Source organism: Labrus bergylta, chromosome 12, assembly GCF_963930695.1.
Source record: "Labrus bergylta chromosome 12, fLabBer1.1, whole genome shotgun sequence".
NCBI lineage: Eukaryota > Metazoa > Chordata > Actinopteri > Labriformes > Labridae > Labrus > Labrus bergylta.
Window position 1 is genome coordinate 2549305 of NC_089206.1, and position 144179 is coordinate 2693483.

General features: G+C 40.6%; 7 protein-coding genes and 3 long non-coding RNA genes across 19 annotated transcripts in view; 2 read left to right on the top strand and 8 right to left on the bottom strand.

The window, feature by feature from the left end:
* The window catches only part of cables2b (Cdk5 and Abl enzyme substrate 2b), a 35697-nt gene extending 13880 nt beyond the window's left edge, over positions 1–21817 (top strand). Inside the window, exons 2-12 of one of the 6 annotated variants that reach the window (XR_010667518.1) lie at positions 5675–5767; positions 12123–12200; positions 13569–13677; positions 13797–13965; positions 14630–14727; positions 15944–16050; positions 16480–16599; positions 17185–17269; positions 18196–20342; positions 20373–20432; positions 20586–21817. Coding sequence is in view for 1 of the 6 variants with exons in the window: in XM_020657084.3 (XP_020512740.2) it covers positions 5675–5767; positions 12123–12200; positions 13569–13677; positions 13797–13965; positions 14630–14727; positions 15944–16050; positions 16480–16599; positions 17185–17269; positions 18196–18342 (1006 nt within the window). In the remaining 5 variants the exon portion in view is untranslated. Of the gene's footprint in view, positions 1–5674; positions 5768–12122; positions 12201–13568; positions 13678–13796; positions 13966–14629; positions 14728–15943; positions 16051–16479; positions 16600–17184; positions 17270–18195 lie in introns of all 6 variants that reach the window. The other 5 variants (XR_010667520.1, XR_010667519.1, XR_010667521.1 and 2 more) reach the window with 5 other exon arrangements.
* Positions 21818–28074: 6257 nt separating this feature from the next.
* On the bottom strand, positions 28075–33726 carry LOC110001606 (uncharacterized). 3 transcript variants are annotated; one of them, XM_020657088.3, is made up of 6 exons: positions 33574–33726; positions 31970–32314; positions 31821–31853; positions 30379–30483; positions 29615–29652; positions 28075–29519 (listed from the first exon to the last, which is right to left on the bottom strand). In XM_020657088.3, the coding sequence occupies exons 1-6, from the start codon at positions 33611–33613 to the stop codon at positions 29442–29444; spliced, it is 639 nt and encodes a 212-aa protein (XP_020512744.2). In that variant the 5' UTR covers positions 33614–33726; the 3' UTR covers positions 28075–29441. The 3 variants fall into 3 exon arrangements, with proteins under 3 accessions (XP_020512744.2, XP_029137788.2, XP_065817825.1); XM_029281955.2 differs by having other exon boundaries at positions 31970–32317; positions 33574–33670; XM_065961753.1 differs by lacking the exon at positions 31821–31853 and having other exon boundaries at positions 31970–32317; positions 33574–33670.
* Positions 33727–34853: 1127 nt separating this feature from the next.
* Positions 34854–41100, bottom strand: LOC110001601 (uncharacterized). The gene is made up of 7 exons (XM_020657085.3): positions 40949–41100; positions 38674–39030; positions 37475–37573; positions 37250–37351; positions 35416–35535; positions 35215–35249; positions 34854–35128 (listed from the first exon to the last, which is right to left on the bottom strand). Exons 1-7 carry the CDS (start codon positions 40989–40991, stop codon positions 35081–35083), a joined length of 804 nt encoding a protein of 267 aa, XP_020512741.1. The 5' UTR covers positions 40992–41100; the 3' UTR covers positions 34854–35080.
* Positions 41101–42392: 1292 nt separating this feature from the next.
* LOC110001602 (uncharacterized) lies at positions 42393–46901 on the bottom strand. 2 transcript variants are annotated; one of them, XM_029281956.2, is made up of 6 exons: positions 46755–46901; positions 44945–45298; positions 43521–43634; positions 43078–43186; positions 42569–42606; positions 42393–42483 (listed from the first exon to the last, which is right to left on the bottom strand). In XM_029281956.2, exons 1-5 carry the CDS (start codon positions 46795–46797, stop codon positions 42579–42581), a joined length of 648 nt encoding a protein of 215 aa, XP_029137789.2. In that variant the 5' UTR covers positions 46798–46901; the 3' UTR covers positions 42393–42483; positions 42569–42578. The 2 variants fall into 2 exon arrangements, with proteins under 2 accessions (XP_029137789.2, XP_020512742.2); XM_020657086.3 differs by having other exon boundaries at positions 43078–43197.
* Positions 46902–48134: 1233 nt separating this feature from the next.
* Positions 48135–52563, bottom strand: LOC110001598 (uncharacterized). 2 transcript variants are annotated; one of them, XM_029281957.2, is made up of 6 exons: positions 52407–52563; positions 50683–51039; positions 50354–50461; positions 50033–50155; positions 49191–49228; positions 48135–49104 (listed from the first exon to the last, which is right to left on the bottom strand). In XM_029281957.2, the coding sequence occupies exons 2-6, from the start codon at positions 51011–51013 to the stop codon at positions 49057–49059; spliced, it is 648 nt and encodes a 215-aa protein (XP_029137790.2). In that variant the 5' UTR covers positions 51014–51039; positions 52407–52563; the 3' UTR covers positions 48135–49056. The 2 variants fall into 2 exon arrangements, with proteins under 2 accessions (XP_029137790.2, XP_020512738.2); XM_020657082.3 differs by having other exon boundaries at positions 52376–52562.
* Positions 52564–58268: 5705 nt separating this feature from the next.
* Positions 58269–61080, bottom strand: LOC136181119 (uncharacterized). The gene is made up of 3 exons (XR_010667541.1): positions 61006–61080; positions 59511–59837; positions 58269–58705 (listed from the first exon to the last, which is right to left on the bottom strand). It is a non-coding gene; the product is annotated as an uncharacterized lncRNA (long non-coding RNA).
* Positions 61081–62146: 1066 nt separating this feature from the next.
* LOC136181125 (uncharacterized) lies at positions 62147–63470 on the bottom strand. Its single transcript, XR_010667549.1, has 2 exons — positions 63334–63470; positions 62147–63232 (listed from the first exon to the last, which is right to left on the bottom strand). It is a non-coding gene; the product is annotated as an uncharacterized lncRNA (long non-coding RNA).
* Positions 63471–63636: 166 nt separating this feature from the next.
* LOC136181135 (uncharacterized) lies at positions 63637–67059 on the bottom strand. The gene is made up of 3 exons (XR_010667554.1): positions 66983–67059; positions 66111–66437; positions 63637–65275 (listed from the first exon to the last, which is right to left on the bottom strand). It is a non-coding gene; the product is annotated as an uncharacterized lncRNA (long non-coding RNA).
* A 5900-nt stretch (positions 67060–72959) lies between these two features.
* LOC110001605 (3-hydroxyacyl-CoA dehydrogenase type-2) lies at positions 72960–76613 on the bottom strand. The gene is made up of 6 exons (XM_020657087.3): positions 76459–76613; positions 75388–75552; positions 74520–74684; positions 74306–74434; positions 74111–74219; positions 72960–73541 (listed from the first exon to the last, which is right to left on the bottom strand). The coding sequence occupies exons 1-6, from the start codon at positions 76480–76482 to the stop codon at positions 73351–73353; spliced, it is 783 nt and encodes a 260-aa protein (XP_020512743.1). The 5' UTR covers positions 76483–76613; the 3' UTR covers positions 72960–73350.
* Positions 76614–84242: 7629 nt separating this feature from the next.
* Positions 84243–112381, top strand: LOC136181039 (3-hydroxyacyl-CoA dehydrogenase type-2-like). The gene is made up of 5 exons (XM_065961146.1): positions 84243–84299; positions 96267–96380; positions 105336–105449; positions 111513–111621; positions 112191–112381. The coding sequence occupies exons 1-5, from the start codon at positions 84243–84245 to the stop codon at positions 112379–112381; spliced, it is 585 nt and encodes a 194-aa protein (XP_065817218.1).
* Positions 112382–144179: the final 31798 nt, after the last annotated feature.

A 144179-nucleotide genomic window follows, 5' to 3' on the forward strand; every position in this document is an offset into this window, starting at 1 on the left:
AACTCTGACTTGTTTTCATGGTCAAACATGACGTTGTTATGCAACAGAAAGAATGAATACGGGCCAAATCACACCAGAGTGATAGTTTATATCAGCAGCCTTCGGAGTACAGTAAGAAATACTGCGGCAGTGATACCAGAACAAGCTCGCTTAAGAACAGATCTTTGACTGCAGCCATGTGGAAAATTGGATCGTGGAACTGCTGAAACTGCAAGATGGATCACAAACATTTTCTCACATGGCAGAAATCCAGCCGATAGTGTGACTGTCAGATTGTTGATAACTGTGGAAGTCAAATAGAGACCCCATTAAAACTGCTCACGTCTTCAGAAACACGCTGTCCAATGTGTGTGTGAGCATGAGCACAGAGATGAGGATTCTGAAACAAAACATGGCTGACGACTTTAAGAATCTAAATTGATTTTTATGTCCCAGAGCGAGAGCTGTGCAGAGACAGGAGATTAATCAGGTGTGTGTCGATGTGTGCCAGAGGAGAGTTAAACCACCTCGTCTCTGATCAGATGAAGCTGTGTGAGAGGTGAAATCAGCTGTCGACCCGTCCGTCAAAATACACCAAGAACAGACATCATAGACCCTCCACAGCCAATCAGGATGCGGCAGCAGGAATTTTGTCATTAATCTCACAGTGTGTCATTAATCAGCGTGTGGAGACATTTGTGTATATTTGCGTCTTGTATGTTATTTGTTTATTAGATGTTTTTCACTGGTCCTTTATGTTTGTTTTTTCCATCTTGGGTCGGTTACTGTAGACGCCATTTTTCAGTTTTCACCAGAAGTTCAGGTGTCCAGTCCAGTTTGGTCTGAAAGTAGCTCAGTTTTAAGTCGTCCTTTTGTGTGTTTATGGTGATAAAAGTAGAGAATAAATATGAAAGTATCTGTAAATGTCACAGTTTTGGAAAGAAAGGAGATATTTTTGGAGCAGTGAAAGGCAAAAGATGACAGTGAAGAGTTGTGAAATGTGGAACTGGTGATTAAAGCCGTTTTCAGACTTCCTGGATAATCTGACATTCTCTTTGTGTTGGAGAGAGAGAGAGAGAGAGAGAGAGAGAGAGAGAGAGAGAGAGAGAGAGAGAGAGAGAGAGAGAGAGAGAGAGAGAGAGAGAGAGAGAGAGAGAGAGAGAGAGAGAGAGAGAGAGAGAGAGAGAGAGAGAGAGAGAGAGAGAGAGAGAGAGAGAGAATTCATATTTAAAAGGATCCAAATAACAAAGTTAAAGTGCTGTAAGAGATTTGTGCTCTGATTTCTTAAGAGGGGGAAATTCAACTTGAGCCATGTACAGGAGTCGAGAGATTAATGGTGATGCTGAGTGTGTTTGAGTTTTTGCAGGTGTGTGTTTTTTGAGCCGTGCACATGAGACAACTAAAATACTCAATAACTATGGACAATTGTGACTTCTCTGTCCAGACTCGACTCGTACAGTCTGAGCTCTGGGATCGTGCTCGACTCGTACAGTCTGAGCTCTGGGATCGTGCTCTCGAGTTCTTCAGCAGAAATGTGTCTGACATTAAACAGGAAAAGTTTAATCACATAAACCTGTTTAACCGTCACCATAAACATCCCTGTTGGTTATCTTTCTCCGCTTGAAGGCCTCTGTGTGAGAAACTCTGTGGCCACAAACAACAGGGATATCTGGGGTAAGTGTGCGATCAGCTGACGCCAGCGCTCTCCCAGTCAGTCTAAATCTGTCCCAGTATCTGAGCTGTGGATCTGCAGACTCATTATCACAGCATGGCTGACCAACGGCCCATTTCCATGAGAACCAGTCCACTATGTCTGTCTGGGATGTTGTGGAAAGTTTCCTGTCTGTGGGAACGGAAAGAAATCCAGTGCTGATGATGATGAATGGTGTTTAGAAAGACGTGCATACTGACTGCATGCTCACTCATGTCCTGAGGGGGTTTGTGAGAGCTGCACGGACATCAAAAGGTCTTTCTGTGATGAGACGAGATGGAGACTGACCCAATAACGTCCATCACATCTCCTCTCCTGTTTTCAACTAAGATGTTTTCTAGATGCAGTTTTAAAACAGGAAATTTGCCAAACTCAAACGTAAACAGAGTATCTTTGTTAAATAATCGTTAAATATTTATTTCTGTCATCACCGTGCGGTTAAACTTTTTGCATCCCGATGATGTCATCAACACCTGGATGTCTAGCTCTACTCAGACTCATTTGAAAACGTTAAAGTGGAAGCACGATCATGTCTTTGAAAATCAATTCTCTTCATACTCATTGAAAGCCAAAAGGGGAATTGAACTTTACATTCGATTAAAAGGCTCTGTCCCTGCAGGCCTGCGTTTGGGGGGCTGTAGTGATGGATTTTTCTGGGACGCCGAGTCATTTCATCCAGTTTGAGTCATGAACAACACGCACTAAAAATAGCTTTCCTTTTTCTTTTTTTTAATTGAGCTGGAAATAAACACACTCTGTCAGAACACTGTATGCTTAAGATAAGAGTATGAAAATATTTCTGTGGGAAGTTTTTTTTTTTTTTTTTTTTTTTTTAATGTCTCTTTCTCTGAACTTTCTGTTTGTGTTATTTATAAAGGGCTCTTTTCTGTCTATGTCAGCCGGTCTGTAGTTGCTATCCTTACATCAATTATATTTTTCTCTCTCTCTCTTCCTCTCCACTGAACGCAGACAACAACTGCCAATAAAATAATCCCTTTTAAGTTTTTCCAACAATTGCTGAAAAGTGAAGTCGATCCAGAAGTCCCTTAAACGTGTATTCTCCCTAGTGGCCAGCAGGGGTTACTGCAGGGGTTCTAAAAATTAAGTCTATGATAAAATATCTCTACTTCTCACTCGATTATTTACCTCACTAAATGTTTGCTTCATGAGTTTTTGGTCTCAGTGACCACTTGTAGGTCTTCTCTAGTTATGAATGACTCAGAATCTGACACATCCGATAAGTCAGACAGACTGGTATCTACTTCATAAAGTCACTCATTTGCATAATTTTTAAATCTATAAAGTCTTCTCATTGTTCTAAACATTTTGCTCCATATTCCCTGTCAGCTGGAGGTCTGCAGATGTTTCCTGCCGACGTTTCTTTCATGATCGGAGGGGAAGACCTCTTTAAACAGGCACACCTGCTGTTGCCACGGTGATTTTGGACATTGTTGGCCAGTTTGTGCAGCTAAAATGCAGAAGTCGAGGAATCGCTAAAGTGTGATTGGATGTCTTGTTCATTTTTTGGAGATTTGTGTTATCATAAAAGATTTGAATAATAATGTGAAGAATAAACATCATCATCACTGTCATTCATCATGGTATGCTGTTGGTCCAATCGGCTCCTTCCATTCCCACACGACCACGGTGACCTTCCGGAATGCAGCGGAATGTCGTTTCCCGTGGAAATGGAACGCTGAGAAGATTCCATCTTGTGACCGTGGTTACAGTAGAATCTAAAGATAGACTCAGTGGTTTAATAGTGCTGCAGATGTGATGCAGCGGTGTGTGTGTGTGTGTGTGTGGGTGTGTGTGTGTGTGTGCTTTTACTTGGGATCTTCATTTTTATCCAGTAAACGCTCAATGATCAACTTCTTTTCTGGAACAGTTCACTCAAAGTTTGAGAAGAGAGAGTCAACGTGACTGGAGGCGGCGATGCATGTCACTACCCAGATGTTCCTGCAGCATCATGCACGCACACACACACACACACACACACACACACACACACACACACACACACACACACACACACACACACACACACACACACACGCTCTCTCCAGCCAACATCTGCTTCACTATCTTGTTTCTTGTTAGGAGTCCTGAGATCTGACAGAATAGAAAGTTATCGTGTGTGTGTGTGTCTTTGTGTGCATGTGTGTGTCTTTGTGTGCATGTGTGTGTGTTCCTTACTCTGATAGTAAGCAGTAGTGATAACAGTGGTTTAATCTCCATGTGGTGTGGAATCACCAGGTCAGCCATAAAAACAGTGGCAGATGCTCTGTGTGTGTGTGTGTGTGTGTGTGTGTGTGTGTGTGTGTGTGTGTGTGTGTGTGTGTGTGTGTGTGTGTGTGTGTGTGTGTGTGTGTGTGTGTGTGTGTGTGTGTGTGTGTGTGTGTGTGTGTGTGTGTGTGTGTGTGTGTGTGTGTGTGTGTGTGTGTGTGTGTGTGTGTGTGTGTGTGTAGGCGTGTGTGTGTGTCCCTCTGTGTCTTTGTAGGTGTGTGTGTGTGTGTGTCTTTGTGTGTGTGTGTGTGTGTGTGTGTGTCCCTCTGTGTCTTTGTAGGCATGTTTGTGTGTGTGTGTGTGTGTGTCTTTGTAGGCGTGTGTGTGTGTGTGTGTGTGTGTGTGTGTGTGCCTCTGTGTCTTTGTAGGTGTGTGTGTGTGTGTGTGTGTGTGTGTGTGTGTGTGTGTGCGCCTCTGTGTTTTTGTAGGCGTGTGTGTGTGTGTGTGTGTGTGTGTGTGTGTGTGTTTTCACAGTTGTGTAACAGTCCTGTTTCTCAGCAGACGGTCTTAGTTTTCCGGTTTCTTCCGGTTTGGGGTCCAGTATGCTTCAGCTGTGTGAGTCATCAGAGTCAAAACTTTGATTTTAGCATCAATATTCAGTGAAGCAACATGCCTTTACACGACGAGCCTTTTTATTGCAACAATAAAAAAAGAGGACATTTTAGTTCATTCCATGAAGTATTTCTGATCATTCATCTTTACACTTTCTCAGTTATCTCGCGTTGGAAAGTGTTCTGTTGTTGGGTGAGTTTGTCCCTAAATAAAAGGACATAAATATGATATTACTGTCTTTTATTTAAACATAGTAAGACGGGGTACAGATCATTATTTGTGTTGTAGAGCACTTCATGACTCTGCTGCAGGAGGAGACAAAGAGACTTTAAAAATATATTCAAAAACATGATGATGGGTTAAATCTTATCTGTGTGGTTCAGAGAGTTTTTCTGTTTGTTGAGGAGAAAAAGGCGTTTGTGGAGTTGGATGTATTTGCATATCTGTGCTGACGGGCTGTGTGGAGAATGAGCTCTCTGATGAGCCGCGGGGATTATTCATACGCCCTATATACACATGTGAGAGTGTGAGTTCGTATTGTAAATGCGCACTAGGCATAACATGCAATTTTTTTGTGCAGGTGCCGTGTGTTTGTGTGCGTGTGTGTGTGTGTGTGTGTGTGACTTTCTGCTGATTTCAGCATTGTTACATAACTGCTGTGATGTCACAGAGCTGAGCTCCTTGGCCTGCTTTCATGGCCGAGGTTGTGTTGTTTTAATCCCACAAAGTCAAGAAAACCCCGCTCATAAAGTGACCTTCCACACACACACACACACACACACACACACACACACACACACACACACACACACACACACACACACACACACACACACACACACACACACACACACACACACACACACACACACACACACACACACACACACACACACACACACACAAAAGACTTGCTGATTTATGACCCGTGTGTGTGTGTGTGTGTGTGTGTGTGTGTGTGTGTGTGTGTGTGTGTGTGTGTGTGTGTGTGTGTGTGTGTGTGTGTGTGTGTGTGTGTGTGTGTGTGTGTGTGTGTGTGTGTGTGTGTGTGTGTGTGTGTGTGTGTGTGTGTGTCAATACTTTATGATTTACTGAAATAAGAGTAAACTTTAAACCCTCCCTCCGTCTGTGTCTCCCTCTCTGTAGGACTCGGAACCTCTCGGGGGGGTCTCCACGACCTCGACACACGAAGAAGATCAACTTTAAAAACATGAAACAGTGCGACATGAGGGGCAGCAGGTGAGACACACAAACATTGTTATTTTTCTGTTGGCTGTCACATCAGGGATCTATATCATAGATAATTCAAACTGTCATTTGAAATATCTTGAGTCCAATCCTATAACCAGCATCCTTTTGTTCTGGACCTGCAGGTTTAACCTTACAGTAATGTATCTCATGTTTTAATCCCATCTTTAAGTACATATGGAAGCGTAAAGTAGCACACGTCACATGATCCCCTTCTAAGTCCACACAGGTGATGTAGCTGTGGGTCAGCATGTTTATCCCTGCTGTACCCGCAGGCTCAGTTACAGAACAACACCTAAGAACAGGAAGGTCAGTGCAGGGGGCGTGAGATGTTGTTGAGGAAGTTTCCTCAGGCGGCCGTCATCTGCGTTTGTGTCTCTGAAGGTAGAAAAGGATGTGGGCAAGAATAGAGGGTGCTTGAATTATTGTTAGCAGCTATTCAGTCTTTATATAACCGTACTGAGGGACACATTGTCTGCAATAAATGAAGCCACTGATGACCAGCTACAGTGGAAGTATTCTGCACTATAGTTTGTATCAAACATGGACGTAGTCTCAGTGACGTCACCCGTTGGTTTCTGAAGAATGGTGGTCGCCATATTAGTAATTCTATCTCCAACTAGTGTTTGATTTTTATCTATAAACAGACAAAGAGGGGGAGCTGAGGCGGGCCTGAAACTACATACTCATACTACAACACGCCCACCTTGTCAGTCAATTCAACCCCCGCCCCTAATTATGCTAATTTATGGATAACTCTAACCAAACCAAAATGGATGCGTTGTATAAAAAAATGTAACCCCTACAGTTTTAGCAAATGAGCGAAATAGACTTTTTTGAACCAGGTAGTAAAAACAGAGTCGCTGCGTGTCAACAGGTAAGGCAGGCAACTGAGGGCTCACAAACTTAAACCAAAGCGACGGCCCAAAGATGTGCAAATTTTGCAGTGACAGTAGGAGACCTCCCTAAGGGGACCCCCATCTGACAGCACTCACTCTGGCTGCCCTGCTAATCTTCACATGCATGATTGCTGTGAAAACTAAAGTTTGTCAATGAAAGACACCAAAGAAAAATGAGGAATTAGCCGTCTATAGGAGAGAAAAACAAAATGATGGTGATTAACACTTAATGGTTTGAGGGCCCCCCTATTGATTTTTTCCTCGGGCCCCGACTTGCTCTACAATCACCACTGAGTAAACATGTTTATTCCTGCTGTAAAAATTGACATTTTAACTTCACACCTAAGGGCAATTCCTTGGCTTTAAGAGGAACTGTTTGCACTTCAGCACTGTCATCATTTTACAAATCCAGAGTTTTCTGCTTCTTCTGAACCCTTCAAACTAAAAGAAATCACCATCGAATTTCCTAACCAGACATGCAAACTAAATGTGTTCTATTTATATTCCTGTAGTAAAAAAGCTGGTTTGTACATTTGTATTATTAGATTCTTTGTTACAGCTGAGTCTGAGTGTCTCACCTTTACACACTCAGCTGTCATGCTGCTGGTTTGTGTCTCGTCGAGCCTGGACATCGTCATTCTGTTCCCCCCCTCTTCCTCTATTGTTTTCTATTCTGGTCCCTCTGTGCGGGGAGTATAAATCAGAGCTCTGGGTCAAAGGAACACGACGCGTCTCATCAGATAAAAATAGACTCCGAGCTGATTGTTTTAGAAACAGATTCCGGCTAAGAGCAGCAGAGTTGTTGTTTGTGTTTCAGCCAAGTCCTCCATGTCATCACGGAGAAGAGACGGCAGCTTACAAAGAAAAGTAAATCTGCCGCCGCGTGCTCATACCCTGCTCGGGCTCATGGGAGATTTAAAAAAAAAAGTGTGAATCATAAAGGGAGTAAAAGCGCTCACAGGGAGACTCTCATCTTAGCTTTCACTGTCGTGGCTGAAGCAGCTCTTGAGGAAAAAACGTTCAAATTCAGTGTAGATTTGAGATTCAGATCAATATAAATCCCCTTTAGATGAAAAGTTTAAAGAAAGCCTCCTTCCAATATCAAGACTGTAACGTTGGATTATTTTCCCTGCTCCTCTTCCTTTTTTCTCTCCTAGTTTTCTTCTGTCCTACTTCTCTCCTCCTCATTATCAATCTCCTTTTCTCCTTCTTCCCTCTCTATTTATTCCTCTTCTCCTCCCCCCTCCTTTTTAATTCCATTTCTCCTTTTCCCATTTTCCTCTTCTCCTTTTCCATTGCCTTCATTTCCTCCTCCTCTTCCTTTTTCTGCCTCCTCCTTTTCTCTTCTACTTTTTCCTTTTTTTCTTTTCCTCTCTCCTCAGTCTCCTCCTTGTCGTCCTTTTTATCACCTCCTCCTCTTCTCCATCTCAATGTTCTTCCCGTCTTTGTTATTTATATTTTCTTTCCTGTCCTCCTTCTCCTCCCCGTCCTTGTCCTCCATATTTTCCTCATACTCCCCCTCTTCATCTTCTTCTTCACTTTTTATTTATTAGATTAAACTTTGCTCCTGATGCTCAATCACAGATATTTGCAGTGTTGAAAAATGCTTTAAATATGCAGGCCAGAAATTGTGTCAACTATTATTAAGATATTGTAAAAAAATAAAATAAAAAAAAAGATTCATAAAATCTAGAGATGCCGATTATTGAAATAATTTAGCCGATTCCGTTGTTCATTTCATGACTTCTTCTGGTGTAAGAGTGCCACAACGCCGACATTTTCTCTCATGTTTGTAAACGAAAACAAGTCAGAGTTTGTCCAAAAGCCTGGTGACTTATTCTGCCCAATAAAAATCCTCTTCTCTGGATCAGTAGTGAGATGTTCTAGTGTTCAGAATTAAATTGATTTGGCACATCACATCGGCTGCTGACATCGGTTCACACATTATTTACCGATGTCTGCAAACAGGGCCGACATCAGTACCGGTGTTGAACCGATGCATCAGTGCATCCCTAATAACAACATACAAAGGAGCTGGAGCACATACAGTATGTACCTGTTGATGGTGTGTGTCTGGAGACCAACTTGATGAAAGCAGCATGTGACTGTCCCTGAAGGCAACAAATGAAGGGATCAGAAAGCAGAACAGTCCAGGGTTAAAAACAACACGGCTCGGGCTCATATCCTGTGTAACAGTGAACCTTCCCTACATCAGTGTCAGTTTATTACATGAAGTCTTCGGTCACAGTTACGTCTATGGGGACTTGTTGAACTCTCTCAACCTTTTGGTTTTCTGCATTGACACAGTTTATTTGGCATATAAGGTCCTCCCTTGTTTTCCATTAGTCATTCTTTTTGTAGCTCAGGGTCGGGGGGGGGGTGGGGGGGGGGGGGGGGGGGGGGGGCAGCTCCCTGGAGGATTAGTCTGGTGGTGAGGGGACAGACAGTCACGTTTGCAGCCGGTCTGTTGTGATGCTGCTGCTGATGTTTCCACTGAACTCCCCGCTGACTTCCTGCTCTCCACTTTCCCATGCATCATAAAAAAACAAGCTGTGTGCGTGTGTGTGTGAGTGCGTCTCAGTCGTACACACAGCCTCACGACCACATTAAATCTGAACTCATCACAGGACAGGATGAGGCGGAGCAGCAGGGGCAAGAAGATAAAAATCAGTTCAGACTGATATTGAAGTAGACATTTATTCAGCGGGCAGCGAGCGGAGAACTGGATGATCATATCGCAGTGGAAGGAAAGTCCCAACTTCTGACCCACACAAGTCTCCTTCCCTTCAAAAACCTTGAGTCAGGTATCAAACTCAACATCCCCCGTCATGGATAGGTTGAAGTCCTGCACCTTGACTGACTGTAATAGTCATGCAGAGGTGAGCGGCTCTGAGTAACATATCTCTAGATTTCCTGAAAATGACAAAAATGGACCTTCAAATCAAACTTTTCTACTCCTGCTGGCTCAAACGGCCCGACCTCTGCAATGAGAGACTTTCTTTTTAAATCCTGTCCCCTGACCTCCCCCTTATAAAAAAATAAGGAACATGGTATCAAACTGATCTGTGTGGAAGGTGTTAGGGTGCTGCCAAGTCTGCAGGATCACCATGTGGGCAAACTACCAATCCCTGACGTTTAGTGGAGTTTAGCCCACGACACCGAGCAGACTCTGCAGATCCATATCCGCCCCCCCTTCTTCACCTGAACCCACACGCTCGGCAGCTCCAGGTTAGGAAATCCATCCAGCTTTGCTCTTTCACAGCTCGTGTTGTATTTGATTTATTCTTAAACCCAAGTTATGCAACTATCTGGTAGATTTCCTACTCTCTCTCTCTCTCCTCCAGTTTCCTGATGAGCTGCAGAGCTGGATGAAGTCTTTTCAATTTGGCTGAATTTCTGATTAAAAGCTTGTGTCGGTGGCTCTCTGGCCGTCTCAGTGAGGAGTGACCTTTTTGTGGTGGTTGAGCTCAGCCACAACAACAAGGTCAATGATTCTGTGATTCCTATTGGCAGCTTAAGATGGTAAATCTTGATGAAAACACTGTGTTACTCAGGGATGTTTGTGTTTGTGTTTTCACACACTGTGAATCATCCTCCAGTCTCTTTGCTTCCTCAGCCAAACATAATGGCTGTAAACATTTTCCTCCCAGACGAGAAGCAGGCGAGCGACGTGCAGTCTCTGCTCCACAGGGCTTTAAACTCCAGAGGCTCCACAATAACACACACACACACACACACACACACACACACACACACACACACACACACACACACACACACACACACACACACACACACACACACACACACACACACACACACACACACACACACTCTCTCTCTCTCTCTAATGCTGTGTCATTGTGAAGGTGCTGCTGGTCATTAAAAAGTGTCAAGTGTGTTTGCATGTTTTCCAAAACAAACACAAAAGGAATGATAATGATCATGTTAAAAATGTGCCAGTTTGAGAATTTGACACGACTTTAATTGTTACGTTGCTAAATGTTGGAGCCCAGCACTTCCATCCACCCATTATCTATATTGCTTTACCCATTGGAGGTTGCAGCGGAGCTGGATCTGTGATTGGTCGAGAGGCAGGGTAACACTCTGGACTGTTCTCCAGTCAATCACAGGGCTGAAAGATCAGAGACAGACAACCTACCACAAATACATCGGTTAACTTTTGATATTTATTGTACAACAACATTACGCAAATAAAGGATTAAAAACATCCAACACACAGGATAAGTCTGCAGGGGGCGCTAAACGCTATTCAGATTCAAATTCAGATTTTTTTTTTTTATTGTCCCACAAGGGGAAATTTGCGTTGCAATAGGAGCACACAGAAGACAAGAAACACAAGGACAACATCTCCATAAAACATAAACCAAAACTAATTAAAAAAATCAGACAAAACAGCAAAATATTAAACCAAATAAAAACAGTCAAGAGCTCAGAATGGAAATTCAAGTTATTAAAGTGCAAAGTGGAGGTGTGCAAATGTGCAATTCAAGTGCAAAAAGAGCAACAAATACCTAACTGTTGTTTAACATATTAATTGCACTTGGTAAAAATGAGACCTGGAGTCTTTTAGTCTTCCTCACAGGAGCTCTAAAATGACGACCTGAGGGTCAAAGGTCAAACTCCCTGTGGAGTGGTATGGTTCCCTGATATGAATTTCACAAGACGGCTTCAAGCCTCTAAGGAAGCCGGTGAAACCTCTCACATAGACTCTCTTCTCCAAGCACTGAAGAGCAGCCCTCACCTGGCAGCCCTGCAGCGTTCTGCCTCCCTGAAAGGCTTCCAGAGAGCTGGCCAATCAGAAGAAAGTGGGGCATGTGAGGAGGGGGGGCCTTAAATCAACAGTTTCAGGCAGATGCTGAAATAAGTTTCTTTTTACTGACGCCAGTATCAGATACATAAGGATTTATTTTTTGAGCTGCAGATCTTGCAAAGCTGCTCTTGAGGTTTCACAGACTGACAACATGAAAGGTGAAAATGAGAATATTATGGGATCTTTAAGTGTCTCCAAAGAAGTTGTATAACTCAAAATGTCTTCTGGCTGCAGCTTCAGGGTGGAAACATTAAAACAAGGACATTGTTTTTGTTCACCAGCTTTCTTGTAATTTTCTTCAACATTAAGAGTAATAGTTTCTAAGGAATGAACTCAGCCTGTTCATTAAATCACTAACAACTGCTGGTGGAAAAAAGCCAACTGCATTTATGAAATTAACTGTACAATCAGGCGTTTTGCTGTATCTTCTTAACTTTACACTGTGACATTAGTTTAGCTTCCTTTTCTTATCGATCCATCGTTCCAGCCCTTCTGATATGAAGACAGCAGATGATGTGTTGCCTTGTTTGTATTCCTGTTTACATTTCAACATAATCACATTGAACAGGACAGATGTTACAGCTGTTTAACGACAATATGTTTGTTGTTTCAGGATCGTGCTGATCTGTGCTAAGAGATCTCTGTGTGCTGCATTCTCTGTCCTGCCCTACGGTGAAAGCTTCTACCTCAGGTATATCCCACACACACACACACACACACACACACACACACACACACACACACACACACACACACACACACACACACACACACACACACACACAAACACACGCATATATTTCCTGGGAAATGCATAACCACCAACACCTCTGCGTCAGGCAGGGTGAAAGAGTAGGAGGAGAGTTTAGGAGGCGAGATGGAGGAGGAGATGTGATTTCTTAGAAGATGACAGAAAAGGATGGAAGGACACGAGGAGTGAGGATCCTCCTCTTCACTGCAGCTTCTTCCCTAGAGCTGTGAGACTTCTCAAAACCGCCATCAACATATACAAACCCCCGCCCACCCCCCATCCCCCACCCCCCCCCTACAACACACTTCACTCTCCAATGATTAGGAGGGAGACAGTTCAGGACCTCAGAGCTCCCTGACTTGACCTGAGAACTCTCTGGCTGTTGATATGCAGACGAATGCAAAATCAGAGTGAGATCACACTTTCCCTTTGCCTATCACACACACAGCCAGTGTGCACGCTCATCACACCATACTTGCATTTTGTAGGAAGTATCAGACAGTTCCAAAGAAATCATCACCGGCTTTGTACACAAGAGTATTATAAATACACAATAATGTGCTCTCTACGCACACACTCACATATACACAAACAAACACTACACAGTATGAACACACACACACACATATTCCCACATATTTAGCAGCATGACTAACACGGGGTCCTCCTGCAGAGGAAGTGAGCTCAGATCACGCTTTATCTCTCAGCTGAAGTCGTGTTCCCAAATTCTGACGCATCAGTTGTGTTCAGCACAACATGTGACTGCCGTGGGACGTGACCTTTGACCTTTCACTCACCGGACTGTCTCTGAACACGTCCCACCCTGTCAGTCTGAAATATTGCAGACAGGAAGACAGCGAGAGGATAACAACACTGAGAAAACCTGAGTATGTGTCAGCCTACTGTACGCACTGATTGCAAACTGGAATACTCAAAAAGATTGTAAAAACCTTTAGTTGTATAACTTTTTGTTTTAACTATTAGTTGGCTTCGTTGTGATTGACGATGTGCTTCCATGCCAACCTCTCAATTTAGGATGAGCAACCATATTATTCTCAAATGATGGTCACTTTTGGATCCCAGAAAATGTCAACGCTGAAATGCCAACCTCACACACCAATGAATGACGTCAATGTGGCTGAATTTAATATATTCAGGAAATGGCCCTGCCACCCCCTGCAACGTTTCTGAAACTGATTTTTAATACGGATGTAAACAAACAAAACCGGTGAATTATGACCAAATCAAACTTTTTTTTTGTATTTCTGCATGTAAACCTGTTAACCATTAAACTCTCTCTCTCTCCAGTGACCCCACATTAAACCACCCCAGGAGGAGGCACTCGTCTGGAAACATCTCCACCACCCTGGAGATGCTGCCGGGGCTGGAGGGCTTCCACCTGGACACCTATGGCAGGGTAGAAAAAACACTTTTTGTATTCATCTCACCAGGTGGACGTTGCTTTGCTTCCTGTTTTTTAGATACTTAAGTCTCTCTCTCTCTCTCTCTCTCTCTCTCTCTCTCTCTCTGTTTCAGTCGGTGTCGTACGCCCAGTTCCTGTACCCTACAAACGCCCTGGTGAGGCAGAAGCCAGCGTCGGCCAGCGACCTGACGCTGCAGATTCCTCAGTCCAGGAGCACACACAGCATGCCGGGCCGGGGCTACCCACCCAGCAGACTGAACAGCACTGTTGGGCTGGACCTCGGTAATACACACACACACACACACACACACACACACACACAGGTTGTATTCAAAGGACTTGTGCAGCTGTCATTAGCACTGAGAGTTGTGTGTCCTTGCATTTTCGGGAAGAGGAGCATGAGACAGGAAGTAGATATGGCTGTAAAGAAAGAGGAAGAAAAAAGAAACACTAGGATGGAGGGATGAAGTTAGAGGAGTTATATAAGGAGATGGAAAGACGGTGTGAAAGAGTTGTTGCAGCTGGAGTGTCGCTCTCTTTATATTTTAAACACGTGTGTATGTATAAACACTCTGTGTCTCCTGCTTTCTATAAACACACACACACCCACACTGACACAGCCCTGTATTAGCCTCTAAACCTCTCTTTCTAATCCTGAACCTGTCATTAACACAACACAGCTGTGCATGCATGCGTGTGTGTGTGTGTGTGTGTGTGTGTGTGTGTGTGAGAAAGAGTTACAAAACATCTGAGACTGTGCACGTGTGCATGAGTGTGCACCCTGATAGCAGGTTTGTATTTTTAGTCTCCCTGTGACGTATATCTTCAGTGTTTCAGGCTCGGCTCTCAAAACAGCCGAACACTGCGCACGTCATCTGTTAGTTTGAGAACTATTTCATATTTTGTGTGTGTGTGCATGTGTGCTAACGCGTGTGTTTTGTTCAAGGTCTGGAGGATGTGACGGACTACGACCCTCACCTCCTCAGCGACCCCCAGTGGCCTTGCGGGAAACACAAGCGGGTGCTGATCTTCGCCTCCTACATGGTAATACACGCACTGGAGATTTGTGTTATTATTCATTTATGTCGCGTCTGTGCTGCATTTTTATTCTGCTGTCAGAAAGCAGGAACTTTAAACAAAGCATGAAGAAACAGGTGCACGCAGAGGACGTCTTCAGATCAGACACAGCTCATCTTCAGAGATATTGTTGCAGTCATTACAGCCTTTCAGACTGTTGCTGAGTGAAGTCGTTTTGGACCTATTAGCCATTTTGCATCGATAATGTTTAAAAAAAATAAAAATAAATAGCATCTGAGTTAAAAGACAAAACTGAATCAACCTTTAAGGAACCGGAGTAAAGGAGAAGAAAGGAAATCTGGTGGAGAAAAGAGCAGAGAGGAAAAGGACGAGACAAGAGAATTAAAGAGAGGAAGGATTATAGAGCTCTGAGAAGAAAGAAATCACTACTGACGGAAGAAGAACACACACACACACACACACACACACACACACACACACACACACACACACACACACACACACACACACACACACACACACACAGGTCCCTGACATCAACACAATTATTCTATAGGAAGCAGCTTAGTTTGATCCCTCCTCTGAGATGAGTTAGAGCTAAAGAGACACACACACACACACACACACACACACACACACACACACACACACACACACACACACACACACACACACACACACACACACACACAAAGGCTCACTGTGGGGTCGGAGACATAGCAGCCCACCTCAGCAGTAATCTTCTCTGCTGGATTAAACCCTGCTGATAAAGTCTGTTTGTTACATTACGTGCTGTGATCCACCGCCCACTGTGGAGTCGACTCTCTGACCTAAACTACAGACACACACTCAAATACACACCTGAATGACCTCTCATGTTGACCTCTCATACACACATGACGACCTCTCATACACACATGACGACCTCTCATACACATGATGACCTCTCATACACATGATGACCTCTCATACACATGATGACCTCTCATACACACATGATGACCTCTCATACACACATGATGACCTCTCATACACATGATGACCTCTCATACACACATGATGACCTCTCATACACACATGATGACCTCTCATACACACATGATGACCTCTCATACACACATGTTGACCTCTCATACACACATGATGACCTCTCATACACATGATGACCTCTCTGATGAAAAGTTGTCATAATGCCTCGCTGTATCTTCTCCTCTCTTCCCAGACGACAGTGATCGAGTACGTCAAACCCTCGGATTTGAAGAAGGACATGAACGAGACGTTTAAGGAGAAGTTTCCTCACATCAAACTCACGCTCAGCAAAATACGCAGGTGAAGTCACTGAATCGAATCTACTTACTACCTTGAAGAGATCGTCAAAACACAAAACACGAGATGTATATGCAGTAAAGATGTCTGCACTTGGCTTTCATTTAAACCAGTGGTTCTCAACTGGTGGGTTGGGGCCTAAAAGAGGGTCGTGGAGCTGTTTTCAGTGGGTCCTTGTTTGTGTGCCTGGGGGGAAAAAGTGTAAAAAGAAGTGCTTTTAAGGATGTTTCATGTTTTGTACCTTCTGAGGTCCAAACTGCACAAATTCTAATGAAATTAATCTGATTGGCTGAACAACATTTTGGGTAGCGATTTCTCATTAAGGGGTTGGTGGTGGGTCCTGAGGCTGGACCAGTTGAAACCCACTCTGACTGTGTGTGTGTGTGTGTGTGTGTGCGTGTGCGTGTGCGTGTGCGTGTGCGTGTGCTGCAGTCTGAAGCGAGAGATGAGAATAGTCGGCGAGGATTGTGGGATGCAGCCCGTCACCATAGCGATGGCGTTCGTCTACTTTGAGAAGTTGGTGCTGCAGGGTCGCCTCAATAAACAGAACAGGTACAGTATTGTTTTGACTTTTTTAAAATGGTACTAACCGAGCAGATTGCATGTTCACTCTGTGTTTTGAACTCAGACATCATGAGTCAGTTTCCTCTGCTGCTGATTGGTCTCATGATTAATAATCCTCACTGATCTGCTGTGGTTTCATAAAGTAGCACACATTCATTCCATGATGGCTGCCTTTAGTTATTTCCTCTCCTCGTTGACATCCCGCTAACTTTCACCAGTAACTCTGAGGTTAGCTGTGAGCTAGCTTTAGCCTCCCTCACTGAATTTAAATAGATTAAATAACGGCCATTAAACCCCGGCCTCCATCCAGTGAGTATAAGGTACACGTGAATGCTCAGATTATGATACAGAGGAAACTGTGATTAATAGCACAGCCCTTTATGGTCTTTATCTTTAAGAAAGGCAGTCTCGGTCAGATATGTCTTGTTATCTGTTAGTGTGGTCAACTACAACACTACATGTACTAACTGAAGTGTAACCTGTGCAGCTTCATTTAACTAAAATCTCAGGTGACTGCACCTGAACTCTGCTGAAGGACGACCTGACTCTCACACTGTTGTTGTTGTTTTACAGGAAGTTGGTGTCAGCTGCCTGCATCCTCCTGGCTGCTAAGATCAGCAGTGACCTCAAGAAACAGGAGGTCAAACACCTCATCGATGTAAGCCACACACACACACACACACACACACACACACACACACACACACACACACAGATACACACTTCAGCTCTTCAGTTTAGCGTTGTCGTTAGAGAAGCCTAATTGTTCCAGTCGGCTAATTTTATCTCACCAAAGATCAGACTTTGTAAATATGTCAGCTGATCAATTTAATTTTGTTTCTTTGTGTTGCACGTTACATAAAATGTAAACTCAATGTCTCAAACCAACAAAATAAAATAAAATGAGTTAAGACACAGGTATAGAATATTTCATGAAACTTCAGCACAGAAATATGAAACATGTTGGAGGGACTGAAGGAGCAGTGTCGTCATTACAAAGTTTGTCCACTAGAGGGCGCTGACGAGTTGGTGTTCTACTGTAAAATATTCCACTCACACTCCATTGATTGTTGAAGATTCTTGAATAATGATTCATTAAAGAATCTGAATAAATGAAACTATGCTTTAATGAGTCAATAGAAGGATAAAATGATCTTTCATCATAATGATGTTTGTCAAATCATTTTTCTCCTGCCACCATTGTAAGTCCTCATATCTGGATTTTGTTTTTGGTCAGTCTGATACGTAAATCTATTTTTAGCATCCAATCTTTAAAAATGGAATATGTAGTATTTACAGTAGCAGATTGTAAACACAACATTCAAACTGGCCCCTCCTCCTCCATGGCTCATCGCTCGCATCGCGGGATGTTCTGTGTATGTTTACTGCCACACTTCAAGCTACCGCACGTCATTTTTCAGATAAAAAAGCTCCTGACTCCATTTTTAAAAGACAACAACTAAAGGAAAGAGACAGTTCTCCAGTCAACTCATTTCAACTGGGAGACAGTTGAAATAAGGTAGAAAAGATGTAACCGAACCTCTAACACACATGGATCCTGCTTTCTCTGATGTTTCTGTGTAGAAGCTGGAGGAACGCTTCAGGATCAGCAGGAGGGAGCTGATATCGTTTGAGTTCACCATCCTGGTCGCCCTGGAGATGGCGCTCTACCTGCCCGAGAGCAAAGTCATGCCTCATTACAGATGGCTGGTTCAGCAGCAGAAGTCGTAGCAGCAGTGACTCCTCTCTCACTCTCTCTCTCTCTCTCCGGGAAACGCTCGGCAACCTCTGAAACTCCTCGAGGAGATCCTCGCGCTGCCTGAGGCTCAGAGGCTCAGAGGCGCTGTGATTGGACGGACGATGACAGGCCTGCTGGTGCCTGGCTCAACGGCACAGAGAGCAACAGAGCCCTCTTCTTTCCTTTAAACACCAAAGTAACGGCACACTGTGAGCGATGGTTCAGCAGCACGACTAAAAGCTGGTTAAAAAGCACTTAAGGATCACTGAAAGGTCTCATGGTCACAGCCAGTTAATTTGTGTCTTTGTAAAAGAAAAGAACGATAAGTTTGCTCGCAGATAACATTCGCTTCACTCGCGACGTTTGACAGATTTCGTCATGACGGAGACTAACAGCGCGATGCTGTCGAGTGATTCATAACACCTCCTTTCTAAAATCTCTGCAGGTGAGAAGAAGAGCATCGAGATTTCCTTTTGGGATCTTCTGTTCAAAAAAATCAAATCTGCCTGGAAGAGTAAAAAAAAAGAAAAGAAAATGAACGTGTAAGCAGTTTTGAGTTATTGCAATCATCTTCGACATTAAGGAAGCATCCAGGGGGGGAAAAATAATCCAAATATCAAAGATATTTTCTGGGTTTTTTTTTGTCACATTATTATTTCTGACCTCAAAAGCTGCTGAGACGTCGTTGGAGTTCTCCGCAGGCTGCAGTGTGGTTTATAAGGGAAATTTGACACAAGGCTGAATTTTTTATTTTTTTTAATGTGCCGACAGTCGATAAAACACGAGGCAGATTTCTGTATCTGACAATCATTTTTAAGGCATTTCAAAGCATCGTAGAGCAACAGTGCTGAGGCTGCAGCAGCGATGCATCAGCAGCTCTGCATTCTGTGGATGATTTGATTGCAAATATTCAATTTAAGATGATGAATGACGGCAATCAGGAGAGCACGTTCTAGTACTGCGAGATGTTTCCAGCACTTTCTTTTGCGTCTTTCTGACTCACGGTCTTCCTTTTTTTCAAACGCTCGCTCACTCTGATGTCATTAAATCAGCACTTTTCTGTGTGTGTTGTCCTGATATGACGTTGCTTCTTTCTCTGACTTGTGGTCATTTGCACTCCGGCCCACTCGCTCTGATGGACATTTTTCAGAGTCGGCGCAGAGTTCAGTCTGAAGCTCCACTGGAGGAGTTCAGATGTTGAAGTGCCTTGCCTTTTTTCTCATTTTCCCATCCTTGTTGTGATGATGTTGCTCCTCTTCCTTCTTCTTTGCTGGTTTGTTGAGCGTACAAATCTGTCACGTTTCTGCAGGATCTTGAGGTCTAATTGAGGAAGCACAGGAATCATCCTGTGAGTTTGCTGAACGCTCGATGGCAGGGAACACGTCTGTTGTTGTTGACATTTTATGATTTAGAAAATGATCGGGGGGATTTAGGACTCGGGGTGTGTAGTCGTCTTCTTTTAAGGTTTAAAGCACAGACCGTGGGCTCAATGAGTCGAACAAGCAGCAGACATTCTTCTGATTACCAAGTCTGTTTATTCTCCTCTATGAAATGTAACAGAGATATCTTTAACGTTTTAGGAGTGATGGTCGCACAAATGTTTTTTTTAAACTTCTGACTCTGAGACATATTTCTGACTAAGACAGATGTTCGTCAATTCAGAAAACAAAAGACTACAAAAGGGAAAAAATGAAAGAGGGAAGATTCATTGAAAAGTTTCTCAAGAACAAAAATAAAATGTGCAGAACTTTTAGATCTGTGATCAGAAATAAGAAAAATCTAAATCACGTGGAGACTAAATCTTCCTCCTCAGATTCCTACTTTTCCAAAATGTTATTGTCAACATTAAGACTTGCACGGCCCTTTTGTTGTATTGTTAGGACAGATTTGTCACTCGTGAAAGAAAACCTTTTTTCCATCATGGTGGCATCAAAACTCCTGTTACAACAAGCTCCTAATGAAAACTTCTGATATATGTCAGCAGCTTCTTAAGGTGGACTGAACAGTTCTTATTCTTCTTAAGGTGGACTGAACAGTTCTTATTCTTCTTAAGGTGGACTGGACAGTTCTTATTCTTCTTAAGGTGGACTGGACAGTTGTTCTTAAATTGGACTGGACAGTTGTTCCTCTTAAGGTGGACTGGACAGTTCTTCTTAAGGTGGACTGGACAGTTGTTCCTCTTGAGGTGAAATGGACAGTTCTTCTTAAGGTGGACTGGACAGTTGTTCCTCTTGAGGTGGACTGGACAGTTCTTCTTCTTAAGGTGGACTGGACAGTTCTTAAGGTGGACTTGACAGTTGTTCTTAAATTGGACTGGACAGTTGTTCTTCTTAAGGTGGACTGGACAGTTCTTAAGGTGGACTTGACAGTTGTTCTTAAATTGGACTGGACAGTTGTTCTTCTTAAGGTGGACTGGACAGTTGTTCTTCTTAAGGTGGACTGGACAGTTGTTCCTCTTAAGGTGGACTGGACAGTTCTTAAGGTGGACTGGACAGTTCTTCTTAAGGTGGACTTGACAGTTGTTCCTCTTGAGGTGGACTGGACAGTTCTTCTTAAGGTGGACTGGACAGTTCTTCTTAAGGTGGACTGGACAGTTGTTCCTCTTGAGGTGGACTGGACAGTTCCTCTTGAGGTGGACTGGACAGTTCTTCTTAAGGTGGACTGGACAGTTCTTCTTCACGCTTCTTAAAAGGGAACTCATTGTAGCTACAGACTCTCGCTGTGTCTGCATCATGAAGGAGCATCAACAACCAAAACGACCTTCTCTTCATGAACTACCTTAAAAAAAAACATTTTTATTATCTCGAGATGTTTGTGTCTGTTTTCACTGTTTCATAAAGGGACGAATATTTAACCAAACGGACGCCTCCATCACGACGCTCACTCGTTTTTGCACTTTCTGCCTTTTTTGCTTCACAATCCTGAACCTTTATTTTAACTAGTTTTCTACATGTATCGTGTTAATAATTATGTTGTTGTTGTTGTTATTGTTGTTGTTGTTGTTCTGTGTTGGAAAACTGACCCGAGTCACTGATAGTTATTTGCTGATAATCCTCCAGACGTAGAATCAGGTTTGAAACACGTTCCCAGCTCATGTGTTTGAGTTTGGATTTTATTTTACGTCAGGTGTTAAAGGGACTGTTGTTTGTTTGTTTGTTTGTTTGTTTGTTTGTATTTGTTGTTTTTAAATGGAGGGTGTCTGTTGTTATCAATGCTTTAATGTTGGAGCAGGAGAGCCACCATTCTCTACTTTCCTACATTGTTTTGGGATTATTGCTTCAAAAAAGGAACAGACTACGGAAGCCCTCAGAGGACATACATTTGATTTCAGTCAGTTTTAATGTGATGATGATTTCATTTTGGCCGTTTTCTTCAGAAACCGAGAAAGTAACTCATTACCTCGGGGAAACAAGCATTGTTATTCCCAGATAATGAGACGGATAGGTCGAGATCTGAAGAAAAAAAGACGTGTATATATATACACATATATTACATATAGAGAAACTAAATGTTTGGATGTCCACTTCGGGCTTCCGTAACAGACAGGTCCTCAGCTGGTCTTTTTTTCTGTCCTGCTCCAACACTGAAAGCAAAGACGAATCCACACTCCACAGTTTTCCCTGAGACGCTTCAGAGCAAAGACGTTCATTTCCATCTCTGTGAGCAATAAACAACGAGTCTGTTGTTAATGAAGTACAAGAGAAAAAAAGCACTAAAACACAAAACTCTGCACGAGAGAGCAGAAACACACTCGAGCTTCCAGAGTCGTCTTCTCTACATTAGAGATCAGTGAGATTCATTCTATGCACCTTTTTTGTTTCTGTCGGCTGAACTACGTCCTCCCTCCTCCTCGTCCTCCTCCTCCTCGTTCTTCTCCTCTTCCTCCTCCTCCTCATCCTTCTCCTCCTCCCTCCTCCTCCTTCCCCTCCCTCCTTCCTCTTCCTCCTCCCTCCTCCTTCCTCCTCACTCCTTGTCCTTCGTCCCTCTCCTCCTCTTCTTCCTCCTCTGACTTTGTTTTGTATAAAGTTGTAACTGTTATTATCCTCTGAAGCGCTGTAAAGGGAAACACTCGACAACACTTCCATTTTTAATTATTGCTTTTACATTTGAGGTAAATGTCACTCTAAGTTATTTTATGTAGATTTTTTAAATGTGTTTTTTTTTTTTTTAGCGACAACATTGACGAGTGACGCAGCAGTTTGTGCAGCGTCACGTCGAGGCATCACGTCTGTGTAAATATTATTTATGTGGTTAAAGTTAAGCTGTTTTTCCTACATGGAGCGGTGTAGGTGACGAACACGTGTGACGGAAGTCGATCTATTTTTTGTACTTTTATCTTTGACAGCATCAACGTGCTGCAGTGTCTTTGACAAACGACACCGTCACCAGCGGCTGTGAAAAGCGGAGTCAGTCACACTGCAGGACGGCTCGGTGTTCAGATCAAATAAAAAAGATTTATTTCAAATGTTTTCTAAAAGACCGTATACTGTTTAAACTGCCAATGTTCGATTCATGTCGACTTTATTTTCATTAAAAACATTTACATTTAATCTTCTGTTCCTTCTTTATTTATTCTCAGACTCATTATTTTAAGACGTTTTTCACCTAAAACACGCTGTTTTAGTTTGAAGTGCCAGGTTTGGGAACAATGTGGAGAGAGGTTTGGTTGCATTTAGATGAGGGCTGTCAAACAATTAACATTTTAAGTATTTTGTTATTTCCCATTTGTCAGGCTTTTATTTTGAAATTTTGTACCGTCTTAAACTGAGAGTACTTCACTTGCTGTTTGAATTCAACCCTGCTTTTATTTTGAAATAAAGTAAGGACGTTCTGGTAGGGCTGGGAATCTTTGGGTGTCTCACGATTCAATTCAGAATCGATTTTTGATTCAAAACAATTCTGGATCCATTGATTCATGATTCAAAGTCTGTTTTTGAATGAGCACATACTTCAGGATCTACTCCAGTCGTCTGTGAGCCGGCTGAATTTCTTGCTGCTCCATTTGGCATTCTACTGAGTTAAAGAGCTAGCATTAGCACTTAGCAGGGAGTGACTGATTAGCCCAAAATAAATGAAATAAATAATAATAATTGATTTTTGGAAGTTAGGAATCGATTTTAATTCTTAGAAGGGAAGAATCTCAATCTTTACATAAATCGTTTTTTTTCCTTCCTCTACCTTCTAGCTGTATAAAGGTTACAACGTTACCTTAACAACATTTTTATATCCGAGCAATTTAAGTTAAAGTTAATAAAAACAACTTTTTTTAAAATGTCAACCACATTTTTACGATCTTATCTCTGTTCTGCTGTGCAGTGAATACGTTACCAGTCGACGCCTGCGAGCTAGTTCAGGAAGGCAGCTCAAACTTTATTGATTGCACTTGACATGCATCATTCTCAACAATCACCTGACAACACATCCTTCCTATTAGCTGTTTATTTAAGATTTCCGGTCTCTTTCATTGACCTGCACCAGTACTGCACTTTCCCTCAGCAGCACCCCCACCACCAGCATCCACCTGTTGGCTCTGACAGGGGTGTTTAAAATATCATCACATCACACCTCAGATTTCTGCATGTAAATTAAAACTGTTAGCAGTGATGAGGTCGGAGCCCGGACGCCAAACACAAACTGCAGCAGTAAACATTTTAAGCTATATAAACGTGAGTTTGACTGAAATAATTTTCCCAAAAGACTGAACTACAAACTGCTCTGGATTCAATGCAACATAAAGTTTAAAGTGTAGATGTTTCCACAGGAGGAAGTCCGCTCTCTCTGTCCTCCTCTTGGATGTCGTCATACGCTTGATCGGCCTGCAGAAGAAGAAGAAGAAGAACAGAGGCGGAAGTGGAAGGTGGCTCGGGTGGATCTACCTGGAGCTGCAGGTACATTGGTTGTCGGTGTTGCAGTCGGTGCAGAGGCTGATGGAGTGAATATGGAGAAAGGTCGAAGAGTCCCGTTTAATTCTGGAGAAGTTGGAGCTGGTTGGTTTTAAAGAGCATTTATCAGATTCAGAGCAAACAATGATGAAGTGACTATAAATTAAATTGCAAGGCAAAAATATCATGAGAGGATGAGAGTGAAGATTAAAAAACTCACCATCAAGAACTCTGAGCTCAAACGTCTTGGATAACCTTTGAGACTGATTCCCCTCCAACACACATGTGTACGATCCAGAGTCAGACTTTATCAGATTTGAGATGCTCACATAGACAAGAGTATGAGATCTTATGTATTCAATGCTGTATCTGCCACGCTGAGCACGGACATCCGATGTTTCAACAAGGATGTTGTCATCTGTACAGTCGTCCCTACAGAAGACCTTCCTTATGCCGGGGACATCGTAGTTGCAAACCACTAAGAGGTTTTTACCTTCGGTTCCAAAACGTCTACCGATATCCATTGTGAGAGCATCCTGAAGTGTTGCTGTTAATAGAAACAATCAGTGTGACTTTATTTAAAGTGCATCAGTTCAATCATAGAGTCACACTGACAGTGACGATGTGCATCAAAAGTCTGACAGCAATCTTTTTAAAGCAACAGTACATAATTTTTTCCACCTTTAAACAGTCGTTTCAAAGCTTGATTTCATAGCACAATAACTTTTAACATTGTGAATGACGTCTCTTCAAACCAAACCCTGTAGTCTAAATGAAACATCTGTGTTGTGCTATAGTCAAAATATAACATGAATCAAGCACCAGAGGTGACCTTGTATAAACCAGCTCTCTCAGAATGCTCCGTTTTCGTGTGTGTGTCTCTTTAAATGCAATGAGCCCCCCTCTGAGTTTTCCCAGTAGACATCACTCCTCTGTAGAGAGAATAAAAATGGCAGATCTGCGCATAAGTTTTGTTCAAGGCTTGGGGTGGAGTCCATGAGTGGAGATACCAGGGGAGGGGAGGGGATTTTTTTTTACCAGAATCCCCCTGTGACATCACAAGGAGAGCACATTTGAAACGGAGCATTTTTCTCTGTGTTGTAAGACTTATGCAGACAACAAACAAAGGACTGGATGGGTTTATTTCACATGTTGTGGGTCAGTAGACACTCAGGTTACTCAAATATATGTTCAGAAACACTGTACAATTGGTTTTCAGAACATGTCTCCTTTAAGTTTGATCTTTTTGCTTAAACTTATATGGACTTCGTGGTTGAGACGTCTCAAATTCTATGTTTGGGCTGACTGAGCGACATCACACAAATAGAAAAACATCTACGGAATACCGCAGAAAAAAGCTTACTGGCTGATTAAATATTGACAAACTAAACAAAATATTTTGTCGATGTATATAAATGATTCACTCAAAGTCCTCTGCACTTTCAGATGATATGAAGTAAAGCTCGCTGGTAAACAGAAATGTAAAATGTATCATAGCTAAAATAGAAAATTAAAAATATAGAAGAAAGTACTCACTGAGGAGGACGAGGAGGAAGATCACAGTGTTACAGACTTTCATGTTTGAGTCTCTGATGGTTTAACGCTTCCTCCCATCCTTCTCATCCACTTTATAACCACAAACTTTAAATCTTTCTTAATGATCAAGTTCCTCCTCAAGACGTCACACTCTGAACTCCTCACCTCAGAAAATGTCAGTTCAATCAGGAGAGACAAGTGAATTAAGAAAATGATTTATTACAATGAATAACATGGAAATGTGTCTTGACAGAAATGATTTGGTGCTTGGACTCTGTGGGGTGGTTGATGTGTTTGGCGAATGATAATTCTGAGTGTTTCTGATAGAATCGATGTCTAAATATATGACGTGAACCTACATCAACGTGGATCTGATAGAAATAATATCCAAATTAATGTATGGTGACGTATATATGTTTAGATTCTTATTCTTAATCTTATTGAGTAAACTCGGTTTAGTTTAAACAAATGTCCTCCGGTCAGAGTGGGAGTAACCCTTGGGCGGCCCCCCCTCTCTTGCAGCTGATAAAAGTTCAGACTCAGCTCAGATCCCTGCTTCTTGCTCTTCTTCTTACGCTTCTCTTCAGACTTGAGTTCGAATCACCTTAAGACTTTTAAGTTTGCGCCGTAGAGAGACGAATCTCTGCTGAACTTTTCCTTCGTAAACCTTCAGCGCACATTTTTGAAACTTCAATTATTTTGGCTCAAGCAAGGCTTTTGAACTTTCTTCTCCAAAGTCTTGACTCTTCAATTTTGAATGCCAGTTTCTTAAATTGGATTCATCGAGATGGCCATCGAAATGTATTTATTATATTCATTAAAAGACTCTTTACTATTTTTCTTGTTGGATCCACTTGGAGCTGATGACGACACAACCACGACAGCTGAACCGCCGTGCAATCTCCATCCCAGCTGCATACTCCGACCCAGGTGCTAATCTGGCCCGTGGACCTCTCTGGGCCTGAAAAGAACCACTTGCTGGAGACTGAAACGCGGGACCAGCCGACGGAGTTCATCCGAACCTCCTCACAGTAAAAGCGTTGGTTCCGCAGTGGGTGTTGAGAGATTCGGTCGTGAGTCGTGTCTATTCAGAGCTCCTTTAAATCCAAATTGAATCCCAAAATTAGTTTATCAACTTTTTCACCTTCGATAATTTACTGATTAAGCCATTCAAAACAATACCGCGTTTCAGCTCGTTATTAAATATATAATGTCACCATACGTTATAATTGCATTATCCCGATCATAAGAATCATATTCTTTATCTGTTTCATCTATATACTTTATTGTTTATCGTTTCTATATTAAATTTTACACATAAAATTCAGAACTTTGTCTGTGTTTTCTGGTTTAAACATTTCTAGAATTACTTCCTTCAAGATATGAAACTGACTGATTAATTAATTACTATGAGTAATGTTAATTTCCTTACTTTGTAAGGTGGTGCTCCGGGGTTAAATAGAGATAGAATATCTTAATAAATTAATTATTCTACATTTGTAAGTTACACAGGGTACGAGAGATTGGATGCAATTTTCTATGTACTTAAAATTGTGACTTTGCCCAAACATTTTTTTGGAGTCCCTACAGAATCAAGATAAAAAGATTTATGTTTTGCAAAAATTATGTTACCTACAAGTAAATATTAGTGGGGATAGAAAGGGTAAAAAAGCTTTTTTTTTCATCTGCGTGCGTGTGCAAACACAAAAACTTCTTGCCGCCCCTGCATACTGTAAGTCAGTGCCCCAGGTGGGCCACCTCAGTTAAAAAAAAGTCTGTACACACCCCTGTTGTCATAGAAACAAACTTTCCAGTTTTTGCCCATCTGTCTTCCCCAATATTTCAGGTTTTTGATGAGTTATTTCATGAAAGAATAACTCTTAGGTCATCATGTTTTGTACGGTGCAAAAGAAAATGGGACTCAGTTTTGACTTCAAGCTAGTCACACAACTCACAAAGTTTGTTTTCTTTGAGGATGTGTAGAAAGAAAGTGTAGCTGTCCCTTTAATGCTTTCAAGAGGATTAAACTCTTATCCGGAAAAACCCTATGTTTGACCTTTTTACATCATATTTGTTGTTCTGCTTTCTGCACATACATGTGCTTAAACACGACTTTCAAGTCTCTTCTTTGGAGCAGTTGCAGTTTTATGAACTTCCTCATTTTAAACAAACTCAGAGAAAGTCTTCCTGGACAAAATTATTTCACACTCAGACTTGGTTTCCATCATCCTTATACACATCAGTGTTTATATCAATACAATAGCAGTCCCATCACTAATTCCCTCACAAAAGGTAAGATAGAGAAGATAAGATAAGATACACTTTTAATGTCGCCAAAGGGAAATTCGTCTTGGACTCAGTCCTGCAGTTACAAGAGAATTAATAGACATAGAGATCATACAAAACACATATACTGTACATAAAACATTACAGTAATGACATATTGACATGTTGCATAGCCCTTCAGCACATGCCCCTACATTACCTCTTATTCAGAATAATAATAGACATCAGTACAAATGAATGTTTAAAGCAGTTAAGCCTGGTGTGAGGGATCCTGAATCTTCTCAGAGGGTAAAAGATGAAACTCAGAGTGAAAAATGTGAGTCGGGTCTAAGCGGAAACCTCCGGTCTTGAAAAATGAAGCCAATGCGGAAGTGCAAAATCCTGCAAAAAAAGTGGAGTGTCCACGAGAGGCTGGCTCCAAGAAAACCAGAAGTCACATACACACAACAAGCAAAAAAAGCCGTTTTTACAGCATAAATAAACATGTTTACAGTCTGGTACAAAATACTAAATAGGTCTGATTAGTTATTGTCATCATGGGCACACACTGTATGTTAACGTTACATGTTATTCATAGTTAGGCGTGTAGCTGACATGATTGACAGGCGGGCGAGATGTAACTGTTCATCGAGAGGTTTAAAACCCGCCTCAGCTCCAGCTCTCAGCCTGTCGTTAGGCTGACTGAAAGTTAGACTGAGACATGTTGAAGATGAGCCTCCACAGCCCCCTGCAGGAACAGATGGCTGACATCACAACGCTTCGTCCATTTATAGTCTATGAATACGACGGAGGATGAGGGCCACGTCAAAGAAGAAACAAATCCTAAATTTGGAGGTTAAAGTCGTACATTAATGAGAATAAAGTTGTTAATTACAATATTAAATCCTTAGACTGATTTAAATGAGGCTATGGTTAAAATTATTCTTCTGAAAGGTTGTATCAGAAAAGCAGCCAAAAGAAATTTTCCACTAAAGAGACAATTTCCTTCAAGTCAGCATGGTTCTCTCTGGAAAAGCCCCCGTTTCTTGCTGATACTGATGACAATGTGAATCTGATGTGACAAAATATTAAGTATTTCCTTAATTGTGAAACTTCACTAAGTATAACTTCACAAGAAGCTCCACGTTCCTCATTCTTGAGCAGGCGGCTGCTGCTCTTCTGATGCAACTACAGACTAAAATGATGCCATTTTTGTGGATCTGTGGGCTCGGTGCTTGTTATCAAAACGCTGTTGGCGGTCGCAGAGGTTTTTTTAAACGATTCTGTTATCAGTGGATCGTTTTCATGTAAATGTGGCCCACATGCAAACATTTTTTTGTGTTCACAAAGTGTAATCCTGGCACAGATTTTACTTCACTCTGTTCTCAGAGGACTCTGCGGTGGAAAGTTTAAACAGCGGATATTTCCACAGGAGGAGATCTGTTGCGTCTGTCCTCCGCCCTGACCTCCTTGTGCACTTGTTTTATCTGCAGGAGAAGAGCAGGGTTCGGGTTTGTAACGATATCAGCTCATTTTTACAAACACTTATAAAGCTTGTTTTCCCAAATCTGCTCAAACTCACCTCTGTGACATTCATGTACTCTGGTTCCACAGCAGGCTCTGAAAAACATCCAGATCAGGAGATTAGGTTTAGATTTTTTTTTTTTACATTTGGACTCCTGAGGATTTCACGAGGACTGCTCCTCAAATTCCATCTTTAAAAAACAATTGACTCATGCTATCAAGGCTCTGATCCGGTGACGCTACATGACTCGCTTTTTATGTCTCACTTCATGGGATCCCTCTGCTGCCTACATTTGGACAGTGATGTGTAATGCATTCATAGAAGCGAGACCGGAAAACACTTCACCGATCAGTAAACGTAGAACGTTTTAAATCTACAGTAGTACTGCTGTTTTTATATATTTTACTCTATAGTAGCTCGATATATATATTTCAAAGTAATTATTAAAAGACCTTTTCAGTGTCATTCTCTCCTTGTGGGCAGTGGTGGCTGGTTAAAAGAGGGTGCAACAGTCGGGCACCACCACTGCCCACAAGAAGAGAATGATGGTGAAATGTAAATTTAAAAATTAAGGGTGCTTTTACGGGATGCTATTGATTGACACGTCTGACCCCTACCTCATGACAGCATTGACAGACATTAAAAATGGCTATATAGAATAATGAAAGGTCTCACTGCTGGCCTGATAAACTTCTGAAGGTCATATAGAGGCACCAGTTTTAATTCTGCTCCAACTTCTCACAGGAGCTTAAAAATCTAAAATGTGTTAGAAAAGTAGAAGCTTTTCTGTGTTGCATTGTGTCATTTGTGTGTTTCCTCACCTTCCGGCTTAGGCCTTCTGGTCTTCACCATGAAGTATATCAGCACAGCTGCTGATGTCACGATAAACAAGATGACCATAACCACCCGGACATACAGAGAAACATCTGCAGAAGGTGGAGCAGAAACACATTAGTTTCATTTTTCACTTTCCTGGTAGGTAGGAAAGTATACCATAAAACTTTGGATAAAAACCTGTCCCAAGTTAAGGCCAAGTCCCCTTAAATAGCCCGCTGGAGCTGCAGGTCTTGACAAATAACGGCAGGTCTCAATATGAGGCCGCGATGCATTTAATGTTGATCCGTTTGCAGATTCAAAATATGGAGGAAAAAGCAGCAACACACAAAAAAGATGAACTCTGTCCAAGAAAGACAGAATGATGCTCGTAGTGTTGTCGTCAAGACCACACTAACAGAGACCAAAACAAACCCGAGACCAGAGTGCTCAGAGACCGAGACATTTAGGGATCGAGACCAAGTCAAGACCAAGACTGGTGTTGCTCCTGAATTGCAAAGTGCCTACACACTCTGACAGTAGACAGTCCCTTCTCTCCGTGCTGCATCCTGTTAGCACCTACTGTTCAGTAGGCCGATATTTGTTCCTCCTTCGTTTGATTCATTCAGTGTGGAAGCGGCATCGTTAGCCCGCCTCATCTTATTGACTCTCCAACTCAGATGTGAAGGATGGCTCAGTGAATAATACAAAACTTCACATTGCTTTAAAACAATTTAACAACTTTACATTTGAAAGGCACGTTACCTGAACCGGCCTCTTTCATCCTCTACTTTGCCAAGTGTGAGTGCGCCCTAAATTGTGTTGTAGTGGGTCTGGACGTGGTCTTAGGTTGGGTTGTGGTATGTGGTTAAGTTTTGGTGTTTTTTTGCAGTGGGTTGTCTTGTGATTTTTGTTTCATGTTGTGGTTTATGGTTCTGTGTAACTTGCTTGTGTTTGAACAGTTTTGTTATAAACTGGTATTTAGCTGTTTTTTTTTTTGGTCTTTGATCGACTTTCTGTAATGTGTTGTTTTCTGTTAACTGGATTTCTTTTAGTCAATGGTTGTGTTGTGGGGATGTCGAAAGCAAGAGCTACCAGCTACCAGCCAACTCAGATGTTGTGTGGATTTTTAGCCGTGATGCACGCATGACCGGTTTACAAAAATATGCAGCGCGTTAATTTACTCAAAGACACAGATTTGTGATGATGAAGTGTACAAAATAAGGAGCTCTTCATCACCACTGTTCTGGGCTACAAAATAACTTTAAAGTAAAGCTGGAGGAATTTAACACGTCTTCTTTTAGTGAAGAATAGTTCACATTTATTGGAATGAGGTGGCTGTAAAATAACGCCGTAGATTTGTTCAATAAAAAAGGAATTGTTCATGTTTCTCCACTGTGGAAATAATCTTGTGAATCAATAGAATGTCAATGAAATGATGCGCATGTACCTTTAGCTGCAGACAGGGATGATTCATAGGTGGCTGTAGCAGATAAAGAGAAAAAACACAACGACACACTCAGATACAAAGTCGTCTGTAATGCGGTGAATGTATCATTAAGACACATCAGCAGCTATCAATGAAGAGCAAGAACTCACCGTCTTCGACTCTGATCACAAACGTGTTGTTTTGATCACGGCCGTTTCCGAAGGCGTCACATCTGTATCGTCCCGAGTCAGACTTTGTCAGATTTGTGATGCTCACATAAAAAATGTCTCTGTCTTTATATTCAATACTGTATCTTCCACGCTGAGGTCTGCCATTGCCATAGCTATTGCCATAGATTGTTCTGACAAGTAAGTCTTCACCTTCACAGTTGTTCCTACAGAAGGTGGCAAAGAAACGATAGTTTTTGGAGGTGCATTCAACCGAGATGTTTCCTCCTTCAGTTCCAATGTAGACCCTTCCTGTATCGGCGGGGCCTGTGCTTCCATCCTGCAGAGCTGCTGGACGAAGAACAATTAAAGTTACTATCGATACTTTAATCTGCTGTAGTCGTTTTAAAAGTCTGAGTGAGTGATCAGTCGATGGGAAGACAATACGAGGAAAGCTTGAAACATAAAGAACTGTGGTGCTTCCTCTTTATCCAAACACTGGAGAAATCGGTAGCCGACGTCTTGTTTGGCATGAATGTTAAACTCTGTTAAAATGGGTCCGGAAGAAAATATTTTAAAGTTTGCGTCAGGTTTTGTTTTACACGAGTTGCAGCCACATCTTTAAAGTCCATAGGAGCAAATGAAGAAAATACTCCCAGAAAAGAATGGAAACTCAAATAATAAAGAGAAAATATATTAATCTTTCATAAATACACAACATACATTTTTGTTGATGTGTCTTTTGTTTGTTTGATCAGATAACATTTCTTACTCAAGAATGACGTCGTTGATATCCACTTTATCTGGGGCATGACATTTTAGGAGGATTTCTTAACAACAGCTCTATATTTGGAAACATTTGCAAACAGAAGTTGACTGTTTTAGTTCCTCACCCCAACACCCTATTATAGATTTAAATATGATGTTAAAAATGGTTCATTGTGAACCAACACTGATGCTGCACCTACCCGAGGTAACTTTATCTGTATCATGTCCTATTGTTTGTTGGAAAGCATTTGTTCCTGTTAACCAAATCATATTGTATATATCTGTATTTTACTACGCTAATGATCGTATGATAATGGGTTATATTTAATTCTGTGACGCCAAAGATCATCCGGCAAAGAGACTAAGAAAATTAACCTTTCAGCTCACTCGGGTACATTTACATCCGTCTGAACGTTGATTAATGTACACTGTTCCTCTTCAAATAATAATAATAATAATAACTTTATTTATACAGCACCTTTTAAAAAACACAGGTTTACAAAGTGCTTTGACAAACAGCAAAAACAAGAACAAACTAAACCAAACACAGAAGAACATAAACAACAGCAAGAACATAACAAATGCAAAATACTAAAAATAATTAAATACAATTCAACAGAAAAGAACCCAAAGTGCACGATACACAACAGACATATATAACCCGACCATCACAAATAAATATATAATTAAAGGAGCTGTTTCTTCTCTACAAGGTTCAAAGTCAAAGTTGTTTACACAACAACGCTGACAGAAAGTCTTCAAGAAAATAAGAGGGGAAAAAAGAAAATGAATGATAGAAAGAGAGAATTAGAGAAACATAATTTGGATATTGTACTCACCAGAGAAGAAGAAGCAGATCAAAGTGTAACACACCTTCATGGTTAAGCCTCTGATGGATTCTCGTCTTCTCGAGTAAACCAGGAACTTCTTTTCTTTTTTGTCTGATAGAGTTCCTCTTTGAACCAACACAAACTGAACCCCTCCCTCTATGATCACTTTCTCTATTTTCCGTTCAGCCCATTACCTGCTTCCTTAATTTGTGACCAAAACATATGACAGTCCAAGAATCATGACACAAAGTTGTTTTAAGTCTTCAGGTCGTTGAAGCAGGATGTGGCTTCAGTTGGGACGCCAAAGTCTTGCCAAAAAGAACATTTAAAAAAAAAAAAGGAAGTTGTTCTAACTCATGTTCAATGTTCAACTTTCTTCACAAATAACAACTATAAGGAAAGTCCCAGTCTGAACATATCTAAACACCCCTTTTTGATGATAGTCATAGCCCCACCTACTGGAGGAACACAGTACTAATCTGTATTAAGCATGTCACCTTACTGTCTTGAGCGGCCCTTTAAAAATAATAATAATAAATACCATAATGTAACTTTGCTCAGGAAAATGGTAATATTGACTAAAACTATGAATGGAAGCTGGCGTGCTCACTGAAGCTTCAGTGTTTAGCCAGCTCTGCCTCGGTCTGTCAAATTACAGAAAAAACAACTACAGTGGGCCAGCGTACCTCCGTTTGGAAGTGAAGCGGTCTCTGAAGGTTACAGGCACACTAGGTGGATAAGGTGGAAAGGTAAGAAAAAGAGAGGAAAACGCTGACCTGTTTCAGCCTATTCGCCTCGTTCGGGCGTTAGATTACTTCACAGGCGTGCTGGGACAGGAAAGCTTCCTCGTTGTGTCCACAACCCGACAGGTGACATCATTGACTTTTGCTTTCCTGACATCGTTGTCTGATTTTGGGGGGAATGGGATCCATTGACACTCATTTTGAATGACTTCACAAAACTGTCTTTTTTTCTCTTTCTGGTGGTCAAATTTAGTTTTTGTATGTCATGGAGAGGCATCAGTAAAAAACATTTGACCAATTTAACACTCAACAAAGTGAGTTTGTCTATAACACATGCTGAATACTTTGTCTTTATTTTATTCTCAAGACAGCACTCATCTTCTCATCAAGACAAGAGGTTAGATTACAACTAATACATGTTGTTGCAACGTTTAAACCATGTGCAGAGAAATGATAGAATGAGGAAAAATCCACCTCAGAGTCTGTGAGTTTGTTTGACTCATCCTTACTCATAAAGGAGTCAAATATGAACAGTTATAATCCAAATTGCATCTTAAAATCATCATCATTTTAATATTTTGAATCATTTACACATGTAGAATTGTTTTCGTTTCTTCATTTTTTTATTCAACAGAAACATCCCGTCTGAAGACTTCCTTAGCGACACATCAAAACTTTACAGTTTGACACTCGATGTCAGGAATATGATCACAGAAACGCCTGGTTCTTTCAGTGTAGAAAGACATCACATTGCTAATAAAAAAATTAAAAAATCACATCTCCAGAATCTTCTCTCCGGCCTCCTCATGCGCCACACCAGCCTGCAGAAGAAGAACAGTGACTTCGATGTCAGCTGGTTTTACAAATGTATAAAAGGTAAATATATAATATTCTGTTAAACACTCACATTGATGGTAACGTCCTCGAGTCCCACATGTGGTACTGAAAAACATACAGTTTAGAAGTTTAGGTCCATTAGGCATCGCTATAGGGTGACCAATGATTGAGCAGCATTTGGTGCAAATGTAAAGTGATTGTGTCCTTTGTTTTCCGTCTGGACCGGAGCGCTGTAACTTATGAGTAAGGTGACTTAAAGATGACCTCTCACCTTTAGGTCCTCTGGTCCTCCTGCAGACTATCAGCAAAGCAGCTGATGAAGTGATGATCATGATGATCAGAACCAGCTTCACATTCAGCTGAACACCTGAGTTTGTCTCCAGGGGCAGACCTTTGTTTGAGCAGAGGAACAAGAATTTTCATTACTTTCTTATCCATTTGTCCAGTCATTTAAACCAACGATGAACGTATTAAACAGTTTTTAAACCAACAAGTCGTCTTTTCTTTTTGCAGATGATGCAGTTTTGTTAGCTTCGTCGGGCAGCAGGCATTTGGGTTTGGAGCCGAGTGCGACGCTGTTGGGATGAGAGTGAGTCACTCCAAATCTGAGATCATGATTCTCTCCTGGAAAACGCTGGAATGCCTCCTCTGGGTGGTATGTTTGTCTCTTCCTAACCGCTATATGTAGAATCTGTACACAGGGTTCTAGTATTTCAGGATGTGAAGCATTCTGGTTTTTGTAGTCTGTTCAGTATCAACCTATTCTGTATCGACTGCCTTTGGGTTTTTACAGGTGAAACAATCTGTGTGGACAGCAATTATTATTTCTTTAGATGTAATCCAAGCGTATAACATACCAGCTCCCATCGGCAGTATGAGGACGATGATTTATTTGCAGATATGTGCATTAAAGTGAAGCTAACCATCCATCATAAATCAAACATTATAACTTGAGCCACTGATCTGCATGAAAGCCAATCAGCGTTTAGATTCTCTAACTACCTCAAACGCATCAGAATTGATCCGTCCGACCTCCTTAAAGTTTCTTCTCCTCTTGAGGACAGACTTGACGAAGCTCAACTTTTTATTTTGTACAAATCTTTATCATGATGTTGTTTATCGGCAGACTTTATTTACATTAATTGCAAGTAAACTATAAGGAAGTCGGTTTGTTACTCAGTCTATGGCTCATACCGCTGAAGTGAGACCAAGTGAAACCTCTTTATTGCAAATGTTCAGCTGTTGAACTGAGACTGGACAGATGAACAGGCGCTCCTCCCAGACGTTATGGATGAAGAAATCTTGTTAGAAAGCTTAATGCTACCACCGGCTTCACCAGAATTACCAAAAAAATTGGCATCCGTTCCCAGAGATATATAGAGATATACACTATATTATATATCGGACAAGGATAGACAATAATTTGCTATGGGTTCCGAAATTTTGGAGACAGAAGTAAAATTCAAAGTTCGTTATAATGGTAATCAGGGTCGCAATTACAAAAAAAATCCAAAAACTCAAGGTGTCCAAACCGTAAGGTTACCACTGACTTCACCAGAATTACATTGGCATCCATTCTCAGAGGCATCTGTGCTCTATCAGACGATGAAGTACGATTATGGATGGGTTACAGAATCTGCCTCAAGTGAGGAAGTTCAAGTATCTCGAGTCTTGTTAACCAGCCAGGGTAAAATGAATGGTGAACATGGGCGGTTCTAGGTAGGGGCCAACAGGGGCCAGTGGACCTGTAACACTGAGATTGGTCCCCCCTGTGGCCACCCCTCCAAAAGGAAGAGCTGGCCTAAACAGTATTTGATTCAACAACTGGACTTACAATCTAGTATTAAATACTCTTACTAAAACAAATATAAATCACTGTATTTTATGTTTTGGTATTTAATGATGTGTGCTATTACTTGGCATTAATATATATTTTTTTAAAGCAATCATCTTTGTCTATTTTTCATCTGGGTTTAATGTCCCCCTCTGACAAAACAACTGGCCCCAAGTTTGGCCCCCTCAGTAAAAGTGGTCTAGAACCGCCACTGATGGTGAAATGGACAGGTTGGTGCAGAATCAGAAAAAAAACAAACAGGTAAATGTACCTCGAGCTGCAGCTGGTGTTGCCAGTATCTCCAGTGTTGGCGTCAGCGTGGAGGCGGGTGGAGCAGATGTTGACAAAGGAAATGGTTCAGAAGTTGTTGGATCTGTGAAACGCATAGAAACTCTTAGATACAGATTTGTAAAGATACTATGTTTTCCTGTGAAACAGTGGCCGTAAAAAATGTCTGTCAAGTTGAAGCAGTTTCAGAGGAAATGTGTAGACGTACTTTGAGCTGGGGTTTTCAGGTTTGTCTTCAGCGTGGAGGCTGGTGCTGGTGCTGGTAACTCATTTTGGGTAGGCTGTTTCCGTTCAGAAGTTGTTGGAGCTGTGAATGAAAAGAAACTATTAGATACTGATTGCACAGATACTATGTTTTCCTGTGAAGCATTGGCCTTAACATACATCTTAAGTTGATGCAGTTTCAGAGGAAATGGGTAAATGTCCGTACATTGAGCTGCGGTTAACCGGTTCTGCATGTCAAGGACATCGTTTTTGACTTGGCACGCTGTAACGGAGCGTTTTTGAGTTTTCATGTGGACAAAGATGTTTTTGAGAATTTAGCGTGTGTGGACGGGATTATTTTTTCAAACACAGGCTGAAAACATCTGTTTTCAAAAATACCGGTCTACATGTGTACTAGGCCTTAGTGTGGTAGTTTGAGTTGATTTTATATTTTCAACCAATCAATCTTTATTTGTAAAGCGCCGGTTCAAAACAAATGTTATCTCAAGACCCTTTACCTAAAGAGCAGGTCTATCACTGTACTCTTCATTATCTTATTCACAAAGACCCAACGTTATCCACCATGAGCAAAGCACTGAGCGGTGTTTAACATGGGGCATTAATCTACGGTGGCTGGGAAGTGCAAACCAAAATTACAAAGTGTGAAACACTTTTACAAGGCTTGAGACAAATTGACATTTCGGAAAACAATTTCAAATCGTATAAAAACCAAATGACAAAACCAAAACACTTTAACAAAGGACAAAACTAATTAACAAAATGTGAAACACTTTTACAAGCGCTGAGACAACATCTTTTGATCACCATAAACTCTTTGTCACACATTTCTTTAATCCAAAACCAACTATTTGAGCACTCTCTCAGTCACCTCCAATATTCGGTACATTCCCTTTCCTGCTGAGATTCTGCCTTTTGTAAGTTTGTTTGGGGACTGGTTAAACTGTTCAGGTGGTTGTAAATGTGTCTCAGTGCTCGGAAAAGTGTTTCACATCTTGTAAATGTGTTTTATAAAATGTGAATTTGTTTTCTCCTTGGCGTTCTGAATCTTGTAAATTTGTTCTCCAAAATGAAGATTTGTCTCCAGCTTTGTAAAAGTGTTTCACACTTTGTAATTTTAGTTTGCACTTCCCTGCCACCGCATTAATCAGACTGCTGTTGTTTAAGAGAAAAAAAACAACTCACCGTCTTGAACTCTGAGATCAATCACCTGGGTTTCATGTGAGAGCTGACCGTCGCCAAACACACAGCTGTATCTTCCCGAGTCGGCCTTTGTCAGCTGTTTGATACTCACGAATAAAGTTATCACACTGGGGAGCGAATCACGGGGAACATATTTCATTGTGTATCTGCCTCGCTGAGCACTGAAGCCACTTGTTTCAACAAGAACGTCTTCATCTCTACAGCCCTCCCTGCAGAAGCGCTTCATTTTGTTCGGGTTATCAAAGACACATGTCATTGTGATGTCTTTGCCTTCGGTTCCCGTATGGACGTAGACACGTAGACCTTCTTCAAAACAAGTTTGTCCTTCCTGCAGTGGTGCTGAAAATATAAACAAACATTGTTACCGTTTCTCTGACGCAACAGTCTGATCGTCTTAAGTTAAAACTAGTCTTGTAGAACTACAAATCTGTATCTCTCAGACTGGGCGGATTTTAAATTCTTTGATTAGAATGAAAAGAAGAAACAACTTCAATTAATTCATAATTTGATTTCTATCTCCCTGTTACGTCCACAACCTTCCCGGTGTTACCGTCTAAGTGAGTGACACGTCCAGCCGTGGCACACAAGATTATGATTTTTCACTGATATTTGTGGTCTTGTCCTGCCTTGGTCTTGGTCTCTACTTGGTTCCCTTAATGTCTTGGTCTTGTCTCGCTCTCAGCACTCAGCTCTCGGGTATGTCTTGGTCTCGGTTAGATTGGTCTTGACTACAACAAGTTAAAACTGCCAACAGAAGAACTCTATCAGCCGCTAACTGTAAGAGAGCTTTCTTAATTTATTCACTTATGGTCCATGAACTTGCTCTTATCCTGGTTTTATTCATTTGAGTGATTGTCTTATTGATTTTATTAATTGATATTTCTTTAGCTTATATGCCCTGATTCAGCACTTTTGTCATTTTTAGGATTTTCATGACATTTCACTTTGTGTTCAATAGTTTTCTCTTTCTCTAATGTCTTGTTTTCTTGTTATATCTGTTTGGAATTTGTGTGTCACAGTGGATGTCATCATGTCGCTTGCCGCTTACTTCCTCTTCATTTTTCTTTGTTGACTTTCATTGACAAACTTTGGTTCTCATAGCAATAATGCATGTGATGCCAAGCAGGGCAACGCGAGTGAGTGCTGTCAGATGGGGGCCCCCTACTGTCATTGCAAAATTTGCACACTTTGGGCCACTGCTTTGGTTTAAGTTAATGAACCCCTCAGGGCCCTCCTACTGGTCTGGGGACCCAAGCAGATGCCTGCCGTGCCTGTCGACAAACAGCGCCACTGATCACAAAGTTTGTGAGTATTGCGTAAAAGTGAAGGCCGATGCACTTTTTTTTTTTTGTCACAATCCTCACTGCAACCATTTCGCAACTTTCTACAGAAGTGTAAGGCAGGAAGAAAACATGAAAAAGTGGATCTTGAAACTGACTCTGGAGGGGGAACATTGTTCCTCTTTGACATGATTCATCTCTGATGGACACTAATATGCCTTTTTGAAACATGACAGCCTGGAGGGAAAACATGGTGCTCCGCCCTAATAATCTTTGTACTGTGCAAAAAGGGGAAGAACAGCATGAAAAATCACAATAAGTAAAGCATTACGTGTAATCCTATGAATGAAAAAATGTTATATAGTAAGCTATAATTACCAAATAGTCTATGGACATTTGTCGGACTGAACCCAAAATACTGTCTGCTATATGCACATCACATTTGAGGATTTGTTTGGGGACTTTTTATTCCTTTCTTAGAGGGACGGGACTTTGGATAGAGTCAAAAATCAGGGAGAGAGAGAGAGAGAGAGTGGGAAAACAAGCTGGAAAGAAGCCACATGTTGGACTCAAACCTGGGCCGTCTGCTTTAATCTGATGCAATCTGAGCAGGTGTAGGTGCAGCAGCTTCTCATGTCTTGCTGTATATTTTTATATTTTTCATTATTCATCTTGTCTATAGCTGCAGCTGCTTGTCAAAATAAAATGTTGTTGTATTGCATGAATTACATTAAAGTGTCTCATGTCTTTAACAAAGGACAACAGCCTCTGTACTTGGGGCACACAAACTAACCACTAGGCCACCGGCGCCCCTGTCTCTTATGTTTTGAAAACTTAACTACGCTTGTTATTTAAAGCAACTCCAAGGATCTGGATTCACTCTAGGACATGTGAAAAATAAGACACACAGTTTACTGACAGACTGAATAACTTCATATTAAAATACAAAGAGAGAATAAGACTTAAAGAATACTCACTGAGGATGAAGACGAAGAAGATCAAAGTGTGACAGACCTTCATGTTGGAGTCTCTGACTGTTTAACGCTGCGTCTCCTTCTTCACTCACAAACCAGCAGCTTCTCTCTTTTTATGAGCGAGGCTCCCCCTCCCGACGTCACTCTGAACTTTCCTCCCCTCTACGCTGAGATTTTGTTTTGAACAATCCACTTTCTGCAAGCTGTAGATATTATTTATGTGTCATCATTCTGAAGCAACCAAGATCCGCACATCAAGAGCTCCCATCCTCTAATCAACGTGTTTCATGAATTCAAGCAGCTTATGAACTTTAATGTTCAAACATTAAAACAATACAGAGATTGATCTGAAAAGTAAGAATTATATTATCTAACTCTAATAATTAGACGGGTTCAGTCCTGCAGATCCAAAATCACAGATTGTGTTTTAAAGTGTTTTTTTTTTTTTTTTAACTTAAAGACAAAATATTTTCTAGCTAACTGAATGAATGTCCCGGTTTATTTAAAGGTCACATATTCTCCTCCTCTTCAACAACTTTAAAGAAGTCTCAGAGCTCCTCAAAACATGTGTGTGAAGTTTCTTGTTCTAAATTCACTCTGATCCTGTATTTGATCATGCCTATAAACCCCTCTATTTCAGCCCTGCTCAGAACAGACTGTTTCTGTGTCTGTACCTTTAAATATGTAAATGAGCTGTGTCTGACCACGCCCCCTCTCTGGAAGGGCTTGGGTGGCTTGGGTGGCTTGGGCTTTCTCGCTCCATGTCCTATTGTTTACAGTGAGAAGGCAGACTCAGAGGACAGAACAAACACCTAGCTGTGGGAGTGTCACCCACCTGGGGGAGGTGCTACTGCCCTTTGTGATGTCATGAAGGGAAAATCTCCAAACAGCCTGTTTGAGCACACATTTTCTGAAAAGTGGAGCAGGCTAAAGATGGAGAGGATGGACTTTTCTCATCATTGGGGGGTTTGTAGACAGACTAGGGACACATATTAGAGTTAGAGGAACATGGTGAAGTGGATTTTGCATCAAATGTGACCTTTAAAGTAGCCTCAATATGTTTTAGTTTGTGTAGTTTCTTCTATTTGTTTTAAATTTAAACAATAAAGAGGAGGCTTCTCTATAAACTAATGAAGAAAACTATCCAAATTCCATCTTTTTTATCACATTCAGGTTCAAGTTTTTGAAATAGACCCAAGATACTTCTTCCCTAATGAATGGAAACACACTCTTTAACAGACTTCGGCCCCAACAAACCAAACAGTTGCTCCAGTTGTAAAAAGAAAAGGATCCCCTTTTCCTCATTCTCTGTGTTCACACTGAAACGTTCAGTTTAAAGACCTCCTGAACATGAAGTCAGCAGTTAGGAGTTTAACGCCTTTATATACCCAATGTAAAGATACGATCACATGTTGACCTGGTTCTTGTTTTTTAAAAAAGCAGAAAATTGATCAGAAAGTTCACTTTATTTCATTTAAAACAATTGTTGTTCACATTTCCAGAATCTTCTCTCTGGCCTCCTCATGCAGCCCATCGGCCTGCAGAAGAACAGTGGTTTGATGTCAGCTGGTTTTACAAACATTAATACATTTAATTGTACTCAATGTTATGGTAAACACTCACACTGATGATATTAACATCCTCGAGTCCCACATGAGATTCTGAAAGACACACAGAAGAAGTTTAGGTCCATTCAATGTGTCCATTGGGTGACCAATGAGCAAACCACTTTTGAAAATGTGAGAGAGCCCCCACACAACGACTAATCATGACAGTTTTAACAGTTTAGGTGCGCGGTGTTCAACGAGATGTCCAGCTCCGCACACCACACACCTAAACCGAGCCTTGACTCTCAAAACGTGTAATCTTGCTCTGACCAATGCAAATTTAGAGTAAGCAAACATGACGGTCAAGCTACATTTGGCTAACTGTTAGCTACCTTGTTCATCCATTACGGTAAGAAAAACAATTAGGACAGCACTCCAAAATTGGAGAATCTGGCAAGATCATCTTGGGAACAATCAGATAATCGGGCCTTTGATGACTTTGGTCAGAGAGGGGAATCAGGCCCTAACGTTAGGTAACTTTAAGATGACCCCTTCTCTCTGCTGTGTGTGTGTGCTCTCGCTCACCTTGAGGTTTTCTGGTCCTCCTGCAGACTATCAGCACAGCTGCTGATAAAACGATGATCATGAGGATCAGAACCAGCTGCACATTCAGCTGAACTCCTGGGTTTGTCTCCTGGGGAAGACCTTTGTTAGAGGAGAGGAACAAGGTTTTTTTTTTTTAACTTTCTTATCCATTATAAAATATTTCCCATTCATCAAGTGATTTCAACCAACAATGAATGAACCCAGTACAAGCATTTAAAGACATGCATTTCTTTAGACAGGACATTGGATAGAGCTGGAAACTTGGGAGAGAGAGAGTAGAGAATGACATATGGACTCAACGACTACGAGGCCAACTGGTCCCCCAACATGTCTCGCATGCCCAAATATATAATGACTCCTCTTTCCTTTTGAATAAGTGGTCATAAGATATCTCTAAAGTTGATTGAAAAGAGTAAATATACCTCGAGCTGCAGCTGGTGTTGCCAGTTTTTCCAATGTTGTTGTCGGTGTGGAGGCTGGTGGAGCTGATGTTGACAAAGGTTGGATAGTCTGGCTTGGTTCCGAAGTTGTTGGAGCTGTGACACACAAAGAAACTATTAGATACAGTTTGTTGGGATACAAAGTTGTCCAGTGAGAACATTTTATTGACATCACCCAAATTCTCTCAAAGCAGTCGGTGTGTTCTTACCAGTACAGTTACATATATGCTGAGGGCCATTGTTGTGTTTGGAGCAGTGACTGTGTATTGATATGGACAGCACATGTCTGTCTCCTACTGTTGTACAAAAGTGAAGCCAAATACTCCACTCCATGACGTAATTTGGAGCCAACACATTCACAGTGGGGAGCTGCTGGTGGACCCACGGAGTTGACTCTATGTCTCTTTGGATAACCGCAGCTCACATTAAACTTTACTGATTAAACGTTAAAGATCCCCGACGTGAGGACGGGCCACAGCAGAACAGATTCTTGTTCCAGTTTGGAGAAGACACTCAGGGTTATGTAAAGTTCAATGACTTAAAAGTTAGTTTCAGTCACGTTTCCTCTCACCTTTTGTTCTATACCCTAACAATCTGGTTAAGAACGCCGCAAGGACCTTTAATGTGTCAACAGTAAGTATGTTACATCCCCTGTTTTTTGATGTATATTTTAATCTATAGTTTATTCATAGACTGTAAATATTAATGGATGAAACCTGAGTGACATCATCCATCTGTTCCTGCAGGGGGCTCTGGAGGCTCATCGGCAGCAGCCGCCATGTTGGAAATCCTGTCTCAGTCTAACTTTCAGTCAACTTAATGACAGGCTGAGAGCTGGAGGTGAGGCGGGTTTTAAGCCTCCTGACAAACAGCTACACTGTGCCCACCTGCCAATCAGGTCAGCTGATTAGTTAGGCGCTATGTATATCGTTCACAAAATCAAAACGGCTGCATTATTAAAAATAATCACCCCCCGTACAGTGTGTGCCCATGAGGACAAAAACTAATCAGAATTATATCGTTTTTTGTTCCAGGCTGTAAACATGTTAATTTATGCTGTAAAAACAGGCTTTTTTTAAATATGTGGTGTGTATTGGCTTCCGCATTGGCTTCATTTTCAACACAGAGGTTGCCCCTTGAGTTCGACCCATGTCCCATCTGTTAACAGTTAGTCAGCAGGAGGAGCTCTAAATATTCTGGCTTCACTCCCTGGCGGCTGTTTCTCTGTCCATCTTCATATACAGTCTTTGGGATGGAGCATCGATATTCAAATCAACCGTAGTGTCACCTTTAGTGTTTGAGTTGGTTTTATATTTTACAGATGAACTTTTGGTTATAACGGAGCATTAATCAGATCGTTTAACATTTAAAACATCAGCAGCTGTCTGTGAAGAGTAAAAACTCACCGCCTTCAACTCTGAGCTCCATCACCTGGGTATCACTTGGAGACTGAAGATTTCCAAACACACAGCTGTATCTTCCAGAGTCAGCCTTTGTCAGATGTTTGATGCTCACATACAAAGGCATTATAGACATTCCCACATGTTCTTCATTATATCCAATGCTGTATCTGCCACGCTGAGCTCTGACACCGCTTGTTTCAACGAGAATGTCTTCCTCCCTGCAGTCGTCCCTGCAGAAGATCTTCCTTTCATCGGGGTTATCGAAGTAGCATTTTATTTTGAAGTTTCCTCCTTCGGTTGCTGTATGATTCAAGATATCTCTCTCTGTTAGACAGGCGTCTCCATTCTCCAGTGTTGCTGAAATGATAAACAATCAGAGTTACTATCCAAGACTGCCAATATGGGGGGACAAAGGGGGAGGCGGGGGGATTGGGGTAAGGTTAAACATTGTCATCCTAAATTTAACCACTCATAACATATGTTTTAAATCTTAATGCTCAACATTACTCACTAAGACAATAAAGAAACACATATTATTCTATATTGCCAGTTTCAAAATGTGAATCCCCTTTTTTTAGTGACATTAAAGTTGGTGGTGAGCCCATTGGACTTAACTGTACGGCCAGTAATGACGTCTTGGTATAGCTATGCCTACTCACAGTCAGGATGCTAGAAAAAAAAGGAGGCATCTGCCCCCAAAAATAACTTGTAGCGGTTATGATGGGGGCTGTAGCAGATCCCAGCTGTCATTGGGCGAGAGGTGGGGTAAACCATGGACCACACTCACTCATTTACACCTAAAGGTAATTTAGAGTCAACAATTGAACTAACAAGCATTTCTTTGGACTGTGGGAGGAACCCGGAGAAAACCAACGCATGCACAGGGAGAACTTGAGGTGGACACAGAGAGGCGGATGGGGGGATTTGAACCAGGAACCCCCTCGTTTGAGGCAAAAGCGCTAAACAACTGCACGGTTTTCCCCAATCGCTTTTCTGTAAACTCCAGAAGCTGATGGGAGCCATACAGAGGAGGTGAATGTTAGCTAGTAGGCTAACGCAACTGATCCAACATGCCTGTAATGGAATTATTTCATGACTGATCTGTGGAGGATCTGTCACTTAACCTGCGCAGTCATTTCTGTGGGCGGCCCTGTTACTATCTCCATGTAAAATGAATCAGTCTGATCAAATTGAACTTCTCAAGAGAGTCACTTATCTGTCCAAGTTGCACCACAACATCAACGGTTTGTTTACATTTTTAAAATAGAAACGTAATCCGAGCTGGGCTGCTGCTCGAAGAGAAAAGTAGGACTTTGAAAAAGAAAATCAGGGGGAGCAACTCTTCAAAACAATCGATGCACATTTCTGTTTTTGTATCCTAATCTGAACTGGGACAATTTCACAACAATACAGGAAGAAAACGGAAGTGAAACAGGATCTCGAAACAAACACTAAAGGGAACATTGTTCATCGATGTTATATGCGAGAGGGCCTCGATGAAACTGAAGCATTTTGACAACCTTATATGAAGACATGTTACTCCACCCTCCACCATTAATGTCTTTTTATACGTTTTTTTTTTTTAGAATATTGTAAACTGAAGTTAAAAATATTTGAGACCAGATTGTGGGACCAAACCAAATATGTTGTGTACATATTATGATGCGATAACTAGAAGTAACTCTCAGGCTCTAAGTCCGCTGCTCAGAATGATGAAAAACGATGACACAAAGTTAACCAGCAACCCACAATAATTAAAATAAATGTAGTTAAAAAATAACGAAAGAGAGAAATTGTTGAAGAGAGTACTCACTGGAGATGAAGACGAAGAAGATCAACGTGTGACGGACCTTCATGTTGGAGCCTCTGACAGTTTAAACACTTCCTCTTCCTTCTTTACTTGCTCTCTGTTTATAAAGTGATGAACTTCCTCCTACAAACATCAAAGCTCTGAACTCTCCTCCCCTATACATTCAGTTTTTGGAAACACTTAAGGTCACAATATTCACCATTAACTATTTGCTTATTAGCATGCTAACTAGTAGCGTACTGGCTGCTTATCAGTCTTTATTAAGCGCTCATCACTGTGACTAGATGACCAAGGACAGCTTAGTGTGTCCACTGTCTTCCCTTTTATCTGAAAGGAAGTTTGGTAGACTTATTGTCTGCTCCAAATTGTGCTGACATCATAGATTAGTTTAGGTGGCTCAATATGACCCTAATAATAATAATATCTTTTGGGATATAGGCAAAGCCGTTGGTAGAGTCTGGCAGATTTGGTTCAGCAAGACACAAGTTCACATGGGTGCGCTTGATCCATGTCTCCTCATAAGTATTCATCTTATATATTTCACTTAAGCCATCTGAGTCAACTGAATCATCTTTGTGTGAAGTCAAGTCTTAGTAATTTCATCCACACTCTCCTACTCTGAATTCTGTTGATTATATATATACTGTAACTGCTGCGTTCTCACATCAGCTCACTCGGACTTGCTGCAGAAAAAGTACTCGGGGGCTGGTAGGAGAAACTCCGGTTTAAGTCAGAGTGAAATATTGGACTGTTAGCGTTCACACCATCACACATGCAGATCCTATCATTAGTTTTTCAGGAGTTTTCCACAAGTGTGAAATCCCTACAAGAGTTTGTCTATTTAAGTTTATTGATAGTAAGTTAGGAAGTTGTTGAACATGAATCATGATCTTATAGAGTAGGAAATTGGGAGAGAGAGTGGGGAGTGACATGCAGGACAGGGGGCATTTGGCTCTACAGGTGCTCGCTTGGAGGATTATAGCAGCCGCACATGGGGCACCACCTAACTGCCAGGCCATCTGTGCCCCCTTTGTCTTATTTTTTAAAAGGGTGAAAAGTCAGGACTGCAGGCGGGCCACTTTATCTCTCTCACTACAGAGCCATGCTGTTATAGGCGCATAACAAGCCGGATGGTTCCTCTCCTCTTTTGTCTGGAGGATGAGACGTGCAGGTTTTTGACTCGTCAGACCTCAGGACGGTTTTCGCTTTCTCCATATGAGTGTTCTCTGGCGATAGGAATTCAAACAGTAATACATAGTGATCTGACAAAGACGATTATATACAAACACTATGAAATGTTTATTTTAATTCTTTGAGTTTCAGATACATTAACTGCAATATGTAGATTTATATACAGATGCAATAAGCACAAAGCATTTTAAAAAAAAGTCTGATATTGAGTATTTAACTTTTGATAAAATGTGTTTAATGTTGTACAATTTTTAACCCCACTAGAAAGCAATTTTAAAAGTACTTTGAATAAACCCTGATGATTCATGTAAGCTAGAAAAGAGTTCACAGTTTTCAAAAGCAACACATTTAAACACAATATAACAGAACCAAAGAGTGATGTAAAAGTATAAATGTAACCTAAAAAATAACATCATGTTCATAACAAAATATTTGAAACCCAGAATGTTTTCAACAAAACATCAGAAGTTTGTGGCTTTAAGTTCACATGTTATTTAAACACTTCACTTCACTTTTAAACACTTACACTTCACCATGTTTCTCTAACACTAACATGTGTCTCTAATCTGTCTACCAATGATGAGAAAAGTCCATCCTATCTGTCTACTGCCTGCTCCACTTTTCAGAAAATGTGGGCTCAAATATACCGTTTAAAGATTTTTCCTTCATGACATCACAAAGGGCAGTAGCCCCTCCCCCAGGTGGGTGACACTCCCACAGCTAGGTGTTTGTTCTGTCCTCTTGAGTCTGCCTTCTCACCGTAAATAATAGGAGCGAGAAAGACAGAGTACACCCAAGCCCTTCCAGAGAGGGGCGTGGTCAGACACAGCTCATTTACATATTTAAAGGTACAGACACAGAAACAGCCTGTTCTGAGCAGGGCTGCAATAGAGGGGTTTATAGACATGATCAAATACAGGATCAGAGTGGATTTAGAACAAGACACTTCACAGACATGTTTTGGGGAGCTCTGAGACTTATTTACACTGGTTGAAGAGGAGGAGAATATGTGACCTCTAACGCCTAGATGTAATCTAAATATAGCTTTCACAGAACAGCCTGGTATATTGTTCTTACAAAGGCAGTGCATATAAGTTCATCTAAAATGTTTTCTTCATATTTCCAGAATCTTCTCTCTGACCCCTTCATGCACCAAATTGGCCTGCAGAAGAAGAACATTGGTTTGATGTCAGCTGGTTTTTATAAACATTAATGAAGTTTAATATCAAAAATGTTCTCAACACTCACATTGGTGACATTAACATAATCCAGTTCCTCATCAGGTTCTAAAAAACAGAAAGCTTAGAAGGTTAGCTTCATTCGATGGTATCATTTTGACTACATAGGCTAGATAAGGATTTGGTGCACCAATCAGCCGACTCCCAACCCCCCAAAAAAGTGCTGCCTTATCTCTATGGAGACAAGCAACAACACTGCTCTAAATAACAGATGACGAGCTTCATTACCCCCTGAGGTAGGTCTCAATCCAAACAAGTCCTCTATCGTGGGAAAAAGCAGTTGTTGTTCTGTCAAAAGAGCGGCAGGAAAAGCGTACTATTCTATTAAGTTAATGTAATTTAAAATTTCTTTCAAATATAAACTTTCACACTGCACTTTGTCAAGCACACCAAAGTCTGTCTCACCTACAGCGAACCGAACTCTGGTGCATTTGGAAGCGAACTAAGATCCGTGTTTTCAAGTGGTCCAGAGTTCGGTTCAGGAGACTCTGTAGGAGAGAAGTCCTCAACCTCAAGCCACATTTCTGTCCTAAAAGTGTCATTGCTGCTTCTCAAGTGCTCACTTACGGGTAAATAACCTAGCTAAGCTAAACCTAGGTGTGCGCGTTTGTATTGCATAGAAAGTATGATGTTGCCGCTGATGGTAACAACATGAAGGAGTGATTGGGTATGTCTGGTATGACTTATCCGCACTGTCCATGTTGATACGTTATGTTATAATGACTCTTTAGGCAGTTTTTGAAATTCCAGGCCAGGGTAGATGCACTTCAGCTGAAACTCTGGGGTTTAGTTACCCTGTTAACACCTGCTCAAATGATCCCTTTCCTCTGTTGTATGTGTGTGCTTTCTCACCTCCGGGTCTCCTTGCGCTCCTCCTGCAGACTATCAGCCCAACTGCTGATGAAATGATGATCATGATGACCAGAACCAGCCGCACATACAGCTGAACTCTTGTGTTTGCCTCCTGGTTCAGACCTTTGTTTGGGCAATGGAATAGTAGAAGAGTTTTCTTCACTTTCTTGCCCGTTATAAAATACTTCTTGTTCTTCGAGTCATGAATGAACCAAAGTTCAAACACAGAGACACTAACAGGCAAGAGCTAATTTCTTAAGAGTTTAGTTCCTAAAATATCTTGAAAGTTGATGATGTGTCAGAAGAAACAGGTACATGTACCTTGAGCTGCAGCTGGGGTTGTCAATGTCAGTGTTGTCTTCAATGTGGAGGCTGGTGGAGTTGGTGAAAAAGCTGGGGAGGTCCATTTTGGTTGGGCAGTGGTTGGAGCTGTAAAAAGGTTAAAAACACTGAATGGTGAGTGTGTTCTTACTGGTCCAGTTATGGGCTGAAGACTATCAGCGTGTTTGAGGCTACCAATAATATTCAAAAGAGCTGTGAACTTGAGAGTGGAAGTTTGAGATGATTTTATATCTGGTCATAACGGTGCATTAATCAGACTTTGAAATATTTAAACTTTCAGCAGCTGTCAGTAAAGGGTAAAAACTCACCGTCTTCAACTCTGAGATGAAACTTCTGGATATGATGGGGATAACGACCAATGCCAAACACACAACTGTATCTTCCAGAGTCAGACTTCAACAGTTTTGTGATGCTCACATACAAAGTTATCGTAGAGGCTCCCAATTGTTCTTCATAATATTCCATGCTGTATCTGCCACGCTGAGCTCTGACACCACTTGTTGCCACAAGAATGTCTTCAAATCCACAGTCATTCCTGCAGAAGGTCTTCCGTTCACCAGGGTCATCGAAAAAGCATTGAGCGGTGAAGTTTCCTCCTTCAGTTGCTGTATGGACATAGATTTCTGTACTTCCAACCATACAAGTGTTTCCATCCTGTGTTTTCGCTGAAAATATAAACAATGAGCATTACTATCGTCCTCTAATATGCAGCACTCAGATAATATGGACAAAAAATATAGATCCTGGAGGACTCCTCTTTCACCTTGCATGTAATTTATGAGCACATGAGTTAGCTGGGGTCAGTTGCTCCAACAGAGCTCACTCCTGGTCTGAAGCTAAGTCGGTCTTAACTTGGCGTTCTGAGTTCGACCTGACAGTGAAGCTGGTTGCACCACCAGGGCCTTAAGCCTTCGTCGCACTAAGAATGGTGGTAAATCTTACAACTGGTCAGGTGTTTGTTCATGGTTTAATTCACTTTCTGTAAATAGTATTCTCAGATGGAGGTCTGTGGTTTGATTTGTCAGTTTAGGGGCTCAGACATGCTACACGCTTCTTGGTGGTACACTACATTCACACATCATACCCACACCGCTGTGGCACTGAGCTCCAAACAAACCATTTTGAAACAGAACCAGACAGATAGACAGAGCCAAATATGCAGGCTCATCAGGACAGGATACGATAAAAAAGACAAGGGTTTATTTTATAGTCGAGGTTGGTACAGGTCATCAAAAAACACTGAAGCAAACAAATCCATGAGGGGCAGTCGAAAGGGCAGGTGAGGGTCAAACACAAGAGTGCTGGAAACGAGGCGACACGAGGGAACAAACGACAAACTGGCAACATGAGGGAGGACACACAGGGTTTAAATACAAAGACAGTCAGGGGATAACAAGAGACAGGTGAGCACAAGGCAGGGAACCACAAAGAGCAGGATCTGGAATACAGAGACAAGGGTATAATAAAACAGGAAATTACAAATACTGAAATAAAACATGACCTTATTCAGCTTGTCATTTTGCCCCTTATGTGGCACTGAGATAAGGTAGAAAGTCAAGCTTGGATGCGCCCTTTTGACAACTTTTAACCAAGTGTTAGAAAGGAGAAAAAAACAGATGCAAAAGCGGACCTGTAGAAGGAGAAGCTGGGTACATTGTTCATCCACGATAGACTCTAACAGGCCTCGACAAATCTTCAGCGATTCGACAGCATCGTTAGAAAAAATGCAACTCCACCTTTATTATTTTTGTAATGTGCATCAGAGAGCAGAACATGAACAGATGTTTCATTCAGGCAAAATGTAAACCCAAAAAATTAAATTCATATTGTGATCTAAATGTACAGAACAGCTGATTGTCTATTAAACTGAAGATGCTCAGTTTATATTCTGAGAGGATAATTACTAGTATTTATAACCTTAGCTCACAGGCTCTTTCATAACAAATATATTCATATAAATGTTCAGAAAGATAAATGAGACGTATAGCTGACAGTACTCACTGAGGATGAAGATGATCAAAGTGTAACAGACCTTCATGTTTGAGTCTTAGACAGTTGAACGCTGCTTCTCTTCCTTCTTCACTTACTTATTTAATCGACAAGTTGCTTCAACTGCAGCGGAATAGAGAAGTGGAATAGAGAAGTTGTCACAGAGGCCCATTTCTTTGTATATGTTTTAGTATGTTGGGTGCTAACAAGGCTGCAGGGAAGTGAAAAATGCAAAGGGAGCTTTAGCAGCTCCAGGAATAAGAATATGACACACAGCTTCAGAGTTTAAGAGGCCGTACACTGATTGAAATGTGAAAGTTATCTCAGTGTGTAAAGCCTGGCAAATAAGTAAATCTGAGAAATATCATTGTGTTTGGAGAATTCTTCACCGTGGCAACAGTTTCTTGCAGTGCTGCGTTGTCTGATCCAAAAGGAGTCTAAGCTCCCGGCTCACCTAGGGTCTTGGTGGATTACTGTTACCAAAGCTGCTAAGCTAAACAAAGCTAGATCAACATAAGAGCAAATCTTATCTAATTTTCCCAACTGATCACTGCAGTCTATCCTGGAAGCTAGGACAGGGGATTCACACCTCAAGTCCTCAAAGGAAGGGAGGAACTCACCTCTCAGACAGCTGGCTATGCAACAATAATGAGGTTCAACTGGAAAAATTGTTAAATTGTTGTCTCAAACAACAAAGAGCACACAAAAAAAATAAAACCACTCAACTCACCAAAACACAACAGCACAACTAAGGGAAAAATAACAAAAACATCACTAAAATCAGTCTCAAATTAGTTACTTAATTACTAATTCAATTCAATTCAATTCAATTCAATTTCAATTCAATTTATTTTGTTTAGCGTCAACTCATAACAAGTGTTATCTCAAGACACTTTACAAAAAGCAGGTAAACTACCTTACTCTATGTCTGTTAACATTACAAAAAAGCAGGTAAAAAGACCGTACTCATTGTTATGTTACAAAGACCCGGCCTATCCATCATGAGCACTTTAGCAAAGCAGCAAAAGTTACAGTGGTAAGAAAAAAACTGTCTTATTAAAAGGCAGAAATCTTCGGCCGGATCCCCGCCTCATGACGAAACAGCCTTCACAGGCCTAGACTGCGCCTAATATTATTAATAAGGATCAGAGTTCTTCCCTCTCTTCCAGAGTTTAGGACAAAGACAAAAGAAGCCGTGTGGCTTAGCTTGAACTCTCTGAGCTGAGTTCAGTAACTATAACTTAAACACTAGAAAGCCAGTGGCCGGACTTTGATTCAATGGCAGGTACACTGGTCTTTCTGATTGTGAAAGCATTTAACTGAAAGTAAACTAGCATAGCATTGAATGAAAACACATAGAGGCGAACACGGCGGTTCAGCAACAAAAACAAATGCAGCAGCTTACAGGAGATAATAAACAGAATGTGAAGTTCAGTCAACAATAAAGCACAATTATCAATTGGTATAGAATAAACCTTCCTAAACTATTCTGTGCCCAGACTAAAGCCTTACTTGGAAACATTTTTCTGATGACTGTTTAGAAGAAGATTTACTTTATTGATCCCCCTTTGGCAAGGGGAAATTTCAGTTTTTACACTCTGTAGTCATGCAACACACACATAGGCTGAAGTATATACACACATGCACACAAACAGGATCCTATGGACATGCACTAAGGGAGAGATGTCAGAGTGATGGAGCTGCCCACAGCGGGCGCTCCTGAGCTGATGGTGGGGAGGGGGTTTGGTGCACCTTGGAAGTGCTCAGGAGGTGATCTGGCACCTCTCCAGCTACCAGACCAAGCATGATGTTCAACATCATGCTTGGTCTGCACCGGGACTTGAACTGGCGAGTCCTCTGGTTCCCAACCCAAGTCCCTACAGACTGAGCTACTGCCGCCCCAAGGTTAGGTTGGCAGATGAAGAGACGGCAGCAGGAGTCAGATTTGAGACAAAAGCAATGCTCTGTTTTCTTTCTGGTGGCAGGAGCAGATTTTCCTTGGTGTATTCTTCTTCAGGTCACGGTGGCTGTCTGTAGCACTCCTGTCCTGTTGCATTCACCGACGTTGACGAGAATAATAGGAAAGAATTTCTCTGTGCTCGAACCAGATAGTTACCGATTGCGCCAAAAACTCCTAAAACAGGCCTTGGAAGTCGGCCAGGTTGGAATGCGTGTCTCCCCTGAAGCTGGAAGCTTGTGAAGAGAGGTATCCTCTGGTGTAGGGAGACCACACATGAAGAGATCAAACAATGAGAGGCGGCTGCTTTTATCGACCCTGCACTTAACACCTAAGTGTTAGATGTTACAGAGCATGCTGGGAGTGTTTCTGCAGGGCATGCTGGGAGTAAGAGTCATTTAAGTACTCGTACTCAGGCTTCTGTGGCTTCAGGCCGGACCTTTGTTTCAACACATGGAGATCCCAACACTACTGAAAATAAAGTACTTTTCAACTTCATTTGTTTTCTTTAGAAATCTTTTGTAAATTCAAACCCTAATAAAAAACTGGTCTAATAAAAGAGGATTCCTTTAAAACGATATTAAATGTTTATTTTATACATTATTGAACTGCCATGACAAAACATGAACAGCTCTGCAGATTTAAAAGCAGTTTATAGAGAAACCTTACCTTCATTATATTCATTAAGAACAATCGATTCCTCCTGTTTGATGCAACAACTCTACAACAAACCTTTATATTCATTTTAAAGGTTTACAATGAATGTGTCCCTAAAACAGAAATCATTTACAGTTTTCAAAAAAACTGACATTTTAAACACATTGTAACTAAAAAAGATACAAAAATCCTGGGGAGGTTTCACATCTATGTCCCTGAAAATAAGATTGAGATGCTGCAGTTAAATAAAAAGTGAATGCTCACACAGGAAACATCGCCTTTTCCTTCCTCTCTGTGTTCACACTGAAACATTCAGATTAAACACTTCCTGAACAACACGTCCAAAGTTTGTGATTAAAAGCTTAATAAAGACGTTGTCAATGTATGATTACAGAAACTGAACTTGGTTCCTGTTTCTCAGAAAAAACTGAACATTAGTAAGTTTATTTATGACGATTCTTTAAAGGAGCAATATATAACTATGACACCTAGTGGTTAGAATGGGTACTGCAGTCCATGTTAGTTCACAGAAATAATAAAAACCCATCTCAGGGTCCTGGAGTCTTATCATTCAGAGAGAGAAATCATTTAATTTTGCCTGCAGACTTTTTTATTTATTTACCAGTAACATTAAAACTGATAACTATCTGCACAAATAGAGGTGATGGAAAATGCACTAAGTTTGAATAAACAGTAAAACTGGTCGTCCCTCCATCATTAACATTAAACCAAACGTGAATATTTAACCCTCCATTTCAGAAACGTGTTTGTCACCTGCTGAACACTTTACTGCACATCACTGTAATTTGTTTGAGCAAAGTTCTCAATGAAAATCCTTGATGACAAAGTCTCTGTTAACCCAAAATTAGCCCCTCAATAACTGAACTGTAACGTATAACTTGTGCCTTCAGAAATATCAACATTTAACAAAATCATTTATGCAATATATCTTGTAAAAACAAAAAAAAACTCAACTTAAATAACCAATATGTAACTCTGACACCTGGTGTTCAAAATGGGTACTGCAGTCCATCTTACATATTGGACCTTTACTGTTTCCATAGCAATAGTAGCTCTGACTTGAAGCTATTTTTTTATGCAGCTCTGTTAATAAAAATCTTAACCTATCACAGCTTGCCAAAAGAAAAACAGATAATTGTTGAACTGTAACCTGAGAATAAATGCTGCGCTGATAGCATTGAAGCTAAAGCTAATTTAAAGTAACAGTAGAGTACAGAGGAGCCAAAGTGTTCTCTGAGCTAGCTTCTGCCCGGGGCACGGAGTAGATGACATCATCTTTTGCTCCACCAGAGGGGGCGCTGTTACGAGAGGCAGCTTGGCTGTTGGAGAAATCCACCTCAGAGTAGATGAGTTTACTCGAGTCATCGACGATCTGGAAGGAAAACAAAGGTGAAAATTTATCAGCCAGATGTTTTTTTACTTTATAAAATTTCCTTTGAGAGAGACAGGACAGTCGATAGAATCAGAAATCAGAGAGAGAGAGAGAGAGAGAGAGAGGGGGGGGGGGGGGGGGGGGTGTGACATGTATGAACCCGGGCCTCCCGCTTTGAGGACTGTAGCCTCTGTACATGGGGCGTACAAACTAACCACTAAGTCACTGGCGCCTTGATAAGTCACAGTTGAAAGAACTGAATGTTTTTGATTAAATTATTAATATTATTCAGAGCTCTGAAAGAGGAAAGTTTTCTGACTTAAATTATGATTTAGTGACTAAAATCTGGTGCATTTTTTACCGTGTGCTTTTGATTTTGTTCATGACATCAACAAGATCTTTTTAAATGTTGTATCCTAAAGTTTTGTTTGTTTATTGACAGCACAATACACGACCAGGGTCCAACATGGGCCTCTGTTAGAATTGACATGCTTGTGGGGCCTCTAGTGGCCATTTGTGGAACTGCACTTTGTGACACTTCTGTGTTCATTTTATTGTTTAGCACTCATTGGAAATAGACTTATCTTTGACAAATACTCTCTTAATATATAGATCCATTTCAATCAAGTTTCATGTTAGATCAGAGATGTGCAACCACATCTTTATGACCTATAAGACTTCCTCCACAAAACAACGGAAGTTAGAGATATGAACATTAACTGGCCTGGTTCCTGTTTCTTTAATTGGCAGCAGATCACTTCCTGGATATTATTTATTTTTTCAAAATAACACATGAAGGTGGTGCAGGTTTGACTAACATCTCCTTGTTGATCTGCCACAGAAATAACATTTCCTCTGCTGTGCCTTCAAGTTGTTAATCTGTGAATTTATTTTAGTACATTTAATCTAAAATCTTTCCACTGTTTTTTCTTACTTTGTCGTGAGAAGCTGCTGCAGTTAGGAGGCTGTAGTCATCCGTGGTTTCAACCCCGTTCAGTTTGGCAAATTTAGCACAGGTGTAAACTGTTGAAACTTCCACAACAGGAGATCTGTGCCCCTCTCTGATCTCCTCATGCACTCGGTTGTTCTGCACGAGGAGAATACAAAGACACTGTTTCAGTACGTTTTTCTCAAACAGTAATAAAAGTTAAAGTCCCTGATTATCTCAGACTCACCTCTTGGATTTCAGCATGCTCTGTTTGAACAGGGGGTCCTGAAAAACACCTCGTTAATAAGTCAACTCAAAATGTTACAGTTATAGTTATTAGTTATAAATGGAGTATAATGTAGATATTTTCTGTTAAAATCGTAAATTAAAGGTGTCGACCACTTCCTGTTCCGTGTGTATGTGTGTTTCCTGTAGCCTCACCTTTGGGTTCTCTGGCCCTCTTCCTGCAGAACATCAGCAGGATGGCTGATAATATGACGATGAGGATGAAAAGACTCAGACCCAAATACAACAGAAGACCTGGGGTTGTTTTGGCACAAAAACAAGTTTGTTTTACACTTCATGATTTGTGAAATATAACTATAAGGGTCAATTCTTTTGTGCACTGGCCCTAAAGCCTGGCTCAGACTACAGGATAATCGAGTCGATTCCCCCTTCCCGACCGTCGGGGGGGGGGGGGGGGGAGGGTGCCCGACTAGAACTGTTCTGCCCAGATTAGAGTGAGTGGTATTAAGATCCAATCAACCATAGCTTCCCTGATCTGCTCAGAGAGCATCGCAACTGCTACAATTTATTTTAAACATGTTTGATATTTAGGATTTCAAATCCTGACGATTATATCATGAAAGTGTCCGTACATGGGGCGGGGCCAACCAGCCACTAGGCTACAGACGCCACCATTTTTTTCATATCTTGTAGTGTTTGCATGCTGAAGATTATAAAGAAGAATATCTGTTAAGATTGTCCTTACATACGAGATGCTGCCCGATTTCAAAATTGGGTAGTATTTTAAAATTCCTGTAGTCTGAGCCGAGCTTTAGTTAGAAGGTTTAAACATTTTAATATAAACCTGAAAACAGAAAAATAATCCAACAATGAATAAACATACTACACATACAATGATACACATTCATATACTTGCATAAATACAGTATGTCTATAAATATACTTATAATTATGTAAATGTACCTGAACCAGAAGCTGATGAGAGCTGCTCAGTCGTGGTTTTGTTAGGTGAGTGTGATGAAGTCGTGGTTGTGTTAGGTGAGTGTGATGAAGTCGTGGTGTTTCCTGAACTGGAGCTCACAGTCTGCGCTGTGGTCAGTGTGGAGGTCGAGCGGGTCGATGATGGTTTAGGAGTCGTGTTTGGTTTAGAGGTGGTTATAGCTGGAAAATACCATTTAAAAATAAAGGTACAAATTAAATCTGACACCAATAAAGCTCGAAGCAGTTGATCATCGTGTTTGGTGAAAACATTTTCAATTGTTTGATCTGAGCTGATCTTATAATTTACAGATGAGCTGGAGGTTTTTAAGGTTTATCTTTTGGGTTTTTATTCCTCTATTTAGAGACAGTGGATAGAGTAAGGAATCAGTATCCTAGTGGTTAATATGGAGGCTTTTGTCCTCCAAGTGGGCGGCCTGGGTTTGAATCCAACCTGTGGCTCCTTTCCTGCATGTCTCTCTCTCTCACTATTTAAAAAAAAAAAAAGATTAAAAAACTATTTAAAAAAAAAAAAGATTAAAAAACTATTTAAAAAAAAAAAAAAAGATTAAAAAACTATTTAAAAAAAAAAAAGATTAAAAAACTATTTAAAAAAAAAAAAAGATTAAAAAACTATTTAAAAAAAAAAAGATTAAAAAACTATTTAAAAAAAAAAAAGATTAAAAAAAAAACGTCTTCAACTGTGTGCTGAAACTTCTCAAATAAGCTCAATTATTACATATACATTAAAACAGTAAATAACTTTTTCTACTACAGATAAATGTGAAAGTTATTCTGTCCGTCTGTTGCAACAATATTCAAATTAACTTCAACATGTCGACTAATCTGATCATTTACAGACAAACTGTTGGTTTAAATTAAGAATTTTTAGAGTTCACAATGAAGAAAAGATGCAGCTCTAAACTAAATGTTTACTTACTGAGATATTTCAAAGATGTAAAGAAGTCCATGAAGAGTAAAAACTCACCTTCTTTAACTCTGAGCTCAAACGTATTACTTGAATCTAGAGACAAGTATCTATCCAACCAACATTTGTACGATCCAGAGTCAGACTTTCTCAAATTCGTGATGCTCACATAAAAAGCGTTATTTAAACCTAATTCAATGCTGTATCTGCCACACTGAGCACTGACATCTGTGGTTTCACAAAGAATGTCTCCATCTTTACAGTCGTTTCTGCAGAAGACCTTCCTGTTTTCAGAAAATGTAAAGCTGCATCCAACTGAGATGTTTCCTCCTTCAGTTCCTTCACGGACACCGATATCTTCATGAAAAGGGTTTCCATCCGTCAGTTCTGTGGAAAAGAGATAAATAATCATGAGCTATATTCTGTGTTTTTTAGATCTTTCAGTCTGATTTGTTTCACATTATCCAAAACAAAACAATAACAGACATCCTACATCTCTATACACTTTCCTTCATTCATTCTCTAAAATTTGTATTTTGCATTTGCATGCCTGAAACGTCATTCAACTTTTTACAAGTTGGTGTCTGCTGAATTCAAAAATACATCCAACTTCTACATTCAGCATGCAGAAAAAGGTGAATTATGAGTGAATACTTGAACAACTTAACTTAAAATGGTAAACTGTGACATCTAGGTTTATTAGTTGTATCTTAGTTTTATCTGGTAAAGTCAGCTTCAAAGTACTCTGTTCAGTTTCCTCAATTCTATTTCAACACTGAACGTCTAGTTTAACCACAGAAACCAACATGTTTGAAAGAGTCCACCCACCACAGACTGCTTCTTATTCTGTCTCCTGTAACTACTGTATTGGTCCGAATATAAGACGACCCCCGTTTTTCAACACTCATTTAGAAAAAAAAGATTTGCAGACCAGATCTTGTTTTTGTAAAGAACTTTTTTTAAAGAACTTCATTTTATTTGAAAATAACAATATTAAAAACACATTGAATTAAACACCTGTTGTATTAATAATTATAATAATAATTAACATACCGTATTTATCGGTATAGGCCTACGGCACTTTTCAAAACAAAGTGTTTCACAAGGGCGAACTATGTACAGTATGATTCAACATTAAAATCGATTAACAATCAAACAATATTATCAACATGTTTTTAACATTTTGAAATAACAGAGGAAATACAGGCAACGTTTTTAACTAAACTACCGCTAAACTAAAACTCTCCAAACTTCTCCTCCGATGTCTCCTATTCCTCACACACGTCCTCCGCCCCGCTGTGTTCTCTCTCACTGTCATCACTCCCCTGCTCCTCCAGAGCGCGTCATGTGTGTTGACATTTAAAGGGACAGGCGAACAATTAGAGCTGCACTCTGAATACTAGACCTCGAATATAAGACGACCCGACTTTTTCGGACCTATTTCGATGGGGGAAAAGGCCGTCTTATATTCGGACCAATACGGTAATAAAGTCAACTATGAAGAAGACAAATGCAGCAGTGAAAAGAGAGGAGTGTAGGAATAGAGAGTACTCACTGAGGAAGAAGAAGCAGATCAAAGTCTGATGGACTCTCATGTTCAACGCTCTGATGGTTTAAGATGCTCTTGTTCCGTCTTCACTGGACAACAAGGAACTTGTTCTCACTTCTCTAAATGATGGAGTCCCTCCTCCAAACACAAAACACACCCCTCCCCTCTTCATACGCCCCACTACAGAGACTGTAACCTGCAGCTTTGTGGATGAGTTGATTTGAAAACTTGAAGCTGCATCAATGTTTTATTTATTTGATGAGTTTCTGCTCAGTCATGTTTGTTGTACCTTCAAATACACTGAAACATGCAGCACGGGGACTTCTTTGGAGAAAGAACAGACTCACTTAGCTTCATCACTAAACAGCTAAGCCAATTACAAAACTTGTTTTATGTCTTTGTGGGTGTTCATGTGTTTGGGAGACCTGCTCTGGTCCAAACAAATCCAGAGCATTCAGGAGCAGAATCTAAAGTTAGAAGGAGGACATACTGTGATCATAGTGAGGTCACTTTATCACCTCAGTCAGTAGATATTTTACATACAGCTTAAAGGTCACATATTCTCCTCCTCTTCAACCAGTTTCTTTCTTATATTAATCTTTTTTATTGGGGATAAAATAATATGAGCACAGCACAAAGTTAAAAGAGTTACCTCCCTTTTTTTTTTTTACAGAACAGGAACAATAAACAATGTGTTACAGTTTGAGAAATCCAAGAGGAGGACCCAGATGCAGAACCAAAAATTATTTAATTAAACAAAAACTCACTTCAGAAAGCCAAACACAAGAAAACAAGTAGCCACGAGTAAACTCACATATGACACCTACAACATACATGCAACAATGAACTGACACGGAAGGGCAGAAACACAGAGACTAAATACACAGGGGAATCAGACACAGGTGAGACTAACAAGTCACAGGTGAGGACAATCAGGGCAATCACACAGACAGGAATACAAGAAACACAGAGGACAACTACAAACTAAATCATGAAACACTAAACATCGAAAAACCAAACTAGAAAAAGACAAAACTATAACACAACGTCTCTGTATTGAAAGAAAGTAATGATTAAAGATAAAAGACTTAAAAAGAAAAATGTACATAGTCTGTTGACAAGTAAACAAAAGCAAACTAAGAAGAAATAACTTCATGTTGTTTTAATGTGTTGCATTGAGTTATACTTGAGAACTGAACATAATTATGAAAAGACCCCTGAAACATGAATTGCTGTTACTAAACCATACATGTTTGGTTGGCATGGATTCTTAATTACAATAGCTATAGTTTATCATTGTTATTTTGCTTCTTTACATACTGTACAAATGGCACACCTCAAACACCACATCTTACCTTCCCATTCCAAACTTACATTTTCACTCTACTGGACGGCAGCTTTCTTAGATTTCTGTGTCAAAATGATGTCATAACATCAAACTGAGGTCAGAGTCTGAATCCTCATGGTTGGCTTACACAAAAAAAGTGTCTTCTTACACGATTCTAGGTGCTCAGGTTCAAAAGTTAATTTTCCAACATGGCGCCGGCAGCCATCTTGGATTTGGCACTCTGGCTATATCTCAAATCAATCATCAACACAGTTTAGTCAGACAATGACCACAGAATTGAAATTCTGGCCCCAAATATTTATTATCTTTATTTCTATCGGGGCAACAGAATCAAGTGCAGCTCCAAATGAGCACTGATGACAAAATGATCGATCTGTACGAGACCTAAGTTAGCATCAACGTTTTCTGTTTCATTGAGATTCAGTGACATGTGTCCAAAACTTCAGGAATTCAACAGTGTGCACTTCAAGATCCTCTTATTACATAAAACATAAAAACATGATCTTACTGAATAAAACAAAATATTCAGCTGAGGGTCTTCTTCATCAAAAGGTCAAAGTTTGTGGTTTAAAGTCCAGATACACACTTTTTACAGACATGAGCACAACATCGCCTGTTTCCTGTTTTCATCACATAGGTTTCTGAGAACTTTAAGTTAAACTTAAAGATGAGGAAACAACTTCTTCTTTTTTAGATTGTCAACCACATTCCCACGATCTTATCTCTGCTCTGCAATGAAGATGTTATCTTTCAACCAAAATGTGTTAAAAAAAATAGTTCTGCTCTGGACTCGCTGCAACATGAATTTTAAAGTGTAGATGTTTCCACAGGAGGAAGTCCACTCTGTCTGTCCTCCTCTCCGATCTCGTCATGCTCTTGATCGTCCTGCAGAAGAAGAAGAAAGAAGGGTTTAGTTTGTATTGATGTCTGATGTTTTTACCATCTTTAATGAAGTTCACTATTCAACAATCTTCTCAGACACTCACATGGTTAATATTTACGAAGTCTAGTTCCACATGGGATTCTGAAAAACATAATTCAGAAGATCAGGACCACTTGTTGCATTTTGTGGAGCCTCTTTCCTTCAGAGAGCTGAGTTGTGTTTTTCTCCATCAGACCAGGACGCTGGCTACTTTGTGAGTGTGGTGAGTTTTAGATGATGTTAACATCTCACCTTCAGGTGTTGTGGTCCTCCTCCTGCAGACTATCAGCACAGCTGCTGATGATACAATAAATATGAAGACCAGGATCAGACGCACAAGCAGCTTAAAGCCTGAGGGACATGATTGTTTTTTTAATTTCCTGCTTCATTTTAAAAGATATTCCAAGTCAAGTCCAACAATGAATGTAAGTTTGACATGTGTATGTACTTACATTAGCACAGTATGAGCATGTGCAGACTAAAAACAACTTACATAAACAACTACACAAGAAATCTGCAGGGAGAAGAAAAATACTTAAAGTCTGAGAATAACTTCAAAATGTCCACTAATCTGATCATTTACAGATAAGATGGTGGTATAAATTGAGAATTTTGATAATTCACAATGAATAAATGATGCAGCTCTAAACTATATTTTTACTTATCATTTTTTTAATGTACCTGAACCAGAAGCTGATGTGCCCTGTTCATATTTCTTTGTTGTCTGAGGCGAGTGTGATGAAGCCGTGGTGCTTCCTGATCTGACGCTCACAGTCTGCGCTTTGCTCATCAGATTCACAATTATACACATTGCTATAAATATATATTCTGTGATCTGCGTTAAAACTGTATAACAAGAAAAGATAAAAAAACTATAAAAAAAAAAAAAAAAATCTTAAAATCTGTGCTAAAACTTCTCAAATAAGCTCAAATATTACAAATGTATTAAAACAGTAAATAACTTTTTCTATGACGGATAAATGTGAAAGTTATTCTGTTGCAACAATATTCAAATTAACTTCAACGTGTCGACTAATTTGATCATTTACAGACAAACTGAATGTTTAGAGTTCACAATGAAGAAAAGATGCAGCTCTGAAATATTTTTTTTTACTTCAACTTAAATTTTGAGATATTTCAAAGATGTAAAGAAGTCCATGAAGAGTAAAAACTCACCGTCTTTAACTCTGAGCTCAAACGTATTACTTGAATCTGGAGACAAGTATCTATCCAACCAACATTTGTACGATCCAGAGTCAGACTTTCTCAAATTTGTGATGCTCACATAAAGAACTGTATTTCTTAATTCAATGCTGTATCTGCCACACTGAGCACTGACATCTGTGGTTTCACAAAGAATGTCAACCATAGCTTCCTGATCTGCTCAGAGAGCATCGTAACTGCCACAGTTTATTTCAAAGATATTTGATATTGAGGATTTCAAATCTTGACGATTATATCATGAAAGTGTCCGTACATGGGGCGGGGCCAACCAGCCACTAGGCTACAGACGCCACCATGTTTTTCATATCTTGTAGTGTTTGCATGCTGAAGATTATAAAGAAGAATATCTGTTAAGATTGTCCTTACATACGAGATGCTGCCCGATTTCAAAATTGGGTAGTATTTTAAAATTCCTGTAGTCTGAGCCGAGCTTTAGTTAGAAGGTTTAAACATTTTAATATAAACCTGAAAACAGAAAAATAATCCAACAATGAATAAACATACTACACATACAATGATACACATTCATATACTTGCATAAATACAGTATGTCTATAAATATACTTATAATTATGTAAATGTACCTGAACCAGAAGCTGATGAGAGCTGCTCAGTCGTGGTTGTGTTAGGTGAGTGTGATGAAGTCGTGGTTGTGTTAGGTGAGTGTGGTGAAGTCGTGGTGCTTCCTGAACTGGAGCTCACAGTCTGCGCTGTGGTCAGTGTGGAGGTCGAGCGGGTCGATGATGGTTTAGGAGTCGTGTTTGGTTTAGAGGTGGTTATAGCTGGAAAATACCATTTAAAAATAAAGGTACAAATTAAATCTGACACCAATAAAGCTCAAAGCAGCAGTCGATCATCGTGTTTGGTGAAAACATTTTCAATTGTTTGATCTGAGCCGATCTTATAATTTACAGATGAGCTGGAGGTTTTTAAGGTTTATTTTTGAGGGTTTTTATTCCTCTATTTAGAGACAGTGGATAGAGTCAGAAATCAGGGAGAGAGGGGCTGGTATTCTAGTGGTTAGTACGGAGGCTTTTGTCCTCCAAGCGAGCAGCCTGGGTTTGAATCCAGCCTGTGGCTCCTTTCCTGCATGTCTCTTTCTCTTTCTCTCTCTCTCTCTCTCTCTCTCTCTCTCTCTCTCTCTCTCTCTCTCTCTCTCTCTCTCTCTCTCTCTCTCTCTCTCTCTCTCTCTCTCTCTCTCTCTCTCTCTCTAATTATACACATTTCTATAAATATATATTCTGTGACCTGGGTTATAACTTCATAACAAGAAAAGATTAAAAGACTATTTAAAAAAAAAAAAAAAGATTTAAAAAAAAAACGTCTTCAACTGTGTGCTGAAACTTCTCAAATAAGCTCAATTATTACATATACATTAAAACAGTAAATAACTTTTTCTACTACAGATAAATGTGAAAGTTATTCTGTCTGTCTGTTGCAACAATATTCAAATTAACTTCAACGTGTCGACTAATCTGATCATTTACAGACAAACTGTTGGTTTAAATTAAGAATTTTTAGAGTTCACAATGAAGAAAAGATGCAGCTCTAAACTAAATGTTTACTTACTGAGATATTTCAAAGATGTAAAGAAGTCCATGAAGAGTAAAAACTCACCTTCTTTAACTCTGAGCTCAAACGTATTACTTGAACTTAGACGCAAGTATCTCTCCAACCAACATGTGTACGATCCAGAGTCAGACTTTCTCAAATTCGTGATGCTCACATAAAAATCGTTATTTAAACCTGATTCAATGCTGTATCTGCCACACTGAGCACTGACATCTGTGGTTTCACAAAGACTGTCTTCATCTTTACAGTCGTTTCTGCAGAAGACGTTCCTGCTTCCAGAAAATGTAAAGCTGCATTCAACTGAGAAGTTTCCTCCTTCAGTTCCTTCACGGACACCGATATCTTTATGAAAAGGGAATCCATCTGTCAGTTCTGTGGAAAAGAGATAAATAATCATGAACTATATTCTGTGTTTTTTAGATCTTTCAGTCTGATTTGTTTCACATTATCCAAAACAAAACAATAACAGACATCCTACATCTTTATTTACTTTCCTACATTCATTCTCTAAAATTTGCATTTTGCATTTGCATGACTGAAACGTCATTCAACTTTTTACAAGTTGGTGTCTGCTGAATTCAAAAATACATCCAACTTCTACATTCAGCATGCAGAAAAAGGTGAATTATGAGTGAATACTTGAACAACTTAACTTAAAATGGTAAACTGTGACATCTAGGTTTATTAGTTGTATCTTAGTTTTATCTGGTAAAGTCAGCTTCAAAGTACTCTGTTCAGTTTCCTCAATTCTATTTTAACACTGAACGTCTAGTTTAACCACAGAAACCAACATGTTTGAAAGAGTCCACCCACCACAGACTGCTTCTTATTCTGTCTCCTGTAACTAATAAAGTCAACTATGAAGAAGACAAATGCAGCAGTGAAAAGAGAGGAGTGTAGGAATAGAGAGTACTCACTGAGGAAGAAGAAGCAGATCAAAGTCTGATGGACTCTCATGTTCAACGCTCTGATGGTTTAAGATGCTCTTGTTCCGTCTTCACTGGACAACGAGGAACTTGTTCTCACTTTTCTAAATGACAGAGTCCCTCCTCCAAACACAAAAAACACCCCTCCCCTCTTCATACGCCCCACTACAGAGACTGTAACCTGCAGCTTTGTGGATGAGTTGATATGAAAACTTGAAGCTGCATCAATGTTTTATTTATTTGATGAGTTTCTGCTCAGTCATATTTGTTGTACCTTCAAATACACTGAAACATGCAGCACGGGGACTTCTTTGGAGAAAGAACAGACTCACTTAGCTTCATCACTAAACAGCCAAGCCAATTACAAAACTTGTTTTATGTCTTTGTGGGTGTTCATGTGTTTGGGAGACCTGCTCTGGTCCAAACAAATCCAGAGCATTCAGGAGCAGAATCTAAAGTTAGAAGGAGGACATACTGTGATCATAGTGAGGTCACTTTATCACCTCAGTCAGTAGATATTTTACATACAGCTTAAAGGTCACATATTCTCCTCCTCTTCAACCAGTTTCTTTCTTATATTAATCTTTTTTATTGGGGATAAAATAATATGAGCACAGCACAAAGTTAAAAGAGTTACCTCCCTTTTTTTTTTACAGAACAGGAACAATAAACAATGTGTTACGGTTTGAGAAATCCAAGAGGAGGACCCAGATGCAGAACCAAAAATTATTTAATTAAACAAAAACTCACTTCAGAAAGCCAAACACAAGAAAACAAGTAGCCACGAGTAAACTCACATATGACACCTACAACATACATGCAACAATGAACTGACACGGAAGGGCAGAAACACAGAGACTAAATACACAGGGGAATCAGACACAGGTGAGACTAACAAGTCACAGGTGAGGACAATCAGGGCAATCACACAGACAGGAATACAAGAAACACAGAGGACAACTACAAACTAAATCATGAAACACTAAACATCGAAAAACCAAACTAGAAAAAGACAAAACTATAACACAACGTCTCTGTATTGAAAGAAAGTAATGATTAAAGATAAAAGACTTAAAAAGAAAAATGTACATAGTCTGTTGACAAGTAAACAAAAGCAAACTAAGAAGAAATAACTTCATGTTGTTTTAATGTGTTGCATTGAGTTATACTTGAGAACTGAACATAATTATGAAAAGACCCCTGAAACATGAATTGCTGTTACTAAACCATACATGTTTGGTTGGCATGGATTCTTAATTACAATAGCTATAGTTTATCATTGTTATTTTGCTTCTTTACATACTGTACAAATGGCACACCTCAAACACCACATCTTACCTTCCCATTCCAAATTTACATTTTCACTCTACTGGACGGCAGCTTTCTTAGATTTCTGTGTCAAAATGATGTCATAACATCAAACTGAGGTCAGAGTCTGAATCCTCATGGTTGGCTTACACAAAAAAAGTGTCTTCTTACACGATTCTAGGTGCTCAGGTTCAAAAGTTAATTTTCCAACGTGGCGCCGGCGGCCATCTTGGATTTGGCACTCTGGCTATATCTCAAATCAATCATCAACACAGTTTAGTCAGACAATGACCACAGAATTGAAATTCTGGCCCCAAATATTTATTATCTTTATTTCTATCGGGGCAACAGAATCAAGTGCAGCTCCAAATGAGCACTGATGACAAAATGATCAATCTGTACGGGACTTAAGTTAGCATCAACGTTTTCTGTTTCATTGAGATTCAGTGACATGTGTCCAAAACTTCAGGAATTCAACAGTGTGCACTTCAAGATCCTCTTATTACATAAAACATAAAAACATGATCTTACTGAATAAAACAAAATATTCAGCTGAGGGTCTTCTTCATCAAAAGGTCAAAGTTTGTGGTTTAAAGTCCAGATACACACTTTTTACAGACATGAGCACAACATCGCCTGTTTCCTGTTTTCATCACACAGGTTTCTGAGAACTTTAAGTTAAACTTAAAGATGAGGAAACAACTTCTTCTTTTTTAGATTGTCAACCACATTCCCACGATCTTATCTCTGCTCTGCAATGAAGATGTTATCTTTCAACCAAAATGTGTTTAAAAAAACAGTTCTGCTCTGGACTCGCTGCAACATGAATTTTAAAGTGTAGATGTTTCCACAGGAGGAAGTCCACTCTGTCTGTCCTCCTCTCCGATCTCGTCATGCTCTTGATCGTCCTGCAGAAGAAGAAGAAAGAAGGGTTTAGTTTGTATTGATGTCTGATGTTTTTACCATCTTTAATGAAGTTCACTATTCAACAATCTTCTCAGACACTCACATGGTTGATATTTACGTAGTCTAGTTCCACATGGGATTCTGAAAAACATAATTCAGAAGTTTAGGACCACTTGTTGCATTTTGTGGAGCCTCTTTCCTTCAGAGAGCTGAGTTGTGTTTTTCTCCATCAGACCAGGATGCTGGCTACTTTGTGAGTGTGGTGAGTTTTAGATGATGTTAACATCTCACCTTCAGGTGTTGTGGTCCTCCTCCTGCAGACTATCAGCACAGCTGCTGATGATACAATAAATATGAAGACCAGGATCAGACGCACAAGCAGCGTAAAGCCTGAGGGACATGATTGTTTTTTTTAATTTCCTGCTTCATTTTAAAAGATATTCCAAGTCAAGTCCAACAGTGAATGTAAGTTTGACATGTGTATGTACTTACATTAGCACAGTATGAGCATGTGCAGACTAAAAACAACTTACATAAACAACTACACAAGAAATCTGCAGGGAGAAGAAAAATACTTAAAGTCTGAGAATAACTTCAAAATGTCCACTAATCTGAATTTTGATAGTTCACAATGAAGAAATGATGCAGCTCTAAACTATATTTTTACTTATCATTTTTTTAATGTACCTGAACCAGAAGCTGATGTGCCCTGTTCATATTTCTCGGTTGTCTCAGATGAGTGTGGTGAAGTCGTGGTGCTTCCTGATCTGACGCTCACAGTCTGCGCTGTGGTCAGTGTGGAGGTCGTGTTTGGTTTAGAGTTAGTTGTTGCTGAAAATATACAATTTAAAAATAAAGGTACAAATTAAATCTGACACCAATAAAGCTCAAAGCAGCAGTCGATCATCGTGTTTGGTGAAAACATTTTCAATTGTTTGATCTGAGCCGATCTTATAATTTACAGATGAGCTGGAGGTTTTTAAGGTTTATCTTTTTTTTTTTTTTTCCTTCATTTAGAGACAGTGGATAGAGTCAGAAATCAGGGAGCCTAGTAGTAGTAGGCCTAATTTCTTTTGGTTCATATTTACAGTTTTCCATCATAGAAAATAGATGAATAATTAACAAAGGCATTGATTTAAATTTGATCTCATTCTGCCTATTTATCTATTCTAGTTTTCTTTTTTTGTAATCGTTTATTTGTAAAGCTGAATGTAAAAGGCAGAATGATTTAGAGTACCGGTACTTCATAGAATTAATCAGAATCAGAATCAGAAATACTTTGTTTGCTACAGTTGCTCATAACACCAAAACTCAGATGGAAGTACAGAAGTACAGATAAGTTCACACTCCCTTCCTGTTGACCATTGTAACTGAGCTGTTGTTGATGTTATCGCGGTCTCACTGGCCATCCATTAATGGCCATCCATTAATGGATGGCCATTAGTTTCATGTTTTTTTTTTTTTAGGGTGCGGTCTCACTGGCCATCCGTACCGTGCTGATGGCTTAGTCACTGCTTCTTACTATTTAAACCGATAAATGAAAGCAGTCCAGCAGTTGAGCTGAGAGCAAGCAGCGCAAGATATCTCCTGTGGATCAAGAAACTACATTCAGGTATGAAATTCAGCATGTGAGGTTTTAAACAGAAATGTAAAGATGTGTGGTAAAGGTGCAGGGTGTTTCAGTGCTATTAGAAATTCTTGTGAATTTCTCTGACATCCCAATGATTAATATAATATGTTTTAATTTTATGTGCCTACATTATATGATATTATCTGATACTTCTCTGTCAGTTTGACACAATAACCACTGCAAGACTATTATTCAACTTGAGTTCTACTTAATCTCATACCCCCTCTTTTTATTTCTGACTTCTTTAGATCTGAAGATGTCAGGTGAGTAAACATCACTCAAGTTCATACTCATACATTAAAAATCTACAAAAAGTTATTCTCTAACTTCAGTGACCTATGAGGTGAAACTTACAGCTGTGTGAAGTTTATGTTTACTTGTGTATAATAAAATTAAAATGTCACATTTATAATTTTATTGTTTTAACAATGAATGGAGGAATTGTGCATTTTATGGGCTTTAAAAGAATAAATACTTTCCCTAAATGAGCAAATAATAAAGTGTACCTTTTCTTTCTTGCAGACTCTGACGATGAGAGTAAGTATCCTAAATCAACTTTCATCTTTTCTTTCACATTGTGTGTCGAGTTGATAAATTCATGTTTGTTGACCTCTCGAAAAGCATGAAGTAATAAAATCTAATAAGTGCTTCAAATATCTATGAGAATGATACGTTTACCTGTTAGTGCCTGAAGGTCAGACTAATACCTGGACACATCACTACCACTCGGTTCTACTAACAGTCTCTGTTGCCTAGCAACGGGAGATATTTCTAACCGCTCGGCGTGGATAAAATGCAGAAAGCTAACGGTATGCTCACAGCTTTTAAAGTCAACAATAACTAACTACAGTTAACAAAAAGTAACTACAAAGTTAAAGTTTGATACACAACATGAATATCTAGCTGAACAGAAATGCCATCGACCCGAAATCAACATTAAGATTTTCAGAAACAAATAAATCATACTTACTGTGGACCGCAGCGTGAGGAAGATTATAAAGTGAACTGGACCTGAGATAACAGCCAGTTGTATCCACAGTATCAACACCGTCAGGGTGTACTGTCTGTTTTTGGGATTGGTCTCTGATGTTTTTTTAATAACATGGTCTTATGTTTTCAACCAATGCAGTTGTTAAAAAGGGCCTTGAGTTTGGTACCGGGAAACCAACCGACACCACTGACCGGCCTGGTAAAGCTTCTGCCAAAAACAGCTATGCTGCTGCGGTGGACAGGACAGACGATGGAGTGATGTACGCCGGTGCAGGATGGGGCCATGCTCGTGCTGAATGGAGAATATTCGATGCTGAGGCCAAAGGACCCAATGCCAGCGTAGGGGCTGAACTCACTGACGAGTCTTTCAGAGCCATGGCCAAAGCAGAAGTGGCCAGTGCTTCAGCCTCTGCTGGTATTACCAAAGCTACACTCGGCCTGTCAGCAGACACTGGAGTTGGAATAGGAAAGTCGGGTGTAGAAGCAAAGTTCTTGGGAACTGGCTTCTCCATTGGGCGTAAAACAGGCTTTTCTCTGTTTGGTTCTGGGTTTGAATTGGATTTTTCAAAATGGTAGCTTTGAGCCAAACACAGCTCACTGTGATTGTTCCATTTGTCTTACAAGTAAATCTGTTGAATCTATTCAAGAGGATTTTCTTCCAAATGTAAACAGCTGAGATTTCTTTCCTTGATTATGTATCCTCCTACTTTTGATGGAGTCTTGATCGGTCACTTTGTAGTTTGTAACATCACAACTTCTCCATCATCCCAAACAAACACGCTGAGAACCGGCTCCTCCATCGCTCGTAAAACAGGTTTCCTCTGTTTGGTTCTGTGTTTGAAATGGATTTTGAAAAAAGTTGACTTTGTGACAAATACAGCTTTTTGTCATCTTTCCTTTTGTTTCAACAAAAAAATATGAGTCATGTATTCAAAGATTCATTCTTAATACAACTGTATCTCAGTTATTAAATACATTTAAACCTTTGATGCATTCAGATCCTTCTTTTGATATCTTAAATCTTATATCTTGGTGTTCTTTTTTAAGTTTTCTCTCTGTCATAGTTTATCTCTTTCTGCCATGTGGTGGCTGTGGATCAACTTTCAAAGAAATAAATCAAGAAAAACCAAAGTGGATCATGAAACCCATCTGAGGTTTATTATAATCAGGTTTAGTTACAAAACAACCAAAGTGGAGTGCAGACAGTCCTGCAATGCTCTGAATGATATACAGTCTCATTTGTACACAATCTCAGTCACATTCTTACACAAACTTTATCAAATGTTTGTTGATCTATTACAGTGTTTATTTACTGGAAACAGCCTACACACACACACACACACACACACACACACACACACACACACACACACACACACACACACACACACACACACACACACACACACACACACACACACACACACACACACACACACACACACACACACACACACACACACACACACACACACACACACACACACACACACACACACACACACACACACACACAGCGTCTGTCTCAGGGCTGCATGCGAATGGCTCCGTCCAGTCTGATGACCTCTCCGTTAATCATGGGGTTTTCAGCCAGTGACGTCACCAGGTGAGCAAACTCAGCGGGGTCTCCCAGGCGCGAGGGGAAGGGCACCTGTCGGGCGAGAAAGGAGCGGACCTTCTCTGGAAGACCGGCCAGGAGGGGGGTGGAGAACAGACCTGGAGGGAGAAAGAGACAGTCATTTAAACACAGAGCAGGCCACAGGTGATCACAGCTGGAGCCGAGGACAGTTTTGTTCCAGATGTGCCGTTTTAACTTCCTGTGACCGATCATTGAAAAGCCTGAAAATTAACTACTGTTCATCCACAGTGAGGAAACTGTAAAGAATGACAAAGCATCATGAACTAAAAGCCTTCATCCTTCATCTGCAGCTAGTGTTAAATAACAACAGTGACACCAAGTGGTGAGATTGTCAATTACAGCACAAGACATTTAAACAGCACTCTCTTAAAGATGGACGGATGAAACGATCTCAGCTGATGGAAAAACAAAAGCAGGAGTTTAACTCAAAGTCATCATACATTTCTAAGAGACGTGATCGATCACGCAGAGAACACACTCCAGACGCCAAACAGCCGGTGAAACCCTCCGCCCCTCCTCATCCTCCGAGCTATCCCGCCTTTCAAAACGAAACCATGACAACTGTATTTAACGGAGGACTTTACACCTCTTAGGGGCCAGAGACAATCCTCCTGTAAAAATCTGGACTTTCAGCACGTAGACTAACCAGGTGCTATGGTGACGACCCTGATGCCCATGGGTGCCAGATCTCGAGCGATGGGGAGAGTCATTCCAACGATGCCGCCTTTAGAAGCTGAATACGCCGCCTGGCCGACCTGGAGAGCAAACAAAGAAAAAGAATAGTTGATGAACAGCATGAAAACACATTTCTTTTGATGTGTGTGTGTTTTTATTTTATGACCTGTCCGTCAAAAGCTGCCACGCTGGCCGTGTTGATGATGCAGCCCCTGTGTCCGTCCGCGTCAGGCTCGTTCTTTCCCATCTCCCCCACCGCCAGGCGGATCACGTTGAAGGTTCCTGCGATGTTCACCTGAAGGTAGGGAGCACACAGAGAGTCACACATCCGCGGGCGTCCCTTCATGCTGCACGTCTCTGCATCCGTGTGTCTGTCTTACATTGATAACGCGCTGGAAGTCCTCCAGGCTGTGAGGTAAGTCCTTCTTGAAATTGTAGGTTTTAAAGGCGACAGCGATGCCGGCACAGTTCACCGCGAGGTCCAGCTTTCCAAACTTCTCTCTGGCCAGGGACACCGCCGACTGCACGTCTGCCTCTGATGTCACCTGGGGAAACGCCAACAGGACACTTAGGAAGTTGACTTGATTCTTGTGTCCCTGCTCTCGCCGGCCTCCATCCTCCTTCTTTCTTGTGCTAAAATGCAATTAGCGCTCAGGCAGGAGGAGGTGATATAACTGTCACACCTGACAGGACACATGTTTGATGTGCAGTTTTCCCTTTTGAGCTAAAGCATTTAAGATAAAAGTAAACGAGTAAAGCTGTCTGAACTGAGCAGGATGTATCTTCTTCTGTACATGGCAGTGACGGCAGGTTTTCTACAGACATCACATAAACCGCTAAGATGTTAGATCGATAGGACCAAGAATATGTGTATAAATAAAGGATACACTTTTGTGTGTTTTGCATGCAGGCGGAGAACCAGAGAAAGTTTAGTATTGAATACTGATTGAAGGTCACATGAAGAACTTGACGTGCTAAAGTCAGCAGTGATAGTGTTGGATGACGTGATGGATGCCGCCTACTAATCAAACGCCTGAAAAGGTGAGATGCATCATGTTTGAATGCAGATCGCGCAATTTTCCATCCCTCGACTTTATCTGGATTTATTTCAGCGAGCCACCCTCGTTTTTTATTTTTTTTGCAAAAAGTGGAGTAGAGCCGATAAGTGAATGCAGCAGGTGATATTTTCAGGAACATTTCCTCCGAGCGGGAGAGCGGGGGCGATGACGCTTGTGTCAAGTGACTCACGTCTGCAGGAGCGAAGGCACAGCGCTCCCCCAGTTTCTCAGCCAGAGCCGCTCCATCAGAGGAGGGCAGGTCCAGGATCACAGCCGACGCTCCGTTCTGCACCAGACGTTCAACGGTGGCACGACCCAGACCTGACGAACCGCCCGTCACCAGGCCTACCATACCCTACCCCACAGAAGGAGAGGGGGGGGGGGGGGGCAGGAGAGAAAAAGACATACAGAAATGGATTAAATGAGTGATAAAAATGCAGACGCAACAAGACTCGAGAGAAATATCCTCTGACCCAACTTGCTAATATCTTAAAAGTTGTAATTAAAAACTCAATCTGCTACAACTATTAAAGCAATTTATTAAGCAAAATGCCAAATGTGGGAGTTCAAATATCAAATATCAAGTTCAAATATAGTTCAGTTGAAGAGGAGGCGCCTCATATTCAGAGGCCTCATCGGCTGACATTTTTTTAATAATTGAAACCAGGAAATTATCCTTATTGGTGGGCCCCTTCATGTGCTCGCAAATACGGTAAATTCGATATTTCCGAGGAGTACGTGAAGGCAGCATAGGCAACAGAAACTCTTTACTTGTGTAAGAGTCCCGTTGTTCACAGTAAGCGGATCAACAATGAAGCTACAACAAAAGGAGCTTTTCTTTTCCTCTCCTGATATTTAATCATGAATAAAGGTGTGCATCAGGATGCTTTAAGCCACAAGTATTTGCACAGCCGGGTAACAGTAAAGGGACTAACCACGTTAGTTATGTGATTTTTAATGGACTAAACCAATTAAATATAAACGCTGCAGGTCCTCAGGTGTCCAATGTCAGAGTAATGACAGAGCAGAGGTGAACAAACACACCGCAGGGAGGGCGCTGTGTGCCTCTCAACATGTCAGCTTCACACAATGAAACTTCTTGAACTACAAAAAGCAGCGTACACGTGCACGAGGGTAACAACTCGCAAACAGCGCGAGACACGCTTCTTAGGAGTCTCGCGCGTCACATCGAACGAGGAGGAAAATGTTCAAAGAAAAGCTGCGCAGCGCCGACACGGTATTTAGATTTTTCTCTGCTCACCTTGACGCATCTAATGTTCGCCATGTTCGTCCGGACAGAAGACCGTGACGTCACGCCGAAGATCGTATATTTGAAAAAAAAAGTTGAGTCACTCGACGTCTTCTCGGATTTTGTCCTTCTTCTTCTTCGTTCATTTCCTTCACAGCGTCTGTCATTTCTCACTGTGCATTACTGCCTCCCCCTGGACAATGGAGGAACACATGTAGAAATATTATTATGAAAGTGTAAGAACAGTAAAAGCAAAGTATTCAAATATAAGTTTTCACATTTAAAACAATTTCTGATAAGTGAATCAGCCTGTGTCTTTTTGATGAGCTATTTACAAGAAACATTTACACATTTAAAATTGTATTGTAAAATAAAATGGGGTGTATTCGATAGTGTTGGGCAACATTTGGGTTGCTTAATGAGGTATGCATGTAAATCATCAAATAAAAGGGACACGTTGCTTAAAACATAATTTATAACACAATAAACGTTTTATGTCATTTGTAAGTGCCTTGTATGTGATGCTCCTTCTGTTTCTCTTTCCTACTGTAGTGTTGGAGCAACCTGGCCCAATAATTACTTTTCAGATTTATAAAATTAAAAACTACATAAATCGATAATTTCCTGTCTGGTTTCTTTTTAAATATTCCCTTTAAACTACGTTCAGGTTTTTGTAAACGTTTTTAAAATGTTGGTATTTTATCAAACTGAAAAGTGGCATCGGAATTTCCGACAGTGTGAGAGGTCTTCACTTTTTAACGCTCTATGGTAACAACGTGGGTACTAATGCGGCATTCAGGTACTCCTCGGACGGTCCACGTTTCCCATTTGGGGAGTCGTTCCTCAGTCTTCAGTGTGTTCACCTGCTTTCAGTTTGGAAAGTCTGAATGCTGTAACAACAGCAACACACAGCGTGGATGTTACGAAGATGAGAGGAATGTTACAAGTTACATTTGAGCAAAAAGTTGATGTGAAATGAATGAATTAATAAAAACGCATCTTAACATTAACTAAATATATTTAGTGAGGACTGAAACGACCTTATATCGGGCACCTATTTCTTTCCCGATGTTCCGAGTTGTTGTCTCGACTTCAGCAGGTGTTCATGAACATTTTACAACTCGGAAACTCGTTTTTCCGATTTGTCCGCTACCACAGAATGCAGCGTACGATGCGGAAGAGCGTCGCGGCTCCGCCTACTTCCTTCTGATTTGCCCAATCGGTGAAGGTTCCAGGGAACGCCCCCCTCCTGGAGGCGATGGGGGTATGAGGGATGCTGTCCAATCACAGCGTTCCTGCAGCTCACCAAGGTCAGCTCAGGCGAACCACTGATGCTGCTTCAGTCAGAACACAGACACGATGCTGCTGATTTCATTTGTGCAGTTTATGAAGCACAATCTCGTTTTTTACTAACTATAAATAATTTAGACAATTAACAACCCGGTGACAGTCTTCATGTTGAAGGCCTTTATCTGATTTTCTCTCCATAAATGTTTCAACTTGGCATAAAACAAGGCACATAAACAAAATTGTGTTGTTAGATTTCTCCTTTATTCTCAAGTGGATGCAACATACAGGGTTAAAAAAAAAATCTAATTTTCTGATCTTTCAGTCTACAAAATGTCACAGTAAATATATATAACCAGGATTTACTGCACAACCAAATGACATTGGATAGATAAGGGAAACAAAAAAGTCGAGTGGACATAAAGACAAATTAAATAAGCCAGATTCAGCTGCTTTCTTGTGATCCATCTTCAACACTTCTTTCTGTTTTCTATCGCGTAAAAAGTAAATGTATTCATTTTTAGGATGTGAGTTTCAGCTGATAGCTTCAGCAATTATGTCATTTCATAAACATAGATTACTCTATTAACACACCAGTGCTTTTATTTTAATTACTGTTAGACAAAAAAAATCACAGGAGAGAGAGCAGCTCAGCAGCAACAATTTCTGCTGTTAATTTTAACAGATTATCAATAAACTGAAGAAGAATTTCCCGCCATTTGATAAGCCCTTTAAGTTTAAATAAAGGACTTTTGAGTAAAAACTCATCATGCATTCATGACTTTTAAGAAGTTAACACAACACATATTCTTAAAACAAATCGGACAGGACACTCACAGCTGGACGGTGGACGTGGTGCGATATTCTGCCATAATGTGGAAGGCAGTAAGTTGTATAGTTGTATCTCCAAAAACAGGGGTTGTAATATCCCACACCCCACAACAACACAACTTACTACCTCACCACAGCACAGCTACAAACATCTGGAGAGAAAAATAACAGCGACCTGGATTAGTTTCCTCCCTGAATTGTTAACGAGCATGATGATGTGCAAACTCTTTCAAGCTTGCAGCAGCGACTTCTCCTCCAATGGCTAGAGGGGGACACGATCAGGGCAGATAGACGCTGATTCTAACCAGGGAAGTGAAGCCAATGCTCACCATGCATTTTCAGGACCACCGTTGGTCACTAACAGCAACAGGGGCTTCAGTCTCCGTGGCAACCGAACACACGCTGTGGATAGGCTGGCGGTCTCCGTCATGCATGTAGGTGATGGTTCGGTTGCCGTGAGAAAGACAGTAGGCTGTATAGTTATCTCCCAGATCTGGTGTGATCCTAAAACTATACAAACTACTACCTCATCCCACAGCGCCCAGTCTTCTTCGCTGCGGTCCCAATCAGCGCGCATCTTTTCCTCCATGACATGTTAAATACTACTCCACAACACTCAGCCGTAACCCTGTTATCCTGCTCGTTTTGTTGCCATGTTTCTATCGTCCAGGGAGGTGTCGTTTGTGGATGACTCAGCTCTGTGACGAATACAGCCTGTCTTTTTTTCCTGTCATTTGTATCTTTAATGAAGACAGGAAAGCAGGATGGAGACAAAGAAAGAAATGTCTTAGTTTGGTATTTACAGAACGACATGGCGAGTCTTGTTAGCGTTGCTCATTTTTTCAACATTATATAAAGAAACATTACATTTGGAGTCTGATGACTATCCACAGCAAACGTACAGAAAACGATGACACTTTACTACTCGAAAGGTTTGAAACAACAATGAAGATGATGATCGATTAGGACCCGACCGATACAGGATTTCTAGGTCCGATACCGATATTAGGAAGATAAATAATTCGATATATCGGCCGGTATCTTTCTCTGATCTTTTTCTTTTAGATCCGGAGGATTTCACCTCGCTACAAGAGCCACATTTCAATCAATCAATCAAACTTTATTGATAAATCCCCTTTCAGACAAATTCAATTAGAGTTCACAAAGGAGCAGGGACGTGCTCGACAAAAGGGCGTCTGTAAAAGTTATTTAGAGACTAAGCAATGAGAATTTAACGAAATAAAGATGGATGATTAAAAAAAACAAGAGACACAAAATAAAAACACAAAAATAAGAACGTCGTAAAAAACTACATTAAAATAATGTTATGATTGAAAGAATAAATCTATAAAAACACTACCCACATGACCTGCTTCATTATTATCATTGTATTATTATTGTTATTATTTAGCACCTATATATATACATATATACTGTACATTCTATATTACTCTATATTATGTAACATTTCATTATATTACACTATATTGTTTATATTATATAACTGCACTCTGCATTACTGTGGTACAACACTGCCTCTCTTCTCTGCTGTTTACATGACTTGCTGCTATTTATCATACCGAGTCACTTTAATCATCACTTGTCACTTTAACTTGTCATTCTCTGCAAATACTGTCTCAATTCCCTGCATAGTTAACTTCCTCTTTCATTTTGTACTTGTATATACCCCCTGTTTTTATTTGTATTTATCTAATCTATTCTGTTTAATGTGTATTTTGTATTTTCAGCTTTCTTGTCTGTGCTGCTGCAACGCCTGAATTTTCCCTCTGGGGATCAATAAAGTATTATTTATCCTATAATAATAACAGTAAAATTCTAAAATGATAGGGGTGACAGATGGCCTAGCGGTTATGTTGTGCACCCCATGTACATCACAGCGATCATGAGTTCGAAACCCAGCTCCAGCCCTTTGCTGTATCTCTCCTCGCAACGTTTCCTGTCTCTCTTCAGCTGTCCTGAACAATAAAAGGCTAAAATAAGATGGCCCAAAAATTATAATGTTTTACGATACATATAAAATAATCACGAAAACATAAAATAAAATATAAATACTGAAAACCGTAAATCAAAAACTAAAATGTTAATTTTAAAGGAGAGTTGATTAAAACCCTCTGTAAATAAATAGAAATTATAAAGTACAACATAATATCCAGGATGAATAATAATAACAATACTAATAATAATAATGATAATAATATAATAATAATAGTAATACTAATAATAATAACAATCACAACAATACTAATAATACTAATGATAATAATAACAATAATAACAACAACAACAACAATAATAATAATAATAATAATAACAATAACAATAATGACAATAATAACAACAACAATAATAACAATAATAATAACAATAATAATAATAATTAATTTGATCTCAAGGACATCAGGTAGAGGTATTAGAAAAGGTGATAAAGCCCTCTTCACTGGCTTCTTGTCCTTGAGGGTCTCCAGTGTCAAAATAAAACTACAATAAAAGGCAGGTATCTTTACCCATCAGGGCAGATCAAACACACACACACACACACACACACACACACAGTGATCCAGATCAAACACACACACACACACACAGTGATCCAGATCAAACACACACAGTGATCCAGATCAAACACACACACACAGAGTGATCCAGATCAAACACACACACACAGTGATCCAGATCAAACACACAGAGAGAGAGTGATCCAGATCAAACACACACACAGAGAGAGTGATCCAGATCAAACACACACAGAGAGAGTGATCCAGATCAAACACACAGAGAGTGATCCAGATCAAACACACACACAGAGTGATCCAGATCAAACAAACACACAGAGTGATCCAGATCAAACAAACACACAGAGTGATCCAGATCAAACAAACACACAGAGTGATCCAGATCAAACAAACACACAGAGTGATCCAGATCAAACAAACACACAGAGTGATCCAGATCAAACACACACACACACAGTGATCCAGATCAAACACAGAGAGTGATCCAGATCAAACACACACAGTGATACAGATCAAACAAACACACACACAGAGTGATCCAGATCAAACACACACACACAGAGTGATCCAGAGCAAACACACACACAGAGAGTGATCCAGATCAAACACACACAGAGAGAGTGATCCAGATCAAACACACACACACACAGAGTGATCCAGATCAAACACACACACAGAGAGTGATCCAGATCAAACACAGAGTGATCCAGATCAAACACACACACACACAGAGTGATCCAGATCAAACACACACACAGAGAGTGATCCAGATCAAACACACACACAGAGTGATCCAGATCAAACACACACACAGAGTGATCCAGATCAAACACACACACAGAGTGATCCAGATCAAACACACACACAGAGTGATCCAGATCAAACACACACACAGAGTGATCCAGATCAAACACACACACACACACACACACACACACACACACACACAGTGATCCAGATCAAACACACACACACACACACACACACACAGTGATCCAGATCAAACACACACACACACACACACAGTGATCCAGATCAAACACACACACACACACAGTGATCCAGATCAAACACACACACACACACACAGTGATCCAGATCAAACACACACACACACAGTGATCCAGATCAAACACACACACACACACACACACACACACACAGTGATCCAGATCAAACACACACACAGAGTGATCCAGATCAAACACACACACAGAGTGATCCAGATCAAACACACACACACACACACAGTGATCCAGATCAAATACACACACAGTGATCCAGATCAAACACACACACACACACAGTGATCCAGATCAAACACACACACACAGTGATCCAGATCAAACACACACACACACACACACACACACACACACACACACACACACACACACACACACACACACAGTGATCCAGATCAAACACACACACACAGTGATCCAGATCAAACACACACACACACACACACAGTGATCCAGATCAAACACACACACAGTGATCCAGATCAAACACACACACAGTGATCCAGATCAAACACACAGTGATCCAGATCAAACACACACACACACAGAGTGACCCAGATCAAATACACACAGTGATCCAGATCAAACACACACACACACACACACACACACACACAGTGATCCAGATCAAACACACACACACAGTGATCCAGATCAAACACACACACACAGTGATCCAGATCAAACACACACACACACACACACACACACAGTGATCCAGATCAAACACACACACACACACACACACACACACACACAGTGATCCAGATCAAACACACACACAGTGATCCAGATCAAACACACACACAGAGAGTGATCCAGATCAAACACACACACACAGTGATCCAGATCAAAAACACACACACACACACACACACACACACACACAGTGATCCAGATCAAACACACACACACACACACACACAGTGATCCAGATCAAACACACACACACACACACAGTGATCCAGATCAAACACACACACACACAGTGATCCAGATCAAACACACACACACACACACACACACACACACACACAGTGATCCAGATCAAACACACACACACACAGTGATCCAGATCAAACACACACACACACACACACACACACACACACACACACACACACACACACACAGTGATCCAGATCAAACACACACACACACACAGTGATCCAGATCAAACACACACACAGAGTGATCCAGATCAAACACACACACACACACACACAGTGATCCAGATCAAATACACACACAGTGATCCAGATCAAACACACACACACACACAGTGATCCAGATCAAACACACACACACAGTGATCCAGATCAAACACACACACAGTGATCCAGATCAAACACACACACAGTGATCCAGATCAAACACACACACAGTGATCCAGATCAAACACACACACACAGTGATCCAGATCAAACACACACACACACACACACACACACACACACAGTGATCCAGATCAAACACACACACACAGTGATCCAGATCAAACACACACACAGTGATCCAGATCAAACACACACACACACAGAGTGATCCAGATCAAACACACACACAGTGATCCAGATCAAACACACACACACACACACACACACACACAGTGATCCAGATCAAACACACACACACACAGTGATCCAGATCAAACACACACACAGTGATCCAGATCAAACACACACACACACACACACACACACACACACACACACAGTGATCCAGATCAAACACACACACAGTGATCCAGATCACACACACACACACACACACACACACACACACACACACACACACACACACACACACACACACACACAGTGATCATGATTTTAAAGGTTTTATGTTTCGCTTGTAGCTGCACCAGGTGAGGCTAACAAGCTAACAGCCTGTCAAGCTAGCAGCCATTAGCCGCCAGGTTCACACGGAAACGCTTCAGTCGACGTCACAGATGTTTTCTAACAGACAGAACGGAAACATGATAATAACAATAACAGCTTCGAGATAAAACACCAACAACCTGCCTTGGAAGTCAGCTAGCGAGCTAGCCAGCCATCTGTGTCCACAAGCTAGCTGACAGCTAGCTGGAATTGGCGGTTCTCCGACCTCTCCGTCCCGCATGTTCCCCCCCTACGACCCCCCGCCGCCGCCCGGCTCCTCATCCGGGTCCGTGACGGTAGAATTGGTGCGCCCGATGAGGGACTGCTTGTTCCTCTTCACGCCGTCGACCTTACAGAAGCAAAAGTATCGCAGTGAGATGTTTCGATGCCTCGCTTCACCACGCCAAAAATCACGTGACCAACCCCCCCCCGCCCCGACGAGGCCCCCCGACGAGGCCTCCCTACGTCACCGGCGTAACAGACAGACGAAGTCGATGTTTAGGTGATGCGTTCAAGTGCTGTCGGACACTTCGTAAAAACAGGAAATAATAATAAAAACGTGATGAATAAAAAACAAATAATAAATTAATTATATTTTAATATTTAAATATTTAAATATTTTAAAATATTTTTGTAATAATAAATAAAAATAATGAATAAATAAAATATTTAAATATTTTCAATATCTAAATATTTAAATATATTTATTTAATAAAAAATAAATAATAAGAAATTAAAAATTAAAATAAGAAATAATAATAAAAACGCATTTGTGAAAAAATGTGCATGAGCGGTTCCTCAAGTCGGAAACGGGTGATTCTAGGGTCTGTTGGGGCCCTATGCCAAAACTCATTGGGGGCCCCTACGACCTGCGTTTATTATTATGTTCCTTTTTTTTTTTTCAACCCTAGACGGATAACTCCTCTTCGTTTTTCTTCATTGACAAATTTTGTTTTTTCACAGGAATAATGCTGCAACGCTTTAGCAGGGCATTGAGAGTGAGTGCTGTCAGGTGGGGCCCGATTCAGTAGGTTTCCTACTGTTGTTGCAAATTTGCACATTTTGAGGCAATGCTTAGGTTTGTCAGCAGTTAGGGGCCTTGCCTGTTGACAAGCAGCGCCTCTGGTTGGAACAACAACTCGGTAACTCTGGAAATATTCATTTATAAAAATGTTTTACTTTATTGATACAAATAGCAATACAGGCTATTGTTATAAAACACAACATGAACACAGAACAATAAAAATAGGATAGAGCAAAAGTACAAAATGGCGTGATGCCAAAGCATTATTTTTAAATATATTACAGACATAAATTAAACACATTATAAAATTGACAGGCAATATGAGATTGAATTGTTTTTCTGTTTGGGCTTTGTGAAAGTGTAGAAATATACATTTTAATTTCTTTATTTAAACAAGAAAAAAGACGATGTGTGTGAACATTTTCAACTATGAATGGGAAATTTGCACACACACAAAAAAGCAGAATAAGATTGATTAAATCTTATTCATTAAAATGTATTTTCATTGCCTCTCTCAAAAAAAACGTTTTCAAATTTAATAGAAAAAGTATTACATACTTTAAAAATAATACAATTATAAAAACTCTTCCAAAAATGTCTAGATATAGTAGAAAAACTAAATAAATGTGTGATAGTCTCCACTTGATCTTCACATAGAGTACAGTAAGGGTTTATTGTTTATTATCATGAACTGGTTTGTGGGTTAAACTCTATGTATTCTGTGATTTGTGCTATGATTTTTTTTCCTGAGTTATGGCTGTTTATCTTGCTTCAAGGAATTATTTTAAATGTTTTCCTTAACAGAGCGGCATAAAAATATAGCGAGCAAGTCAGAGCTACAATTGCTATGGAAACAGTAAAGGTTCAATATGTAAGAGGGACTGCAGTACCCATTTTGAACACCAGGTGTCCGAATTACAGATTGGTTATTTAAGTTGAGTTTTTCTTAGTTTTTACAAGATATTTAGCATAAATGATTTTGTTAAATGTTTATATTTCTGAAGACACAAGTTATACGTTACAGTTTAGTTATTGAGGGGCTAATTTTGGGTTAACAGAGACTTTGTCATCAAGGATTTTCATTGAGAACTTTGTGCAAACAAATTACAGTAATGTGCAGTAAAGTGACTCAGAGACACATTTATACAGGATATACTTTCTGCTATATTTATGTGTAAAATGTTTGCACATTCTGCCTTTAAACCACAAACTTTGATCTTTTGATGAGGAAGACCCTCAGCTGAATGTTTTGTTTTATTCAGTAAGATCATGTGTTTATGTTTTGTGTAATAAGAGGATCTTGTAGTGCACAATGTTAAAACTCCTGTTGTTTTGGACACATGTCACTGAATGTCAATGAAAGAATTCCTGAAAAATAACCAGCCATGTAGTCATGTGTAGGGGTTGTGTTAGTGGGAGGGGAGGGGGTGTTTAGATATATCATGCATGTTATGTGTTTTATATTGAAAGCCTCTTCAGGGACAGGCATTGGAAATTAGCATGAGCTATAAATGCTGTGGTGCAGTGCATTGGAAAGTAGTTGTTCAGTTCTCCATGTATACTGCACCTGTCACTGGCAAATAAAGCAAGAAAAAAATAACAACAGAAAACTTTGATGCTAACTTAAGTCCCTTTCAGCTCGATCATTTTGTCATCAGTGCTCATTTGGAGTTGCACTTGATTCCGTTGCACCGATAGAAATAAAGATAATAAAATAAAACCCACCAATCAATTGAGGCAGACACCTTGAGCTGCACAGATTTGACACCGACAGGCGTTATTCTTACAATCTCCACTCACACACATCCTCCCAAATTGAGCGGTCCATTTAAGCTGCAAGACTTCCTGTCCGTCCCTCTGTTTTCTGTCTTTGCCTTGCTGTCTTGTACCAGTGCTGCATGTTTCAGTGTATTTGAAGGTACAACAAAGATGGCTGAGAAGAAACTAAACAAAGACATATGCCATTGATGAAGCTTTAAGTGACTGTGAAGTTAGGTTACAGTCTCTGTAGTGGGGCGTATGAAGAGGGGAGGGGTGTGTTTTGTGTTTGGAGGAGGGACTCCATCATTGACCAGTGAAGACGGAACAAGAGCATCTTAAACCATCAGAGCGTTGAACATGAGAGTCCATCAGACTTTGATCTGCTTCTTCTTCCTCAGTGAGTACTCTCTATTCCTACACTCCTCTCTTTTCACTGCTGCATTTGTCTTCTTCATAGTTGACTTTATTAGTTACAGGAGACAGAATAAGAAGCAGTCTGTGGTGGGTGGACTCTTTCAAACATGTTGGTTTCTGTGGTTAAACTAGACGTTCAGTGTTAAAATAGAATTGAGGAAACTGAACAGAGTACTTTGAAGCTGACTTTACCAGATAAAACTAAGATACAACTAATAAACCTAGATGTCACAGTTTACCATTTTAAGTTAAGTTGTTCAAGTATTCACTCATAATTCACCTTTTTCTGCATGCTGAATGTAGAAGTTGGATGTATTTTAGAATTCAGCAGACACCAACTTGTAAAAAGTTGAATGACGTTTCAGGCATGCAAATGCAAAATGCAAATTTTAGAGAATGAATGTAGGGAAGTATATAGAGATGTAGGATGTCTGTTATTGTTTTGTTTTGGATAATGTGAAACAAATCAGACTGAAAGATCTAAAAGAACACAGAATATAGCTCCTGATTATTTATCTCTTTTCCACAGAACTGACGGATGGATTATATTTTCATGAAGATATCGGTGTCCGTGAAGGAACTGAAGGAGGAAACATCTCAGTTGAATGCAGCTTTAAATTTTTTGGAAGCAGGAAGGTCTTCTGTAGAAACGACTGTGAAGATGGAGACATTCTTTGTGAAACCACAGATGTCAGTGCTCAGTGTGGCAGATACAGCATTGAATTAGGTTTAAATAACGCTTTTTATGTGAGCATCACAAATTTGAGAAAGTCTGACTCTGGATCATACACATGTTGATTGGATAGAGACTGGCCTCCAGATTCAAGTGAGACGTTTGAGCTCAGAGTTAAAGAAGGTGAGTTTTTACTCTTCATGGACTTCTTTACTTCGTTAAACTATCCCAATATTTAAGTTTAAGTAAAAAATATTGTGTAGAACTGCACAATTAAAAATTCACACCTTATCTGTAAATGATCAGATTAGTCGACACGTTGAAGTTAATTTGAATATTGTTGCAACAGACGGACAGAATAACTTTCACATTTATCTGTAGTAGAAAAAGTTATTTACTGTTTTAATGAATTTGTAATATTTGAGCTCATTTGAGAAGTTTCAGCACACAGTTGAAGACCTTTTCTTTATTTTTTATTTCATTTATTTTTTTTTAAATAGTTTTTTAATCTTTTGTTGTTATGCAGTTATAACCCAGATCACAGAATATATATTTATAGAAATGTGTTTAATTGTGACTCTGAATGATATTTTCATGTTCATGTTAAAATGTAGACTATATTTTGAAGTCAACGTGTGCTACACAATAATAAGTTTAACAATCTCTGCTCCTTTAAAACTAACAGCTCGGGGTGCTGGTAGCCCAGTGGATAGAGAGCACGCCCCATGTAGGGAGGCTGTAGTTACTCCAAACTCTCTCTAAGCTTTATTTTTGGGCTTGTTATGCCTTTATTTGAGATGTTGGATAGACTCAGAGAGAGAGAGAGAGAGAGAGAGAGAGAGAGAGAGAGAGAGAGAGAGAGAGAGCGAGAGAGAGAGAGAGAGTGTGTGGATGACATGCAGGAAAGGAGCCACAGGCCCGGATTCAAACCCAGGCTGCTCGCTTGGAGGACAAAAGCCTCCGTACTAACCACTAGAATACCAGCCCCTCTCTCCCTGATTTCTGACTCTATCCACTGTCTCTAAATGAAGGCAAAAAACCCCCAAAAATAAACCTTAAAAACCTCCAGCTCATCTGTAAATTATAAGATCGGCTCAGATCAAACAATTGAAAATGTTTTCACCAAACACGATGATCGACTGCTGCTTTGAGCTTTATTGGTGTCAGATTTAATTTGTACCTTTTATTTAAATTGTATATTTTCAGCAACAACCACCTCTAAACCAAACACGACCTCCACACTGACCACAGCGCAGACTGTGAGCGTCAGATCAGGAAGCACCACGACTTCACCACACTCATCTGAGACAACCGAGAAATATGAACAGGGCACATCAGCTTCTGGTTCAGGTACATTAAAAAAATGATAAGTAAAAATATAGTTTAGAGCTGCATCATTTCTTCATTGTGAACTATCAAAATTCTCAATTTATACCACCATCTTATCTGTAAATGATCAGATTAGTGGACATTTTGAAGTTATTCTCAGACTTTAAGTATTTTTCTTCTCCCTGCAGATTTCTTGTGTAGTTGTTTATGTAAGTTGTTTTTAGTCTGCACATGCTCATACTGTGCTAATGTAAGTACATACACATGTCAAACTTACATTCATTGTTGGACTTGACTTGGAATATCTTTTAAAATGAAGCAGGAAATTAAAAAAAACAATCATGTTCCTCAGGCTTTAAGCTGCTTGTGCGTCTGATCCTGGTCTTCATATTTATTGTATCATCAGCAGCTGTGCTGATAGTCTGCAGGAGGAGGACCACAACACCTGAAGGTGAGATGTTAACATCATCTAAAACTCACCACACTCACAAAGTAGCCAGCATCCTGGTCTGATGGAGAAAAACACAACTCAGCTCTCTGAAGGAAAGAGGCTCCACAAAATGCAACAAGTGGTCCTGATCTTCTGAATTATGTTTTTCAGAATCCCATGTGGAACTAGACTACGTAAATATCAACCATGTGAGTGTCTGAGAAGATTGTTGGATAGTGAACTTCATTAAAGATGGTAAAAACATCAGACATCAATACAAACTAAACCCTTCTTTCTTCTTCTTCTGCAGGACGATCAAGAGCATGACGAGATCGGAGAGGAGGACAGACAGAGTGGACTTCCTCCTGTGGAAACATCTACACTTTAAAATTCATGTTGCAGCGAGTCCAGAGCAGAACTATTTTTTTAAACACATTTTGGTTGAAAGATAACATCTTCATTGCAGAGCAGAGATAAGATCGTGCAAATGTGGTTGACAATCTAAAAAAGAAGAAGTTGTTTCCTCTTCTTTAAGTTTAACTTAAAGTTCTCAGAAACCTGTGTGATGAAAACAGGAAACAGGCGATGTTGTGCTCATGTCTGTGAAAAGTGTGTATCTGGACTTTAAACCACAAACTTTGACCTTTTGATGAAGAAGACCCTCAGCTGAATATTTTGTTTTATTCAGTAAGATCATGTTTTTATGTTTTGTGTAATAAGAGGATCTTGAAGTGCACACTGTTAAATTCCTGAAGTTTTGGACACATGTCACTGAATCTCAATGAAACAGAAAACGTTGATGCTAACTTAAGTCCCGTACAGATTGATCATTTTGTCATCAGTGCTCATTTGGAGCTGCACTTGATTCTGTTGCCCCGATAGAAATAAAGATAATAAATAGTTTGGGCCAGAATTTCAATTCTGTGGTCATTGTCTGACTAAACTGTGTTGATGATTGATTTGAGATATAGCCAGGGTGTCAAATCCAAGATGGCTGCCGGCGCCATGTTGGAAAATTAACTTTTGAACCTGAGCACCTAGAATCGTGTAAGAAGACACTTTTTTTTGTGTAAGCCAACCATGAGGATTCAGACTCTGACCTCAGTTTGATGTTATGACATCATTTTGACACAGAAATCTAAGAAAGCTGCCGTCCAGTAGCGTGAAAATGTAAGTTTGGAATGGGAAGGTAAGATGTGGTGTTTGAGGTGTGCCATTTGTACAGTATGTAAAGAAGCAAAATAACAATGATAAACTATAGCTATTGTAATTAAGAATCCATGCCAACCAAACATGTATGGTTTAGTAACAGCAATTCATGTTTCAGGGATCTTTTCATAATTATGTTCAGTTCTCAAGTATAACTCAATGCAACACATTAAAACAACATGAAGTTATTTCTTCTTAGTTTGCTTTTGTTTACTTGTCAACAGACTATGTACATTTTTCTTTTTAAGTCTTTTATCTTTAATCATTACTTTCTTTCAATACAGAGACGTTGTGTTATAGTTTTGTCTTTTTCTAGTTTGGTTTTTCGATGTTTAGTGTTTCATGATTTAGTTTGTAGTTGTCCTCTGTGTTTCTTGTATTCCTGTCTGTGTGATTGCCCTGATTGTCCTCACCTGTGACTTGTTAGTCTCACCTGTGTCTGATTCCCCTGTGTATTTAGTCTCTGTGTTTCTGCCCTTCCGTGTCAGTTCATTGTTGCATGTATGTTGTAGGTGTCATATGTGAGTTTACTCGTGGCTACTTGTTTTCTTGTGTTTGGCTTTCTGAAGTGAGGTTTTGTTTAATTAAATAATTTTTGGTTCTGCATCTGGGTCCTCCTCTTGGATTTCTCAAACCGTAACACATTGTTTATTGTTCCTGTTCTGTAAAAAAAAAAGGGAGGTAACTCTTTTAACTTTGTGCTGTGCTCATATTATTTTTTTATCCCCAATAAAAAAGATTAATATAAAAAAGAAACTGGTTGAAGAGGAGGAGAATATGTGCCCTTTAAGCTGTATGTAAGATATCTACTGACTGAGATGATAAAGTGACCTCACTATATAATCAGACATTAAGGAAACATGCTATGTTGAAGTGCTGGCTTCTCTGACAACAATGCAGCAGCCAGTATGTCCTCCTTCTAACTTTAGATTCTGCTCCTGAATGCTCTGGATTTGTTTGGACCAGAGCAGGTCTCCCAAACACATGAACACCCACAAAGACATAAAACAAGTTTTGTAATTGGCTTGGCTGTTTAGTGATGAAGCTAAGTGAGTCTGTTCTTTCTCCAAAGAAGTCCCCGTGCTGCATGTTTCAGTGTATTTGAAGGTACAACAAACATGACTGAGCAGAAACTCATCAAATAAATAAAACATTGATGCAGCTTCAAGTTTTCATATCAACTCATCCACAAAGCTGCAGGTTACAGTCTCTGTAGTGGGGCGTATGACGAGGGGAGGGGTGTGTTTTGTGTTTGGAGGAGGGACTCTGTCATTTAGAGAAGTGAGAACAAGTTCCTTGTTGTCCAGTGAAGACGGAACAAGAGCATCTTAAACCATCAGAGCGTTGAACATGAGAGTCCATCAGACTTTGATCTACTTCTTCTTCCTCAGTGAGTACTCTCTATTCCTACACTCCTCTCTTTTCACTGCTGCATTTGTCTTCTTCATAGTTGACTTTATTAGTTACAGGAGACAGAATAAGAAGCAGTCTGTGGTGGGTGGACTCTTTCAAACATGTTGGTTTCTGTGGTTAAACTAGACGTTCAGTGTTAAAATAGAATTGAGGAAACTGAACAGAGTACTTTGAAGCTGACTTTACCAGATAAAACTAAGATACAACTAATAAACCTAGATGTCACAGTTTACCATTTTAAGTTAAGTTGTTCAAGTATTCACTCATAATTCACCTTTTTCTGCATGCTGAATGTAGAAGTTGGATGTATTTTAGAATTCAGCAGACACCAACTTGTAAAAAGTTGAATGACGTTTCAGTCATGCAAATGCAAAATGCAAATTTTAGAGAATGAATGTAGGAAAGTATATAGAGATGTAGGATGTCTGTTATTGTTTTGTTTTGGATAATGTGAAACAAATCAGACTGAAAGATCTAAAAGAACACAGAATATAGTTCATGATTATTTATCTCTTTTCCACAGAACTGACAGATGGAAACCCTTTTCATGAAGATATCGGTGTCCGTGAAGGAACTGAAGGAGGAAACATCTCAGTTGGATGCAGCTTTAAATTTTCTGGAAGAAGGAAGGTCATCTGTAGAAACGACTGTGAAGATGGAGACATTCTTTGTGAAACCACAGATGTCAGTGCTCAGTGTGGCAGATACAGCATTAAAGTAGGTTTAAATAACGCCAATGTTTTTTATGTGAGCATCACAAATTTGAGAAAGTCTGACTCTGGATCATACACATGTTGGTTGGATAGAAACTTGGCTCTAGATTCAACTGATACGTTTGAGCTCAGAGTTAAAGAAGGTGAGTTTTTACTCTTCATGGACTTCTTTACATCTTTGAAATATCTCAATATTTAAGTTGAAGTAAAAAACAATAGTTCAGAGTTGCATCTTGTTTTCATTATGAACTCTAAAGATTCAGTTTGTCTGTAAATGATCAGATTAGTCGACATGTTGAAGTTAATTTGAATATTGTTGCAACAGACAGACAGAATAACTTTCACATTTATCTGTAGTAGAAAAAGTTATTTACTGTTTTAATGAATTTGTAATATTTGAGCTTATTTAAGAAGTTTTAGCACACAGTTGAAGACCTTTTTTTTTTTTTTTTTTTAAATCTTTTCTTGTTATGCAGTTTTAACCCAGATCACAGAATATATATTTATAGAAATGTGTTTAATTGTGACTCTGATGATATTTTCATGTTCATGTTAAAATGTAGCCTACATTTTAAAGTCAACGTGTGCTACACAATAATAAGTTTAACAATCTCTGCTCCTTTAAAACTAACAGCTCGGGGCGCTGGTAGCCTAGTGGATAGAGAGCACGCCCCATGTAGGGAGGCTGTAGTTACTCCAAACTCTCTCTAAGGTTTATTTTTGGATAGACTCAGAAAACAGAGAGAGAGAGAGAGTGTGTGGATGACATGCAGGAAAGGAGCCACAGGCTGGATTCAAACCCAGGCTGCCCGCTTAGAGGACAAAAGCCTCCGTACTAACCACTAGAATACCAGCCCCTCTCTCCCTGATTTCTGACTCTATCCACTGTCTCTAAATGAAGGCAAAAAAACCCCCAAAAGATAAACCTTAAAAACCTCCAGCTCATCTGTAAATTATAAGATCGGCTCAGATCAAACAATTGAAAATGTTTTCACCAAACACGATGATCGACTGCTGCTTCGAGCTTTATTGGTGTCAGATTTAATTTGTACCTTTATTTTTAAATGGTATTTTCCAGCTATAACCACCTCTAAACCAAACACGACTCCTAAACCATCATCGACCTGCTCGACCTCCACACTGACCACAGCGCAGACTGTGAGCTCCAGTTCAGGAAGCACCACGACTTCATCACACTCACCTAACACAACCACGACTTCATCACACTCACCTAACACAACCACGACTTCATCACACTCACCTAACACAACCACGACTGAGCAGCTCTCATCAGCTTCTGGTTCAGGTACATTTACATAATTATAAGTATATTTATAGACATACTGTATTTATGCAAGTATATGAATGTGTATCATTGTATGTGTAGTATGTTTATTCATTGTTGGATTATTTTTCTGTTTTCAGGTTTATATTAAAATGTTTAAACCTTCTAACTAAAGCTCGGCTCAGACTACAGGAATTTTAAAATACTACCCAATTTTGAAATCGGGCAGCATCTCATATGTAAGGACAATCTTAACAGATATTCTTCTTTATAATAGTGGCTGGTTGGCCCCGCCCCATGTATGGACACTTTCATGATATAATCGTCAAGATTTGAAATCCTTAATATCAGATATCTTTGAAATAAATTGTAGCAGTTGCGATGCTCTCTGAGCAGATCAGGGAAGCTATGGTTGATTGGATCTTAATACCACTCACTCTAATCTGGGCAGAACCCCCCCCCCATGGTCGGGAAGGGGGAATCCTGTAGTCTGAGCCAGGCTTTAGGGCCAGTGCACAAAAGAATTGACCCTTATAGTTATATTTCACAAATCATGAAGTGTAAAAAAACTTGTTTTTGTGCCAAAACAACCCCAGGTCTTCTGTTGTATTTGGGTCTGAGTCTTTTCATCCTCATCGTCATATTATCAGCCATCCTGCTGATGTTCTGCAGGAAGAGGGCCAGAGAACCCAAAGGTGAGGCTACAGGAAACACACATACACACGGAACAGGAAGTGGTCGACACCTTTAATTTACGATTTTAACAGAAAATATCTACATTATACTCCATTTATAACTAATAACTATAACTGTAACATTTTGAGTTGACTTATTAACGAGGTGTTTTTCAGGACCCCCTGTTCAAACAGAGTATGCTGAAATCCAAGAGGTGAGTCTGAGATAATCAGGGACTTTAACTTTTATTACTGTTTGAGAAAAACGTACTGAAACAGTGTCTTTGTATTCTCCTCGTGCAGAACAACCGAGTGTATGAGGAGATCAGAGAGGGGCACAGATCTCCTGTTGTGGAAGTTTCAACAGTTTACACCTGTGCTAAATTTGCCAAACTGAACGGGGTTGAAACCACGGATGACTACAGCCTCCTAACTGCAGCAGCTTCTCACGACAAAGTAAGAAAAAACAGTGGAAAGATTTTAGATTAAATGTACTAAAATAAATTCACAGATTAACAACTTGAAGGCACAGCAGAGGAAATGTTATTTCTGTGGCAAATCAACAAGGAGATGTTAGTCAAACCTGCACCACCTTCATGTGCTTTTTTGAAAAAAGAAATAATATCCAGGAAGTGATCTGCTGCCAATTAAAGAAACAGGAACCAGGCCAGTTAATGTTCATATCTCTAACTTCCGTTGTTTTGTGGAGGAAGTCTTATAGGTCATAAAGATGTGGTTGCACATCTCTGATCTAACATGAAACTTGATTGAAATGGATCTATATATTAAGAGAGTATTTGTCAAAGATAAGTCTATTTCCAATGAGTGCTAAACAATAAAATGAACACAGAAGTGTCACAAACTGCAGTTCCACAAATGGCCACTAGAGCCCCCACAAGCATGTCAATTCTAACAGAGGCCCATGTTGGACCCTGGTCGTGTATTGTGCTGTCAATAAACAAACAAAACTTTAGGATACAAAAAGCACACGGTAAAAAATGCACCAGATTTTAGTCACTAAATCATAATTTAAGTCAGAAAACTTTCCTCTTTCAGAGCTCTGAATAATATTAATAATTTAATCAAAAACATTCAGTTCTTTCAACTGTGACTTATCAAGGCGCCAGTGACTTAGTGGTTAGTTTGTACGCCCCATGTACAGAGGCTACAGTCCTCAAAGCGGGCGGCCCGGGTTCATGCATGTCACCCCCCCCCCCCCCTCTCTCTCTCTCTCTCTCTGATTTCTGATTCTATCGTCTGTCCTGTCTCTCTCAAAGGAAATTTTATAAAGTAAAAAAACATCTGGCTGATAAATTTTCACCTTTGTTTTCCCTCCAGACCGTCGATGACTCGAGTAAACTCAACTACTCTGAGGTGGATTTCTCCAACAGCCAAGCTGCCTCTCGTAACAGCGCCCCCTCTGGTGGAGCAAAAGATGATGTCATCTACTCTGTGCCCCGGGCAGAAGCTAGCTCAGAGAACACTTTGGCTCCTCTGTACTCTACCGTTACTTTAAATTAGCTTTAGCTTCAATGCTATCAGCGCAGCATTTATTCTCAGGTTACAGTTCAACAATTATCTGTTTTTCTTTTGGCAAGCTGTGATAGGTTAAGATTTTTATTAACAGAGCTGCATAAAAAAATAGCTTCAAGTCAGAGCTACTATTGCTATGGAAACAGTAAAGGTCCAATATGTAAGATGGACTGCAGTACCCATTTTGAACACCAGGTGTCAGAATTACATATTGGTTATTTAAGTTGAGTTTTTCTTAGTTTTTACAAGATATTTAGCATAAATGATTTTGTTAAATGTTGATATTTCTGAAGGCACAAGTTATACGTTACAGTTCAGTTATTGAGGGGCTAATTTTGGGTTAACAGAGACTTTGTCATCAAGGATTTTCATTGAGAACAAATTACAAAAAACAAACAAATTACAGTAATGTGCAGTAAAGTGTTCGTTTAAATGCAATGGGACGATTCTGCCTAACATGTGACTTCACTTAAAGGAAGATTGTGCACCCTTTTTATCCAGTAGATGTCGCCCTTGAGCACCAGCATGATAATAAAACAAACTGCTGTTTTGCAACACCTCCTCCATACTGAAGCCTCCGCTCTCCTCCAGAGACACACCTCCAACCCCTCACGTTTACACAAAGGAGTTATCAAATTGGAACGCTCCATAGTTATAGGGATACTTCACCCATTTGCATTAAGCTTTGTATCATTAGAAACCTGGTAGTGTTTTTGATTGGTCATGCATCCCGCCCTCATTTTCCCGAGATGGGAACTCTTTATATTTCTAAGTCTGAAAAGGAGCTTCCAGTGACGCAAAATGACAATTTTTGCAAGTGGCGGACAAAATTATCCTTATCTCCAGCTGCATTGTTGTGTTAGCATGCTAATGTTAGCGCTCTTGATAGCAACATAGCATGTCATGTTTGGTACCAAACATGACATGCTATCATGTCGGGAAGAGGGGTTAATAACGCTCTAAAATCAAGTTAGTGTCAAATGTCTCATGCATGATAGGCTACAGGGCCCGCTCTAAAATTAAGGCAATGCTGCCATCTTGTGGTGACTATCCATCATAGTCATTGAGTGTAGTTCCAATTTGTTCCACAAGGAGGCGTAACTTCCAAGTGAGACAGCTCAGTATGCTCGGTAGCAGAAGCAGGAAAGGAAACACACCTGTTGCTATTATTTCCCTGTTATTTACAGGTGAGTAAATGTGACAAATCACATACATGTGGTCTATATATTCGTCTATAGCATGTGGAAGGTAACGCCATCCTTTAGTGTGTGTCAGGATGTGTTTTCAATTTGTTTTGAAGGTTTTAAGGTACTTTAGCTATGATGCTCATGAGCGCTAGCTTAGCTCATCGCCACGTTCATAGCCTATGTCTGTCATGGCTTGTACCTGGCGCCCATGCTCTTTTGCTAGTTTTGTAAAGCGCCTGCATATCTCTTAAAGTAACCGTGGGTTCATGAAGACTGTTTGTTTTCATATTTTATACTTATATTCATGTAATAAAGTGCAGCGCTAACTCCGCTAGCTTCGCTGTTTCTCTATGGGAATTCCCATGTTATTTGTTAGCATAATGCTAAGCGAGGATTGATCTTTTATTCAGTTAAATTGGAAACCTGTTTGCAACTGTATTGAATTGATAAGAAGCTCAACCGAATTATTTTATATTTGTGAAAAGAATAATAACACACAGGAACGTTTATTTTGTAGTTTTGAGAACTTTTGCATGTAATTAATGACAAGTATAAGTTTATATTTCTGTGCATATTGTGTTGAAATATGGAAAAAGAATTGTTTTTGAAGAATGAAAAGAAAACGGAAATACAGTTTAAGTAAAACTGAAATACATAAACAGATGTATAAAAATAAAGACTGGCAGAAGCGAAAAATAAAGCTAGTCCGAAAGCGTTCATTCGTTGGATGGAAACTTAATGTCAGTGTGTTCTAGTGATCAACATATCCCGTTGTGCTCTGCACGTTATTTCGTCAAAGGGCGTGGCCGTAGCGTGCGTTCAAAGTTTGATGTGCATTTTTGCCACTTGCCAAAACAATAAATGCTTATATCTCTGCCATGCAGTGTTCAACCATATTGAAATTTCTCATGCATGATAAGGGACCCGCCCTGAACACATCCATGATTGACATTTTTTGCTTAGTCACAGCGCCACCTGTTGACAACAGGAAGTTACTGCTTCTCAGTTAGCATTAGCCATTGCTACAAGGTAGCTCATTTCCCGCTCAGAATTGGTGGGGACCATTCAAACACCTTGGCCACACACACTGCCGTAACAATAGTCAACTTTAACCATAGATAGATAGATAGATAAATGTTATTGTCTGTCCCAACAGAGACAGAAATTGTCCTTTGACAAGACTCAAACAATAAACACAACTTGCATTAAAAACAGAAAGTGGGGGCATGCTGGTGGCGCAATGGTTAGGGCGAGCGCCCCATTTATTGAGGCTGTCGTCTCAAGCAGGCGGCCCGGGCTCGCATCCCGCCTGTGGCCCCCCTCCCGCATGTCGTTCCCCACTCTCTCTCCCTGGTTTCCGGTTCTATCCACTGTCCTGTCTCTCGATTAAAGGCACAAAAGCCCCAAAAAATGAATCTTTAAAAACAGAAAGTGTAGTACATTAAAAGAGGACTTAAAAACAACGGTTTCTAAAAAGGGGGGGGTCTATTTGATTTTGTTCAGAATGGTTATTGCAGAGGGAATTAAGGATTTTTTGTAGATGTTTTTCCGGGCCAGAGGAACTTTGTAGCGTCTCCCTGATGGCAGTAACTGGAAGGATAGCGTCTCTTACTGCAAGGACTAAGTACTACACAATGCTCAATTTGCTCAAAATGTCACAGGTATCATGACAGTACCAGCCTGAACTGCTCTGCGTAAACATTTTCTGTGATCTTCATTACGCTGCCTATTTCAACATGCCAGTATTACCACTTTTTCACAAATCGAACTGTACAGCCTGCTGCTTAGCCACGTTCCGCAGCTGCTGCCCTTCCGCGGTCGCGACATACCCTGACATGCACCGAGGTGCGATGGCCCTTCGTCACCGCTTGCGGTTTTATTTAATCATTACTTTCTTTCAATACAGAGAAATTGTTTATTGTTCCTGTTCTGTAAAAAAAAAGGAAGATAACACTTTTAACTTTGTGCTGTGCTCATATTATTTTTTTATCCCCAATAAAAAAGATTAATCTAAAAAAAAAAGAGAAAAGGCAGAAAGTGTCTTTTTGGCTGATGTGAATGAAAGACACCAAATCCCAGAATGCACAGCACCGCAGGCCACTCCCACTAACGTCCTCTGGTTCAGAATCAGAAATACTTTATTAATCCCAGAAAGAAATTTGATCATTACAGTTTCTCCAAAATATACAATATAGCAGTAGAAAAATAGAAATAAAAACATTTACAGACATATTTACTTCAACACATAAGACCATTTCCTCAACTGATTCAGAGATTTCTTCCAGAATTGATCTTGGAAGTTCCTGCCAGAAAACAGACTCTATGTCTGTGTCCATAGGCAAACAGTGAGCGCACCGACACTACCAGTCCGCCCCAGCTCGAGCCGGCCCCGGCTCCTCGTCCTCACCGCCGCCGACAGGCAGGCATCATGTCTCTGCTGCTGAGCTGGCAGCGGCCGGCAGCGGCGAGCAATATAGCAGCGAGACGGTTGCTGCTGACAGGCCGGTCTTGTGTCCCGGTGGCGTATAATTGTATAATTATCTGTATAATTGTGACTCAAAAATCGTCATTTTGCGTCACTATAATCTCCTTTTCAGACTCAGAAATACAAAGATTTCCCATCTCAGGGGGGAATGACGGCAGGATGCACGACCATTCAAAAATACTACCAGGTTTCTAATGATACAAAGATTAATGCAAATGGGTGAAGTATCCCTTTAAGCTGTATGTAAAATATCTACTGACTGAGATGATAAAGTGACCTCACTAAATGATCAGACATTAAGGAAACATGCTATGTTGAAGTGCTGGCTTCTCTGACAACAATGCAGCAGCCAGTATGTCCTCCTTCTAACTTTAGATTCTGCTCCTGAATGCTCTGGATTTGTTTGGACCAGAGCAGGTCTCCCAAACACATGAACACCCACAAAGACATAAAACAAGTTTTGTAATTGGCTTGGCTGTTTAGTGATGAAGCGAAGTGAGTCTGTTCTTTCTCCAAAGAAGTCCCCGTGCTGCATGTTTCAGTGTATTTGAAGGTACAACAAACATGACTGAGCAGAAACTCATCGAATAAATAAAACACTGATGCAGCTTCAAGTTTTCATATCAACTCATCCACAAAGCTGCAGGTTACAGTCTCTGTAGTGGGGCGTATGACGAGGGGAGGGGTGTGTTTTGTGTTTGGAGGAGGGACTCTGTCATTTAGAAAAGTGAGAACAAGTTCCTTGTTGTCCAGTGAAGACGGAACAAGAGCATTTTAAACCATCAGAGCGTTGAACATGAGAGTCCATCAGACTTTGATCTGCTTCTTCTTCTTCAGTGAGGACTCTCTATTCCTACACTCCTCTCTTTTCACTGCTGCATTTGTCTTCTTCATAGTTGACTTTATTAGTTACAGGAGACAGAATAAGAAGCAGTCTGTGGTGGGTGGACTCTTTCAAACATGTTGGTTTCTGTTGTTAAACTAGACGTTCAGTGTTAAAATAGAATTGAGGAAACTGAACAGAGTACTTTGAAGCTGACTTTACCAGATAAAACTAAGACACAACTAATAAACCTAGATGTCACAGTTTACCATTTTAAGTTACGTTGTTGCAAATTTTAGAGAATGAATGTAGGAAAGTATATAGAGATGTAGGATGTCTGTTATTGTTTTGTTTTGGATAATGTGAAACAAATCAGACTGAAAGATCTAAAAGAACACAGAATATAGCTCCTGATCATTTATCTCTTTTCCACAGAACTGACGGATGGATTATATTTTCATGAAGATATTGGTGTCCGTGAAGGAACTGAAGGAGAAAACTTCTCAGTTAAATGCAGCTTTACATTTTCTGGAAACGGGAAGGTCTTCTGCAGAAACGACTGTGAAGATGACGACATTCTTTGTGAAACCACAGATGTCAGTGCTCAGTGTGGCAGATACAGCATTCAATTAAGAAATACAGTTCTTTATGTGAGCATCACGAATTTGAGAAAGTCTGACTCTGGATCGTACACATGTTGGTTGGATAGATACTGGTCTCCAGATTCAAGTGATACGTTTGAGCTCAGAGTTAAAGAAGGTGAGTTTTAACTCTCAATGGACTTCTTTACATCTTTGAAATATCTCAGTAAGTAAACATTTAGTTCAGAGCTGCATCTTTTCTTCATTGTGAACTCTAAAAATTCTGAATTTAAACCAACAGTTTGTCTGTAAATGATCAGATTAGTCGACACGTTGAAGTTAATTTGAATATTGTTGCAACAGACGGACAGAATAACTTTCACATTTATCTGTAGTAGAAAAAGTTATTTACTGTTTAAATGAATTTGTAATATTTGAGCTGATTTGAGAAGTTTTAGCACACAGTTGAAGATTGTATTTTATGTTAGTTTTTACTTTTCAGGTGTATTATCTTTTCTGTGTTTCTAATAATGGAGTTTTAACCCAGGTCACAGAATATATATTTATAGAAATGTTTATTCATGTTTATGTTAAAATGTAGCCTACATTTTAAAGTCAACGTGTGCTACACAATAATAAGTTTAACAATCTCTGCTCCTTTAAAACTAACAGCTCGGGGCGCTGGTAGCCTAGTGGATAGAGAGCACGCCCCATATAGGGAGGCTGTAGTTACTCCAAACTCTCTCTAAGGTTTATTTTTGGGCTTTTTATGCCTTTATTTGAGATGTTGGATAGAGTCAGGAGAGAGAGAGAGAGAGAGAGAGAGAGAGAGAGAGAGAGAGAGAGAGAGAGAGAGAGAGAGAGAGTGAGAGAGAGAGAGAGAGAGTGGGAGAGAGAGAGGGAGAGAGAGAGAGAAAGAGAGAGAGAGAGAGAGAGAGAGTGAGAGAGAGAGAGAGAGTGGGAGAGAGAGAGGGAGAGAGAGAGAGAAAGAGAGAGAGAGAGAGTGTGGATGACATGCAGGAAAGGAGCCACAGGCTGGATTCAAACCCAGGCTGCTCGCTTGGAGGACAAAAGCCTCCGTACTAACCACTAGAATACCAGCCCCTCTCTCCCTGATTTCTGACTCTATCCACTGTCTCTAAATGAAGGCAAAAAAAAACCCCAAAAGATAAACCTTAAAAACCTCCAGCTCATCTGTAAATTATAAGATCGGCTCAGATCAAACAATTGAAAATGTTTTCACCAAACACGATGATCGACTGCTGCTTTGAGCTTTATAGATGTTTTAACATTTTATACCTTTTTTTCAAATGTTTTTTTCCAGCTACAACGACCTCTAAACCAAACACGACCTCCACACTGACCACAGCGCAGACTGTGAGCTCCAGTTCAGGAAACATCACGACTTCATCACACTCGCCTCAGACAACAAAGAAATCTGAGCAGCACTCATCAGCTTCTGGTTCTGGTCCCACACGTAAAAACAATCTTAACAGATATTCTTCTTTATAATCTTCAGCATACAAACATTACAAAATGTGAAAATAATGGGGGCGCCTATAGCCTAGTGGCTAGCTGATGCGCCCAATTTACGGAGGCTGTGGTCCTCAGAGTGGGCGGTCCGGATTTGACCTGTGGCTCCTTGTCTTTAAAAAACCTTTAAAAAGATGTGAAAATAATGGCACCTCACATACTACAGGATTTTATAATCGTTATCATGCCTGGTGGTGGAACCCACCACCTCTCTTGACCTCACGTATACAATGGAGCTGGTGGTTAAATTTGCGATTTGAATGCTTTGAGCAGAGACGGAAAAAACATAATAAATGAGTTTTTGATGAAGAAATGTCAGATTCAGAAAATATGGATTGTCTGTTCTTCAGCGAAAGCTGGAGGTAAGATTTGAACTGTCAGATACATTCCAGGTGTCAGTCGTACCTGTTCAGGTTGTGTCTTGCTGCCAGTCGCCATTCCTACTCCTCCCTCGTCTCTCATGGTTATTGTAGTGACGCGTGACTTCCGCCAGAATCTTTCATTACGTAATCGTCAGGATTTGAAATCCTAAATATCAAATATGTTTAAAATAAATTGTAGCAGTTGCGATGCTCTCTGAGCAGATCAGGGAAGCTATGGTTGATTGGATCTTAATACCACTCACTCTAATCTGGGCAGAACTGTTCTAGTCGGGCACCCCCCCCCCCCCCCCCCCCCGACGGTCGGGATGGGGGAATCGACTCGATTATCCTGTAGTCTGAGCCAGGCTTTAGGGCCAGTGCACAAAAGAATTGACCCTTATAGTTATATTTCACAAATCATGAAGTGTAAAACAAACTTGTTTTTGTGCCAAAACAACCCCAGGTCTTCTGTTGTATTTGGGTCTGAGTCTTTTCATCCTCATCGTCATATTATCAGCCATCCTGCTGATGTTCTGCAGGAAGAGGGCCAGAGAACCCAAAGGTGAGGCTACAGGAAACACACATACACACGGAACAGGAAGTGGTCGACACCTTTAATTTACGATTTTAACAGAAAATATCTACATTATACTCCATTTATAACTAATAACTATAACTGTAACATTTTGAGTTGACTTATTAACGAGGTGTTTTTCAGGACCCCCTGTTCAAACAGAGCATGCTGAAATCCAAGAGGTGAGTCTGAGATAATCAGGGACTTTAACTTTTATTACTGTTTGAGAAAAACGTACTGAAACAGTGTCTTTGTATTCTCCTCGTGCAGAACAACCGAGTGTATGAGGAGATCAGAGAGGGGCACAGATCTCCTGTTGTGGAAGTTTCAACAGTTAACACCTGTGCTAAATTTGCCAAACTGAACGGGGTTGAAACCACGGATGACTACAGCCTCCTAACTGCAGCAGCTTCTCACGACAAAGTAAGAAAAAACAGTGGAAAGATTTTAGATTAAATGTACTAAAATAAATTCACAGATTAACAACTTGAAGGCACAGCAGAGGAAATGTTATTTCTGTGGCAGATCAACAAGGAGATGTTAGTCAAACCTGCACCACCTTCATGTGTTATTTTGAAAAAAGAAATAATATCCAGGAAGTGATCTGCTGCCAATTTAAGAAACAGGAACCAGGCCAGTTAATGTTCATATCTCTAACTTCCGTTGTTTTGTGGAGGAAGTCTTATAGGTCATAAAGATGTGGTTGCACATCTCTGATCTAACATGAAACTTGATTGAAATGGATCTATATATTAAGAGAGTATTTGTCAAAGATAAGTCTATTTCCAATGAGTGCTAAACAATAAAATGAACACAGAAGTGTCACAAAGTGCAGTTCCACAAATGGCCACTAGAGGCCCCACAAGCATGTAAATTCTAACAGAGGCCCATGTTGGACCCTGGTCGTGTATTGTGCTGTCAATAAACAAACAAAACTTTAGGATACAAAATTTAAAAAGATCTTGTTGATGTCATAAAAAAAAAAAAAAGCACACGGTAAAAAATGCACCAGATTTTAGTCACTAAATCATAATTTAAGTCAGAAAACTTTCCTCTTTCAGAGCTCTGAATAATATTAATAATTTAATCAAAAACATTCAGTTCTTTCAACTGTGACTTATCAAGGCGCCAGTGACTTAGTGGTTAGTTTGTACGCCCCATGTACAGAGGCTACAGTCCTCAAAGCGGGAGGCCCGGGTTCATACATGTCATCCCCCCCTCTCCCTCTCTGATTTCTGATTCTATCGACTGTCCTGTCTCTCTCAAAGGAAATTTTATAAAGTAAAAAAACATCTGGCTGATAAATTTTCACCTTTATTTTCCTTCCAGACCGTCGATGACTCGAGTAAACTCAACTACTCTGAGGTGGATTTCTCCAACAGCCAAGCTGCCTCTCGTAACAGCGCCCCCTCTGGTGGAGCAAAAGATGATGTCATCTACTCTGTGCCCCGGGCAGAAGCTAGCTCAGAGAACACTTTGGCTCCTCTGTACTCTACCGTTACTTTAAATTAGCTTTAGCTTCAATGCTATCAGCGCAGCATTTATTCTCAGGTTACAGTTCAACAATTACCGTATTTTCCGCACTATAAGGCGCACCGGATTATAAGGCGCACCTTCAATGAATGGCCTATTTTAGAACTGTTTTCATATATAGGGCGCACCGGATTATAAGGCGCATAGAATAGAACGTGTTTACAACTGAACAAGGCTGGGAGATATTGTGAATATATAAATATAAATACGTATAAAACGTAACGTATAAAACTGCAAAAACAAAAGTACATAAGACGATTTCCCCAAATAATAAATTATTTCTTTGACGTTTCTCTTAACTCTCAAAACATAGTTTTATACGTAGTGCATTCACAATAACTCAACGTTGTTCAAACGTTAATGTGCATATTCACAATATCTCCCAGCCTTGTTCAGTTGTAAATACGTAAAAGAAACACAGTCTGATACCGCTAATTCAAACGTTAGTGCAGGGGTGCCCAAACAGTCGATCGCGATCGACAGGTAGATCGCTGACTGATGAAATTGCTGCGTGCATGAGAGAGCGAGCGGGGAAGCGAGAGAGAGAGAGAGCGCGCGCAAGAGAGAGTGCAGGCATGCGCAATGACGTGCAGGTAAAACCGGGGGGGTAAATGTTTTACCAAAAAGTCATATATAGAAACTATGCTACGAGTATTAAGCGCATTTGATGAAGCTGCAGCTACTTTTCTCTGCTCCTCTCTGCTGTCATGACTGTGAGCATCGCGGGGGACGAGACACACCAACAAACAGCGCAAACGCAAACGCACACGCACACGCACACGCACACACTTGCACTGGAGCGCCAGCCACCACGCGAACCTTTTTACTTTTTACTTTTAGTGCTACAGCACACAGTTGATCCGTGATCCGTACGGACCGAGGTGGGAACACACGTGACCCGGTCAAACAGTCGGTTGGACTTTACTCCGTTCACTCTCACCGTGTCTGCAGCTAATTTAACAAAAGCAAAATCATCTCACAGCAGCCTGCTGTAGTCTGTAGTCTGCATTATTTTTTACAGAACTCTCATTTATTATTTTCTGTTTGTTGTGTGAGTATTAAATGCGTTTGTAGGCTGTTGGTAAAGGCTATGGCTCACTATGTGGACTGGTAGATCTCGGCAGACTGGTAACTTTAAAAGTAGATCTTGGTTCAAAAAAGGTTGGGCACCCCTGCGTTAGTGCATAACTCAACATTGTTCAGTTACGTATAACACGTAAAGCTCACTTTTTCAGTTCATTCCCCGTCCACGAATCCCTCGAATTCTTCTTCTTCAGTGTCCGAATTGAACAGTTGGGCGAGTACGGCATCCAACATGCCCGGCTCCCTCTCGTCATTATCCGAGTCAGTGTCGCTGAGCGCCGTGTACAACCAGTATGGATCAACCAATTAACCAATTGATCCATATATAAGGCGCTCCGGATTATAAGGTGCTCTGTCGTTTTTTGAGAAAATTAAAGGCTTTTAAGTGCGCCTTATAGTGCGGAAAATACGGTATCTGTTTTTCTTTTGGCAAGCTGTGATAGGTTAAGATTTTTATTAACAGAGCTGCATAAAACAATAGCTTCAAGTCAGAGCTACTATTGCTATGGAAACAGTAAAGGTCCAATATGTAAGATGGACTGCAGTACCCATTTTGAACACCAGGTGTCAGAGTTACATATTGGTTATTTAAGTTGAGTTTTTTTTTAGCATAAATGATTTTGTTAAATGTTGATATTTCTGAAGGCACAAGTTATACGTTACAGTTCAGTTATTGAGGGGCTAATTTTGGGTTAACAGAGACTTTGTCATCAAGGATTTTCATTGAGAACTTTGCTCAAACAAATTACAGTAATGTGCAGTAAAGTGTTCAGCAGGTGACAAACACGTTTCTGAAATGGAGGGTTAAATGTTCACGTTTGGTTTAATGTTAATGATGGAGGGACGACCAGTTTTACTGTTTATTCAAACTTAGTGCATTTTCCATCACCTCTATTTGTGCAGATAGTTATCAGTTTTAATGTTACTGGTAAATAAATAAAAAAGTCTGCAGGCCAAATTAAATGATTTCTCTCTCTGAATGATAAGACTCCAGGACCCTGAGATGGGTTTTTATTATTTCTGTGAACTAACATGGACTGCAGTATGAAGTATATACTTATATTCCACAACATAAATGATGTCCACCTCTTCAAGCTGTGAAACTGAGAAACTACTTACATGTTATAGAATAGAATAGAATAGAATTACTTTATTGATCCCAAACTGGGAAATTGTGGAGTTACAGCAGCAGGTTATCCAACACACAATGGCCCTCACTTATCAAACGTACGTACGGCAGAAAAATGGGTGTACGGTCATTTCCACGCAAAGTTCGGCACTTATCAATCTGGACGTGAGCGGAGGGTACGCTTAAATCCCACGCCAGGTCTCAGTTCGTGTACGCACGTTTTCAACTCAGTGTGGACTTGCGGTGCAACGAATCTGTCTGTGTCGGAGAATAATTAGATCACACTATAACAGTGCTTGTTCAGACGGATAACTAGAGGTTCACAGATTTACTGTTAGATAAGATATCTCAAATGTATTTTATATTACGCTTCACCTCAAACGATCTCTGTAGGCTACATTGCTTTTTAAATAATGTTGAGCAGCGAGCTGTCAGGTGATTTCTTTAATTGTGTGTTTTATTTGATGAATTTTTGTTTGTTTAATCGATTTACTTTAAAGATTAAAGATTAGAGAGGCTGCTTTCGGTAATTACATGTTAAATGTTCATGCTACAGATATCGCTGCAGAAAATACTGAGACACATTAAAACATAAAAACTAAAAACATTTACTCTAAAAGGACATAAAAACCTCCAGAGATACTAAATACAACTGTTAGCCTCTGAAATATGAAATATTTAAGAATACAGAACATCAACATTAGATCATAATTAATCGGTATGTCCGGAGATTCAAATAATAAATACGCTGATGTGCCACATGCGTAATTGCGCACAGCAGACGCCCTGAGGCCAGACTACATGTGACTTAATAACCAATAAAGAAATCCGGGGGCTGTAAGACGGAGTCAGGACCTTCTTTTATGTAAGTGTTAAATTCGTATGTTTGGAAAGAAGGCTAATCGGATGAGAAGTGCACATTGCACAGCGTTTGATCAAACACTTTATTCATGTGATGCAGGACGTTTCAGGTTTCTCTTCTCTTTTAAAGTCTCATTAATGGCGAGCTGCCAGTGCAGCCGACGTTATCCGACACAGATGCAGGTTCGCCTGCACCACTTGTGCCTGATATTGAGGCTGAACCGATGAAAGAAGCCACTCGCTCCACGATCTGGGATAATTTCAGGTAGGGTCCGGCTGGCGTCCTCTGGTCTGCTCCGGGAGCTGCTTCTTTTAAGACCCGCAACACTAGGATACATTGTAGCGATCGTTTGGTCTGACCAGGTTTTTTAAACTAAAAGTATGAAAAAATATATATATTATAGCCTATATTATGTACGTTACATAGCACCGATGTTAAATTAAATATTAAAAACTCCAGCTGAGTTTTTAATATTTTAATTAAATATTTTTAATATTTAAAACCATCCCTGTTGAGATTTCCATGCAGGCGCATTTCTTCTGAAGCTCGCTAATCCTACATTTCAGACTGCCAAACAACATAATGTTATTCCTCTTTACTTTTCTCTGTTATGGTGTCACTCAGGTCATATCTCGTTTCTCTTCTTTGCCGTATTAAGTATATCCATGCCGTAAACTCTTGGGGCGAGGACAGCTGATCCGTGAATAAATAGGGGCGTGGTATTTAAATGACGATCGTTTCCAGCCGCCACACTTATCAACACCCGGTCACGTTTCATAGGTCCCACGTGGACTCTGTCGCATGGTGATTTCTACACCCAAATCTGCGCTGGTCTCTACACCAGATTGATAAGTGAGGGCCAATATGAGTGAAAAAAACACAATGTTAGCAAATCTAAACATAATATAATATTAAATACAAAGTAAATAAGCACTAAAAATATCAAAACGAAGAATGTGACTATATACAACCAGGATTTAACTAAGCATTACTAGTCTTAAATAAGAAGATTAAATGTAAATGTGCAAGAACAGAGTCATAAATGGTAGTAAATTAAATATGAAAGATTAAATGTGAAAGTGCAAGAACAGAGTTCGTTAGCATACAGAAGGTCCAGTGTTTTATTTTCTCTAGTTGGACAGTTAACATATTGATGAAAAGTGTTTTGTCCATTTTTACATGATTAAAGTCCCCGGTAATGGCTACAAAAGCATTTGGATGCTTAGTTTGAGGCTGTGAAACAGTAGAGTGAAGTGCATCACTCGCAGACTCGGCATCAGCTGACGGTGGGATGTAAACAGCTATAACAATGGCGTACGTGAATTCCCTGGGCAGGTAATATGGGCGCATTCCAACAGCTAACAGTTCAATGTCCGGGCTGCAGAGACGTTCCTTCACACTAACATGGCCAGGATTACACCATCTCTCACTCACATACAGTGCCATCCCTCCACCTTTCTTCTTACCACTCTTAATAACGTCCCTGTCAGCCCGAAAAGTCCTGAAGCCGGGTACCGCCACGCTGTGGTCCGGGATGTCCGAGTGCAGCCATGTTTCCGTGAAGCACATAATACTGCACTGGCGGTATTCCCACTGGTGCCGGACAAGCGCGTCGAGTTCGTCCGTCTTATTGCCCAAAGACCTCACGTTCCCCATAATCACCGCTGGTACAGAAGGCTTATGTTTTCTCTTCTTAGCTCTCCTCTTAGCTCCAGCTCTGCAACCCCGGCGTCGCCTCCTCAGCTCCTCCGGAATTACAGCTCCGGGCAGTAGCACCTTGGAGAGCGCCATCAGCTGGTCGCGTGTGTAAACAATGCCCTCACTCAGCTGTGCGTTGCTCTCCGTTACAAAGAATGTCCAAAGTAACAGAAAAACAGCGCAAAAAGTTCCAAGAGTGAAAGTAGCCATTTCCACACAATAGATTAAACTAATACTGAATGACTGTGATCTTAAAACGCTTAGGTAACATTCAAATAAGCAGAGAGTACAGTATGTTCTTCTTCTTCTCTCTAGTCCCTCACACAAACAACTTTTATACACAAGGGGAGGAGCCGGCCGTCCCGTCCATGTAAACACGGCTCAGACAACAACACAGACAGCGGGACTCGAGCTTCTCCCTCATTGTAGACAGTCATGACTCAGAGAGACATTTATACAGGATATACTTTCTGCTATATTTATGTGTAAAATGTTTGCACATTCTGCCTTTAAACCACAAACTTTGATCTTTTGATGAGGAAGACCCTCAGCTGAATGTTTTGTTTTATTCAGTAAGATCATGTGTTTATGTTTTGTGTAATAAGAGGATCTTGTAGTGCACAATGTTAAAACTCCTGTTGTTTTGGACACATGTCACTGAATGTCAATGAAAGAATTCCTGAAAAATAACCAGCCATGTAGTCATGTGTAGGGGTTGTGTTAGTGGGAGGGGAGGGGGTGTTTAGATATATCATGCATGTTATGTGTTTTATATTGAAAGCCTCTTCAGGGACAGACATTGGAAATTAGCATGAGCTATAAATGCTGTGGTGCAGTGCATTGGAAAGTAGTTGTTCAGTTCTCCATGTATACTGCACCTGTCACTGGCAAATAAAGCAAGAAAAAAATAACAACAGAAAACTTTGATGCTAACTTAAGTCCCTTTCAGCTCGATCATTTTGTCATCAGTGCTCATTTGGAGTTGCACTTGATTCCGTTGCACCGATAGAAATAAAGATAATAAAATAAAACCCACCAATCAATTGAGGCAGACACCTTGAGCTGCACAGATTTGCATCATCAACACGGCCAGCGTGGCAGCTTTTGACGGACAGGTCATAAAATAAAAACACACACACATCAAAAGAAATGTGTTTTCATGCTGTTCATCAACTATTCTTTTTCTTTGTTTGCTCTCCAGGTCGGCCAGGCGGCGTATTCAGCTTCTAAAGGCGGCATCGTTGGAATGACTCTCCCCATCGCTCGAGATCTGGCACCCATGGGCATCAGGGTCGTCACCATAGCACCTGGTTAGTCTACGTGCTGAAAGTCCAGATTTTTACAGGAGGATTGTCTCTGGCCCCTAAGAGGTGTAAAGTCCTCCGTTAAATACAGTTGTCATGGTTTCGTTTTGAAAGGCGGGATAGCTCGGAGGATGAGGAGGGGCGGAGGGTTTCACCGGCTGTTTGGCGTCTGGAGTGTGTTCTCTGCGTGATCGATCACGTCTCTTAGAAATGTATGATGACTTTGAGTTAAACTCCTGCTTTTGTTTTTCCATCAGCTGAGATCGTTTCATCCGTCCATCTTTAAGAGAGTGCTGTTTAAATGTCTTGTGCTGTAATTGACAATCTCACCACTTGGTGTCACTGTTGTTATTTAACACTAGCTGCAGATGAAGGATGAAGGCTTTTAGTTCATGATGCTTTGTCATTCTTTACAGTTTCCTCACTGTGGATGAACAGTAGTTAATTTTCAGGCTTTTCAATGATCGGTCACAGGAAGTTAAAACGACACATCTGGAACAAAACTGTCCTCGGCTCCAGCTGTGATCACCTGTGGCCTGCTCTGTGTTTAAATGACTGTCTCTTTCTCCCTCCAGGTCTGTTCTCCACCCCCCTCCTGGCCGGTCTTCCAGAGAAGGTCCGCTCCTTTCTCGCCCGACAGGTGCCCTTCCCCTCGCGCCTGGGAGACCCCGCTGAGTTTGCTCACCTGGTGACGTCACTGGCTGAAAACCCCACGATTAACGGAGAGGTCATCAGACTGGACGGAGCCATTCGCATGCAGCCCTGAGACAGACGCTGTGTGTGTGTGTGTGTGTGTGTGCGTGTGTGCGTGCGTGCGTGCGTGCGTGCGTGCGTGCGTGCGTGCGTGCGTGCGTGTGTGTGTGTCTTTCTGGTTGTTAAGGCTGTTTCCAGTAAATAAACACTGTAATAGATCAACAAACATTTGATAAAGTTTGTGTAAGAATGTGACTGAGATTGTGTACAAATGAGACTGTATATCATTCAGAGCATTGCAGGACTGTCTGCACTCCACTTTGGTTGTTTTGTAACTAAACCTGATTATAATAAACCTCAGATGGGTTTCATGATCCACTTTGGTTTTTCTTGATTTATTTCTTTGAAAGTTGAACCACAGCCACCACATGGCAGAAAGAGATAAACTATGACAGAGAGAAAACTTAAAAAAGAACACCAAGATATAAGATTTAAGATATCAAAAGAAGGATCTGAATGCATCAAAGGTTTAAATGTATTTAATAACTGAGATACAGTTGTATTAAGAATGAATCTTTGAATACATGACTCATATTTTTTTGTTGAAAGAAAAGGAAAGATCACAAAAAGCTGTATTTGTCACAAAGTCAACTTTTTTCAAAATCCATTTCAAACACAGAACCAAACAGAGGAAACCTGTTTTACGAGCGATGGAGGAGCCGGTTCTCAGCGTGTTTGTTTGGGATGATGGAGAAGTTGTGATGTTACAAACTACAAAGTGACCGATCAAGACTCCATCAAAAGTAAGAGGATACATAATCAAGAAAAGAAATCTCAGCTGTTTACATTTGGAAGAAAATCCTCTTGAATACATTCAACAGATTTACTTGTAAGACAAATGGAACAATCACAGTGAGCTGTGTTTGGCTCAAAGCTACTGTTTTGAAAAATCAAATTCAAACCCAGAACCAAACAGAGAAAAGCCTGTTTTACGCCCAATGGAGAAGCCAGTTCCCAAGAACTTTGCTTCTACACCCGACTTTCCTATTCCAACTCCAGTGTCTGCTGACAGGCCGAGTGTAGCTGTGGCAGCACCATCACCAGAAGAGGCTGAGACACTGATCACTTCTGCTTTGGCCATGGCTCTGACATTATCCTCGGACACTTCGGCTCCAATTCCGACATTGTGCCCTCTTAACTCTGCATCGCCTTCTCTCACCTGGAACTTTCCTCCACCAACGTATCCTCCTGTCCATTTTTCTTTTTCACTTTCCGTACATGGAATGGGATAAATTGGGATAAACAATGGTTTTTTTTTTTCTGTTTTGTGTTTTAACATGTACCGAACAAATAAAAAAAAATGAAATAGTTTTAATATCTGAGGAAAATATGTTGCACCAAATTGTAGTGGTGAAGGGCTCGTTCTAGGCACATCACGTAGCCTAGGTGCAGGGCGATAGAGAGAGAAGAAGACATGCCCACACACTTGCTCTAACACCACATCCATGTCCAGAGGTCTTCAGGTGATCATTTTTTGAAACATGGGGAGGGCAAAGCCCAAATATATAGATTTGCACTATGATGACAGGAGAGGTCAAACATACAAAACGTAGCACTGTAAAACACATCCATAACAATCATCTTTCATCAACAATCATCAACAATCATCAACATCAAAGACAAATCCCAAAACCATACAGCATCCATACATTCAAGATTTAGAGGATAGAAGCAGACCAGCAGAAATCACATCTGTTTCATTTTAGTTTAAGGTGTTTTTATTTATTATTATTTTAAAGATATTTATACAGATGTGTATTAACATAGTAAATAATGTAGCCTATTTAAAACAACATTTTAACAAGTAGCTTAATGCCTCATCAGTTTCAATAATTATCACTACCAAACATATGTTTTATTTAGGCCTATCACTATTTTAGAGTAATCATGAGAACGACATCAAACGTATCATCTAAAAATATTTTTTAGGAAACCGTTTCAAATCCTACCAATGGGCCTTACTTCTGATTGATTACCCTGTTTGAAGTATTTGACAATTTAAGGACTCGGACGCTGCTGTGCTGAACAAAGAGGAACTGAGAAGTGAAGAAACACTTGATTGAACACAAAGTGTTTCGTCCTCAGAAGACCACAAGATGCTGTCAAACCCTATGGTCAAATTTCGCTTCAGACCACAGACTGTAAAAACAGACAGTACAACCTGACGGTGTTGATACTGTGGATACAACTGGCTGTTATCTCAGGTCCAGTTCACTTTATAATCTTCCTCACGCTGCGGTCCACAGTAAGTATGATTTATTTGTTTCTGAAAATCTTAATGTTGATTTCGGGTCGATGGCATTTCTGTTCAGCTAGATATTCATGTTGTGTATCAAACTTTAACTTTGTAGTTACTTTTTGTTAACTGTAGTTAGTTATTGTTGACTTTAAAAGCTGTGAGCATACCGTTAGCTTTCTGCATTTTATCCACGCCGAGCGGTTAGAAATATCTCCCGTTGCTAGGCAACAGAGACCGTTAGTAGAACCGAGTGGTAGTGATGTGTCCAGGTATTAGTCTGACCTTCAGGCACTAACAGGTAAACGTATTACTCTCATGTATTTTTATAAGCACTTATAAGAAATTAATACTGCTTCATGCTTTTCGAGAGGTCAACAAACATGAATTTATCAACTCGAACATATAATGTAGGCACATAAAATTAAAACATATTATATTAATCATTGGGATGTCAGAGAAATTCACAAGAATTTCTAACAGCACTGAAACACCCTGCACCTTTACCACACATCTTTACATTTCTGTTTAAAACCTCACATGCTGAATTTCATACCTGAATGTAGTTTCTTGATCCACAGGAGATATCTTGCGCTGCTTGCTCTCAGCTCAACTGCTGGACTGCTTTCATTTATCGGTTTAAATAGTAAGAAGCAGTGACTAAAAACCAAAGTGAAAACATGAAACTAACATCAACCACAGCTCAGTTACAACGGTCAATAGGAAGGGAGGTGTTTGTGGTAGATTCTATGAAGTACCGGTACTCTAAATCATTCTACCTTTTACATTCAGCTTTAAATCTGATCTCATTCTGTCTATTTATCTATTCTAGTTTTCTTTTTTAGTAATCGTTTATTCGTGTCCAAGATTTTCATGTGCTCACACATCTTTAAAATGACCCTTTCAGAAGTTTGATTCTAGAAAAATGTAGTAAAAGTCAATCTTCTTTATCAGGAGTCCAGGGCCGTAACCATGTCAACCATCTTTATCTGCATCCTTATGACAAACTTTGCATGATGTTTATCAGCTGGGCATTTACAGAAATCCCCCCAGTTACAGGAAACAAAATGTGAAAGCAAACCCTTTTTTTTTTCTCTTGCTGCAGTGGTAGTAAAGTAGAGCTGGAGTTGTGTTAGAATTAGGGGTGTGAACAGTTACAAAAAATTGTAAAAGGTTACACGACGTCATTTTTTCCGTGTACACGGTTAACCATGAAAAAAGAAAAGCAAAGTGGACCGCAATCGCGCTATACAACCAATGGAGGGTGCGGCCGCTTTTCAGAAAGATTCCTCCGCATCACTGCCGCCACTCCAAGTTGTCAGACAGATACAATTGTGCTTTCTAAAGTAGGCTGTATGAGTAACACAGAAAACTTGCCATAGAATTTGTAAAAACAAATACCTGTATAGGCCTATAACAAGGCTATGATAAAACAACTACCATGATGAGTATTACATTTTTTAAAAGGACAAGAGACAAAGGATTTCTGCGTTAGGGCGCGGTCTCACTGGCCATCCGTACCGTGCCCAAGCACGCTTCAAAGCTAAAGTCCAGTTCGTTTAACCAGTGTGACGCTCCGTATCGTGCTCAGGCACTTTGGCACACTTGGGAGAGGTGTGCTTCGGCACGGTACACTTCATGCACGAGCACAAGCACGCGGGTACACAACGCTGACAGCCTTCATTATGGAGAAATCCAGAGTTTCATGTCTGTATCTGACTAACATGACTCAATATAAGACACAAAGTAGCTGTCGTGTTCTCTGTGAGAGACCCCTACCCGAGGTAGAACAAAACACAACCATATCTTTTCATAACTTGAACATGTCTAGTTCATGAAACGGATTGTTGTATACAAATATTTTACTCAAAAATAACTTTTTTTGGATGTTTTATGCATCTTACCAAAGAACGAAAATAGGTCAAATTAGGGCTTCTCCAAAAGGGACAGCTCTAGCCTTATCACATGTATCTCTGGGAATCAGAATCAGAAATTCACCAAATTTGGACAGGATGTTCACGGATAGTTATTAGTTACAATTATGCAAAGTTTTTATCAATACCATTTTCAATTTTTGAATTTTTCACAGACTGTGAGCTCCAGTTCAGGAAACATCACGACTTCACCACACTCATCTGAGACAACTGAGAAATATGAACAGGGCACATCAGCTTCTGGTTCAGGTACATTAAAAAAATGATAAGTAAAAATATAGTTTAGAGCTGCATCATTTCTTCATTGTGAACTATCAAAATTCTCAATTTATACCACCATCTTATCTGTAAATGATCAGATTAGTGGACATTTTGAAGTTATTCTCAGACTTTAAGTATTTTTCTTCTCCCTGCAGATTTCTTGTGTAGTTGTTTATGTAAGTTGTTTTTAGTCTGCACATGCTCATACTGTGCTAATGTAAGTACATACACATGTCAAACTTACATTCATTGTTGGACTTGACTTGGAATATCTTTTAAAATGAAGCAGGAAATTAAAAAAACAATCATGTCCCTCAGGCTTTAAGCTGCTTGTGCGTCTGATCCTGGTCTTCATATTTATTGTATCATCAGCAGCTGTGCTGATAGTCTGCAGGAGGAGGACCACAACACCTGAAGGTGAGATGTTAACATCATCTAAAACTCACCACACTCACAAAGTAGCCAGCATCCTGGTCTGATGGAGAAAAACACAACTCAGCTCTCTGAAGGAAAGAGGCTCCACAAAATGCAACAAGTGGTCCTGATCTTCTGAATTATGTTTTTCAGAATCCCATGTGGAACTAGACTACGTAAATATCAACCATGTGAGTGTCTGAGAAGATTGTTGGATAGTGAACTTCATTAAAGATGGTAAAAACATCAGACATCAATACAAACTAAACCCTTCTTTCTTCTTCTTCTGCAGGACGATCAAGAGCATGACGAGATCGGAGAGGAGGACAGACAGAGTGGACTTCCTCCTGTGGAAACATCTACACTTTAAAATTCATGTTGAAGCGAGTCCAGAGCAGAACTATTTTTTTAAACACATTTTGGTTGAAAGATAACATCTTCATTGCAGAGCAGAGATAAGATCGTGCAAATGTGGTTGACAATCTAAAAGAAGAAGTTGTTTCCTCATCTTTAAGTTTATTTTAAAGTTCTCAGAAACCTGTGTGATGAAAACAGGAAACAGGCGATGTTGTGCTCATGTCTGTAAAAAGTGTGTATCTGGACTTTAAACCACAAACTTTGACCTTTTGATGAAGAAGACCCTCAGCTGAATATTTTGTTTTATTCAGTAAGATCATGTTTTTATGTTTTGTGTAATAAGAGGATCTTGAAGTGCACACTGTTAAATTCCTGAAGTTTTGGACACATGTCACTGAATCTCAATGAAACAGAAAACGTTGATGCTAACTTAAGTCCCGTACAGATTGATCATTTTGTCATCAGTGCTCATTTGGAGCTGCACTTGATTCTGTTGCCCCGATAGAAATAAAGATAATAAATATTTGGGGCCAGAATTTCAATTCTGTGGTCATTGTCTGACTAAACTGTGTTGATGATTGATTTGAGATATAGCCAGGGTGCCAAATCCAAGATGGCCGCCGGCGCCATGTTGGAAAATTAACTTTTGAACCTGAGCACCTAGAATCGTGTAAGAAGACACTTTTTTTGTGTAAGCCAACCATGAGGATTCAGACTCTGACCTCAGTTTGATGTTATGACATCATTTTGACACAGAAATCTAAGAAAGCTGCCGTCCAGTAGAGTGAAAATGTAAGTTTGGAATGGGAAGGTAAGATGTGGTGTTTGAGGTGTGCCATTTGTACAGTATGTAAAGAAGCAAAATAACAATGATAAACTATAGCTATTGTAATTAAGAATCCATGCCAACCAAACATGTATGGTTTAGTAACAGCAATTCATGTTTCAGGGGTCTTTTCATAATTATGTTCAGTTCTCAAGTATAACTCAATGCAACACATTAAAACAACATGAAGTTATTTCTTCTTAGTTTGCTTTTGTTTACTTGTCAACAGACTATGTACATTTTTCTTTTTAAGTCTTTCATATTTAATCATTACTTTCTTTCAATACAGAGACGTTGTTTATTAAAAGCGAGGTAACTCTTTTAACTTTCTGCTGTGCTCATATTATTTTTTTATCCCCAATAAAAAAGATTAATCTAAAAAAAAAAAAGAAACTGGTTGAAGAGGAGGAGAATATGTGACCTTTAAAGAGATACTTCACCTGTTGAAACATGAATCTGTATTGACTTTGGGTTATATATGTAGAAATGTGAAATACATTTTGAAGTTGGTGCCTTCTTGGCTGAGAAAAAGCAGAAAGTGTCTTTTTAGCTCATGTGGATGAAAGACACCAAATCCCAGAATGCACAGCACCGCAGGCCACTCCCACTAAGGTCCTCTGGTTCAGAATCAGAAATACTTTATTAATCCCAGAGGGAAATTTGATCGTTACAGTTTCTCCAAAATATACAATATAGCAGTAGAAATATAGAAATAAAAACATTTACAGACATATTTACTTCAACACACAAGACCATTTCCTCAACTGATTCAGAGATTTCTTCCAGAATTGATCTTGGAAATTCCTGGCAGAAAACAGACTCCATGTCTGTGTCCATAGGCAAACAGTGAGAGCACCGACACTACCAGTCCGCCCCAGCTCGAGCCGGCCCCGGCTCCTCGTCCTCACCGCCGCCGACAGGCAGGCCTCATGTCTCTGCTGCTGAGCTGGCAGCGGCCGGCAGCGGCGAGCAATATAGCAGCGAGACGGTTGCTGCTGACAGGCCGGTTTTGTGCCCCGGCGTATAATTGTATAATTAAGTGTATAATTGTATAATTAAGTGTATAATTGTATAATTAAGTGTAATAATTGTGACTCAAAAATCGTCATTTTGCGTCACTGGAAGCTCCTTTTCAGACTCAGAAATACAAAGATTTCCCATCTCAGCGGGGAATGAGGGCAGGATGCACGACCATTCAAAAATACTACCAGGTTTCTAATGATACAAAGATTAATGCAAATGGGTGAAGTATCCCTTTAAGCTGTATGTAAAATATCTACTGAATGAGATGATAAAGTGACCTCACTATATGATCAGACATTAAGGAAACATGCTATGTTGAAGTGCTGGCTTCTCTGACAACAATGCAGCAGCCAGTATGTCCTCCTTCTAACTTTAGATTCTGCTCCTGAATGCTCTGGATTTGTTTGGACCAGAGCAGGTCTCCCAAACACATGAACACCCACAAAGACATAAAACAAGTTTTGTAATTGGCTTGGCTGTTTAGTGATGAAGCTAAGTGAGTCTGTTCTTTCTCCAAAGAAGTCCCCGTGCTGCATGTTTCAGTGTATTTGAAGGTACAACAAACATGACTGAGCAGAAACTCATCAAATAAATAAAACATTGATGCAGCTTCAAGTTTTCATATCAACTCATCCACAAAGCTGCAGGTTACAGTCTCTGTAGTGGGGCGTATGAAGAGGGGTGGGGTGTGTTTTGTGTTTGGAGGAGGGACTCTGTCATTTAGAAAAGTGAGAACAAGTTCCTCGTTGTCCAGTGAAGACGGAACAAGAGCATCTCAAACCATCAGAGCGTTGAACATGAGAGTCCATCAGACTTTGATCTGCTTCTTCTTCCTCAGTGAGTACTCTCTATTCCTACACTCCTCTCTTTTCACTGCTGCATTTGTCTTCTTCATAGTTGACTTTATTAGTTACAGGAGACAGAATAAGAAGCAGTCTGTGGTGGGTGGACTCTTTCAAACGTGTTGGTTTCTGTGGTTAAACTAGACGTTCAGTGTTAAAATAGAATTGAGGAAACTGAACAGAGTACTTTGAAGCTGACTTTACCAGATAAAACTCAGATACAACTAATAAACCTAGATGTCACAGTTTACCATTTTAAGTTAAGTTGTTCAAGTATTCACTCATAATTCACCTTTTTCTGCATGCTGAATGTAGAAGTTGGATGTATTTTAGAATTCAGCAGACACCAACTTGTAAAAAGTTGAATGACGTTTCAGGCATGCAAATGCAAAATGCAAATTTTAGAGAATGAATGTAGGAAAGTAAATAGAGATGTAGGATGTCTGTTATTGTTTTGTTTGTTTATGCGACTGTGAAACAAATCAGACTGAAAGAGCTAAAAGAACACAGAATATAGCTCCTGATTATTTATCTCTTTTCCATAGAACTGACGGATGGATTATCTTTTCATGAAGATATCGGTGTCCGTGAAGGAACTGAAGGAGAAAACTTCTCAGTTGAATGCAGCTTTAAATTTTCTGGAAGAAGGAAGGTCATCTGTAGAAACGACTGTAAAGATGGAGACATTCTTTGTGAAACCACAGATGTCAGTGCTCAGTGTGGCAGATACAGCATTGAATCAGGTTTAAATAACGCTTTTTATGTGACCATCACGAATTTGAGAAAGTCTGACTCTGGATCGTACAAATGTTGGTTGGAGAGATACTTGGCTATAGATTCAACTGATACGTTTGAGCTCAGAGTTAAAGAAGGTGAGTTTTTACTCTTCATGGACTTCTTTACATCTTTGAAATATCTCAGTAAGTAAACATTTAGTTTAGAGCTGCATCTTTTCTTCATTGTGAACTCTAAAAATTCTTAATTTAAACCAACAGTTTGTCTGTAAATGATCAGATTAGTCGACACGTTGAAGTTAATTTGAATATTGGTGCAACAGATGGACAGAATAACTTTCACATTTATCTGTAGTAGAAAAAGTTATTTACTGTTTTTAGAGAATTTGTAATATTTGATCTCATTTGAGAAGTTTCAGCACACAGTTGAAGATGGTATTTTATGTTAGTTTTTACTTTTCAGGTGTATTATCTTTTCTGTGTTTCTAATAATGGAGTTTTAACCCAGGTCACAGAATATATATTTATAGAAATGTGTTTAATTGTGACTCTGAATGATATTTTCATGTTTATGTTAAAATGTAGCCTACATTTTAAAGTCAACGTGTGCTACACAATAATAAGTATAACAATCTCTGCTCCTTTAAAACTAACAGCTCGGGGCGCTGGTAGCCTAGTGGATAGAGAGCACGCCCCATGTAGGGAGGCTGTAGTTACTCCAAACTCTCTCTAAGCTTTATTTTTGGGCTTGCTATGCCTTTATTTGAGATGTTGGATAGACTCAGAAAACAGAGAGAGAGAGAGAGAGAGAGAGAGAGAGAGAGAGAGAGAGAGAGAGAGAGAGAGACAGAGAGTGTGGATGACATGCAGGAAAGGAGCCAAAGGAGCCACAGGCTGGATTCAAACCCAGGCTGCTCGCTTGGAGGACAAAAGCCTCCGTACTAACCACTAGAATACCAGCCCCTCTCTCCCTGATTTCTGACTCTATCCACTGTCTCTAAATGAAGGCAAAAAAAACCCCCAAAAGATGAACCTTAAAAACCTCCAGCTCATCAGTAAATTATAAGATCGGCTCAGATCAAACAATTGAAAATGGTTTCACCAAACACGATGATCGACTGCTGCTTCGAGCTTTATAGATGTTTTAACATTTTATACCTTTTTTTCAAATGTTTTTTTCCAGCTACAACGACCTCTAAACCAAACACGACCTCCACACTGACCACAGCGCAGACTGTGAGCTCCAGTTCAGGAAACATCACGACTTCACCACACTCGCCTCAGACAACAAAGAAATCTGAGCAGCACTCATCAGCTTCTGGTTCTGGTCCCACACGTAAAAACAATCTTAACAGATATTCTTCTTTATAATCTTCAGCATACAAACATTACAAAATGTGAAAATAATGGGGGCGCCTATAGCCTAGTGGCTAGCTGATGCGCCCAATTTACGGAGGCTGTGGTCCTCAGAGTGGGCGGTCCGGATTTGACCTGTGGCTCCTTGTCTTTAAAAAACCTTTAAAAAGATGTGAAAATAATGGCACCTCACATACTACAGGATTTTATAATCGTTATCATGCCTGGTGGTGGAACCCACCACCTCACTTGACCTCACGTATACAATGGAGCTGGTGGTTAAATTTGAGATTTGAATGCTTTGAGCAGAGACGGAAAAAACATAATAAATGAGTTTTTGGTGAAGAAATGTCAGATTCAGAAAATATGGATTGTCTGTTCTTCAGCGAAAGCTGGAGGTAAGATTTGAACTGTCAGATACATTCCAGGTGTCAGTCGTACCTGTTCAGGTTGTGTCTTGCTGCCAGTCGCCATTCCTACTCCTCCCTCGTCTCTCATGGTTATTGTAGTGACGCGTGACTTCCGCCAGAATCTTTCATTACGTAATCGTCAGGATTTGAAATCCTAAATATCAAACATGTTTAAAATAAATTGTAGCAGTTACGATGCTCTCTGAGCAGATCAGGGAAGCTATGGTTGATTGGATCTTAATACCACTCACTCTAATCTGGGCAGAACAGTTCTAGTCGGGCACCCCCCCCCCCTCCCCGACGGTCGGGAAGGGGGAATCGACTCGATTATCCTGTAGTCTGAGCCAGGCTTTAGGGCCAGTGCACAAAAGAATTGACCCTTATAGTTATATTTCACAAATCATGAAGTGTAAAACAAACTTGTTTTTGTGCCAAAACAACCCCAGGTCTTATGTTGTATTTGGGTCTGAGTCTTTTCATCCTCATCGTCATATTATCAGCCATCCTGCTGATGTTCTGCAGGAAGAGGGCCAGAGAACCCAAAGGTGAGGCTACAGGAAACACACATACACACGGAACAGGAAGTGGTCGACACCTTTAATTTACGATTTTAACAGAAAATATCTACATTATACTCCATTTATAACTAATAACTATAACTGTAACATTTTGAGTTGACTTATTAACGAGGTGTTTTTCAGGACCCCCTGTTCAAACAGAGCATGCTGAAATCCAAGAGGTGAGTCTGAGATAATCAGGGACTTTAACTTTTATTACTGTTTGAGAAAAACGTACTGAAACAGTGTCTTTGTATTCTCCTCGTGCAGAACAACCGAGTGTATGAGGAGATCAGAGAGGGGCACAGATCTCCTGTTGTGGAAGTTTCAACAGTTAACACCTGTGCTAAATTTGCCAAACTGAACGGGGTTGAAACCACGGATGACTACAGCCTCCTAACTGCAGCAGCTTCTCACGACAAAGTAAGAAAAAAGATGGAAAGATTTTAGATTAAATGTACTAAAATAAATACACAGATTAACAACTTGAAGGCACAGCAGAGGAAATGTTATTTCTGTGGCAGATCAACAAGGAGATGTTAGTCAAACCTGCACCACCTTCATGTGGTTTTTTGAAAAAAGAAATAATATCCAGGAAGTGATCTGCTGCCCATTAAAGAAACAGGAACCAGGCCAGTTAATGTTCATATCTCTAACTTCCGTTGTTTTGTGGAGGAAGTCTTATAGGTCATAAAGATGTGGTTGCACATCTCTGATCTAACATGAAACTTGATTGAAATGGATCTATATATTAAGAGAGTATTTGTCAAAGATAAGTCTATTTCCAATGAGTGCTAAACAATAAAATGAACACAGAAGTGTCACAAAGTGCAGTTCCACAAATGGCCACTAGAGGCCCCACAAGCATTTCAATTCTAACAGAGGCCCATGTTGGACCCTGGTCGTGTATTGTGCTGTCAATAAACAAACAAAACTTTAGGATACAAAAAGCACACGGTAAAAAATGCACCAGATTTTAGTCACTAAATCATAATTTAAGTCAGAAAAGTTTCCTCTTTCAGAGCTCTGAATAATATTAATAATTTAATCAAAAACATTCAGTTCTTTCAACTGTGACTTATCAAGGCGCCAGTGACTTAGTGGTTAGTTTGTACGCCCCATGTACAGAGGCTACAGTCCTCAAAGCGGGCGGCCCGGGTTCATACATGTCATCCCCCCCCCCCCCCCCCCCTCTCTCTCTCTCTCTCTGATTTCTGATTCTATCGACTGTCCTGTCTCTCTCAAAGGAAATTTTATAAAGTAAAAAAACATCTGGCTGATAAATTTTCACCTTTGTTTTCCCTCCAGATCATCGATGACTCGAGTAAACTCAACTACTCTGAGGTGGATTTCTCCAACAGCCAAGCTGCCTCTCGTAACAGCGCCCCCTCTGGTGGAGCAAAAGATGATGTCATCTACTCCGTGCCCCGGGCAGAAGCTAGCTCAGAGAACACTTTGGCTCCTCTGTACTCTACCGTTACTTTAAATTAGCTTTAGCTTCAATGCTATCAGCGCAGCATTTATTCTCAGGTTACAATTCAACAATTATCTGTTTTTCTTTTGGCAAGCTGTGATAGGTTAAGATTTTTATTAACAGAGCTGCATAAAAAAATAGCTTCAAGTCAGAGCTACTATTGCTATGGAAACAGTAAAGGTCCAATATGTAAGATGGACTGCAGTACCTATTTTGAACACCAGGTGTCAGAGTTACTTATTGGTTATTTAAGTTGAGTTTTTTTTTGTTTTTACAAGATATTTAGCATAAATGATTTTGTTAAATGTTGATATTTCTGAAGGCACAAGTTATACGTTACAGTTCAGTTATTGAGGGGCTAATTTTGGGTTAACAGAGACTTTGTCATCAAGGATTTTCATTGAGAACTTTGCTCAAACAAATTACAGTAATGTGCAGTAAAGTGTTCAGCAGGTGACAAACACGTTTCTGAAATGGAGGGTTAAATGTTCACGTTTGGTTTAATGTTAATGATGGAGGGACGACCAGTTTTACTGTTTATTCAAACTTATTGCATTTTCCATCACCTCTATTTGTGCAGATAGTTATCAGTTTTAATGTTACTGGTAAATAAATAAAAAAGTCTGCAGGCCAAATTAAATGATTTCTCTCTCTGAATGATAAGACTCCAGGACCCTGAGATGGGTTTTTATTATTTCTGTGAACTAACATGGACTGCAGTATGAAGTATATACTTATATTCCACAACATAAATGATGTCCACCTCTTCAAGCTGTGAAACTGAGAAACTACTTACATGTTATAGAATAGAATAGAATAGAATTACTTTATTGATCCCAAACTGGGAAATTGTGGAGTTACAGCAGCAGGTTATCCAACACACAATGGCCCTCACTTATCAAACGTACGTACGGCAGAAAAATGGGTGTACGGTCATTTCCACGCAAAGTTCAGCACTTATCAATCTGGACGTGAGCGGAGGGTACGCTTAAATCCCACGCCAGGTCTCAGTTCGTGTACACACGTTTTCAACTCAGTGTGGACTTGCGGTGCAACGAATCTGTCTGTGTCGGAGAATAATTAGATCACACTATAACAGTGCTTGTTCAGACGGATAGCTAGAGGTTCACAGATTTACTGTTAGATAAGATATCTCAAATGTATTTTATATTACGCTTCACCTCAAACGATCTCTGTAGGCTACATTGCTTTTTAAATAATGTTGAGCAGCGCGAGCTGTCAGGTGATTTCTTTAATTGTGTGTTTTATTTGATGAATTTTTGTTTGTTTAATCGATTTACTTTAAAGATTAAAGATTAGAGAGGCTGCTTTCGGTAATTACATGTTAAATGTTCATGCTGCAGATATCGCTGCAGAAAATACTGAGACAAATTAAAACTTAAAAACTAAAAACATTTACTTTAAAAGGACATAAAAACTTCCAGAGATACTAAATACAACTTTTAGCCTCTGAAATATAAAATATTTAAGAATACAGAACATCAACATTAGATCATAATTAATCGGTATGTCCGGAGATTCAAATAATAAATACGCTGATGTGCCACATGCGTAATTGCGCACAGCAGACGCCCTGAGGCCAGACTACATGTGACTTAATAACCAATAAAGAAATCCGGGGGCTGTAAGACGGAGTCAGGACCTTCTTTTATGTAAGTGTCAAATTCTTATGTTTGGAAAGAAGGCTAATCGGATGAGAAGTGCACATTGCACAGCGTTTGATCAAACACTTTATTCATGTGATGCAGGACGTTTCAGGTTTCTCTTCTCTTTTAAAGTATCATTAATGGCGAGCTGCCAGTGCAGCCGACGTTATCCGACACAGATGCAGGTTCGCCTGCACCACTTTTGCCTGATATTGAGGCTGAACCGATGAAGGAAGCCACTCGCTCCACGATCTGGGATAATTTCAGGTGGGGTCCGGCTGGCGTCCTCCGGTCTGCTCCGGGAGCTGCTTCTTTTAAGACCTGCAACACTAGGATACATTGTAGAGATCGTTTGGTCTGACCAGGTTTTTTAAACTAAAAGTATAAAAAAAAAAATATATTATAGCCTATATTATGTACGTTACATATCACGGATGTTAAATTAAATATTAAAAACTCCAGCTGAGTTTTTAATATTTTAATTAAATATTTTTAATATTTAAAACCATCCCTGTTGAGATTTCCATGCAGGCGCATTTCTTCTGAAGCTCGCTAATCCTACATTTCAGACTGCCAAACAACATAATGTTATTCCTCTTTACTTTTCTCTGTTATGGTGTCACTCAGGTCATATCTCGTTTCTCTTCTTTGCCGTATTAAGTATATCCATGCCGTAAACTCTGGGGGCGAGGACAGCTGATCCGTGAATAAATAGGGGCGTGGTATTTAAATGACGATCGTTTCCAGCCGCCACACTTATCAACACCCGGTCACGTTTCATAGGTCCCACGTGGACTCTGTCGTATGGTGATTTCTACACCCAAATCTGCGCTGGTCTCTACACCAGATTGATAAGTGAGGACCAATATGAATAAAAAAAACACAATGTTAGCTAATCTAAACATAATATAATATTAAATACAAAGTAAATAAGCACTAAAAATATCAAAACGAAGAATGTGACTATATACAACCAGGATTTAACTAAGCATTACTAGTCTTAAATAAGAAGATTAAATGTAAATGTGCAAGAACAGAGTCATAAATGGTAGTAAATGAAATATGGAAGATTAAATGTAAATGTGCAAGAACAGAGTCATAAATGGTTGTAAATTAAACATGAAAGATTAAATGTAAATGTGCAAAAACAGAGTTGTAAATGGACAGTATTGACATAAGTTAAAGTGCATGAGTGTAGACATATTATAAGCAGAAACTATACAATATAACAGGGAGTAGACAGCCAAATGAAGTGAACATGAGTGCAGGGATCATTTGTAAATTTAACATGTGCAGAACAGATGACAGTATGGAGAGACAGATATTATCATGATGACAGTTCTCTGCTCGCATGAGGTGAGCTGTTGTACAGAGTTATGGCCTTCGGTAAGAAAGATTTCTTGTGTCTGTCCTTGTGACAGCGGAGTTGTATCAGTCTGTTGGAGAAGCTGCTCCGCTGTTTGTCCAGTAGGGTGTGCAAAGGGTGATCAGGATTATCCATAATGGATAACAGTTTGTTAAGAGTTCTCCTCTCTGTCACCACTACAAAAGAGTCCAGCTTGCAGCTTGTCACAAAGCAGGCCTTCTTAATGAGTTTGTCCAGTCTCTTAGTGTCACCAGCTCCAATGCTGCTCCCCCAGCAGACCACAGCAGAGAACAGTGCACTGGCCACAACAGACTGATAGAAGATCTCCAACATCTTGCTGCACACGTTGAAGGATCTCAGCTTCCTCAGAAAGTAGAGTCGGCTCATCCCCTTCTTGTACACAGCCTGAGTGTTGGCCTTCCAGTTCAGTTTGTTGTCTATGTTGACACCCAGCTTGTACTCCTCCACCACAGACACATCCTCTCCCAGGATGCACAGCGGTGGTGGCTCTGTCCTCTTCCTTCTGAAGTCAATCACCATCTCCCTGGTCTTATCCACGTTCAGAATCAGGTGATTTTTTCCTGTCCACTCCACAAAGTTATCCACCAGCTCTCTGTACTCCCCCTCTTGCCCATCACTTATACACCCCACCACCGCAGAGTCATCAGAAAACATCTTAGACTTAGACTTAGACTTAGACTTTCTTTATTATCATTCAAACTTGTACTTTACAGTGCAGATAAGAACGAAATTTTGTTGCATTTGGCTCGTTGTAGTGCAGGATAAAAAACAGCAGCAAGTATTTACATATAAAAATAAGGTGCAGATATAAATAGATATAAAAAGAAAAACTATGAGTAAAAATACTATACAGATAAATATATTGCACGTTATATAGTGTTTTACAGTCCAATGAGGTAGTCCTGTGTGGGGGTTTAGAGGGGGAATGGAGGGATTATTTTTTCCTGTTCAAAAGTCTTATGGCCTGTGGGAAGAAGCTGTTACAGAACCTGGAAGTTCTGCTTTGGAGGCTGCGGAACCTCTTTCCAGAGTCCAGCAGCGAAAACAGTCCTTGGTGGGGGTGGGAGGTGTCTCTGCTGATTTTCTGAGCCCTGGTCAGACAGCGGATCTTTGCGATCTCCTGGATGGGAGGAAGTGGAGTCTTAATGATCTTTTCCGCCGTCCTCACCACTCTCTGCAGGGACTTCCAGTCGGAGGCACTGCAGGCTCCGGACCAGACAGAGATGCAGTTTGTTATGATGCTCTCTATAGTGCCTCTGTAGAAGGTGGTGAGAATAGGAGGAGGGAGGTGTGCTCTCTTCATCCGACGCAGAAAGTGCATGCGCTGCTGCGCTTTTTTCACAAGAGCGCCGGTGTGAAGGGACCAGGTCAGAGTGTCTGTTATCTGCACCCCCAGGAACTTTGTGCTGCTAACTCTCTCCACTGCTGTGCCGCTGATGAGGAGTGGTGTGTGGCTGGGCTGGCGCCTCCTGAAGTCGATGATGATCTCTTTGGTTTTATCGACGTTCAGGGCCAGGTTGTTGGTTCTGCACCAGTCAACCAGATGTTTCACCTCCTCTCTGTAGTCCATGTCGTTGTTGTCACGGATGAGGCCCACTACTGTTGTGTCGTCTGCAAACTTCACGATGTGGTTAGTAGTGGACCTGGCGCAGCAGTCATGGGTCATCAGGGTGAACAGCAGCGGACTCAAGACGCAGCCCTGAGGGGAGCCGGTACTCAGGGAGATGACACTGGAGGTGTTGTTGCCCACCCGCACAGACTGGGGTCTGTTTGTGAGGAAGTTAAGCAGCCAGTTACATAGGGGGGTGCTGAAACCAAGGGGGGCCAGTTTGCTCACCAGATGCTGCGGGATGATTGTATTGAATGCTGAGCTGAAGTCCAGAAACAACATCCGCACATGTGTGTCCTTCTCTTCCAGATGTTGTAAGCCCAGGTGGAGTGCAGAGGAGATGGCATCCTCTGTGGAGCGGATTGGGCGGTAAGCAAGCTGGTACGGGTCGAATGTGGGGGGAAGTCTGGAGACAATGTGGTCCTTTACCAGCCTCTCAAAGCACTTCATCATGATGGGGGTTAGTGCTACAGGGCGGTAATCATTGAGCGAGGAGATTGTGGATTTTTTAGGCACTGGTATAATTGTAGCAGTCTTTAAACATGCAAGTGGCATGACCTGGAGTTGTACTGAAAGTCAGAGGTGTTGGGGTTGTATCAAGTCAACTTTGGTTATATTCTTTAATAATTATACTTAATTATTAATAATATAAATAAAATATCATTAAACTATGTTTAATCTCGTTTTGGGGCACCAACCTGTAATCAGGTAAATATAACCAAAATATCACTCAAATCAGTCTCAAAATAGTTGTTTAATTACTAATATTATTGATAATGAATAACTATATTTAATAAATTGAAGGCGTGAAATCCGTACACAAAGCCTTCGCACCCAGCTTATATCACAATGCAAATACACCAGTAACCACAAACAACTGCTCTCTTAAATTATAACAGAATTTATTTAAACAAAGCAACATCAATCCAAAATCAATGAACTTAATTAAACAAATAACTATTATAAACTAATCTAAGCAACAAACCTTATCAAGCAAAGGCTTGTGAAAGGGGTGTGTGTGATCGAGCAATGGAAGTCTTGGAGTTTTGTAGCCTGGCCTGCTCCATGGGGGTCTACCTCAGGTCCCCTCCAATGAGGAGAGAGAGGTTCCGGTCCCCCCTTTACTTCACGTGTAGGTGTGAAGTACCGCAGGGGATTCTGGGATTAAGAGTCCTTTTAGGCCTCTTTGTGATCTCAGTGAATAACTCAAATGAGGCTTTTACAGAGGTGCAGGCCCAATTCCATTGTTTGACTGCCCTAAGCCTGCGTGGCCCAACATCCCCCCTTTGTCCTGAAGAATGGGATTGCGGGTCGCGGTCTTTAGGGCAAATAGGGCCAACAGTCCATGTGTTAGGAGACAAATGTTTAAATAGTTAGTGAGCAAAAGTCTATACATTTTGAGAGGCATTCGGTCTGGGCAGACACTGAGGCAAAGTCTGGGCAGACTGTCTAACTATGTCTAAAGCTAGGCATAAAACATAACCAGGCATTAGCAAAGCTTTGTTACTCAAGGTGCATTCTTTAACAAAACAAATGAAACAAACAGACAAAAGGAGGGGAGAAAGAGAAGAGTATAAGGTGTAGGTTTGTGGGCTAACTCCTAGCCTGGGCAGGAGTAAGCCTGTGGGAAGGTGTTTGTGGCATGTAGGTGTGTAAATGTACATGTACATTATGTGTCTCCCTACCAATGTCAAAACACAAAACAGGGACTAGGAAACATTCATGTCGGTAGAGTGACATTGTTGTGTTTCTAGAATGGAGGCTACACCCCCACTCCTATGTGGAGTCAGAATCGGGTTCTCTGTAAGCGAGGGAGTCCTTAGGGAGCTCGTAGGAACTCCGATTATACCTACCCTTCTGTCTCAGACTACGGCCATCCCGAGAGTTCCGTTCGGATCTGGTAGCGATCAGTTCTCCAGGCTGGAACCTACTCTGTGGTTGAGTCCCACCTTCACCCCCCTGGCTCTGTTCTCTATTCTGCCGGTGATATGGTCTCTTATTCCTAGCACGAGGCAACTTGTTGCCCTCACGTGACACGTGACGTAAGCGTGTGCGAATCTCTTGATCTCTTTCATACTAAGCTGATGTGTACGACTATGCAGGGTGACATCTGAACGCACACAGCCATGCAGATTGTGCATGAAGATGGACTTGAAAGTTGGGTTCTCTTCCAAACCTGGAGCCTCACGTCCCTGGAAATATGCAGATCTTAGTCGCCAGTAATAATCTTTTGGGGCCTCGTGCTTCTGGTGCAAGACACTGAAAGCACTAAGAAGGGCAGATGCAGGGTCAGTGTAGGTGGAGTATTCCTGGCGCAAAGCATTGCAGAGCGCAGAGTACTGGTATCTGATCTCAGGCTGAAGGGTAGTCGTGAAGTTACGGACACTCTTGGAAGTTGTCTTCCAGATCAGCCTGAGTTTTTCTCTTGTGGATGCATCAGGTACCTCACTGAGACACAGGTTAATCTCTCTGAGGTAATCATCGATGCAGAGGTCTGAGTTATCTGGATCAAACCGCTCTACATCCTGTGCCATAGATTCAATGAGCCTTATGCGCAGTCTTTGATCTCTGGGTAGAAGGGAGCCATCCCAGTCATCTGAGGTTTGGATATTCCTCAGCCGTGAATCCTGCAATGGGAACCTACAGGTAGCAGGAGGGGGCCTGGTGTTATCTCTGCCTCTGGGGGCTGAGAAGTCACCCCCCTTCCTATGTGGTGATTCAAACCTGTGAAGGTGTGAAAGTGTGTCACAGTTGTCAGAGAACTGGGGCGTTTCCCCTCCACAGTCAAAATCAGGGAAAGCTAGACTTATTTCCTCAGTCCTTGGGTTATCCTGGCTGCTCGGTTCTTTACTGAGCTTTTTCAGCAGGGTTGTTTGATCTCTTAAGGGGCTTGGTCCAGGATCAGAGTCATATCCTGACGATATGTCTTGCTCCATGCTTACCTGTGCTCCCTGAATTAATTCAAACATGTCCAACACTTTCTGCTTGGCAGTTTGTAAGTGCTGACTCACAGATTTGTTTCCTTTCTGCAAGGATCGGACCTTTGGTGGGAGTGTCCCCATGAAATCACGGACACTCCTAGCCGTAGTCTTCCAGATCCGTTTCAGTTTTTCATGTGAGGACGCATGAGGCAGGTCAAGGAGACAATGGTCAACTTCTCTAAGGTAGTCGTTAATACTTGAATCTGGGCTATCTGGGTCAAAACGCTTCAGATCTTTGGCCTGAGGTTCTATCTGCCTGGTTCGCAGGCCCTGACCCGAAGGCTGGCAAGGGTCGTCCGATTCGTCTGACGAATCGTAAGCCCTGTGGTTGTCACGGTAGTAGGGTTGTAACCGTGGCGGGGTTTGTGTTCGGCTCAGACGTGGCCGTCTATCGTGGGACAGGTAGCGTTCGGTGCCCAATTGGGCCCGTGTCTCCTCCCTGTCTCTAGGGGGAGTAAAGCCTCTCCTCCTGCGGGGTGAGGGTTCTCTTCGCTCAAAGCGTATTGCGGAACGCGGGGGCCCTTCATCTTTAATCATCCAGCTCTTTACCGGGTGGTCTGAGGACGTGGGCGCTTTTGTGCCTGGGTCGACCCGGCGGTGCCTTCCCCTCTCCTCCAGATTCTGCAACATGTCTATCTCCCTCCTCCAGGGGCTTGTTTCAGTCTCCCATCCTTCGTCTGAGGTTTCCTCAGCTGATCTGGGGGCTGCAGTACTTATCTGCCTATCCTGAAATCTGGGTACCGTGTCACTTCGTTTCTTCTGTTCGGCCAGTTTGCTGCTTTCATGCAGTGTTTTATTCTCCTCCTGCAGGGCCTTGCAATTTTCCTGCAAGGTCTTTAGTTTATCCTGCATTCTTTCGAAGTCATCCCACAGGATCTGTCCTTCTTCTAGTACCCGGGCTAGCTGTTCCCGGTGTATCTCATTCTGCACATTTGATTTGCGCTGATAAAGGAGGAGAATTTCGCCTAGAACATCTGAAACTGTACGTGTTGGCTTCCCAGTTGGTTGATTTGCATATTCAACCAAGCCCTTTAGTTTCTTTTCACATGTGCTGATGGTGTAGGAGTTCAGGCTGTCGAGCTCCTCTATAGGGAGGTGGATAAGATTAGCAACTATGTCTTGAAGGTGTGGATCATCTGATCCATAGTGAGCTTTGGTCCATAGTTGATGTATGTCTTCTGCATACATTCTGTCTTTATTAGGGGTGAGCCTGGCTCTGTGGTTGACAAGATCAACTAGCTCTTATAACTTCTTATCACTAATGCTAATTGACTAGCTATATAGGTTGACACTCTCCTCTAAGGAGAGGTTCGTCAGACCGGCAGCAGTTTCTTGCAGTGCTGTGTCATCTGATCCAAAAGGAGTCTCAGCTCCCGACTCACCTAGGGTCTTGGTACACAAGCGCAAATCTTGTCTAAGTTTCCCAACTGATCACTGCAGTCTATCCTGGAAGATAGGAGAGGGGATTGATGTCTGCTTTGCTTAAACCACAAAAATTTAAAGAAAATATCATTTTCTTCAGAAGGATCCTTTTTAGGATTTAAGTTTGGATTGCTGTGCATCAACAGTGCAATAAAGCTGGTTTATTGAAGGCCTCACACGGGGCACCATTTGTTGGGGTTGTATCAAGTCAACTTTGGTTATATTCTTTAATAATTATACTTAATTATTAATAATATAAATAAAATATCATTAAACTATGTTTAATCTCGTTTTGGGGCACCAACCTGTAATCAGGTAAATATAACCAAAATATCACTCAAATCAGTCTCAAATTAGTTGTTTAATTACTAATATTATTGATAATGAATAACTATATTTAATAAATTGAAGGCGTGAAATCCGTACACAAAGCCTTCGCACCCAGCTTATATCACAATGCAAATACACCAGTAACCACAAACAACTGCTCTCTTAAATTATAACAGAATTTATTTAAACAAAGCAACATCAATCCAAAATCAATGAACTTAATTAAACAAATAACTATTATAAACTAATCTAAGCAACAAACCTTATCAAGCAAAGGCTTGTGAAAGGGATGTGAATGTAGGTGTGTGTGTGTTTGTGTGTGTGTGTGTGTGTGTGTGTGTGTGTGTGTGTGTGTGTGTGTGAGTGTGAGAGAGAGAGAGAGAGAGAGAGAGAGAGGGAAGAAGAAAGGGGGGGAGATGGCTTCGTACCCACGTGGTCGTTCACGATGGCGCAAACCTAACAAAGACCTGGGTGCGTGCGCGTGTGGATGAAAGGGAGAGAGAAGGGGGGGGAGATTACTTCGCCCCACGTGGTCGCCCTTCCGATGGCACACACCTCACAAAGGCCTAAATGTGGCCTTAAGGTCTAAAAGAGACTGAGTTCGGCCCTACATGATCTGTGTCTCTGAGGCGTCTGGATAGCCGCGAGTGTATAGATCTCTGTGCGTAATGGCGCGGTGGTGGAGTTGGTCTCCAGATGTACGTTTACACAGGAATATGTGTGTATGTGCGTTCGTAGAAGGGGAAATAAAAGAGAATAAAAGAGAAATGCGTGCCTGAAGAGGCCGGATCACAGTCCGACTCCCGCGCCACAACTCGGAGTAATTCCCTTCATTCACAGAAACAAACCAATAGCCGAATTCAGGTTAATATGGCTTACACTGGCCTTTCTGATCAGAAGAGTAATACCCGGTTATAACGCTGTTACGCTAAACACATATAGGACGCAGCGGTCCGAAACAACAACAAGAGTTTTAAACAGTTAAAACTCAGGACGCAGGTCCAACAAAGATAAAAATTACAGTTTCTGCTTCGATCAACAATTGTTAAAAACACTCTCTAAAGCTAATTCTGCCCAGACCTAATTAAGCCTCACTTGTGAATCGCTTTGTCCGCGATTGGTGAAAGGAAAAGAGTCCGGCGATGGAGCAGATCTTCTGTCCGTCCTGGTGCAGAGGTGTCTGATGGCGGCGAGGGTCCTTTATGGCGAGAGCGGCTTCGTTGGTTCTCCGTCGAGTGGAAAGATGTCCTTTTGATGTCCTTCGTTGCAGGACGGAATAAGACCGTTATCTTTCTGATAATCTGTTATAGTCTGACGCTCTCCGAGAAACTGAGATGCGTTCACTGGACAATCCGAGCTCGGAATTTAGAACACTGCCGGCCGCGGATTACCTGCGCGCCAAAAACTTAAAACAAAGGAAGATTGTTGCAGGAAACAGGAGATAAGCTTGGATCTCCGAGCACCAGAAGTCAGCGCGTGAAAGAGATCGAGCAATGGAAGTCTTGGAGTTTTGTAGCCTGGCCTGCTCCATGGGGGGACCTCAGGTCCCCTCCAATGAGGAGAGAGAGGTTCCGGTCCCCCCTTTACTTCACGCGTAGGTGTGAAGTACCGCAGGGGATTCTGGGATTAAGAGTCCTTTTAGGCCTCTTTGTGATCTCAGTGAATAACTCAAATGAGGCTTTTACAGAGGTGCAGGCCCAAGTCCATTGTTTGACTGTCCTAAGCCTGCGTGGCCCAACAGAGGTGTACAAGGTGAAAAGGAAAGGAGACAGCACAGTCCCCTGTGGAACTCCTGTACCGCTCTCCACCATTCCAGACTGAACACTGCCAAGTCAGACAAACTGTGGTCTTTCTGTCAGGTAGTCAGTAATCCAGGAGATGATGGACGAGTCCACACCCATCAACTGCAGCTTCTCTTCCAGCAGTTGTGGCTGGATGGTGTTGAATGCACTGGAGAAATCAAAAAAGATGATTCTCACAGTGTAGCCTTTTTCCTCCAGATGTGAGTAAGCACGCTGCAGCAGGTAGATGATGGCATCGTCCACTCCCAGGTGTGGCTGGTAGGCAAATTGTAGAGGGTCAAGGGATGGTTTCACCTGCGGCCTGAGGTGGGTCAAGACGAGCCTCTCCAACACTTTCATCACATGAGATGTGAGAGCCACTGGTTGATAGTCCAAGAGATCAGATGGTGTCGTCTTCTTTGGGACCGGGACCAAGCAGGTCGTTTTCCACAGCACCGGTATCCTCTCCTGGCTCAGACTCAGGTTGAAGAGGTGTTGCAGAATCTCAGACAGCTGTCTGAACCCTTGGGCTGATGCCGTCTGGGCCTGGAGCCTTGCTAATGTGTAGTTTCTCCAGCTGTCTCTTAACCTGGCCAGTTGTTAGAGTCGGGGGGGGGAATGGAGCAATTCACCTCTGAGCGGGAAGTGCACTCCTGTGGTGTGGGCCAGAGGCCAAAGAGTTCACTATGGGGGGTTGGGGGGGAAAGGAAGAAAATACAAAGGGAGGCTGGAAGGTGTGAAGGACAGGGGTGTTGTTTGAGGTGGGAGAGGCAGATGAAGGCTGTGAACTAAACCGGTTGAAGAACAGGTTTAGCTCATTCTCCAGGCTGCCAGAATGTTGTTTTTATCTCCCCTTGAAACCAGTGATTTCCCTCATTCCAGTCCACACATCCCTCATGTTGTTCTGATGGAAGCTTTCTCCTGTATGAGTCCTTACACTCCCTCAGCTTTTCCCTCAGATCGTGCTGTATCCTTTTCAGCTCCTCCCTGTTTCCAGACCTGAAGGCTTGTTTCTTTTTGTTGAGAAGGGCTTTCAGGTCACTGGTGATCCAGGGTTTGTTGTTAGGAAAACAGCGTACAGTCCGGGCCGGTGAAGCAGTGTTTACACAGAATTTAATGTATTCTGTGATGCAGTCAGTCATGCTGTTAATGTCCTCTCCATGTGGCTCGCAGAGTACATCCCAGTCTGTGGACTCAAAGCAGTCCTGCAGTGCCTCATTGCTCTCCTGTGTCCACCTCCTAACAGTCCTTGTGGTCACAGGCTGCCTTTGGACCAGGGGGATATACTCTGGTGTCAGTAGGACCAGGTTGTGGTCTGATCTGCCCAGGGGGGGAAGGGCAGTGGTACTGTATGCTTCCTTAATGTTAACATACAGAAGGTCCAGTGTTTTATTTTCTCGAGTTGGACAGTTAACATATTGATGAAAAGTGTTTTGTCCATTTTAACATGATTAAAGTCCACGGTAATGGCTACAAAAGCATTTGGATGCTTAGTTTGAGGCTGTGAAACAGCAGAGTGAAGTGCATCACTCGCAGACTCGGCATCAGCTGACGGTGGGATGTAAACAGCTATAACAATGGCGCACGTGAATTCCCTGGGCAGGTAATATGGGCGCATTCCAACAGCTAACAGTTCAATGTCCGGGCTGCAGAGACGTTCCTTCACACTAACATGGCCAGGATTACACCATCTCTCACTCACATACAGTGCCATCCCTCCACCTTTCTTCTTACCGCTCTTAATAACGTCCCTGTCAGCCCGAAAAGTCCTGAAGCCGGGTACCGCCACGCTGTGGTCCGGGATGTCCGAGTGCAGCCATGTTTCCGTGAAGCACATAATACTGCACTGGCGGTATTCCCACTGGTGCCGGACAAGCGCGTCGAGTTCGTCCGTCTTATTGCCCAAAGACCTCACGTTCCCCATAATCACCGCTGGTACAGAAGGCTTATGTTTTCTCTTCTTAGCTCTCCTCTTAGCTCCAGCTCTGCAACCCCGGCGTCGCCTCCTCAGCTCCTCTGGAATTACAGCTCCGGGCAGTAGCACCTTGGAGAGCGCCATCAGCTGATCGCGTGTGTAAACAATGCCCTCACTCAGCTGTGCGTTGCTCTCCGTTACAAAGAATGTCCAAAGTAACAGAAAAACAGCGCAAAAAGTTCCAAGAGCGAAAGTAGCCATTTCCACACAATAGACTAAACTAATACTGAATGACTGTGATCTTAAAACGCTTAGGTAACATTCAAATAAGCAGAGAGTACAGTATGTTCTTCTTCTTCTCTCTAGTCCCTCACACAAACAACTTTTATACACAAGGGGAGGAGCCGGCCGTCCCGTCCATGTAAACACGGCTCAGACAACAACACAGACAGCGGGACTCGAGCTTCTCACTCATTGTAGACAGTCATGACTCAGAAAGACATTTATACAGGATATACTTTCTGCTATATTTATGTGTAAAATGTTTGCACATTCTGCCTTTAAACCACAAACTTTGATCTTTTGAAGAGGAAGACCCTCAGCTGAATGTTTTGTTTTATTCAGTAAGATCATGTGTTTATGTTTTGTGTAATAAGAGGATCTTGTAGTGCACAATGTTAAAACTCCTGTTGTTTTGGACACATGTCACTGAATGTCAATGAAAGAATTCCTGAAAAATAACCAGCCATGTAGTCATGTGTAGGGGTTGTGTTAGTGGGAGGGGAGGGGGTGTTTAGATGTATCATGCATGTTATGTGTTTTATATTGAAAGCCTCTTCAGGGACAGGCATTGGAAATTAGCATGAGCTATAAATGCTGTGGTGCAGTGCATTGGAAAGTAGTTGTTCAGTTCTCCATGTATACTGCACCTGTCACTGGCAAATAAAGCAAGAAAAAAATAACAACAGAAAACTTTGATGCTAACTTAAGTCCCTTTCAGCTCAATCATTTTGTCATCAGTGCTCATTTGGAGTTGCACTTGATTCCGTTGCACCGATAGAAATAAAGATAATAAAATAAAACCCACCAATCAATTGAGGCAGACACCTTGAGCTGCACAGATTTGCATCATCAACACGGCCAGCGTGGCAGCTTTTGACGGACAGGTCATGAAATAAAAACACACACACATCAAAAGAAATGTGTTTTCATGCTGTTCATCAACTATTCTTTTTCTTTGTTTGCTCTCCAGGTCGGCCAGGCGGCGTATTCAGCTTCTAAAGGCGGCATCGTTGGAATGACTCTCCCCATCGCTCGAGATCTGGCACCCATGGGCATCAGGGTCGTCACCATAGCACCTGGTTAGTCTACGTGCTGAAAGTCCAGATTTTTACAGGAGGATTGTCTCTGGCCCCTAAGAGGTGTAAAGTCCTCCGTTAAATACAGTTGTCATGGTTTCGTTTTGAAAGACGGGATAGCTCGGAGGATGAGGAGGGGCGGAGGGTTTCACCGGCTGTTTGGCGTCTGGAGTGTGTTCTCTGCGTGATCGATCACGTCTCTTAGAAATGTATGATGACTTTGAGTTAAACTCCTGCTTTTGTTTTTCCATCAGCTGAGATCGTTTCATCCGTCCATCTTTAAGAGAGTGCTGTTTAAATGTCTTGTGCTGTAATTGACAATCTCACCACTTGGTGTCACTGTTGTTATTTAACACTAGCTGCAGATGAAGGATGAAGGCTTTTAGTTCATGATGCTTTGTCATTCTTTACAGTTTCCTCACTGTGGATGAACAGTAGTTAATTTTCAGGCTTTTCAATGATCGGTCACAGGAAGTTAAAACGACACATCTGGAACAAAACTGTCCTCGGCTCCAGCTGTGATCACCTGTGGCCTGCTCTGTGTTTAAATGACTGTCTCTCTCTCCCTCCAGGTCTGTTCTCCACCCCCCTCCTGGCCGGTCTTCCAGAGAAGGTCCGCTCCTTTCTCGCCCAACAGGTGCCCTTCCCCTCGCGCCTGGGAGACCCCGCTGAGTTTGCTCACCTGGTGACGTCACTGGCTGAAAACCCCATGATTAACGGAGAGGTCATCAGACTGGACGGAGCCATTCGCATGCAGCCCTGAGACAGATGCTGTGTGTGTGTGTGTGTGTGTGTGTGTGTGTGTGTGTGTGTGTGTGTGTGTGTGTGTGTGTGTGTGTGTGTGTGTGTGTGTGTGTGTGTGTCTGGTTGTTAAGGCTGTTTACAGTAAATAAACACTGTAATAGATCAACAAACATTTGATAAAGTTTGTGTAAGAATGTGACTGAGATTGTGTACAAATGAGACTGTATATCATTCAGAGCATTGCAGGACTGTCTGCACTCCACTTTGGTTGTTTTGTAACTAAACCTGATTATAATAAACCTCAGATGGGTTTCATGATCCACTTTGGTTTTTCTTGATTTATTTCTTTGAAAGTTGAACCACAGCCACCACATGGCAGAAAGAGATAAACTATGACAGAGAGAAAACTTAAAAAAGAACACCAAGATATAAGATTTAAGATATCAAAAGAAGGATCTGAATGCATCAAAGGTTTAAATGTATTTAATAACTGAGATACAGTTGTATTAAGAATGAATCTTTGAATACATGACTCATATTTTTTTGTTGAAAGAAAAGGAAAGATCACAAAAAGCTGTATTTGTCACAAAGTCAACTTTTTTCAAAATCCATTTCAAACACAGAACCAAACAGAGGAAACCTGTTTTACGAGCGATGGAGGAGCCGGTTCTCAGCGTGTTTGTTTGTGATGATGGAGAAGTTGTGATGTTACAAACTACAAAGTGACCGATCAAGACTCCATCAAAAGTAGGAGGATACATAATCAAGAAAAGAAATCTCAGCTGTTTACATTTGGAAGAAAATCCTCTTGAATAGATTCAACAGATTTACTTGTAAGACAAATGGAACAATCACAGTGAGCTGGGTTTGGCTCAGAGCTACCATTTTGAAAAATCCAATTCAAACCCAGAACCAAACAGAGAAAAGCCTGTTTTACGCCCAATGGAGAAGCCAGTTCCCAAGAACTTTGCTTCTACACCCGACTTTCCTATTCCAACTCCAGTGTCTGCTGACAGGCCGAGTGTAGCTGTGGCAGCACCATCACCAGAAGAGGCTGAGACACTGATCACTTCTGCTTTGGCCATGGCTCTGACATTATCCTCGGACACTTCGGCTCCAATTCCGACATTGTGCCCTCTTAACTCTGCATCGCCTCTTCTCACCTGGAACATTCCTGCACCAACGTATCCTCCTGTCCATTTTCATTTTTCACATCACCTTCAGCTTGGTAGGGACCAGTTACATATCCTTTAGGAAGATCATGTGTGCCAACCTTTAGATCCTTTTTCACAACTGTATGGATTATAAACAAAAAGACACAACATGTGATCTGACGTAAAACTTTAAATGATGTAACCAGTGGTAAGAAAAAATAGAATAGTCTGTGAGTGGAGGGGATTTTAAGAAAAGGCTATAATTTTGTAAGATGTATTCTTCTCGCTGCTCCTTTCCGTACATGGAATGGGATGAATTGGGATAAAACGATTGTTTAATTGGGATAAACAATCGTTTTTTTTTTTTCTGTTGTGTGTTTTAACATGTACCGAACAAATAAAAAAAAATGAAATAGTTTTAATATCTGAGGAAAATATGTTGCACCAAATTGTAGTGGTGAAGGGCTTGTTCTAGGCACATCACGTAGCCTAGGTGCAGGGCGATAGAGAGAGAAGAAGACATGCCCACACACTTGCTCTAACACCACATCCATGTCCAGAGGTCTTCAGGTGATCATTTTTTGAAACATGGGGAGGGCAAAGCCCAAATATATAGATTTGCACTATGATGACAGGAGAGGTCAAACATACAAAACGTAGCACTGTAAAACACATCCATAACAATCATCTTTCATCAACAATCATCAACAATCATCAACATCAAAGACAAATCCCAAAACCATACAGCATCCATACATTCAAGATTTAGAGGATAGAAGCAGACCAGCAGAAATCACATCTGTTTCATTTTAGTTTAAGGTGTTTTTATTTATTATTATTTTAAAGATATTTATACAGATGTGTATTAACATAGTAAATAATGTAGCCTATTTAAAACAACATTTTAACAAGTAGCTTAATGCCTCATCAGTTTCAATAATTATCACTACCAAACATATGTTTTATTTAGGCCTATCACTATTTTAGAGCAATCATGAGAACGACATCAAACGTATCATCTAAAAATAATTTTTAGGAAACCGTTTCAAATCCTACCAATGGGCCTTACTTCTGATTGATTACCCTGTTTGAAGTATTTGACAATTTAAGGACTCGGACGCTGCTGTGCTGAACAAAGAGGAACTGAGAAGTGAAGAAACACTTGATTGAACACAAAGTGTTTCGTCCTCAGAAGACCACAAGATGCTGTCAAACCCTACAGTCAAATTTCTCTTCAGACCACAGACTGTAAAAACAGACAGTACACCCTGACGGTGTTGATACTGTGGATACAACTGGCTGTTATCTCAGGTCCAGTTCACTTTATAATCTTCCTCACGCTGCGGTCCACAGTAAGTATGATTTATTTGTTTCTGAAAATCTTAATGTTGATTTCGGGTCAATGGCATTTCTGTTCAGCTAGATATTCATGTTGTGTATCAAACTTTAACTTTGTAGTTACTTTTTGTTAACTGTAGTTAGTTATTGTTGACTTTGAAAGCTGTAAGCATACCGTTAGCGTTCTGCATTTTATCCACGCCGAGCGGTTAGAAATATCTCCCGTTGCTAGGCAACAGAGACCGTTAGTAGAACCGAGTGGTAGTGATGTGTCCAGGTATTAGTCTGACCTTCAGGCACTAACAGGTAAACGTATCATTCTCATAGATATTTGAAGCACTTATTAGATTTTATTACTTCATGCTTTTCGAGAGGTCAACAAACATGAATTTATCAACTCGACACACAATGTGAAAGAAAAGATGAAAGTTGATTTAGGATACTTACTCTCATCGTCAGAGTCTGCAAGAAAGAAAAGGTACACTTTATTATTTGCTCATTTAGGGAAAGTATTTATTCTTTTAAAGCCCATAAAATGCACAATTCCTCCATTCATTGTTAAAACAATAAAATTATAAATGTGACATTTTAATTTTATTATACACAAGTAAACATAAACTTCACACAGCTGTAAGTTTCACCTCATAGGTCACTGAAGTTAGAGAATAACTTTCTGTAGATTTTTAATGTATGAGTATGAACTTGAGTGATGTTTACTCACCTGACATCTTCAGATCTAAAGAAGTCAGAAATAAAAAGAGGGGGTATGAGATTAAGTAGAACTCAAGTTGAATAATAGTCTTGCAGTGGTTATTGTGTCAAACTGACAGAGAAGTATCAGATAATATCATATAATGTAGGCACATAAAATTAAAACATATTATATTAATCATTGGGATGTCAGAGAAATTCACAAGAATTTCTAATAGCACTGAAACACCCTGCACCTTTACCACACATCTTTACATTTCTGTTTAAAACCTCACATGCTGAATTTCATACCTGAATGTAGTTTCTTGATCCACAGGAGATATCTTGCGCTGCTTGCTCTCAGCTCAACTGTTGGACTGCTTTCATTTATCGGTTTAAATAGTAAGAAGCAGTGACTAAAAACCAAAGTGAAAACATGAAACTAACATCAACCACAGCTCAGTGACAACGGTCAACAGGAAGGGAGGTGTTTGTGGTAGATTCTATGAAGTACCGGTACTCTAAATAATTTTTCTTTTCTTTTTTTTTCTTTTTCTTTTTTAGTAATCGTTTATTCGCGTCCAAGATTTTCATGTGCTCACACATCTTTAAAATGACCCTTTCAGAAGTTTGATTCTAGAAAAATGTAGTAAAAGTCAATATTCTTTTTCAGGAGTCCAGGGCCGTAACCATGTCAACCATCTTCATCTGCATCCTTATGACAAACTTTGCATGATGTTTATCAGCTGGGCATTTACAGAAATCCCCCCAGTTACAGGAAACAAAATGTGAACGCAAACCCCTTTTTTTTCTCTCTTGCTGCAGTGGTAGTAAAGTAGAGCTGGAGTTGTGTTAGAATTAGGGGTGTGAACAGTTTCAAAAAATTGTAAAAGGTTACACGACGTCATTTTTTCCGTGTACATGGTTAACCATGAAAAAAGAAAAGCAAAGTGGACTTCAATCGCGCTATACAACCAATGGAGGGTGCGGCCGCTTTTCAGAAAGATTCCT

What these genes read in the sequence shown, in the direction of transcription:
- LOC110001606 (XM_029281955.2), bottom strand. Translation starts at nt 33,613, where the DNA reads ATGAAGGTGTGTTACACTTTGATCTGCTTCTTCTTCTCTG. An exon ending in GATCTGCTTCTTCTTCTCTG is followed by an intron (nt 32,318 to 33,573) that starts GTGAGTACAATA and finishes TTCTTCGTCCAG; the next exon opens with CAGCTCTGCAGGATGGAAGC. An exon ending in ATCCCTGTCTGCAGCTAAAG is followed by an intron (nt 30,484 to 31,820) that starts GTACATGCGCAT and finishes CACCTTCTGCAG; the next exon opens with ATGTTTCTCTGTATGTCCGG.
- LOC110001601 (XM_020657085.3), bottom strand. Translation starts at nt 40,991, where the DNA reads ATGAAGGTCTGTCACACTTTGATCTTCTTCGTCTTCATCCTCA. An exon ending in CTTCTTCGTCTTCATCCTCA is followed by an intron (nt 39,031 to 40,948) that starts GTGAGTATTCTT and finishes TTATATTTTCAG; the next exon opens with CACCACTGCAGGAAGGACAA. An exon ending in TCGAGGACGTTACCATCAAT is followed by an intron (nt 35,129 to 35,214) that starts GTGAGTGTTTAA and finishes CTTCTTCTGCAG; the next exon opens with GCTGGTGTGGCGCATGAGGA.
- LOC110001602 (XM_020657086.3), bottom strand. Translation starts at nt 46,797, where the DNA reads ATGAAGGTCCGTCACACGTTGATCTTCTTCGTCTTCATCTCCA. An exon ending in GGAGCTCAGAGTTGAAGGCG is followed by an intron (nt 43,635 to 44,944) that starts GTGAGTTTTTAC and finishes TGTGTGTCACAG; the next exon opens with CTCCAACAACTTCGGAACCA. An exon ending in AACACCAGCTGCAGCTCGAG is followed by an intron (nt 43,198 to 43,520) that starts GTATATTTACTC and finishes CCTCTAACAAAG; the next exon opens with GTCTTCCCCAGGAGACAAAC.
- LOC110001598 (XM_020657082.3), bottom strand. Translation starts at nt 52,412, where the DNA reads ATGAAGGTCTGTTACACTTTGATCATCTTCATCCTCA. An exon ending in TTTGATCATCTTCATCCTCA is followed by an intron (nt 51,040 to 52,375) that starts GTGAGTACTGTC and finishes TTATATTTTCAG; the next exon opens with CGAAAACACAGGATGGAAAC. An exon ending in GAGCGCAAGGAGACCCGGAG is followed by an intron (nt 49,229 to 50,032) that starts GTGAGAAAGCAC and finishes TCTGTTTTTTAG; the next exon opens with AACCTGATGAGGAACTGGAT.
- LOC110001605 (XM_020657087.3), bottom strand. Translation starts at nt 76,482, where the DNA reads ATGGCGAACATTAGATGCGTCAAG. An exon ending in CGAACATTAGATGCGTCAAG is followed by an intron (nt 75,553 to 76,458) that starts GTGAGCAGAGAA and finishes TCTGTGGGGTAG; the next exon opens with GGTATGGTAGGCCTGGTGAC. An exon ending in TGGCAGCTTTTGACGGACAG is followed by an intron (nt 74,220 to 74,305) that starts GTCATAAAATAA and finishes TTTGCTCTCCAG; the next exon opens with GTCGGCCAGGCGGCGTATTC.
- LOC136181039 (XM_065961146.1), top strand. Translation starts at nt 84,243, where the DNA reads ATGTTCCCCCCCTACGACCCCCCGCCGCCGCCCGGCTCCTCATCCGGG. An exon ending in CCTCATCCGGGTCCGTGACG is followed by an intron (nt 84,300 to 96,266) that starts GTAGAATTGGTG and finishes TTTTCCCTCCAG; the next exon opens with ACCGTCGATGACTCGAGTAA. An exon ending in GGTCGTCACCATAGCACCTG is followed by an intron (nt 111,622 to 112,190) that starts GTTAGTCTACGT and finishes TTCTCCCTCCAG; the next exon opens with GTCTGTTCTCCACCCCCCTC.